The 116,252-nt window shown below is 37.5% G+C and overlaps 3 protein-coding genes across 4 annotated transcripts; 2 read left to right on the forward strand and 1 right to left on the reverse strand.

The window, feature by feature from the left end:
* Positions 1 to 9,845: 9,845 nt before the first annotated feature.
* Positions 9,846 to 26,538, forward strand: LOC115410164 (RNA-binding protein with serine-rich domain 1-like). Of its 2 annotated transcripts, none has more exons than XM_030121642.1 (7): positions 9,846 to 10,288; positions 16,536 to 16,685; positions 18,997 to 19,164; positions 19,281 to 19,383; positions 20,479 to 20,632; positions 23,190 to 23,331; positions 25,425 to 26,538. In XM_030121642.1, exons 1-7 carry the CDS (start codon positions 10,065 to 10,067, stop codon positions 25,522 to 25,524), a joined length of 1,041 nt encoding a protein of 346 aa, XP_029977502.1. In that variant the 5' UTR covers positions 9,846 to 10,064; the 3' UTR covers positions 25,525 to 26,538. The 2 variants fall into 2 exon arrangements, with proteins under 2 accessions (XP_029977502.1, XP_029977503.1); XM_030121643.1 differs by lacking the exon at positions 9,846 to 10,288 and adding an exon at positions 14,785 to 14,834.
* Positions 26,539 to 26,593: 55 nt separating this feature from the next.
* Positions 26,594 to 31,170, reverse strand: cox19 (cytochrome c oxidase assembly factor COX19). The gene is made up of 3 exons (XM_030121644.1): positions 30,983 to 31,170; positions 30,097 to 30,208; positions 26,594 to 26,934 (listed from the first exon to the last, which is right to left on the reverse strand). The coding sequence occupies exons 1-3, from the start codon at positions 31,062 to 31,064 to the stop codon at positions 26,841 to 26,843; spliced, it is 288 nt and encodes a 95-aa protein (XP_029977504.1). The 5' UTR covers positions 31,065 to 31,170; the 3' UTR covers positions 26,594 to 26,840.
* Positions 31,171 to 33,250: 2,080 nt separating this feature from the next.
* Positions 33,251 to 112,052, forward strand: LOC115410794 (arf-GAP with dual PH domain-containing protein 1). The gene is made up of 11 exons (XM_030122585.1): positions 33,251 to 33,341; positions 70,006 to 70,133; positions 78,709 to 78,800; positions 81,853 to 81,935; positions 94,075 to 94,187; positions 94,308 to 94,454; positions 100,791 to 100,874; positions 102,185 to 102,247; positions 107,132 to 107,203; positions 107,330 to 107,558; positions 111,104 to 112,052. The coding sequence occupies exons 1-11, from the start codon at positions 33,251 to 33,253 to the stop codon at positions 111,130 to 111,132; spliced, it is 1,131 nt and encodes a 376-aa protein (XP_029978445.1). The 3' UTR covers positions 111,133 to 112,052.
* Positions 112,053 to 116,252: the final 4,200 nt, after the last annotated feature.

The raw sequence follows: 116,252 nt of genomic DNA on the forward strand, positions 1-116,252 counted from the left end.
TCTGCAGTGATGCAGTCGCTGTACCGGTCTGTTGTGGTTCAGAAGGAGCTGAGCTGAGAGGAGAAGCTCTGGATTTATCGATCAATCTACGTTCCTACCCTCACCTATGGTCATGAGCTTTGGGTCAGGACCGAAAGGACAAGATCCCGGATACAAGCGGTCGAAATAAGTTTCCTCCGCAGGGTGGCTGGGCACACCCTTAGGGATAGGGGAGGAGCTCAGTCACCAGGGAGGAGCTCGGAGTAGAGCCGCTGCTCCTATACTATAAACTATAAAACTATATAGAACTATAAAAATGAATGAAACCAACTTCTCCAAGGAGTCTTTTCCATCTCGGGAGTCTTTTCCATCTCGGGAGTCTTTTCCACCTCTCCCAGGCTCTCCCAGAGCAGAGCAGAGTCCTGTCCATCTTCTGGGCCCTCACCTACGCAAAGAGTCTTTTCCACCTCTCCCAGGCTCTCACAGAGCAGAGCTATCTCCACCATCTTCTGGGCTCTCACCTAAGAGCAGAGAGCTTTCTCCAAGGAGTCTTGACCATCTCCTTGGCTCTCAGAGCTGTTCTATCCTCTAAGCTCTCCAAAGAGCTTTATCATCTTCGCTGTTCTCCACTTCTCCTGGTGAGCTTTCCAGAACCAGCCGCCAGAGCCAGCTGTGAACCTCCTCCAGCCAGCAGAACTTCAGAACTCCAGACCTTCAGGCCTCCAGCGCAAGCACGTCGCTTCACAGCCTGTTCCTGCTTCGAACTACGTCAGAAGACTTCATCCATCCGCCGTCAAGGCCGTGCCAGTTGCTGCATCCGCACCGCAACAACTTGTAAGAAAACTTGCTCCTGATTTATCTGAGTTGGTGTTATTCCAAGTTAAGTAGGTTTACCTCAACGTAACCTCACTAACATTATAATCTCTTGAATATAGCCGGTCCCCCCGATGGCACGGCCTGTGGCTCCTCCCAGTGTGGACGGCCCCAAAGGTGGCGTTTCCTTGATCCACAGTGCCATGCCATGTCTCCCTGTTGTGTGCGTGTGCATGTGTGTGCGTGTGTAAGTGTGTGGGCGTGTGTGTGTGTGCGTGTCTAGTATGGAGGGTGGGAGGGAGGGGTTTTCTTTGTAATTGTTATTCTGTTTTTATTGTGTAATTGTTTTTAATTCTGTAAAGCACTTTGTGTTGCATCTGTGCATGAAAAGCGCTTTATAAATAAAGGTTGATTGATTGATTGATTGATATAGCCGATGTAGCCGATATGTTAGCTTTTTTTTTGCTGTGCGGAGATCCTGTCGCTCGCTGCTCCTGTGTGTGTGTGTGTGTGTGTGTGTAATAAGTGAAGCAGTGATTGGTGTGAGCTCTGTCATGAACCTGATGATGTGTTGCAGATCAGCTCCAGCTGACTGACTCTGTGTGTTTGCATATGTGTCCGTCCTCTGTGCTCCAGCCGTTAAGAGGCCAGTGTTGATCAGTGTGTGTCCAGGCCTTTCACAGCCACTGACACACCAACAACACAATGATGATGTCCCTCATGTTCCTGCTGGCCACCCTGGGGCTCCTTGTTCAGGGTGAGACTCTCTTGTGCTTCAGGATGCCACCAGCTTCACCACAATGATGTTCTGCTGGGATGGACAAACACTGGAAACGTCCACCTTCTTCCATCTGTCCTCTGTCTTCAACAAATGACACTCTTCTGTTTCATGTTCAGCATCTTTACACAAATGGATGTGTGTCTGAAACTGGTTTGGTCTTTGTGTTTTTCAGGTTCATCAGGACATATTATCCTGACTCAGACTCCCAAAGCTCAGTCTGTTGTTCCAGGAAACACTGTTTCCATCAGATGTAAATCCAGTACAGGCATTAGTACATGTCTGCACCGGTACCTTCAAAAAGAAGCAGAACCTCCAAAGCTTCTTATTTATGACTCTACAAGTCTTCAGTCTGGTATTTCCAGTCGTTTCAGTGGAAGTGGATCTGGAACTGATTTCACTCTGACCATCACTGATGTTCAGGCTGAAGATGCAGGAGTTTATTACTGTCAGCAGTGTAGCAGCTTCCCATTCACACAGTGAAAAACCGTCGTACAAAAACCTCCTTCAGACTGAACACAAACTGAACTGACTGATACAGTTCAATGAACACAGTCTGTACAACGATAGATCAGACTATTTATATGGTTTTGTGCTCACATTCAACTCACACTAACACCAAGATTTCAAACATTTTTCTTCATATTGTTATGAAATCAGTTTGTTTGCAGACGACATCCTGTTATATATTATAATTCCATATTCTCCTGTGGTTTGAATAAAGTTATCAGTAATAGAACAGTTTTAGGATTCTACTATAAACCAGTAGGTCTTCTATCAATAGGGTTGCCACCCCCCCCCCCCCCCCAAAAAAAAAAGGGACACCTCGTTGGCAGGGCTGGCCAACCCAAGTGCCTTCACCCCTCCTGGAATTGTGGATTTATTTTGCCATTTTTGTGTGTGTGACATGATTTTTAAGCTTTTTGACTGAAACCTGAATTTAATGAGATGCATGTTTTTGAGTAATATGAATACATTTATTATTTAACAATTTATTTAAGACATTCAAGAACAAATATATTTATACAACCCCATCCTTCACTCACTATGAGAACCTACAGGTAAATTTGATTCTAAAAAAATGTTCAGAAATGCTGCTTCTTTTTAGTAATAAAGATTTTCTAACACTAAACTAAATCTTTTTATTATTACTGATAGGTGTCAGCTGAGTTCTTGGACCGTAAAATCTTCTTTATGCTTATGATACATGTAAGTAAGTAAGTAAGTAAGTAAGTAAGTAAGTAAGTAAATTTTATTTATAGAGCACTTTTCACAGACAGAGTCACAAAGTGCTTTATCAATTCAAATCAAATCAATTCAGCCACCATGTAGTGCTTCAGAAGGTATCAAACATTTTAGATCAGATGGTTTTGGTTACCAGTGGCTGTTTTGGTCTTTGTGGGTTAAAGCTAACCTCAACCTGAATAAAAAAAGGCATGTAATAATGGTGACAGAGAAAGACTCAGAGGAGTGTGACATGAGCTGAAGGTTAGACTGAAACAGGCCAAGAAGGACTACAAAAACACAACGGCATCAGAGAGTAGTGGAAGGTGATGAATACAAATACTTGCATACAACGACCCCACTGGAGTGGATGACCTTGTCCCATACATGCCAGACTAAGTCAAATCTCATCGCTTTGAATCTAGTGAGGGTTATGATATTTGGTTTTGAAGAGAATTAAACGCAGAGATCAGCTCCAAAGGATTGTTTTGGAATCATTCTTTGTCTCCCGGATCCCAGACTACTTGACAGGAAGACCACAATTTGTCAAGCTGGAAAACTGTGTCCCTGGAATAGTAACTTATAAAAAGAAGTTTATAGATGAGTGAAAATGGCTCTTTTCAATTCAAACAGAGGAGGCCTACTTTAAATACTGGATATTAAAGCTCTAAAGTACAGGCGTCAAACATACGGCCTGTGGACCAAAACCAACCCAACACAGGATCCAGTTCAACCAGCGGGAGGAATTTGTGAAGTGCAAAAATGACACTGAAGATATCAACAATCAAGGATGTTAAAATCATTTTAGCTCAGGTTCCACATACAGACCAATTTGGTCTAAAGAGGATCAGACCAGTAAAATACTATCATAATAACCTATAAATGACAATTCCAAGTTTTTCTCTTTGTTTTAGTATAAAAAAGTAAAATTACATGAAAATGTTTTCATTTGGAAACTATCCTTTCACAAAAAATATGAATAATCTAAACAAATATTAACAACCTGAAATATCGTCAGAGAAGCATGTGCAACTTTACCAATATTCTGTCTGTTATTAAATGTTTTGTATGTTTGTAGAGTCACTGTGATCTGTAAGTTGTAAAGCACATGTTTAAGTGATAAACTGAGGTATAATATTGTTTAATTTGCTCATATTTCTTTAGCTGTTTCAGGTTGTTCATGTTATTCACATTTTATTGAAGCTTTGTAGACATAAACATTATTATACTGTAATTTTACTTTTTTCCGCTGTCATTATTTTACTGGTCTGGCCCACTTCAGGTCATATTGGGCTGAATGTGGCACTTGAACTAAGTGAGTTTGACACCCCTGCTCTAAGGCGTCTTTGAGTAAACTTCAAATATCAGTTAACCCTCCGGTATCCAAGTGCGCCTTTTACGCACACTTTGCACTTCGTTTTAAAAAACGTCATATTATTTTTCACAATTTAAATAAGGTTAGAATTCAAAAGTTGTTCATTTTTGCATGATCTTTAAAATTCTGGACACCAACTACAATTAACATATTATAAACAAAAGAAAATTATAAGACTAGCATCTGTCTCCCAAGTGTGCCTAAAACGCACTATTTCTTCCATTTGATCTGTATGATTAGAGCTGACCTGGATTAACAAAAATAAAATCAAATTAGAACAGAAAAATTAATCAATATATAATATTTAATAGTTTTATTTATAGGTGTGCATTTTACGCACACTTGGTGACAGATGCTAGTATTTTTGAACATTTGACCTAGCGCCAAAAATAATAATGCAAATTAACCAGTGTTGGAGTTAATGATTGACATATGCCAGGATGAAGAAATCTAATAATATGTGATCCAATTTGTATGTAGTATTTTGAAAAAAAGAAACAAAAAAACCCAAAAATTTGTGTTTTTTGCATTAAAAAAAATGGTTTGTTTCCATTACAAACACAGCATTTAAAGGGTTAAAAAATGTGACAGTTATTGAGTATTTGGTATTTTTATTTACGGCTCAAGTTGATGAAATAGAAATAAGTGTAAAAGAATTAAAAACAAACTGTATGAAAATTTTTTGGACATTATTCCACAAGTGTGTGAAAAACGCACACTTGGTGCTTAGTAAGGGCCTTGGTGGATGGGATGCCGGAGGGTTAAGGTCAGAGCAGTGTCCTCTTTTCTTGGTAAATCAATATATATTCAACCTAGGGATGATATCTAGTATACATTATGTTCTCAAGTCTTTAATCATAGCCCTGACTTTGGCTTCGAGTGTGTGCAAGAGCGAATGTTCACTTCTTATAAGTTGTAACTAAGGCTAAGGGTTAACTAAGGCTATGTTCAGACAGCAGGTCTTAATGCACAATTCAGATATTTTGGTGAAATCTGATTTTTTGTGTGCTCGTTCATATTACACATTAAATGCAACTTCTATCAGTTTTGAGTATGAACTGAATGCGACTCTGGAGTGGCCCGCATGTGCAAAAGAGGTCCTGACATAATATGTGACCACACAGGCACGTGCTGTGTTTACACAAATAGCACTCCTGGGATGCAGAATTGTAATGTTTGTCGCATTTCAGTGACGTAATAGTTGGATAAATGTGACCTGACCATTCAGACTCAAGTTGCATTGCAAAATATCAGATATGTATTGGATTAAGGACCACATATGAAAGTGGATTTGTGCAGTTAAAGGTGCCTTTAACAGATTGGACACAGGTCAAATATGGGCAAAAAAATGGGATTTGGGCCACATTTGCCTAAAGTCTGAACATAAGGCTCATGAAAATATCTGCTTGTGTTATGACCTGGCTCGGAGGCCACAACAAAGAAGAGGAACACACCATAGATGAAGTTTAACACAAGAATGCTTTATTAAATCAAATTAAGCCAAATTAAACCAAATTAGGCCAAATTAGGAAAAGACAAACTAAAGTATATTACAGAAAGTAAATGAGTCATCAGTAATGTCAGTAGTGTAGGTGTGCATGGGTGAGCGTGTGTTGATAGGAGTGTTGAAAAGTGCAGAACAGAACAAAACATTAAAGCAACATTTAACCAAACCAAGGGCTGAAGAACCAAGGATCTGTGAGGGCAGCGAGCAGAGAGTGACATCTGCAGGCAGACTATTTAAGGACAGAAACTCCTGGGCGCCATAGATGTTCCTGATTTCCCCATCAGGTGCCTGTTACAAAACAAGAGCTGGAATAATACATAGCACCCCCAAGAGGACCCCAGGGGCCGTAACACCATGCTACTGTCTTGGCACAGTACATCCTTTGGGAATGTGGAATTTATGTGCTAGCTGTACTTGTAGAAACAGTTTTCCGCTAAAATGTAAATTTAAATATATATTTTTAGCAGAGTGATGCATGCTTTCCAAATAAAGGCCAATGGACTGTGGATGCTGAAGAGAATGCTGGGACCTCTGGAGGTTTTACAGCTGTTCTCCTTGGTTCACTGTCTCCTTTGTACAAATCCACATTTTCTGGCCTATAGCTGCAATTCAGCCAGTTTACACTTGTTTCCAGAAATAAAGTAACAAGCACTATGACTAAGAGATTTAGTACAAGTGGAAGGATGCAATTGGATTAGAATGCTGAGGAGTGAAACAGGCCAAAATAATGTAATTAAGTGTAATTAAGAAACCAGTGTAGCTTCACTTTAGACCAGGGGTGTCAAACTCATTTTAGTTCGGGGGCCAGATTCAGCTAAATTTGATCTGAAGTGGACCGAACTAGTAAATGAATAATATAATAATATATAAATAATGTCAACTCCAAACTTTTCTCTATGTTTTAGAGCGAAAAAAGTTAATTTACATTATGAACAGGTTTACATCTACAAACTATCCTTTCAAAAAATGTGAATAACATGAACAAACTGAAAAAAATAAGTGTAATTTTAACAATATTCTGCCTCAGTTTATCATTTACACATGTACATTATAATTTAGAGATCACAGTGGATCTACAAACACAATAAACATTGAGTAACAGACAGAATATTGTTAAAATTGTAGTTACTTCTCTTAAGACATTTCAGGCTACTTACATTTTTTTTTTTTTTACAAAATTGTACTTTGTTTTAGTGTAAATACATGAAAATATTTACATTTACAAAGAGAAACGTTTGGAGTTGTCATTATTTATATGTTATTATGATAGTATTTTACTGGTCTGACCCACTTGAGACTGAATTGGTCTGCATGTGGAACCTGAACTAAAGGGATTGTTAATATCTTAGTGTAATTTTTGCATTTCACAAATTCAACCAACGGGCTGAAATGGACCCTTTGGCGGGCCAGATTTGGCCCCCAGGACGCATGTTTGACACCTGTGCTTTAGACAAACAGAATAATGAAGACGATAATGGCATTGGTCATCAGATTTATTTTTTACTCTTGTTAATATGGTAGTACATATCAATGAACAAAAATTATTGAATATAATAAAAGTCTGACAAACAGAGACATTTTTTTTTATATTCATACCATCATCATCAACTATTGTTAAAATATGCTTTGGAAAAATAGTGCAAATGCATTAATTTTCATTTCACTTAATCAGTTCACAGCACTGGAACATGCTACAGACCAATTCCTTGCAGAAGCCAGTATAGAAAGAGTGCAGCAGGAGGGGCGGACTGACAAACAAATGTGGTAGATGGTCAATGGACAGGTTCCATGGGTTGTGAACTGACAGCATTTGGACGTAAAAGTGTCATCTTGGCAATAATATTCCTTCATTTTTGATAGTTGAACAAAGACAACATGACAAACAAAATAAAAAAGTCAATGGTGACACCTACTGACCGTTAGTGAGAGCTGCATTTGTGATGTTCAACAGGTTTAAGAGGTAGTCGGGTTGAGTCAGAATCACTGGTGACACTTAACCAGAAGAGATGCCTTAAAACTCTCAGGTGTTTGATGCATTAAATAAAAGATCACCAAAGATTACAAAGGTGTCAGATTTAAGTAAAAAAATCCAATCATGTCACTGAATTGTAAAGTGTACACATGCATGAACAGATCCGCCAAGTGCAAATACATTGAATTACAGTGATAAGAGTGTGATTAGTGCAACTGAATCGATCAGACACATCTCTACAGCAGTCGGATAAATACAACTTTTACATTTCAAATATATTTCATGGCATATAGCACTCAAGACAAAGCAGTTTTTTCATCAGTCTAAGTATTGCATTTCCATCTGAGCAGCACATTCTAGCTACATCTGTTTAATTGCTGGTAAAACACAAAGCCTTATAAATCTATAGATCAGCTCATTTTTGGGAACATAGATAGAGATCATATTCCATAAATAAATAGGACACTTGGGATTAGGATCTTTGGAGTAATAATTATCTAAATCTTAAACGTGGTTATTAAAGTTAACTAAAAGTAAGACTGGATCAAAATAAGCACTTAAAACAGCAGAAATGATAGAAAATTAATGAAAGTTTAAATGAACAATCCAACACAAACTACTAAAACAGAGAATAAAAGCCACCTATTTTCATTTTCATGAACTGTTTACAAAAATAAAATGCCTCCCCACAATATGGGATATTTAATAATGGCTTTAGAAGTCAAATTTGATGTCATAGCTACATCATTTTCATTTCACTTTAAATGTTTTAAGCTTTTTTGAAATATTTCCTCACAGTACTCAAAAACAAACTTAACATGGAAACTAGGGCTGGGAAATGTACTGCATGAATTTCGCTGATTGAGTTTGTACTAGGTGAAAATAAACAAAAGTTAAAGTGAGTTTCCAAATCCAATCTGACTGTTGTGATACAGTCATGGTAAGTATTTGTTTTTGGGGTTTCTTCCCACTATGTAATCTTAATTAAGAAAGCTGAGGATTCAAGTTTTCGGCCATTTCCCTCAGCCCCAACGAAAAAATAAATAACTGCAAAACTTAAACTAAAAGTAGCTGATGAATTATAACCAAACTGACAATTTAAAAATAATCCAAATAAATGTTTAAATATTTAAAAAAAAACCCAAAAAACTCTGCTTTGAAAGTGCACAAAGTGACCACAAAGACTGCATCAATCCTATTTTCTGAGGATCTTCACATTTTAGTTCCGGTTCTTATTGTCCAGATCAGGATCTTGGGTCAGTGAAGTGAAAGAACAGGCTTTACCCAGCTCATACTGCTCCTCACTGGGTTCATCTGTTTCCTTGTGTGGCCTCTCCACATGTTTGTTCTTCCTGTCAAACTCTTCAGTAATCTCAGCCAGTGTCTTTCCCCTTGTCTCTGGTAACGTGAACCCCAAAAATAAAGCTGCTACCAAACATACGACCAAGAAAGGCAAGAAGCAGAAGTTCCCCAAACCATTAACAATGAATGGAAACAACATTCCCACTGAGAACAGGCTCATCCACATGAACGAACCGGCGACCATGTATGCTGCTGGACGGGCTGTTGTGTCAAAGATCTCAGCAGGTAAGACCCCCGTTACCCCGCAGGGCCCAAGCCAAAGCTGAGGATGTAGGCAAACACACAGGCCATGCTGAGGTAGGGCATCCCCGCCACTCCACGGCCTTGGAGTATAAGAGCTACAGTGAAAACTACACTCCAGCAAGACATGAGGCTGTAGCCGCCGATCAGGAGGTACCTGCGCCCTGCACGCTCAATAAGGAAGTTACTGAGTATGGATGCAGTGAACTCAGATGCTCCAGTACCGATTGTGGCGTACTGGATTTTGTTTGGAGGGATTCCCGCTTCCAGAAAGATGTAAGAGGCGTAGAAGTAAATGGAGTCATTTCCACAGAGCATCATGGCACTACTGGCTGCCATGACTGTTTTAAGCTGGGATCGGAGGCCACGATCCTTAAACAGGTCCCAGGGTGTCTTGGCAGAAGATTTGGAATTCAAAGTCACCAAGTGTTGTTGTTGCTGCTCCCGAAGCATCTCCTCCATCTCCAGGACAGGAGCCTCCCCACCACGGAACCGCCCCAGGGCCCGAGCACATGCTTCTCGATCTCCACGGTCAATGAGTAGGTATCTGGGGCTCTCAGGAAACCAGGGTAGGGTAAGGAGCTGGATGATCCCCGGTACAGAGTTACTTGCTAGTAAGTAAGTCCATAGAGGCTCAGAGCCCAGCAGCTCAGTGAGCCCTACAACCTGACCCAAGAAGATCCCAAAGGCGGTGAAAACAGCAGAGGAGAAAGCAACAGCACCTCGAAGATGTGTTGGAGCACTTTCCCCAAAGTACATAGGTTGCACGTTCATACTCACACCTGAATTGATTCCTACAAGAAAGCGTGCGAGGATGATCATCTCAAATGATTTGGCCATCTTGCACGTGAGCACAAGGACAGCACCAACAAGCAGGAAAGAATTATTCAAAAGTAGTGACTTCTTCCTTCCAAAGCGGACTGCCATAGGCCCAGCCAGCAGGGCCCCAAGCAGACCACCAAGGGAGAAGGCTGACACGATGATAGTCCACGCCAGAGTCAACTGTGGAGTTTCTAGACCCACACCCCAGCGCTCCATGTATGTGTCATTGATGAAGCGCTGGACATAGCTGGTTGGAGCGTTGATGATTGAGATATTGTACCCATATTGAAAGGTGCCTCCTATAGCAGCAGAGCAGACTGTCAGTGCGAGGGTTCTGCCATTGCCCGAGGGAATATTGTTCTCTTCAGACTCAGCATCTTCTTTAGACATCACTTCCAGCTTGTCTGTAACAGGGACAAAACACAGTTATTTTTTTTTGTAATTATCTTTTTATTATTATTTTTCAGTCAGAATTATTTTAGCATTTTAGATTGTGCACATGACCTCCATGTATATCATCCCTTGAGAATCAGCTGGTTCTATGTCCACTTTTTGCAGAAATGGAGTTAAGCATATCAGGGCATTCTAAAATCATTTAAGTTTCTGTCCCAAAGTTCTTAGCTCCAAGTTAAACATCTACACACACTCACACCTAGAAACATTTAGTTCTATGTCCTGAGTGGAGCTGGTTTCAAATCAGGTAGTTCTATGTCCAAGAGGAGCCAATCAGGGGCCAGACCTGGATCATGTGACATTCCCTCAAAAAAGATGTATGCTCAGAAACTACATGGAGGGGGTCTCAAACTGACTCAGACATGTTTACTTTATGCCGTTGACGCCAAAGTTAGGCATTTTGATACTGGTTACCTCCGCCAAGGAGGTTATGTTTTTGCCAAGGTTTGTTACCTCCGCCAAGGAGGTTATGTTTTTGCCAGGGTTTGTTTGTTTGTTTGTTTGTTTGTCTGTTTGTTTGTCTGTCCGTTAGTGTGCAACATAACTCAAAAAGTTATGGACAGATTTGGATGAAATTTTCAGGGTTTGTTGTAAATGGGATAAGGAAGAAATGATTAAATTTTGGTGGTGATCGGGGGTGGGGGGGCCCACGAGGGGGGGCCACTGATCAGCCTTGGCGGGGGTCTGCGCTCTCCAAGTACTTCTAGTTTGTTTGTTTGTTTGTTTGTCTGTCCGTTAGTGTGCAACATAACTCAAAAAGTTATGGACAGATTTTGATGAAATTTTCAGGGTTTGTTGGAAATGGGATAAGGAAGAAAGGATTAAATTTTGGTGGTGATCGGGGGTGGGGGGCCCACGGGGGGGCCCCATTTCCAACAAACCCTGAAAATTTCATCACAATCTGTCCATAACTTTTTGAGTTATGTTGCACACTGACGGACAGACAAACAGACAAACAAACAAACAAACAAACAAACAAACCCTGGCAAAAACATAACCTCCTTGGCGTAGGGGGGCCCACGGGGGGGGCCACTGATCAGCCTTGGCGGAGGTCTGCGCTCTCCGAGTGCTTCTAGTTAAAGTTTGAAATGATTGTTCTGAACAGGGCTATCATGGAAATAGTTTAGTTTAATGTTTGTTCAAAGTAATTCAGTGTTCAAATTTGGCATTTTTAGACGGGCAAGGCTGTTCCGGAGTCAGGTCTGAGAAGGTGGCTCATTGATAAACTTGTGTATTTGATAGTCATTTTATATCTGAGTCTATGAGGCATTTTGACGCAAAATGTGGCATTTCTAGATAAGTTTTATTTTTCATCCTTTCATTCTTTCAGACTAGATTTTGGTCAAGTGTCCAATATTGTCCCGGCCTCAGATTCAAATGAGAATTTGGCTCATTTACAGACTTATCATTGATTTGATATAATCATTTTATCTGTGAATGTATATTTAATTTTGATGCAATTTTTGCATTTTATACACTTTTTTTCTAATTTTTATTTTTTATGTTATATATTCTGATCAAGTGGGCAATGTTGTCCGGTGTCAGGTTCAAATGAGAAGGTGGCTCATTCATCGACTTTTATCTATGAGTGTACGAAGAATTTTCAATCCTCATCAATCCTTAGTCTTAAAAAGGTGGTTCATGGTGTTCCACATCATTTGCCTCCATTCCACAACTAATTCTCCTGCCTTTGAGGATTGAAGTATGGCTGGAAAATGGTTGTTTGCCATGAAAACTGAGTTAACACAATTTCCTCAGGTCCTCCAGGTGTCCTAACACGTTTATTCACCATTCTACCTTTAATGAAAAAGGATAGATGTGCTCATTTTAGTTGTCCACCTTAAATAAATGTGGATTGGAAAACACTAGCAAAGGATGTTTTTTTCTGTTGCATTTTGTGACATCAGTATAAAATACATGTAATCACTGACTAAAACGTTCTTAGTTTGTTCATAACTTTTTTATAAACAACTCTGGTGGACATACAACTTCCTGATTTTGATCATCAGTGAAACCTGTAAAGGCACCAGGTCCTCTGTTGGACATAGAACATGTTGACCAGGGACAACTTCCAGACCTTGGAATCAGAAAGTTCTATGTCCATTTTTAACTTCTTCTATCTGTAAGCCTATGAAAATTTAGAACATGTTAACAATATGTTTAGGGTTCCTTCCACAGTCAACACTATTCCACACAAAAGATAACTGATAACTCTCCAAATATCACAGATCAGACAGGTGAAATTTTCAAACTGTTTTCTCAAAATGAGGAAAAGTGGACAAAGAACCAGCTGATTCTCAAGGGACGATATAAAGAAAAAACAAAACAAAACACAAAAACATACTCAAACAGGGGAGCATTGACAGAAATAGTAAAAATACACAAAGCAACTGAAAATATAGTCAAACGGAAACAACAAGTATATTTCACATTGTATTCTTTTCCGCTGTATAAGATGAACATTGAACATTTAAAGTGTAGCACGAACCAAGGGTTTACATGGATCTATATGCATATTACTCTTATCAAGTAAAATCTGCTCTTAATAATATTATAAAATCAACCCAGTTTTTCCAGTACTTGGTGAATTTGTCTGAATCAAATCTGACATAGAAAGTCAACTTCTTCATCCTATAGATTAGGGTGGTCCAACAATCCTGGTAAAAAATAAAGTTTCAGATAACCCCAATTAGAATCCTGCATTAGGTTTTGGCATTCAAAATATGATTTAGGAAAAAATTTGGAAGAAAAAGGAGATGTTTTAGAGGTTGCACAAGTTGCTGGAAGTTTCCTGGAAACTGACTAATTGTTCATTTTCAGCATAGCCGAGCTGAGCTGTAAGAGAAGAGCAGAACTATCAAAACCAAGGTTTGAGTGCTTTATCTAGTAATATATGTATGAAGTAAGACCGCCCACATCTGTGGTACTGGAGTGAAGAATTGGTTGTCCTGGCATTCTGTGACTCCAGTGTGACACCAGAGCAGAAGCAGCTGATGGTTGACAACATGATGTTAAATGCAGGTTCTTTGGTTCCTCTAAAGCGTTGGGATGTCCTTAATCCATCAGATTGTGAAGGGAAGCAGATCAGGGCTTTTGTCTCCACCAGCACCATGCGTTTGTTTGAACCTTTGGATCTGCCACAAACATTCTGAACAGTTCCTCCAGTAGACTGGGCTGATGATGCAGACTTTCAGAAGGAGGAGAAAACTGGGCATTCCACTAAAGTTATCAGTGATGTCACTGACAGAGGGGCGGAGCTTATTCCAGACTTCAGCTGTAGCCGAACAACAAATGCAGATCACAAACAGTACTGGCAACAAGTTGTCAAAGAACACAGGAACATTTTTGGTCATTTCAATAAACCAACAGTGGTTGCTGGACTTTCTAAGGAACATTTTTATGCGAGTTGCAGTTTGATTTTGAGAATAAAATTACAAATTATTCTAATATGCCTTATTCATTTGGATACTTCTATTATAGCATACAGAGCAATCTTCACATGTCTTGTGCAACCTCTAAATATTAATTAATTTGCATAAAATTTGGACTGAAGTAATTTGACCAGATATGGAACCAAATGCAGGGTTCTAATCCAGAGAATCTGAAAAAAAAAATTTTTTTTGGACCACCCTACTATAGATGTCATGCATAACCTCTATCCAGTCCTCCATTTTTGGTGCATCCTTTTTACCCACTTCCTAGTGATAGCTTTTTTTACCTGCTACCGACAATATTCTGAACAGATGTTTATCCTGTGAATATTTTACCCCTGGTTCTCTTACAAAACACACTTATGATTCCTGGGTCTACTGTCTTTGCCCTAGCAACTAGCTAACTCTGGCTAAAGAATTACCTTGTAATGTCGAAAAAACAGTCCAGCACACAGAGCGCAGTTTGGGTCTTTTGTGAGCCTACAGCTTTATCTGATAGATCTACCGGCAGGGGAAGTCATTTGAGGTAAAAGTTTAACCCGGCACCGGTTTTTTATCTCCGTTAGATTCTGTGTAAATGTACCCTTGGCTGTGCCTGTCAGGACACGTCCTGATGTGTCCTTCTGCCACGGAAGTCACCTCAAATATATCATCCAACCATATCTCCTCTTAAAACACACACTCTTTTGCAATGATACAAATATATATAAGTGTTTCAGTGTGTTTACGGTCAATTAGTACCAGATGTGTAGAACATACTAGCCTTACAAATCCTACTGAGGGTTTTTTAAACACGGTAATAGCCCTACGCATGGCCAGTGCGTCAAACTACATGTTACGTCATCTATATGCGACTACTGCGGGGATAGGTGAAAAATGTAAGTTGATGGTACTATTACTCATCGGTGTTTGTTATTAAGCGTACTTTGGCCAATAAATATAACTGAGTATTGTTGGGGTTTTAGTAAATACATTATTTTGGTTTGAAACATGTCAATTTCATTAGTAAACCTTTAATGTCAGCTCAAATGCAGATGCTAACATACGCAACTTTATCGTTAGCTTAATGATATTAAACCAACTTATGCGACATCTCAGCGGATTCTGCCCAGCCATATGTCTGCCGTGTAGAATTCTACTGCCTGCCGAAAACTGCATAGCGCAGCAGCTGCCGAAAACAGCTCCCGCTTCCTAAGTCAGCCATGAAGAGGACAATGTGCACCTAATTCACCCTGTCACACCAGAATAGCTCTAAATGTGAACTTCACAAGCTAATTCTGATGGGGGATGCAGTTTTCGGCCATATCTGATGCCGAATTCTGTTCCCTGCAGAAAACTGCATCCCCAGCCACGGGTGATGTATAGTGATGGGGCTTTTGGCTTTTTGAAGGGAGCCATTCAATCAGGAGCCGTTCGCTGAAAAGAGCCGTTCAAAAGACTGGCTCTTTTATGTTTTTTGCATTATTTTGAAACACCGGTGTTTTCATGACTAAATAGGCTACATATGATGATCGACATTACATTTTAAAGGTGTTTTAATTGGCGCGACAGTAAATATTATCTTACCGTAAAAAAGAATAGTTAGTTCAAATGTGTGGGCTAAATCCATGATATGAGAGGTGACATTAGACAAATGATGGAATTTGACAAAAAATATCACGGTACATTATGTGGACTAGTCTGTAGCCTAAAAATGAAGAAGAAAATAAAACATTTTCTTATGAAATAACATTTTATTCTCCTCAAAACAACAACAATAAATGTGTGTAAACATAGGGGAAAAAATTGCACAAAACACAACAGTGATTAATCACTGCAATTACTTAAATACCTGAACTATAGTGCAATTCTCAGAACAAGAACAGTATGTTGGTAAATTGACAGGCAATCGGACACTCCCTCCTTAAAAAAAAAAAAAAAATGAACGGCTCTTTACAAAGACTCGGTTCGCGTCGTTCATTTCAAAGATCCGTTCAAAAGATTCGATTCGTTCGTGAACGTCACATTACTAGTGATATAGTTTTCGGCAATATCTGTTTATATTGTTATATATTTTGTGTGTCGTGTATCTAAGATTTAACTTTATACCTTACAGTTTGCACATTCTTTAATATTAAACAGATGAAAAAACATCTGCAATATCTTAAAATATTATTGATTACTAAATTGCTACACAGGTATGATAGTGTTAAGAGGCTGAATAATTCACAATTAATTTCATACCCTACAGTCACAGAGGAGAAAAAGTTATGACAGGATGAATTCGGTGCACATTGTCCGGGCCTTCCTAATCCGAATGACAAATGGCATGGAATAACGAATGACCTAACCCTAACCCCTAACCTCTAACCCTAACCCTAACCTTAGTGGTCATTTGTTATCCCATGCCATTTGTCATTCGGATTAGTCAAGTCCATATTGTCCTCTTCATGGCTGACTTAGGAAGGGGGAGCAGTTTTTGGCAGGGAGTAGAATTCGGCACAACAACGTCAGCATGTAAACTGAGATTTTGACAGTTGATACGTTGAAGAAGAGTGCCTTAAGGTCAACTCTTGTTTTGTTATTTTCGTATCAACAAGGGCTCCTTCTCCAACTAAAAGAAAGGAGGATGACAAAAGTAAACAGCGAGGCAAAGAAAAGCCTGGAACTACAAGAGAAGGAGCTGATAAGAAGGACCGGGGCAGAGACAAGACCCGGACACGGCGCAGTGCTTCCAGTGGCAGCAGCAGGTGAGGAGGCTCTGGAGAAACACAACTCATGCCCACATTTTACATGTAGCCGTAGCATTGCATCTATTAAGATAAGATATACTTTATTGATCCCCCAAGTGGGAAATTCCAATGTACAGCAGCACATAAATTAAACAAAATTATGTAAGTGACTGAATGACATAAATAGTAATAATAATAATAAATAAAGTAACGAGTGGGCAGTAGGTGAGATATTTATAGATCAACACTGATTCTACTAAACTTACAAAGAGAGATTGGAGTTACTAAATATTTCTTCCAGTTAAATTTCTTGAAACTTTTTGTGGCTGAACTGCAACTGATAAGGTGAACATTATACCACACCACAATAATACTAGAAAATTAGACTATCAGTATTATTATTATATATTTTTGTGTTGTTGTTATTATCGTTATTGTTATTACAACAATTATTATTTTCCCCCTCACTCACCCCGCTCTCTTTCTCACTTTCATTCACACTCCCCTCTTCCCCTTTTCCCTATCGCCCCTAATCAAGCTATACTGTTTAGATGTTCTTTAAATTTGTTATCTTTTTAATTGTAATATGATGTTGTCATTGTTGTTGTTTGTCATTACTCTGTCGTTGTTGTTTTTGGTCTGTTTATTTGCTTGATTTTCCCTTTGTTTATGTGTTATTGTTGTTTTTCTGTCCACAATGTCTTGTTAACTATCGCTGATAAAAAAAAAAAAAAAAAAAAGAGATACGATAAGGTGAACCTTCCTCAACTTAGGTAAAAATGGTTTTCTCTTGAATAAACTTTTGTGTAGTATAACCAACATGAGACTGCTGCTGGGCCAGATCCTGCCAAAGTGAGCATCAGTGTCAAAAATTTTAGTTTCACCTATCATTTTTCAAATAGGCTATTTTGTGGAACAGTTTACAAAATTTGAGTATCACTTGTAGAAAAAAATATTTAACTGTTTATGCAATGTTATACTTCCGACATATCTGTAAATGCACTATTAACTTAAAGCTATACCGTATGATGTGGTATTTTTACACTTTTCTTTTGTCATCTTAAAATGCTTCTAATAAGTGTGTGTCAAACTAAAATGTAAAAGAAATCCACCAGGTATTGAAACTCAAAATGTTTAATCTCATATATTTCTGATAAAAGTCTGACCAATCATTTTAGTCGGTCCGAGTGAAATAATTGGCCGAACCTGACTGAGCCTCCTGTCAATCATCCATTACGGCCGTCCAGCATCCGATCCATTATCGCCGCCTCACATCCAATATGTGTCCCTCTGAATCTGACGCTTCACTGGCGCTGCTCCTCCTGTCACTGACCACAGTCTACTGTCTAGGATGTGTATGGACAGAACTGACATGCGCATGTGGAAGAGATTAAACAGATTTATGAATAGAAACGACAACTGAGGGGCACAAACAGGAGTCTGATGAATGAAGGATGGAGATAAAAGTCCGGAAGTCAGCTGTACTGGACTGAACAGGTCTGCATAAAGCTCAGCTTTTATGACGGTGGGACTCATACAGGTAGATGAGAGGAGGAGAGAGGAGGAGGAGCCTCAGTGCTCAGGCAGAGGGAAGGGGGCGGGGCTTTGGAGGGAGGCGGGTTGTTCATGTTCAAACTTTTACTAAGTGCTGTGAGAAATGCCACATCGGTAGGTATAGCTTTAAATAATGATGTTTTTTCTTGTGATATTTTAAGCCTGTGAATCTGTAGGAACTAATTATTCAACATTACAAGAATATAGAAAGGTTGTTTACAATCAAATTATTTGTCAAATATGCTCTGCTATTAGCTGTATATATCACTTCAGTTGTAATATGTATATTCAGTAAAAGTTTATTAGCGTATTTGTTATGTTTTAGATCTGACAAAGTCTCTTATTCTGACTAATGAATGAAGTGACACACTGCTGTCCCCATGCCACAACATATTTGGGTTCATAAAAACTTATCATTTAAACATTTTTATCCAGTATTGATCACAATAGTAGTTTAACATCAGAACTAAAGCCATATGTTTCATTTAGGGTCAACTTCTTATGAGAACAGCATGTTTTGTACATTTGCATTAAGTGAAAAAAATTTATGTTCATTTTGAGTCCCTGTGTCACGCAGCAGTAATTTAAGTATTTTTACCCCAAAATTTTATTTCTGTAAATTGCAACATGTCATGTGAAAGTGCTTACTGAGACCTGTTCATACATGTATAAAACATGGAGATCAGTTATTTAGTTTTCAACACAGAGCTTATAGAACATGAAATATGTCCCTGTATCACTGCTTGATCTGGCCTTGCTGCTTGTTCACGTCCAGCTCCAGCAGCAGCTCTGGCTCCAGCTCCGGCTCCTCCAGCGGCTCCAGTTCATCTGGCTCCAGCCACTCGGGATCATCCAGCTCCCGCTCTTCATCCTCCTCCTCGTCTTCCTCCTCCCCAAGCACAAGTCGCCAGCGGCACAACAACAGACGGCGATCTCGCTCAAAGTATGGAATATATTCACATTTAGTGCATTTTTGTACGAAGAAACCTGCGATCTTGTCATTTGAAGCTGAAACACATGAAAATCAAAATATTTTCTGAAAACCAAATTTCCTTGTAGGTCCAAATCTGCAAAGAGGGATGAGAGGGAACGTCGACGGAGGAGTCCCACACCCAAACCCACCAAGCTCTCTCTGGGCAGGCTGACCAGAAACGTCATTAAGGTGAAGGCTTCAACTTACTGCAGAGCTTATGTCCAGGGTTCCTACGCAATATGCAAAGTATGGAAAAGTATTTCATCTGATTTTATAAATTTCCAGGTCTGGAAAAGTATGAAAAATGGAAATGAATGGAAAAATATGCTTGTTTCCAAGACTGTTACCACTGTTCTATTTTCTAACACATAAAATTATGAATATCTAAAAAACAAAATGGTTCAATCTGCTATTTAAGGCACTTGCTAGTGCAGTTAAAATGTTTGTGTGAGCGCACATACAGTAGGCTACGCGTCCCAGAAAACATTTGAGCAGATTGACAAGTTGAATGCCCAGCCCTCTGCTCTTATCCTCCTCCAACCCATTTTAAGGCCCGCCCAGGTATTGTCATGTTTCACTGTTGCTTTGACGGACAGGGGATGTCCACACACTGTTGAGCTATTCAACATGCCTTGTATGATTGTCATTTGTTAAACAGTATTTACAAGTATTTTTTTTTTGTTGAAGGATTTGATACCAGAGAGGCAAAGCCCTTTGTAGTTCTTTATTTTAATTTAGAATTTGTTTATTATTTGTTGATGTATTTTTGTATTAATTGACTTCATTTATAGTTACTTATTAAACAGTATTTGAATGTTTATTTGATGATGTAGAATGCCACTGAGGCCAAGTCTTTTGTAACATCCCTTGTGTAACTCCAGGGGTTTGAGAGATGAAGACAGTTCAGTGGTTCAACTATTCATGTGCAATTTAAAATAATAAAGCCATGCACTGAATTTATCTAGGTTTGGTCTTTATTTATTTGTATGAGCTACATTCCCTAGCTATAATCTTCTGGAAATTATTTGGTGACATAATGGCATACATATTCACAATAATGAAAACAAACTATTAATTCCATAATTTATTTACACGATACACATACATTTACTCAAATGTCACAAGTTATTTGATTTTTTTTTTACCAAGACATCTGGAAATTAGGGTCTGGAAAATGTATGGAATTTTGAAATTTCAAATCTGTGGGAACCCTGTATTTCAGACCCAGTGTATGGGGATTTGAAGAAGAGATTCCAACATTCTCTATCTGTCATGTTTCTACAGGAACACATCCAGGAGATCTTCTCCACTTACGGCAAAATCAAGCTGATCGACATGCCCATGAATCGTCTACACCCTCACCTGTCGAAGGGCTACGCCTACGTTGAGTTTGAAACACCTGAGGAGGCCGAGAAGGCCCTGAAACACATGGATGGAGGTAAGAACGGGGTTCTCGTGGGGTCTTAAAAGTCTCATGAGTCTTGAATTTACAAATATGTATTTAATACCTTAAAAAGTCTTTAAAAGGTATAAAATTTAATATGGTAGGTCTTAAGTTATGTTGCCATAAAGCTGTTCACTGTATTGTATTTAAATGTGTCCATGTTGTAAACAAAGTAACGTTAGTCTGCTCTGTTCCATCCGTTCCAACCTGACAATTTATATTGAATTTAGAAACAAGTTATGGCTAACCTTGTAGCCCCCGGTGAGAAATGACTGGGAACAGTCGGAATCAAGGTATTGGAGTAAATAAATACATTTTCCTAAATTCTAGGAGTTATAAATTTTTGTCAGTATGGCCATGAAATACGCATTGAATTCTTTTCTAAGTAGTCTTAAAAAGGTCTTGAAAAATCCTAAAACTAACTTGTAGAAACCTGTGGGCAACCCTGTAAGAAGGTGTTGGAAACACAGCTAGTGCAAGGGAAATTTAATTGTTTTGGGGATATTAATCAGGTTTTTTTTTGTTTGTTTTAGGTGCTGGTAGAATCTTGGCAGTGCAAGAATGTCGACCTTGTTTTTAGAACATATGTCTTCCCTTTTCTAGGTCAGAATTTGCTGCTCATTTTGAGAGCAAATGATCTAGACATGAGCTCTAATAATTAGGAGTGTGTATTGGCAAGAATCTGGCAATACAATACAACTCACAAAACTATGATCACGATATGATATATCATGATATATTGTAATACTATTAAAAAAATATTGGTTTTGTTTCTTTTTTAAAAGATTATTTCCTGGAAGAACAGAATTACACCAGAAATATGCACAAATACTACACATGTTTTTATTGGATCACAACAGGATCTAATGTTATATCATAAAATGTTCCTGCATTAAAACTTAAATCATATTTTAAAGACATTACAGTTTAAGATCCTGTTCAAATGTTCATATTCTATTAGTTCAGAACTAACATCATAACATTATTTTTGTGCAATCCCAACAAAGGAACTAACATTATATAGTAAAAGAGTGTTAAATAATAATAAATAAAATATAAACAAAAAAGAAAAACAGAAAGAGAAAAAATGAACCTCCACAATATCTGCATTTGATAAAAATACCTAAAAATGTCGATACAGTATTGTGAAATAAAGTATTGCGATATATTGCAGAACCGATATTTTTTTACACCCCTACTAATAACATGCGACATGAGCAGCCAGTGCTTTGCCACATATGCAACCAATGTTTTCTCCTTATTTTAAGCAATAATCTTTCTTAATTCAAGAACAATGTGTTTTTTCTGCATTCAAAGACAGAATGACAAAGCAAACAAACAAACATCTTTATTGATTAGCATCACAAAGATTTGTGTTGTTCCAACACAATTAATGATATGTCATATAATGAAATATGATACTGTCGTTATTATGGCTGGAGTCAGAAGATGTAGGCTGTCTGGAATATTATTATTAGGTAGGTAGGTAGGTAGAATAGATAGATAGATAGATAGATAGATAGATAGATAGATAGATAGATAGATAGATAGATAGATAGATAGATAGATAGATAGATAGATAGATAGATAGATAGATAGATAGATAGATAGAACTTTATTGATCCCACTGTGGGGAAATTTCACACTTCAACAGCAGCAACAAACAAGTGCAAAGAAATACATGTAGAAAAAAAAAACAAGTGAGAAATTCAATATAAAAGAAAATGAGAAATTTGGTATTTATGTAAATATTTATTTAAATAGAGAATTAGAACTTTTTTTTTTTTTAAATTTAATTAGTATTTGCATATTTTCATTGTGGTTGCACATGCACATGGTGTGATATGAGAATAGAATACAATAGAATACCAGTGTCTCTTCCTGATGAAGTGAATATACATAATTCTAATATTATTAGACTCATACTACAGTGGATAACACACTGAAGTAATGTCATTAATCATAAATATGTAACATGACAAGTATCTTAGATTTCAGTGTCTGTACATTCCTAATAGCAGCAGAAAGACTGGATTCTTACATGATACAATTTAGTGAAAACTTCACCCCCCACCCCCCCAAATACACATAATATTACAAAACTGCTAAACTCTAGTTGCTAAGTTCCTTCAAATGTGTCACTGGATGTCTTATGCAGATGTTGAGAGGCAGTCAAAAAAAATAAATAAAAGAAAGCTGGACTGATTGGCAGAGGTGTTTAACCTGTGAGGGGTTTGGAACAGGTCAGTGTGGATCAAACACACAGTTTGCTTACGCACTTTCCCATGGATCCATCCCAAACATCTTTGTTCCAGTGACGTCAGATATGTGGCAGCAAATGACTAACTAAAGAATGAAGAACAGTTTGTTGTGTCACCTGGTGATGACTAAGAATTCGGGACTATATTTATTGAATGTGTTCATTGTAGGAGACAGATGTCGTGCAGTTTCAACCTGGTTGTATCTGATGGAGGTTAAAAAATCAAACTAAGAAAACTGCATGTCCTGTAGCACCGTCAGTGTGTGTGATGGTCTCCCCGGATGCTTTCAGGTCAGATTGACGGTCAGGAGATCACAGTGACGGCGGTGCTGACGCCTATAGTGCGACCCCCTCCCCGCAGGCTGTCCCCTCCCCGCAGGATCCCCCCACCACTTCCAATGTGGAGACGCACTCCGCCTCGCATGAGGAGAAGGTACGCACATGACCATTAATACTAGAGATACTGGAGACCAGCGTCATTCAGGAAACAAACAATGCACATACGATAAACTAAGGGAGTGGTTTCCAACCTTTTTTGACTTGTGACCCCATTTTAACATCACAAATTTCTGGAGTCCCCAAACATTCAAAACGGAGCTTCACAGTTTGTCATGTCTTTTATGTACGGTGATTGTCTCTCTCAACTCACCATATATTTATTATTAGCAAGTTTTTACTTTTATTTTTATTAATTACTACAAATTTCAGGCGACCCCATTTGAATTCTGGGCAACCCCATGTGGGGTCCCAACCCCAAGGTTGAAAAACACTGAACTAAGGCTATGTTCAGACTGCAGGCAAATGTGGCCCAAATCCCCAATTGTGACCTGTATCCAATCTGTTAAAGACAGTTTGAACAGCACAAATCTGATTTTTTCAAATGTGACCCAGGCCACTTTCATATGTGGTCCTAAATCCAATATGTATCCGATATTTACCTCCACCAAGGAACAGCGGAAGGTATGTTTTCATCTGGGTTTGTCTGTCTGTCTGTCTGTGTGCAAGATAACTCAAAAAGTTACGGACAGATTTTGATGAAATTTTCAGGAAATGTTGATACTGGCACAAGGAACAAATTATTAAATTTTGGTGGTTATTGGGAGGGGGGGACTGATCTGCCTGGGTGGAGGTCTGCGATCTACGAGTGCTTTTCTAGTTTGCAATGCAACTTCAGTCTGAATGACCACGTAACATTTATCCGACCTTTACATCATTGAAATGTGACAAACATCACAGTTCTGCGCTGAGATGGGATGCCTCCACATGTACTTCTGTAAACAGTGTCTGCCTGCACGGTCATGTATTACCTCAGGACCTCTTTTGTGCATGTGGGTCACTTCAGGGTCGCATTCAGTTCATACTCAAAACTGATAGAAATCACACACATATGCAATATGAATGAGCTCACAAAAAAATCAGATTTCACCAAAAAATCCAAATTGAACAGTAAGACCTGCTGTCTGAACGTAGCCTACGTCAAAGCTACCGGACCCTCCATCATTCACCACTTCTGTCATTGAGCCTGTATCTGAGTACAGATATGTGGTGTTTTAATAGATCACTCACTCACATTCAGCAACTTTTAAGGAGACTGAAGCTAAAGTTGAGGTTTTGTTTCACGATAAAATCTTGCCTTTCTTTTGAGGCTCAGAAAAGACATGTTGCTGCCTTTTTTATGTCTGTTGGATTATGGAGACATTATTTATATGAATGTGTCATCATCGTTTACATACTGTTGATACTGTTTATCACGGTGCACCAACATGAGAGCTCACAGTTGGATGGACAGACTAAAACACTGGTATTCTTTCATCTATAAATGTATTTTATTTCTGCTTCCATCATATTTACTGGTCTACATCAGTTGGAATGACTTTAATAATTCCAGTCTCTGGTCTCAGGATCTGTTTTCCCATGTAAGTTCCAAACGTTAGAACAGAACTGGGAAAGAAAGCTTTTAAATGTTTAGGTTCCACTGAATAGAACAGAACCTACAGACAGAGATGAAACTGAAGGAACTGGTCTATTTAAATACAGTCAAAGTCATTTTAAATCAGTGGGAAAAGGATAAATCCGGATGTAGATGTTTTTATAACTGACTGAATTGGATTCTAGTTTGAGATATTTTGAAGGAACTTTGTTGTTATACTTGTAGTACCTTTTAAATTAATAATGGTGTTTTATTTGTATGTTCTTAGTTTAGTGTTTTATGGTTTTAGAAAAGACTTTTATTCATTTTCTGTATATTTTTAGTGTGGATATATGGCTGTGATTTCTGTTGTGTGTAACTTCTGCTGCTGCTGCCTTGGCCAGGACTCTCTGCAAAAGAGATTTTTAATCTCAACAAGTTTTGTCTTGGTTACATAAAGGTTAAATTAAAAAATAATTGAAGTTAGACTTCCTGCAAAAGGTCAAAGATATTCTTCTACGGCTTCTTTTTCCAATCATGTTGCTTTTCCCTCACATCTTCTACCTTTGCCTTACATTCCATCCCTCCTCTCTCTCTGTCTCCTCTCACTGTTGTAGGTCTCGGTCACCACGGCGACGCTCTCCCATACGCCGCAGGTCGCGGTCGCCCGGACGACGCCGTCACAGATCTCGGTCCAGTTCCAACTCTTCCCGCTAAGTCACTGGGAACCTTCTAGGCCTTCCCTCCTCCTGTTTTGTACCAGTGTCCTGAGGAACAGCCTACAGACCATAATAACCCACTGTCCTCTGGTGTAATGTTAAAAATAATCGACACTTGTTCTGGGTCGAGTAACAGAGCTGTTTTGACTAGACTTGAAACTAGTCTTTAATAATGTACAGATGTCATTCATTTTCACATTCTAAATGGGACTAATTTAGGCATGGTAAAAGAAAAACTGAAAATATATGATCGAACAAACCCGTACATCTGTCTGCATTTACATGGACTAAAGGAACCGGGCTGCAGGAGGTTCTCCACAGACTTCATCTAAACAGACCAGGACATCTTAAAGAGTACGAGGTTATCATCTGCATTTCTGCTTGGGGATGTGTAAATGTGTGAACACATTCCCTTTGTCCGGCTGTTCTTCCAGGTCATAACTGTTTATATTTAATTAGTCAGAGCTGAAGTGAGCTGCTCAACACTAACTTTGAGACTGATGAGTCTTATCTCACCACACACTCGGTGCAGATCTCGTATTGAAGTCAGGAGTCATGATTAGACCAAAAAAGGCTCCTGAAATAGTCATCAGGCTTCTGTGATGTGGCGTTAAGATGCATTTTTCTCTCTTCCTTTGTGGGTCTCATGGAATCTCAACCTCAACACTTGACCTGTACCAGGCTGATGGGGTCACATGACCTGGTGTCGAAACCGTCTCTGACAATATTCTCCTCATATGACCTGAGTAATAGTGAGCAGTAAGAACAAAAGGTACATGCATAAGAGTCACTGAGTTACAGCCCTGTTTGTCATCTAATTTAATTATTAAGAGTTGCTGCAGAAAGAATCTCTGTGCTTTTCTGTCACACACATATTTGGATGTGAGGTTTACTCATTTACAGTCTGATGCAACTGGTTTGATGTTATGTTTTGGTGTGTGTTTGTTTTCCCTTAAACCTCATTTTGAAAAACTTTAGACTAAATAAAGCTCAGTCTGAGGTTTGACCTTTACTTGTATTTGTCTGTTTTTTCTCAATACATTTACTCAGTCATTTCACCCACGTAGTTAGATAAAACATTTATTGACACATCAAAACAACATCTTCATATTATATACATTTTTCTTTTATATACATGATGAACTGATGAACTGACTCAAGCTAAATGCTCTGTTTCCTCTTCATCAGATTAACAGTCTTTGATTTAAATGAAAACAAAGTTGTGTCTGCTTTTGTGTTGTAATCATCCTGAACACATTCAATTCAGAACTGTAGCGTCTTTGGATTTTCCAGAAGCATCCGTGGTGGAACTGGTTACAATTTCGTATTTTGATCGGTTTGACTGGGAGGTGGGTCAACAAGGTCTTTGAATCCCAGTTTCTCCAGAGGTTCTTTGGCCATGAGTTGACTGGAAAAAGAAAGTACTCATTAAAATGTTAGTGTATCCAAAAGAGATGTTAAAATTAGACAATTACAGGGGCAGTTATCAGTGGTTTATGTGCTCAAAGCATTAATTTAGTTTGTTAGTTTATTATATCGTGGACAATCCCAATTAATTAACTGTATCAATAACAGTAAAAAGGGCAGCTTTTGCCAACATGGCTAGTATCCTGTAGTCCCTGGCACTGATGATAATAGGCACCCTAAAAAAAACTATATATTACAGCACTTTAATTAAAAAGAGTTAAGACAGCTAAGTGAAAAGATAAATCAATAGAGAAAAAAACAGATAAAATAACAGTGAAGCATCAGTACAATCATACAGAGCAGTGGCGATTTCTCACAGACTGCAGTGGAAGCTCAGCTTCCCCTAAAATTATGAAAATTAAATGGTTAAATATGTACGGTTGTGTTGACATTTTATTGGCTACAAATGTGTTCGAACACATTCATCTCACAGACGAGTTCGTTCAGAATCAGCTTTATAACAAATCAGTGGACTGGATGTCGTTCACTTCTCCTCCATTCCCGTGTCTCTGTTTTCTCATTGGATCTCTGCTCAGTGCATTTGTCCGTAGACGCTCAGCGTCCATGCACTTCAATGGGACTGAGTGGAACTGGTTTTTTCTTTGCCTCAAAACTGGACGGTAATTGGATGAATGCCACCGTGTTGTCCCGCCCCCGGATGCTCAGCGTCTCTGGGGGTGAATGGAGCTGTGGGTGGAGCTCGGCTGGGCTGGACACCAGGCTTCCACATGCTGATTGGAGGATCGATCAAGAGGCTGAATCCCATTTGACTGACAGCTATTTTGAGATCTTCACTTGACAGAGTTCAGTTTAATACCATTGCGTATTCTGCTGTGAAATTGAGAGAGAAATCACTACGAAATTACTTGTTCATTTCTTGCACTGTAAATAAAACACACTCATTGTACTTGTTTCAATTAACATAATTTCAACGTTTTCTTGTTTACTTGGTGCGATAAGGTCACTGACCATTTTCTTAAAAAGGAACGGAGGGACGAATTTATGTTTAAATAACTTGAGAATTTTTTTTTTTTATGCAAGCTGACAATGAGCTTCCCGTCTGAAAGACGAGCAGCCGCCACTGATACAGAGACAGCACGTATAATCCAAACATACAAAAGCAGCACATACAATATAAACACACAATACATCAGCACATAATCACAGACAGAAATCACATATGGACAGACAGCATCCATGATCATGATGCAAAAAACACAGCCATATGCTAGTGTGTGCAGGTGTAGCTGAATTAAACCTAAACCTATATTTACATGCACCAAGTATTTTCACCTAAGAGAAGTAGTTGTTTCACAGCTTTTTCTTACTAACCCTTATGCTGCCTTCTGGCCTTTATTTATATTTTTCTCAGCTGAAAAATTTCCCCATGGTGGCATCAATAAAGTCTTATCTTTTCTTGATTTGGTGATCATTGAGCTTATGGCATAAATTTTTCCAACAACTTTTCTTTTGAGTTAAAATTTTGAAATCCAATGTCTTGCACGTCTTTGATAAACTATAGATGCACCCTCTGGTTCCCTTCATGGCAATAATGTAGATGCACAAAAAAAACTGCTATTAAATCATCATACATGTACATCATAAATCTTTTAAACAACTTCAGACTTTAATGAATCTGATGATGATTTGAAATTATTACACACATACTAATCACTCTTGGGGCCCCCCGGTGGTCATATGGCTCCATAATACAACTCAAAAATTAAAAATTCAAGAACTTCACGTACCAGCCTACAATGAGACAATAGTTTAATCTGGTGAGATACAGCAAAAATATCAAATATCACCACTTTTCTTCAAAATGAAATGTTGACAATAGAGGATACATAGTTATATACTGGTTTTAATGCAAGTCAAGCGGGGCAATTTTGGCCACAAAGGTGTCCACAGGGACTTCATAAAAAATACTAATGCAATCAAGTTTAGTTACTAGTCTTTGACATATCCAAGACTCTAATCACCACTAATGTTCTGTCTCACACCTATTAATTATATGGAAAATTATGTTTATTGTTTTTGTAATAGTGGATTCATAACTGATGTAATTACAATGGCACTTAAAGGGTTAAAATCAAGACAAGGATTGAATGTTTGGTAGTTTTAAGCAAGTTTGAAGTTGAGATTAATGGGAAAAAAAAAAGTGTGATGATTTAATAGCAGTTTTTTGTGCATGTACATTTTTGCCATGGGGGTGTCCAGAGGGGAGTAAATTTGCAGAGGAAACAAGGGTTTAAATGAACAACATGGACCTATGAAATGTTTATATTCTGGCGGTAAAAACTGGCCATCGACGTTCGATAATCTGCAAATATTTAAGTGTTGAAAAACAAAAAAAGGATTTAGATCAGTGGTTCCCAACCTTTTTTGTCTCATGACCCCATTTCAACATCACACATTTCTGGCAATCCCAGACATTCAAAATGGAGACTTTTTTTTTTTTTTTTTGGCTAAAATTAATTTGTTTTTGATCATGTAATAGTTTACTACACTATGTTGCTAATAAACATTAATTTTAGATGACATTTAGTCTATGTAATGTATATTATTATGGACGAAGGCAGAAAAGCCAGGTGTAGATTACTGTACATAGGTAGAATTTTATTTTCCTCGTGTGTACAGTCAGTCCAGTTTGTATTTACAAGACTGCAAATTAATACTGAAAAAACAATAACTCAAACTATGAATTATGAAAGAGCTGCAGCATCTGAAACCAGCCACAATGAACATTTGAAATATAAAGGTACCACAGTGCTTCAGTTTCAGCTTCAGAGTTTGTCTTTTATGTATTGGGATTGTCTCTCTCAACTCACCATACATTTTTAATTAGTAAGTGTTTTATTGTTGTTGTTTTTTTTTTTTTGATCAATTACTAGAAATTTCAGAGGACCCCATTCGAATTCCAGGTGACCCGATGTGAGCTCCCGACCCCAAGGTTGAAAAACACTGCTTAACATGATCCTCTCATTTTGATCCAGGCGGTGTTGTGTGTTTGAGCAGGTGTTCAGGTGGTATTTGTAGGTACACTGTGGTCTGTGTAAACACCGTCACGCTCAGTGGGCTGTGCTATAAGCCGGTTTCTTACTTGTCCATGCGACATTCCAGGTAGTCTTTGGACTGCAGACGGCACTTGGAGTTGTCAAAGCTGTTCTCACTCAGGCACTTCATAAACTTCTCCTTGAAGTCTTTACATTCTCCTGAAATAAGAATAAACCAGATCACTGTGTACATTTGACTGATAGTGTTTATGTTTTTGATCCATGAACAAATTCTGGGATGGTGTCTTCTGTTTTGGATATGTGAACTCCCCCTGTCTGTATCATTTAATAAGAACAAATCTGTTTGATTCTAGTGTCAATGTTGGTACAATCTTAACATTAAGAAAATGTTCCACAGTCACTGCGATCAACCACTGGTTAATTTATGTTAATGCATTAACTCACCTTGTATTTATTCAGATGAAGTTAACGTATACATCAAATATCTTTTGTTGGTACTTCTGTCAGTTACATGAAGATTAAAACTACTTGATGGATTTTAGGTTTTAATTATGCTGAATGTCCTGAAGATGGGTTTTGTACTTAGATCATGTACTAATAATAAATTATTATAGTTTTTATTTTTGACTGTACCTTCCAAGCTATGTGAATATTTTGAAAAGTGTATCTTTGTGTCTAACAGGAGTACACAACTGTTTATGTAGGATGCTAAAAGTTATTTAGAAATGGTATAATTCTTTGTCAACAGTTTCCAAGTAAATATTAATAATACATTGACAAAGCGCTAACTGCCCAGTTAAAGAGATTAATTGGATTAGAATTTTAAAATATCTTTAGTAAATTCACAATATTCAATTGGGAAAGTCCTAACAAAATGTGATACTTTAGTTCACACCAATTTATTGTTAACTTTGACCATCCTGAATTCTCACAAGCACAAATGTGTTCGTGTTAGCCGTGGTGTTAGCTTACCAAAATGATCCAACGGAAAAGACCCTTTATCTGGAGGCCGAGGTTTAAAACTCTTCGACCCGAAATTCATTGCAGTAGACATGTTTACCTCTGTTAAAAATGAGGTTAATCTACTGACGCCAAGTCAAATGTCCTGAATAGGCCCACAGTAACATAACACAGTACTGTCGCGTAAATATGACGTCATGCTTCGAGTTGCAGACACTAATAATAGATACAAGGAACCTGGATTGTTGTGTCCTCTTTGGTCGATACAGGCACAATCGATTACCTAGAACGTAAATATACAGATATACTGTAGAGAATTACATTAAATACAACATGATTTAGTAGAAAAAAAAAAAAAGAGAAAAATTTAAACTCATTCACGCTGTTTACTTGATCTGGTTCAATATTGTTAATACATTTAAAAGCTGGATCCAAATGTGTTGAAACAATGGTGTATTAGGGCCACAAAAGAAACTAAAAACGCTTGTCACTACGAGAATAAAGTCATAATATTTCAAGAACAAAGTCATTATATAATGACAATAAATACGTAGTTTAAAAAAAAAAAACCAAAAAAAAAAACAACTCATTATTTAACGAGAATAAAATCGTAATATTTTAAGATTAAAGTCGTAACATAATGAATAAAGTTGTACCCATTCATCGAATAATGGAGAACTTGGAACATTTTGTGAAGTTCTACTTTCATTTGGGGTTTACACACGGCTAAATACTGAGCCTAGCCTGCCTTACCCCACCCCCCTCCCGTTTTTTTTTTTTTTTTTTTTTTTTTTTTTTTAACTACGACTTTTTTCTAATTATACTATAAGTAAAGTAAGTAAGTAAAGTAAATTTTATTTATAGAGCACTTTTCACAGACAGAGTCACAAAGTGCTTTATCAATTCAAATCAGAATCAAATTAAGTTTACAGAGACCCAACAGAATCCTTCAGGAGCAAACACTTGTGATTGGTGACAGTGGCGAGGAAAAACTTCCCTTTAACGAGCAGAAACCTCGAGCAGACCCAGACTCCTGAAGGATGGCTGTCTGCCTTGACCAGTTGGGGTTAAAATGATATCCCTAAATATAACGACTTTATTTTTGTTAAATAATGATTTTTTTTTTAAACTACGACCTTATTCTCATCATATAATGACTTTATTCTGGAAATATAAGAACAGAGCAGCCAAAAACATTTTTATTTCTCCTGTAACAGTGACAAGAAGTACAATAAGTACAATATCAGTGGCAATGATCCATTCTATTGTGTTCTGTTCTATTCTACTCTATAAACAAGTCAAATAACATCTTCAAACAAGAAAAGCACTCGGAGAGCGCAGACCTCCACCAAGACAGATCTGCCCCCCCCCCAATCACCACCAAAATTTTATCATTTCTTCCTTGTGCCAGTATCAACATTTCCTGAAAATTTCATGAAAATCCGTCCACAACTTTTTGAGTTATCCTGCTAACAAACAAACAAACAAACAAACAAACAAACAAACAAACACGTAGACACACAAAGCAAAGCGATCACAATACCTCCTGGTGGAGGTAATAAATGTGGAAGTGTGGAAATCAAAACAAGATGAAAATGATGTAAATATGCAAAATGATGGTCTCACTCACTCACACACACACACACACACACTCACTTATTATTGTTGTTATTTCTATACACATATTCTTATAAATATAATTTTATCTGTATAACAGAATTCAATCGATTGTTTAATCGAACTGAGGAAAATAATCGATGGATTAATCGATTCCAAAAATAAGCGGCAGCTGTAGGAGAGTGTGTCCACCGCTGGAGGTCTCCCTTCCCTCAGCCTGTCAGGAGGAGAGTCAGGCTTTAATTCTAATGCAGTCAGTGAGTCTCAATAGTAGAGCACACACACACACACACACACACACACACACACACACACACACACACACACACACACACACACACACACACAGATCCCTCAGTCTCCGCGCCGTCTGCCTCTCCTCGTCTCCTCCTCTCTCTCTCTCTCTCTCTCTCTCTCTCTCTCTCTCTCTCTCTGTTGTTTCAGAGGTGACAGGTGACCGCTCTCTCTCTCTCTCTCGCTCTCTCTCTCTCTCTCTCTCTCTCTCTCTCTCTCTCTCTCTCTCTGTCTGTCCGTCCTTCGGGCTCCAGCAGCGGATGCTCGTGTGCGGGCTTCTTCCCACCGCGGTGAGGCTGGACGGATAAACCCCCCATCACCTCCTCCTCCTCCTCCTCCTCTTCCTCCATCTCCGTCACCTCCACCACCATGGCGCTGGAACCGGAGGGGAACAACCGGCTCCTGCAGGACGTACTGGCCAGACCCGACAACGAAACATGCGCGGACTGCGGCAATCCAGGTAAAGACAGACCGGGAAAAGGGGGGGGGGGGGTTATGAGCCGGTTCATGGTAGATCCAACACATCCATGCGGCTGCACTCCTGCACAGGAGGAGCTGGATGTGTGCATGTGAGTGTCAAACCCAGCAGGTCCAGGAGTGTCATGACTTCTGGACCTGCGGGGGGAATGTGGTCCACATCTGACCACAAAGGCCTGGCAAATAAGAACTGAAGCAAAAACTCCCTGACAACAGTATATGAAGCACAGACAAGAAACAGACAAACCACAGACATGCCTTTTATATGGTTACACTGTAAAAAAAAAACAAAAAAAAACTGTTGTTTTTACAGAATAAAACTGGCAGCTGTGGTTACCAGAACAATACTGTAAAAAACACATCCAACTGTAAACATATTTAGGGAGTAACATGTACATTCAACATTTTAAACATGTAGATTTAAATGGTAAATGTTCTGCACTTCTTTAGTTCATTTTCTCCTCCTTCATGGTGTCCACAGCTCTTTCCAAATCCACCAGGTCCAACTGGGACCAGTTTAGGGTTCAGTGTCTTCCATGGACACTTGGACATATGGACAGTCAGAGCCAGGATTCAAACCACCAACCCTTAGGTTATTGGATGAGCCGCTCTACCAAATCTACCAACCCATTCATTTACACATTTAAAATGGTACATTGTTAAATGTTTACTTCTTTATAACTTTTCTATTAAAAAAAAAAAAAAGCAAAGACGCTGTTATTTCAACATTATGGTCTTGCAATGCATTGTTTTTCAATTTACAGTTTTATTTTCTAAAAACAATAGAAATACATAATTTCTACATACAGATCTGGTTTTGTTCACATACTCTTCCTGTAAAACTACAGCTATATTTGATTTAATCGTTAACACAAAAATATTTTCAAATAAACAACTTTGCATCGTATTGTCACTTACAGTTTTTTTATGTTGCAATTTTACAACTTTCTGGTGTTAATTCTACAGTCATTTTTTACAGTGTAGAACTGTCTCTCTCTCTCTCTCTCTCTCTCTCTCTCTCTCTCTCTCTCTCTCTCTCTCTCTCTCTGTGTGTGTGTGTATGTGTGTGTGTTTTCTGCTGTTGTGGTCTGGTGTCATCATGTTGTACACTGTCAGCAGCAGTAATTATTAGGGTGTAAGTGTGTGTGCTTCTGCTTCACACTTTACAGAAGAGTTTTACCAGTAGGGCAGGATTATACAGACGGACATGTTTTCACAGTCATGATTTTCATATCATCTAAGCTCAATAAGTATCATGATTTAAATCAAGTCCTAACTGCATTTGAGTTTAACCCATAAAGACCCAGTGCGACTTTTTTGGCAGTTCACAAACAAATTTTTCTCCATATTTACCCTTTCTTAAGTGATTTATCTATTGTTTATTGTAATATTATCCAGTTTATTTTGCCTTTCTTCAGTGAACATCAGGTATTTTTCTCTATCTAATTTACTTATCATGTAGATATTCATAAAATGTCAGTGAATTCAAAGGTCATTATATCAGAAACAGAGAAAAATTAAGAAAAATTGACTTTTTTTTTTTTTTGCAAATTTATCATTAACTGAACATAAACCCAGTGTGTCCATCCACTCTCATTCATCCAACTCCATGGGTTTTACTGATGAATCAATGTTGTAGAAGATGATGGGGTTTCCATGGTAACTACAGAGCTTCTGAACATCCAAATGGGTCATATCTGATGACCATGAAAAGATGACTAACTGTATTTTACACCCATTATTTACACGTCTTGATAGGATTAGTGGATCATCAGGTATTAAATATTTTACATTTGTAAATTATTTTGGACAACAGTGGATGTTTGGGTCTTTAAGGGTTAAAGGCTGTGTGAAAGTTGAAGATGTCAAATTATTATTTTTATTATTATTATTATTATTATTATTATTATTATTATTATTATTATTATTATTATTATTATTATTATTTGTGCTCTCCAATTATTCCTCAAAGTTAAAGACATAACAAGATGAACATGACATAAAAGATGCAGCAAGACAGGAGTGTGAAAATTGAAATAAGATAAAAAATGATGTGAAATATACAAAAAGATGGAGATGAAGAAAAACAAATGACAAATTGTTATTGAAGATGCAACAAGATGTAAACACTGTAAAAGACTAAAAACAGAAATGTCTAATACTGAACAAAATGAAAACAATAAAAGGGAAAAAAAGGTGAAAATGTTGTAAAAGAAAAACAAGATGAAACTGAAATGAAAGACAAATCAAAATGAAAACAACAGAAGAAAGAACAAGATAAAAGCATTTGTGAGACTATACGAGCAAAACAATGGAAAAGATGTAACAACATTGAAAACATTACAAACAACAAAAGAAGATGAAAAGTTATTGAACATGAAACTGTTTAAGACAAAAACCAGACCAAAATTATTTAAAGGACGGAGACATCGTAAACGGTGAAAAATGATGAAAATGCCATAAAAGACAAAATGAAATGGAAACAAGAAAATATGGATCAAGACAAAAAGATGAAACAAACCCCATAAAATAGAAAATGACAAAAGCAACAAAAGGTGAAACAAAACCAATATGATAGCATGATAAAAAAAAATAAAAAAATAAAAATGGTTTGATAGATGAAAACAAATTAAAAGATAAAACAACAAAAATACAAAAGATGCAACAAGAGGAAATCATTGAGAACAATGAAACCGGACAAATATGTCTGACACTAAAACAAGACGAAACCATGTAGATGAAGAAACTGGACCAAAAGAACACAAAAGATAAAACACAAATGTTAGAATAAAAATGAAATTAGACTCACACGAACACAGTAAATCAACACTGAAATGATATAAAAGAGGAAAACATCAGACGTACCAACCTGAAAGTGTTGTAAAAGGCAAAACAAGCTGAAACAAAAATTAAAACAGACACGAAAGTGCAACACAAGACAAAAATTACAAGGATGGTGCAAAAAGACGAAGGTGTCACACACACACACACAAAAAAAAAAAAGAAACACGACGAAATGACATAAACACTGTGACAAAAACACACCTGTAAATCAGAATTTTGATGCATTAATTCTAGAAGAACCACAATCTGAGCTCTAATGCTGCCTTCAGGTGCTGTCGGCCAGATGATGCTTTGCACTTTGAATTTGAGATTACCAGTGTGTTGTGTTCAAGTGATTTTGTTGTTGTAGCAAAATGTAAAATGGCTGAAACATAATTTATAGTGACCTGTTACTTGGATAAAACAGTTTTGTACATGTTAAGTAGTGGATGTTAATGGATGTTAAAACAAGCGGAGAAGAGTTTTAAAAGAATCAAGGTGCGGTATGTGTGGACACACGAGGAAACCCAATCATTTTTTAATTTAGTGCGGGATAGAGGGGTAACGAACATTCTAGATTCAAAACAACAGATGTTTATGTTCGTCACAATGTTTATGGAATGACTTCTCGTCACATCTAAATAAATAAATAAGTGAATAAATAAAGTAACCTTGAAACTGGATCTCACCATAATAAATAAACTAATCATCGCATTTGTGATTTAATGTAAAAACCAGCATTACGCACTTCAGTTTTTTTGACAATTAGTAAATATTAGTAAAATTTTGTGCATATGTCCAATGGAACATCGACTACTATGTAAGTCAGGGCTGTCAAACTCATGTTCTTTCAGGTTCCACATTCAGCCCAATTTGATCTCCAGTGGGCCGGACCAGTAAAATAATAACAGTGAAAAAAGGAAAATTCTATTCTGATCAGGTTTACATCTACAAAGTTTCCTTAAAAATCTGAATAACATGAACAACTTGAATTGTCTTGAGAAAAACAAGTGCAGTTTTAACAATATTCTGCCTCAGTTTATCAGTTTATTGTTTACACATGTGCGTTACAATCACACAAAACATTTAGTAACAGGCAGAATATTGGTACAATTGCATTTACTTTTCTTAAGACATTTCAATTTGTTCAGATTATTTAAATTTTTTGTAGAAGTATAGTTTGGTAATGTAAACATTTTCATGTAATTTTAGTTTTTTACACCAAAAAAACAAAGAGAAAATGTGGGGTTGTCATTATTTATAGGTTATTATGATAACATTTTACTGGTTCTGACCCACTTGAAATCTAATTGGTCTGTATGTGTCTGTATGTGGAACCTGAATTAAAATGACAGTGACACCGTTGATTGTTAATATCTTGAGTGTAATTTTTGCATTTCACACATTCATCCTGTGGGCCGGATTTGGCCCCCGGGCCGCATGATTGACACCTGTGATCCAAGTGTAGCCGACGCCGTAAACACAATAAACCCCAAAGTCTAAAGGAAAATGTCCCAGTAACTATTTGATGGTCCAGTTCTGTATTGGATGTTTGAGTGGACTTATCCATCCTCCAGAGCAGGAAGCTGAATCTTATACACCGCCTTCCCTTCATTGCTCCATCCTCTCCCTCCCTTTTCATCCCTCTGTTCCCCTCTTTTTACCCCCCCCCTCCCCCTTTCTTCTTGCTGAAATGGCAGTAAACCAGTGAATGGCCCCAGAGGCTCCAGTTTGGGCCGTATGCCCGGTGATTGGAGCCGAGCCGGGTCCAGGACGCCTGTTCCTTGGCCCTGGTTCTGGCTCCTGTGAGGACTGGCTGTAGCCGAGCAGCTTTGAAGCCAACAGCGTTCTCGCAGAATGAGATCGCTCAGTGTGAATAGGGGACACTTGAAGAGGAGCGAGAGCGTGATATGTGGTGGAGAAATAACTGCAGAAATGCCTCTCATCGTGGCTGTCGGTGTAATCTGGACGTTTTAATGTAGCGTTTACATTAAATGACTCCAGCCTATAGCCAGTGTGGAAAAGCCCATACATAAACAAAACCACAGTTACATTTTCAAGGGGAAACTTGGCAGAAAACGTCAATACCCATGTAACATTTTTTGGCCCTGGGGATACATTACTGCACAGAGAGTACTTTTCAGAACTGTTCCACAAATATCCACAGTACCTGGAGGAAACACTGACTCTAAATATTCCCATGCTGTAGTTGTTCCTCCATCTTGTCTGAGAAATACACCAGTTTTACATTCATAATCGTCACACAGTCAAATGTAGCCTCGGTGATGTGAGCAGAACACAGGTGTTTTGTTCTTGCAAAGCATAGAAAGTGCATCTGGTTCGATAAAGAGGGTAGAGGAACTGGCAGAGAGGCTGGTAATTGTAGGTTGTGTGGTTCAGACCTCAGCAGGGGGAGTGATTCATACGTTTCTGTTTAAACTTACAAAGTGCTGAGAGTCTGTTGAACAAAACACATTAGTGACATTTAGGCTGCATTCAGACTGCCGGCGAATGTGACCCACATCGGATTTTTTTGCTCATGTGTAACCTTGTTGAGCCGCATTCTGTAATAAATTCCCATTCTGTAATAAAAGTTCAAAATGTAATAAGAATGTCATGTCATCTTATAATAAAGCCGCGTTATGTAATAAACTGATGCATTTTGTAATAAACTACCTCAATGCATTATGTAGTAAATTGTTTCGCATTATGTAGTAAGTTATTACAATTTGAGAAATTTATTACAAAATGCACTTGACACATTTTTATTTTCAGGAAAATGTCATGTGCTAAATTAATCTTTAAAGTGTGTGGTTAAAGTTCTGATTCCATTACCTGTAGCTCCTGTGACTAATTTCTTCTAAATTGCTCTGAAATTATATTAATTTGGATTGTTATTACGTAATGAACCATGTTATTACATTTTTTTTTAAAAATAAAAATGTGTCAAGAGCATTTCGTAATAAATTTCTCAAATTGTAGTAACGTACTACATAATGTGAAAAAATTTACTATATAACGCGTTGACGTTGTTTATTACAAAATGCGTCAGTTTATTACATAATGCGGTTTTATTACAAGATGACGTGGCATTTTTATTACATTTTGAACTTTTATTACATAATGGGAATTTATTACATAATGCGGCTCAACACACCTGTATCGGATCTGTTAAAGGTGCTGTACAGACTTTCTATGTGATCTTGAAAAAGTCTCATTCTTAGCTTACCGGCTGACAGGCTGTAAGCTATTGTCGTCATGCGGCGTCCGGTGGCGGCATCTGTCGTCTGTCGTTGTCTGTCGTCCGTTACAAAAATTTCAATCGTCTTCTTCTCCGAAACTACAATTCCGATTGACTTTAAACTTGGTATACAGCTTCTTTATGATGACGTCAACAAAATTTGTGAAATTATTTGGATCTGGATCTGATTCTGGATTTGGTGCCACTTTGAAAAATGTCCCCATTATCAGAGATAGGAAGTGGATGGATGCAATAACTCAGTAAATCTAAATGATCTCCAGTGTAAATGTCTCCAGTCCAGCCCTGATGGGGAGATGACCCAAACATAATGTCCACATGCTGATCAGGATCTTCTTCTGGATCCGGGAACTTATGGAAAATTTAACATGGGCTCTTATGGGGAAAACATTTCAATCGTCTTCTTCTCCGAAACTCCAGTTGTGATTGACTTCAGACTTGGTCTACAGCTTCTGTATGATGATGTCAACACAAGGTTTTGAAATTATTTCGATCCGGATCTGATTCTGGATTTGGTGCGACTTTGAAAAATTTTCCCATTATAAGAGATAGGAAGTGGATTGATCCAATAAATCGGTTTCAGTGATATCAAGTTGGAATTTGAATTTTTTACAGATCTGATTGGAATATGAGCAAAACATGGGCTATTTCTGTAATAGAATAAATACACAGAACTGGGTGAGAATAAATGGCATCTGGATACATTTCCCAAAGCTTTGAATTTGGCCGCTAAGCTACAGGGCCATTGGTCCGATTTTTAGATATATGCCTGATCATAGTACGCAATTTAAAATGAGATTATCAGCACCAAAATAGGTTATTTCCAAATGCTGTTTCTCAGCTTCCCTGGTCGGGTCGGACAACACTGGACTGATTTACGGCAGACTTATGTCACTATGACAACACCACACCGACCAGCAGAGGTTGGCAGTGAGAAGTAAGCTGAATGAGTGAGGAGTAAGATCTGTCCTTTTTCCTAAAGAAAGGGATTTCTTGGATTAATTTTGTTGTAATGGTGGACACTGGAACTGGAGCTGGACTGGCAGACAGAAAAAGAAAATGAGACAGTGATAGATCACAGGCGGAAACACCGGTAAACCTCTGCACTGGCTTGAACCGATGTTTTGATTAATAAATGATAAGTTGCATTTGAATAGGCTGCGTTTTGGAACTGAGATCCCTGTCTCTTACAACCTGCTGAATATCCACTTTTTCCAACAGTGGCTGCAAAAAACTTTGAGTTCCTTCATTACAGGCAATGTTTGTTTTGGTAGTTCTGTACATTTTAGTTAAATCCTCTGGAAATGTCAATAAAAAGTAACCTTTTAACTACATATTTTATGCTGTTATAGAGCGTATATAAGAGTAAACTTCATTAAGTAGTAGATGTTAGTTTCAATGTGTCTGAAACTTAATGAAAGATCAAAAATCTAGTTTGGTCATTTAAGTTGGTAACTGTGGATTCAGTTAAGCACAGATATATATAAATGTTGCACATAGCTGAATTATTAGGGTATTTTTAAACAAAAGTAGAAAAAACTGGTTTTGAGGTGAAGGTGTAGCAAATATTACTCTCTAATTAGACATCTGATCTGTGCATGATCTGTGCACATACATGGTCTTGACAAATCACCTTACAGCGACTGTTTTTGGACAAGATTTTGTGAATTATGAATGATGATTTTATTTATGTAGATGCCAGATGTGACACTCAGCTCTTAGCCTATATGATATATCGTTAGCCTATTAGCATAATTGCCTAAATCATATTTTTTTGAGTTTATAGCCAATGATGCAAAAAGAAGCATTAGTGTTAGCAGAGTAAAGTTATGCAGATGCAATTTGGCCAAAAATATGACTAAGGCAATTATACTATGAGGCTAACGGTATGCATTTTTATGGCTGTATTCACACCTGGAAAATCCTTTGGTCCGCTTATTTGATTCGGATCGAATGCGGACCTTTTTTTTGTTTGGGTCAGATGGTATTGTCATTGCACTTTTTGCTAGTGGACCAAAATTTGTAAACAGAAGCACGCATGTGACAAATTGCACTGGTGTCGGACTGAAAAGTTGGGGGTGGGGTGAATCAGAGATGGCAGGCGTTGATGAAAGCAAAAATGGAGGTCCTATGTGCAGTTATCGTTTTCGTAATATGTATCCTATTTTTACAGACACAAATTTATGAAAATAATGTTAACTGTCATGAACAGCTCATTCGGAGCCAGTTTCGTAATATTTGACCAAATGTCAATGAGACATTCAATCTCCTCATTGCTCCACGTCTGTCCACGGCTCATGTTTGCTGCTGTTAGCTTTGCTGTGTGGCTCAGCTACTTCCAGCAGCTACGGTGGCTCATCAAGCACAAAAAGGTGCATGGTTCCTTGGTTTGTTTCGGCTTGAGGCCGGTTATTTTCACACCAGAGGTGAACCGGCCCAGAAGTGGACCTAGACCTCTTCTAGCTGGTCTCGGTCAGCTTGTTTGATTCAAATCAGAGTTGGCATGTTTGTATTCACACCTAAAAAAAGTCCGGACTTTCCAGGGGAATGATCTCTGGTCCGTTTTAAATTGATCAAATGAAGTATGTCTGAATACACCCTACGTTTTCAAAATCTCCAGAGGCTTTAATATAGAAATGGATGACTAATCTGCAGAAGTTGGCAGCTTCTCAATGTGAAATGTTCCGTTTGTGGTAGCATAACGCTTAAAGATCAGAAAAATCCCTACCACCTTTATTTAGGGTCAGTTTGTTGGTGGTCTGTTTTCCAGATGGCCCTCTACCCCTGTAAAATAATCCTCATATTTGTGTGGAATTCATAATGGAAAAACATAGTGGATTTTCTAAGTCATTTCTGCAATCAGATCCTCCTAATTCCTCCTAAAAATGAAACAGTACCTGAAGTAGAGCAGCTCAGTGGTCAATGTGGGTTAAATCCAATAGTGGGTTCTCTGTGCTCATTTCATGAAATTCCAGGAGAACCACCAACACTGCCCAGAATACTTAGAATGACCATTTATCAACCAAACCGTTATCTTTTTCCCCCTCATCTGCCACCAGATTAGGATTTCCCAGGCTCATAATTCATATCTCATAATGGCTATGATATGAATTATTGATGCTGGTTCGCTGGCTGCATCTCAGATGGGGACAAGATCTTATCATAGTGGATTTTTGCAGAAAATCATCAGTTTCGTTACAGATCAAAACAACACTGGAACGTAAACAGACATATTTTTGAGCTGAAGTAGCTGGCTGTGAGGTAAAGTTGCTTGGTTGGACAGAACGTGTGAAGCAGTGGTTCTCAACCAGGGGGGCGCGTCCCACACTCCCTGGGGGGCGTGAGCAACATTGTCGGGGAGTGTTTGGAACAAGGAAGCTGAGAGGGGAGTGCTCAGGCACAAATGGGGTACTGTTGTACATTACAACATTATTACATCACTCGATCCCCCCTGCGTGCGCTTACGAATTGAGTTCTGTCATAATAGAGGCATGTTCCCCCCTCCACGCTTGCAAATGTATTTTAGGAGGGCGTCAGGTGGTCAATGATGATTCCCCCTGTCCCAAATTTTTTCAGGGAAAGAGGTGCAGCAGTAGGTTCATGATGCCGTTAGTGGGGCTTTGTTCAAAAAAGTTAAGAACCACTGGTGTAGAGCAATGATCATCAAAGCGAGGGTACCTGGGAAGTAGGAATACGATGATAAATGATGAATGTCTCAGCTTTTTTTGGTGATATATATACATATAGCATATCGTTATCCTCATGGCATAATTGCCTAAGTCATGCACTATCAACCAATCAATCAAATTTTATTTATATAGCGACAAATCATAACAAAATTTATCTCATGACACTTTACATATCGAGCTGGTTGAAACCAGATACTTCACTATTTGGACAAAAGTATGTGGACACGTTGAATTCAGGTGTTTCTTTTCTAACAGGAGTCTGGGATACAAAACAATAATGACAAACGTCATAATATAGTTTTATATTTGGGATAAATATCATTGCATTGGTTAGTTTGTTATCTTTGCTTCCAAAATGTCTCTGAGATGATTTTGACTTCATTTTTCTCACCATTGATTTTTTTTAATCCATGTTTATAAATATTCGACCTCTAAATTTCTAAAATATTTTTCATGCCTTCATCGTCATCACTCACTTATCCATGTAGCTATGATAGTGTTTATTCTATAGTTCCATAGATGTTCTAGTTCAGTTATCTGTGCATCAATTCCATCCATATGTCTCCCCCTACTTCCCCCCCTTCTCCCCCTCTCCCCCAGTCTCGCTATCTGTATCGCTCTCTTTTTTTGTCTTCCTTTACTCTCTCTCCTTAACCCCAACTGGTCCTGTCACTCGTCCATCCTCCTCAGTCTGGCTCTGCTCCAGGTTTCTGCTGTTAAAGGTAGTTTTTCCTTCCGCTGTCACCAGTGTTTACTCCTGAAGGATTCTGCTGGTTTCTGTAAATTGGCTTAGAGTCTGGTTTTGACCAACTCTGTATGTAAAGTGTCATGAGATAACTTTTGTTATGATTTGGTGCTATATAAATAAAATTTGATTTGATTTGATGCTCAGACTGTAAATAATCATTTTCTTCCATAACTAACCATCTACTTTCTTCACATTTCACTGAGGAAGAAAAATCTACCATTAAACTTTAAGGAAATATTGATGTTTATAAACTACTGTATGTGGTCATAAATATTGGCACATCATGTCTACAGCTGTAAGATGTCCTGTTCATGATGATTTGACATAGAAACATCAATATTAGTAATCAATATTTTATTTATCCCAATATAAAACTAGCCAATATTATGACATTTGTCATCATTGTTTTGTATCCCAGATGCCTGTTAGAAAAGAAACACCTGAATTCAATGTGTCCACATACTTTTGTCCTTATAGTGGATGATTTAGACGAGTGTTTTTCAACCTTGGGGTTGGGACTCCACGTGGGGTCACCTGGAATTCAAATTTGGTTGCCTGAAATTTCTAGTAATTGATAAAAAAAAAAAAAAAAAAAAAACTTACAAATAAAAAATATATGGTGAGTTGACAGAGACAATCCCAATCCATAAAAGACAAACTGTGAGTCTGAAACTGCAGCACTGTGGTTCTGTTTATCTGTCAAATGTTCATTGTGGTCGGTTTCAGATGCTGCAGCTCTTTCATAATTCATAGTTTGAGTTATTGTTTTTTCAGTATTAATTTGCAGTCTTATATATACAAGCTGGACTGACTGTACATATCCTGACCAAGGAAAATAAAATTCTGTCTTTGTGCAGTAATCTACACCTGGATTTACTGCCTCCGTCCATAATAATAAACATTATATACTCTGAATGTCCTCTAAAAATTAATATTTATTTGTAACATAGTATAGCAAACTATTACATGATCAAAAACAAATTCATTTAAGCCAAAAAAAAAGTCTCCATTTTGAATGTCTGGGGTCACCAGAAATTTGTGATGATAAAATAAGGTCACGAGACAAAAAAGGTTGGGAACAACTGACTTAGACATTTATGCTGTGAGGCTAATGATATACAAAGCTGAATTTAGAGTAAGTTATGATCAAAATACCAATTGCCTTTCAACCTTTCAAATTATGTAATGTACACTAAACCACCAATAAAGATGTGTGTGTAATGTTTCCAGGCAATTACAGGCAATGTACAACTTTATACCTTTGTAGTGATGTCATGTTTGAGCCCTTTACTTGACATGTGTCTTTAGCAAAATTGAAAATCAGTGCTTTCACTGTTATTCTAGTACTAACAGCTACATATAAATTCCAAAGCAAATCTTGGCAAGGACTTAAAATGAACATGTAGTCGTGGCTCATATGAGTTCAGGTTTCTTGGGCATTAAAATCAGAGTCTATAGATAAACGGCCAAGATCACTGGTTGTTTGGTAAAGCTGTAAGGATCCACAAAGCAGGTATTACTTTCCTCCTTGTTCACTTTTATCTGCCACATGCAGTCATGTTGTAGCTTTTTTGCCTCTCATCTGCAACTGCATACCCTCTATAGTTATTTTAAACCCTTTCTTGATTGAATTACTGCATCATGATGGACAGTATATTGGTATGGTGCTATGAAATTACATACTGTGATGGAAGATTTTGGTCATGTTCCTCACCTCTGTCACAGCCAGGTCAGTGGAGGATATGAGGAAGCGTATGAACAACAGTTTTCCATTGATACTGTTTACCCTGCAGTTCATCGACTGTATATTCTAGCTTTTTAGTGTCACAGAACCTTTTTTTTTGAGTACCAAATCTGCAGAGTATAATGTGTAAAAATGGTTTCACATTATAATCCATTTGCCTATTTCTAACGGTAAGATGTAACTCTTATGCTGCATAAATGTCATACTACTACTACGACTACTTGTATTGGATACTGATACTTGTAACTTTTTAAATAGAATTAAATAATAGAAGACCAAATTATGTATTATTAAATGCTATCCCGTGGCAATGATTTATACAGTTTTATACAAATTACCTGAAGTTGATTCAACATTGACAAACTCCACTGTTAAAATGAATATCGTTATCATCATAGCATAACTACCTAACTCATACACAAATGGACTAAAGTATGGGGACATGCTGAATTCAAGTGTTTCTTTTCTAACAGGGGTCTGGGATACAAAACAATGACAAATGTCATAATATAGTTTTATATTGGAATAAATATCATATTGATTATTAATATTGATGTTTCTATGTCAAATCATCATGAACAGGACATTTTACATCTGTAGACGTGATGTGTCCCAATATTTATGTCCATATACTCTAGAAACATCGATATTTGCTTAAAGCTTAATGGTAGATTTTTTGAGGCTAACGATTTGTTGCTTTTATTACTGTAATATATTTAGCTTGACATGTTTCACTGAAGAAGAGCTGGTCTCTTCATCTCAGATGTTGTTTGGGGAGTTTTGACAACAGAAGAGTCAGTCAGTAAAAAAAATGTAGACGTGACAGAAAGTCATATTGAGTTTTTGTCAGTTTCAGGAACACCTAGTACTGTGTATTAAACACAGATCGACAACGTGACACCTTTTTTTGTGGACACTTTTTATTTATAAGCATTTTAATTTTTACAAAACAGGAACAAGAAAGTGAGTTCTGGGGATGACAGTTATAACATAGACATGCATACAGCTTCAGCTGTTTTTTAATTAGTACTGTCACAGTTTGTAAAGATTGTCCATTTTCTCCAGTACCTTTTTTCCAGCTCCTCCTGGAACCGCAGGTTGAAAGTCGTGTTCCATAAGTCTAATGTTTTCTACAGTCAAAATGAAAAGTTCCATTGTGGGTGTTTCTTTCTGTAGCCAACATTTTGTTCTGGCTTTTTTAGCTGATGTCTACAAAATCTTTAAAAGAATCCAGTTCATCTGGGAAGTAACCAAGATACAATACACTGTAAAAAAAAAAAAAAAAAAAGGTATTCTGGCAGCAGGGGTGCCAAAAAAATACTGTTAAATAATGGAAAATAACCACCTCATAAAAATATGGTAATTTTCCATAATTATAATACAGTTTTTTGCCCTAACTTTACATGAGATTTTGCTTTTTTTCCCCACTTTTTAATGTTTAATAAAGAATATTTACATGCATTAAAACAATCAAATTACCTATAAATATACATATAAATCATTTTCAATGAGACTCAGTTGTCCAATCCACTGATAAAAACTGTATTTGGACAGTTTATCAGTGCTTATACATGTTATACATTCACAAAAATACATTTATTCAACATTTTTGTTGTGAAACCTCCTGTAATTACACAAGATATTTGTCAATTAACAAACAAGTCTGGTTCAACTGACAGAACAAATACTTATTTTACAGTTAATTGTCAGTAATTTTATCTTGTTTTATTTGTTTGTTTGTTTTTCACAGTATTAAACTTTAAATTAACAGTTTAATCTCATGAATAGAAAAGAAATACTTGTGAAATTACGATACATGTGCAAATGTATTTTAACTGTATTTTTCTGTGAAAAAAGAAAAAAATTCTTTTAAAAAATGGAAATTTTATGGTTATTCACAGTTACAGTTTTTTCATGTTATTTTCCATTTGACGTGTAAAGTCACAGTCTGTTTTTGTCACTTCATTGATATTTTTCTGTGTCTTAAAAATACAGGAAAAATCTGTAAAATAAACGGTAACAATTCTGTTAAATTACAGATTTTTTTTACAGTGTACTGTAAAAGAGCAGCTGATGGTAAAGCCCAGTGTTCTCGATATTATTTTGGATACCTCCGACCAGAAGGGCTGAATAAGTGGGCACAACCAAAAAACGTGCCCATGATCTGATGCAGCTTCTCCACACTCTCCGCTGTGCAGAAACAGCACTGAATTTGGACTTTTGTTTAGGCGTTATAAAAAAAAAACAGATAAGGTTTCTCCAACCAAAGTCCCACAATGTATTGCAGTTTGTTGATGAAAAATGAACTTCCCATGCTTTTGTCCACGTCCTCTGTGATTACAGCGTTCATTTCTTTTTCCTATTTTTTGTTTTATGTAAGTTGTTGAGTCCATCCTGAGTCCGGTCACACAGTGGTTGAGTTTACGTATATGACGTGACACCTTCTTGTCGTCTGTACGATAAAAATCTGGTAGAGGAAAAGAGCAATTTGGAAATCTGTTTAACTTTCACTGAATTCTTGTCATTAAGCTGCTGCAGATGTAACAGTAACTGAGATGTGAGGCACCAGCATTACAAGACATCCTGCTACTAGATGCGTATTCTTGCAGAGTTCAGGCAGATTATCTCCTCATCAGCGCTGACCTCACTGTCCTCCTTCATCTCCACCTTATCGTCCCATCACAGATACAACCAGACAGACCGCCTGCCCCAAATGGTCCAAAACCACACGAAGCGCCAATACCACTACTGCATTTTTCTTTTTTTAATGCTTAGTCATTCTTACTGTGCCCTTCCTTACCTTTGCCTCCCCCCCTCCCCCTCATCTTCTCCCTGCTGGTGTGTGTTCAGATGAGACCACTGAGAGGCTGAGCTGGGAGCTTATACTGCTGGGTTTCTCTGTAGCTCAGCAGCGTTGTGGTTCTGCCCTTTGCTAAGGACACACCAGCCAGTTATTCCCTCTGGAGAGAAGCCTCAGCGTTCCTCTGAGATGTGAAGAAAGCGTTTGTTGAATTGCAGAAACAGCAGGAACTATGATGAGATAGGACCAGGTTTAGGCTCCGGTTGCAGCACAGACTATTTCTGATGTATTTCTGACAGAAAGTTGGATGGAACAAAACTATTTTTACTGCATTTTGAAACTGTAACTGTTCCAAACAAAATGGGTGAATAATGCAGCCCTAACCACCTAAAGCAGTGATGTTGTTTGCTGCATTCAGATGTTGTGCCTTATTTTATTAAGTCAGTGATTTCTGTTTTTTTACCCTCTGGAAGTTGGAATCAAATTGCTGACATAGTGATAAATCCCACCAGAAAATTTTCTTCCTTGAAAAACTGGCAGCGCACCATCTGTTTCAGCAAAATCACACATTTCTTAAACACCTGCAAGCACAGTTTACACACCCACAGGCTACCCAGTTGGATTATTAGTCTTTAGCAGCATCTATGAGACACATCCACTGGAATAATTTAGAGCACATCCTTTAATCAGAAAAATACACAACAATAGAGAGATCTTGGCATTGTAATAGTGAAGGAAATAGGCAAAATATAGATAAAGCTTTAAAATGAGTCTGCTGAAACGATATTATCTGGAGTTAGCAAGCAGACCAGAGGGGATTTCTCACAGACTCCAAGGGAAGCTCGGCTTCCCCTAAAATTATGAAAATTAAATGGTCAAATATGTTCGGTTGTGTTGATATTTCGCTGACTCCAAATGTGTTAGAACACGTTCATCTCAAAGACGCGTTCGTTCAGAATCAGCTTTATCACAAATCCACGTACTCGATGTTGTTCACTTCTCCTCCATTCCCGTGTCTCTGTTTTCTCTTCCATCTCTGCTCAGTGCATTTGTCCGTAGACGCTCAGTGTCCATTCACTTCAATGGGACTGAGTGGAACTGTTTTTTTCATTGCCATCAAACTGGACGGTAATTGGATAAATGCCACCATGTTGTCCCGCCCCTGAACACTCGGTGTCTCTGGGGGTGAATGGAGCTGTGGGCGGAGCTCGGCTGGGCTGGACGCCGGGCTTCCACATGCTGATTGGAGGATCAGTCGAAACTCTGAATCCCATTTGATTGACAGCTGTTTTCAGATCTGCTCCTTCACTGACACAGTTCAGTTTAATACCGTTGCACATTCTGCTGTGAAATCGAAAGAGAAACCACTACGAAATTACTTGTTCGTTTCTTGCACTGTAAATAAAACACACTCATTGTACTTCCTTGTTTCAATTTAACATAATTTCAACGTTTTCTTGTTTACTTGGTACGATAAGGTCACTGAGCATTTTCTTAAAAAGGAATGGAGGGACGAATTTATGTTTAAATAACTTGACTTTTTTTTATTTTATGTAAGCCGACAATGAGCTTCCCCTGTCTGAAATACGAGCAGCAGCCACTGGAGCAGACATTATTATTTTAGAAACAGTAGTCACTTTTCCATTGGACATTGCGCAAAACTTTACTGATATTTACTAAAAGTCGAAAAAACAGAAGGGCGCAATGTTGGTTTTTCCATTAAATCACAAATGCAATGATTTGTTTATTTATTATCTCATGATGACACGAGAAGCCATTCTATAAACATGGCGACAAACGTAAATATGGTGTTGATTTACAGATATATTCATTATTATTATATATTACCCCTCTATCTCCTAATAAATTAAAAAAAGACTGGGTTTCCTGGTGTGTCCACACATCCCATGACATGTTTCTTCTTCTTCTTCTCTTGTTGTAATGTATGTCAATATCCTTTTTTTTTTTTTTTTATTCACCTGACTCTGGTTGCAAAAAATGGTCTTTCCATCGCAGTATTGTGTGATATACGATTTGTGCTACGCCTGAAAAACCACCTCTTGCCAGCTCAAAAATTTTTACCCGAAAAATGAGACTTTTAGTGAAATTGTCATTTTTCCAGTAGGTAAATTTTTATACACAAGTTATATTTGCGCAATTTGAGGGTCAATGGAAAAGTGACTTACAAAATGATGTGACATGTATCAGCATTTAAGAAAAACGCTATTATTCTTCATATAATAGGTAAGAGATCAGAGTTTATACACTGTAGTTGGAAGGGTATAACTAAGTAGGTGGGTAAGTGCAAAATAATCGTCATGTGTGCAGCTCTTATCAAAGCTGCAGTTCCAAATTGCTTCACAGTTACTATTAAAATACATACTTGAGCAACAATCTCCAAGGCTGAAAAGTGTCCACTTGAGGCTGATGCCAAAGACAAGTCAACCCCCATAGACACCCCTTTAAAATAAATATGAAAATGTTTAATAATACTGTAAAAATAAACACATATCCAATTTGTTCCTTTTTGGTAGTACTGGAGTACAGGTCATAGTAAACATATGCATACTTAAGGGTGTGGCTGCTTTGAGTGACAGGTGGCTGAATGTGAACCAAGGGCCAAGGACCCAGGTCCAGAGTGAAGCCTAAGTATCCTGAAGATGTAATACCACTAATGTTCATTAAAGGTGCAGTATGTAGGAATTATGTTCTAAGTAATTCTAAAATGGCCTTGACTGTCACTAGATCTTAAGGTATCCTGTTCATTTCAAATACTGATCTCACTGACAGTAGTAGTCCAGACAGAATATTTGCATTTGAAAAGATAAGTGTCAGCCCTGAAATGATGTTTATGTTTTCATTGTGTGTTTTGGTCTGAGGCTCCGCCCATCACCTGTCTGCCAATCACAGAGTCAGTAGCCTTTGTTCATCCAGGTTGCCAGTTCCCACTGAGCTGCAGCTGGAACATTTCTGATCATAAATGTCTGATGTTAATAAACCTAAAAGGCCTCTTATTATTCCCATACTACATCATGACAAAGTGAGAAACAAAACAAGGATATGTATAGGAGATGATTTAGAAACATGGAGACGGATGAAAGTGGAGAAGAATTTGAAGACTGATGTCGGCTCTCCCTTAGTCTCACCCGGTAAGAACCACTGAGAGCCGGGGCCGCAGTCTCTTCACCTGGTCCCAGGCCGGGGGGGTCCGGGCTCGGCCGGTTTCTTATAGTACTGTGGGGGAGGAGGAGGGGGTGGGGGACGGTAACGATCCACACCACTTGTACTTTGCGGAAGTAAAAGTGAAACTTAAGGCTCATTTACCTTTTCTCTATCTCCTGAATCTTTGCAAACTTTCATTTGAGTGGGCAGGACGCAGTTCAAAAATTAATGTGACACCTCAGATTCTCCATCTGCTACGTATACACAGTCTGAGGTTCTAACCATGTCTGCTATGAGGGCTTTGATTGACAGCTAGCTTAGCTCTTAAAAAGAACATTTGGCATTTAAGTTTGTCGGATAAAATCTGTTTTTCCCCTGACATGCAGCTCTACTCTGCTCTAACTAAAGAAGTTACACTAACTAGGCCGTTGGGTGATGAAGTTAGCATACCATACCATATTTTAGTTTTGGTAGTTCACAATACCAAGCCTGTTATAAACACAACTTAGCTTCATTAGCTCATGTTAGCATTAATTTAGTGTATCTAGCCTGCTAATTAGCCTGAGTAGCATTACACACTATTATGTGAAGTTGACATTACCCTCCGCAGACCCAGCTATGGGTTTTCTGTCCACATTTGTGGACAAGAGTTTCACAACTTTATACAAAAAAGAAAAGAAAACTGTCCACCACAAAGGACATTCCATAAAACATTTAAAAACTGCATCTGAAAAAACTGTTGCATCCTGATGTTTCCAATATACGCACTCATCTAATAAAAAAAAAAAAAAAAGCTTGTACTCTGCTGACATTTCCTGGGTCTCTGGAGGTTACTGTTATCTAACATGGCTGTATATGTTCACATGCATTAAAGCTCTACCTACCGATGTGGCATTTCTCACAGCACTTAGTAAAAGTTTGAACATGAACAACCCGCCTCCCTCCAAAGCCCCGCCCCCTTCCCCTCTGCCTGAGCTCTGAGGCTCCTCCTCCTCTCTCCTCCTCTCTCCTGATGCGCGATGGAAACGGAGGAGGAAGCAGAGGCGGAGGTCCGGTCCGTTTTGGCGTGTCCGCGGACCCCCCGTCAGTAATCAGATACATCATCCACCTGCCATGGGCCCGCGGCTCCTGTTCCATCAGTAGACCTGTTCCATCAGTAGACCTGTTCCATCAGTAGACCTGGTCTGTGCAGTACTGGGTCAGGGTCTTCACTGCAGTCCCAGGGGATGGGCGCGCGCACTGTGAACGCGCGGCCTCCGCGAATTTTCCGTGGTAATTTGAAGTTTCATAGTCCGTACAATTATCATCCTACATCATTTTACATGTGTGACACCATGTACATGTACATGTATGAGTCCCACCGTCAGAAAAGCTGAGCTTTATGCAGACCTGTTCAGTCCAGTACAGCTGACTTCCAGACTTTTATCTCCATCCTTCATTCATCAGACTCCTGTTTGTTCCCCTCAGTTGTCGTTTCTGTTCATAAATCCGTTTTTTCCCTTCCACATGTGCATGTCAGTTCTATCCAAACACATCCTAGACAGTAGACTGTGGTCAGTGGTCAGTAGACTGTGGTCAGTGACAGGAGGAGCAGCGCCAGTGAAGCGTCAGATTCAGACGGACACATATCAGATGTGAGGCGGCGATAATGGATCGGATGCTGGACGGCCGTAATGGATGATTGACAGGAGGCTCAGTCAGGTTCGGCCAATTATTTCATTCGGACCGACTAAAATGATTGGTCAGACTGTCATTAGAAATATATGAGAATTAAACATTTTTGAGTTTCAATACCTGGTGGATTTCTTTTACATTTTAGTTTGACACACACTTATTAGGAGCATTTTAAGATGACAAAAGAAAAGTGTAAAAATGCCACATCATACGGTATAGCTTTAAGCTGAGGAAATGACTTGATGGTGTTGCACATGACAGTGCTTGGTGATGTGGTCAGTGTTTCCCATTAGTTTGTGTTAGTCTGATGAGTTTCATCCCTCACTCTTCCCCAGATCCTCCAAATATGGGGTGATTATCTCTAAACTCCCAAAAGTCAGTCCACATCAATAGGCGACGTCACAGAGGTTTCATGCACTATTTATATACAGTCTATAATAAAAGTCTAAAAGATTACTCAAGCAAAATGTTTCTGGAAGAGGAAATTTTACCCTAGAAGTCATGTTGTAATTTCCTGGAGATATGACACACATACCTCTATGGAAAGATGAAGTATTTAAAGGAGTATTTTACACTTGGTGACCTGTTAGTTTAATTGTCTTGTGGAGCACCACATATCCTGCAGACACTACATAAAATCTTCTAAAACAGCCCTCACAACAGCTTTATTCCACACACAGCTGAGAGTCAACTTAAAGTTGTGACAGATGTCATTAAGCCCTAACTTAACGACTGTTTTACATGTGTGTAACCATCATGCATTATATGTATATGCAGCAGGCATAAAACAAGAATAGAAAACATAATGATCGTACCAACAGAAAAGCAAAAGTTTGACAACAACGCATATTGTTTGCAGAATAAATCCCAAAAGGGCATTAAATTGAGAGAAACCCATCCATGATCGGACACCTCTGTTGTACATATGTTCAAACAGTGAGTAGATGCTGAAGTTTTGCCTTGGCATACGAGCCATGTTTGTGTGAAGTACAGAGTTGTGCCCTCAGCTTCAGCATGTATCGGACCCAAACGCTGCACCCTCCCACCCCCAGGTGTGGATTGTGCACACATTTTATATAAATACAGTGGAAGACACGATACATGTACACTGGACAACCAAATTATTGGAAATTACTGGGTTATTAAAACGGTGTCCTCGGGCCCTTTGGTGCTACTCTGTAGGCATTCTATCCGCTTACCCACCCATGAAGAAGTTTTCATTTCTACTAGTGCAAGAACCCGTGGGGATCCACGGGTTCTACATGTGGTAGTTTTTATGCTATTATGTATTTGTGCATGCTGTACTGCATTTGTCCAGTAGTCAGAGTCAAAGCATTCTGGGCATAGCAACGTGATTGTGAGGCTATTGTATTCCAAAATTATTAATATCTCCCAAAATATTGGTCCTATCAACTTGCCGTTTTTTACTAGTCTCTTCCTTGACCAAAAATACGTAATTATGACGAACTGCAGCAGTCAGCTCTGTACGGATTTTGTGTGAATCCCTGGACACACACACACATGAACACAGAGGCCACTTGGCTTTTATTATACAAATGATCAGCGTAAACTCTTTATTTGTTGTACATATTAGTCATCTGTAGTATAGAGCTGGCTTTTTGTATATTTCAGTAGTTTTAGTAGTACTTTAATAGGATATTTAATATACATAGGCTAAGAATATATATACAAAATATGTACAAAAAATGCTTTTTGCACATGCCTACATTTTGATTTAGTATATTTTTTGCACTAATTGTTTTTGCTGCTAAATTGAGTTTCATTTTTCCTGTGACAGTGCCAATAAAGGTCTATTCTGTTCTATTCTATTCTATTCTATTCTATTCTATTCTATTCTATTCTATTCTATTCTATTCTATTCTATTCTGTTCTAATTTTCTGGAGCTAGCATCTAGAGGCAATATTGTATTACACTGTAAGATACTATGCATAAGGTGCAGTACTGGTCTAGAGTTATTCAATGAACCAAAAAGCAGATCCTGGTGTGTTTTATTTTCCATTAAAGTGGAGGGTGTAGCGGGGTATCAGATGGTACTGTGTTACACGCTGACTATTTAAAATTGCGATGTCACATTGTGCATCAGAGAGAAAAACAGGGTCTAACTACAAGATTAATCTTTGAAAATACAGGATGGAGGGTTTTTGGAGTGTGAGTGTGGGATGAGAAGGAAAGTAAAGCATGAATACTGAAAACACTGGCAAACGGGATCAACTGGAAAACACTGGGAGAACCTTCCCAGTTCAGATTGCCTTCATATCTGTCTCCATGGCAGCAAGTATTAGAGCACAAAATAATGATATAAAAAAAAAAACACTTGCAGTTTGACAGATAGCACAGAGAAGTGTTTTATTTACAGAATGCTTCTGTTCACTACAGCAAAATGAGGAAAACCTTGAGGATTTTATTCTCAGAAACACCCAGAGCATCTATTCTATTCTATTCTATTCTATTCTATTCTATTCTATTCTATTCTATTCTATTCTATTCTATTCTATTCTATTCTATTCTATTCTATTCTATTCTAAAATTATAAAAGGGAAGTGGACTCCTCACACAAAATCCATGCAGAGCTGACTGCTGCAGTTTGTCATACTTATGTAATTTTGGTCAAGGAAGAGACCAGAGAAAGTGGCAAGTTGATAGGACCAATATTTTGGGAGATATTAGTAATTTTGGAATAACATAGCTTTAGAATCACATTACTATGCCCATGGCGGTTGACAGGAAGAGCAGTACCACACTGCATGATGGGAAATCAAGTTAAAAACAGGAATGTCGCATTTACTAACTTCAGTCCCTAGATATTGGTATTAATATATTAAATCTTGTTTAAATTTTAGTTTAGTTTATTTCAAATATGCAACAAAACAAAGTAATCCTATTTAGTCCTTATAGATGAAACAGATGATAAGAAAACCAAACCAAACCAAAAGCTATATTTATACATATATATACATGAAAACAAAGTATGACCTCATTTGCATATTTGAAAAGGAGTGGGGGGAATTTTAAAGAATGATTTACCAAACAATTTTGATGTCAGTACCTTTAAAATATAGACTAACATCTTTTAGCTATGTACTATGCCCAAGATTAGAGGAATACTGGGATGCAATATTTTCATTCTTTTCAAATGTCTTTAAGGTTCAGCTCAGACCAGATCCCCTACTGGTTGTACTGGGTGCTTCAGAAAGCTCCAGAAATCTGCAGAAGGTACAGCGCCACCTCCTGTCCGATGGCCTTCTCTGTGCAAAGAAGCTCATTGTCCTGTTGTGGAAGTCTAAAGAGACACCAACTTTTAAAGCCTGGATAACAACAATGATGGACACCCTTCACTTAGAAAAGGATTAGATACACTCTGAACGACAAGCTGGGAGAATCTGAAAACATTTGGAAACCAGTGATGTCATGTATGGAAGGGCCCAATAGTTCAGATCCACTGCATAAGCAGTAGCCCACAGTGGAGCATTACACCAGCCTATTTTAATGGCTCTGGGGATGCGGAGGGGGGTTGGGGGGGTGGATGATATTTAAATTTTTTTTTTTTTTGTCCTGCTGTTTTCTGTTTTGTTTTTTCCTTTTTTCTTCTTCTCTTCTTTTCTCACTCTATCAATGCCATTTATTTCTGAATGTGTGTTTGTTGTGTTATGTTAATGTTGAAAAAAAATGAAGCATGATGTGTCAACTGGGGGCTTTCATATCTGTAACTGTGATGAAGCTTCAAAATAAAAATATTTGAAACACATCTTTTTCCAAAAGTCAGCTCCCCCCAGCATAAACCTACCACATCTAGAACCCGTGGTTCCCCTCGGGTCAACGCGCTAGTTTCTTTTATTTTGCAAAGCCTGAGTCAAAGCTGGAGTTAAACCCAAGTTGCTAACTGTGCTATCAGTCTGCACTTGATGATAAAGGTCTGCGCTGTTGCGTCCCAGGTTTGAAGGAGTCCAAACCTCCACTGGCTCCACTGTGTGATGTAGTCAGTAGGCCCGACCGCAACACAGCCGCTGACAGACTGACACATCCACACATACAAATGAACTGGTGCAGATGTAGGGAAAGTGGCTGCGAATGAGCACTAGCACAGGGACGGCCATTGTAGAAACCCGCCCCCCTCCATTTACCCTGCATCTGCCCTGCAGTGACGCCACAGGCACCTCTTTCTTCAACCTTGTGCGGTGAAATCAAGGGCTGTGTTGTATCTCCATCTAACAAGCCGCAACTCCTAAAACCCCTTTTTCCCCTTTAACAATTCTGCTGAGTTGGAGCTGCAGCAGCGTTTTACCAAACAACAGAGGTGAGAAGAAAAAAATGAAATTACTTTACTTCCGATGGTACAGATGTACTTTTGTTTTTTTCTACCTGGCTTTTGTACACTGCTTACATTTTTCAGCATTTTGTGCGATGTTTTCATAGTCTTTTTTTTTTTTTTTTTTGCACTAATTGTTTTTGCTGCTGAACAGAACAGAGCTTCTAAACGAAATTTCATTGTTCCTGTGACAGTGACAATAAAGATCCTTTCTATTCTATTCTATTCTATTCTATTCTATTCTATTCTATTCTATTCTATTCTATTCTATTCTATTCTATTCTATTCTATTTTCCTGTACAGTTGGTCACCATCATGTACATGAACACTCTGAGTAACATTTCAACATTCAGGAATACAGATTTCAAATTGTCGGAAATTATTTTTCTGTACAAATTCTAGCACAAAATTAAAAAAAAAAAAAAATCTGTGAAAAATTATTGAAAAATTTTACTACAAAAATCTGTAAAATTATTAAAACATTCAAGTTCAAAATAATAAAATCTACATAAACCGATTGAGAAATTCCAGTACAAAATAAAACAAATATATATGAAAATTATGGAAAAATTCGAGAGCAAAACAAATAATTATTTAAAATTATTTAGTGAAGTAGCTATACGCCTTTGATTGGTATGTATCGTATATGATTTAAGGGTCAATGAAGGGTTAACATACACAGATTAGCATGGGGCCCTATGGGGGGGGGGCACGGGGAAGTGCCCATCAGGCCCTTGTGTTAAGATGGTCCTCAATTCCACCCCATATTCTTTGTGATTGTTCACCCTGTTGAGAATCATATCCAAGTGTGTTCATGTTGAGGAGGAGGCCGTGTGTGTGTGTGTGTGTGTGTGTGTGTGTGCGTGTGTGTGTGTGTGTGTGTGTGTAGTTAGTCATGTGACCACAGTAATCTCCATGAGTGATGTCTGCTTCTACGTACGGCTTGACTCAGACAGCGATGACCTCACCGCTAAATGGCTGAGTGTGTTTCTGTGTCGGTGGTGTTGTGTTGGGTGTGTGTAAAGGCCAGGGCCACTTCTTTATTTTTTATATAACCAGGAAAAATCCCATTGCAATTAAGAACCTCTTTTACGAGGGAGTCCTGGCCAAGATGGGCAGCAGCAAATATAACACACAGTTATAAGATTCCATGGTTAAAACACATATAACACACACATTTGACAATAGTTAGTAATAATGTTTACAAGCAGATTAAGAAAAACAAGTGCAAGTTTTGGAGTCAGGAGAACCCAAGAACTCTCAGTTTGGATTTAAAAGCGCTCAAAGAAATGAACTCACTTAGTTTCAGTCTTTGTGCAGCTGATTCCAATATAAGGTTCAGAGTAAACAAAAGCCCTTTGACCCAGTTCTGTACGGACCTATGGAACAGAAAACAATACATGATCATTTGTACTGAGAGAATAAAAATCAGAATTTCTCTTCATAATTAATGTACAAATGTAGAACGGAAAGAGGCCAAGTATTGTCTAATACACAGGTGTCAAACATATGGCCCAGGGGCCAAAACCGGCCCGCCAAAGGGTCCAATCCGGCCCCGTAGGATGAATTGGTGAAATGCAAAAATTACACTCAAGATATTAACAGTCAATCCTTTTATTTTAGGGACCATATAAAGCCCTACTTCAGTCTCAAGTGGGTCAGATCAGTCAAATACTACCATAAATACCTACAAATAATGACAATTCAAAATTTTTTCTCTTTGTTTTAGTGTAAAAAAGTGAAATTACATGGAAATGTGTAAATTTACAAACTAGCCTTACACAAAAAATATGAAAAACTAGAAATGTGTTAAGAGAAGTAAGTGCAATTGTACTAATATTCTGCCAGTTACTAGATATTTTGTAAATTTGCAGATCCATTGTGATCTGTAAGTTGTAATGCACATTTACAAATGATCATCAGAGGCAAAATATAATTAAAACTGCACTTATTTTTCTGAATAAATTACAGTTTTTTCATGGTTGTTCATGTTATTCACATTTTCAAAAGGACAGTTTATAGATGTAAATCTTTCCATAATGTAATTTTACTTTTTTCACTATAAAACACATTGAAATTTTTGGAGTTGACATTATTTATATATTATTATGTTATTAATTCACTGGTCCGGCCCACTTCAGATCATACTGGGAGGATATGGCCCCTGAACTAAAATGAGTTTGACACCCCGGCTCTAATATATAAACATGTAGCAAAGACTGACCCTCTGGTGGATGGAGCAGGACATCCTACCCCCGAGTACAACTCACAACAGTGTCGACACTTTACAATGTACACTTTGCAAAAAACGTCTGGTTACTTCCAGATATAAAAAGTACAGCTCCCAAGGCTTGATCACAATTCAGAATGAATAAAGGATAAGTTGACATTACTGCTTTGTTTACAGAACATACTATGCATTACGGTCATATTTCACAACACAATATACACTTTAATCTTAACTAGCCCTAAGGCTTTTTCTACTTGGTAGTAGGCCTACTAGTAGTTCGTACAGGAAAATGCGTACATGCATGTAGAATACTTGCCATGCAGTTATATTAGTTTTAACTGTATTATAATAATACATTCCATACCTTCTGTGGCTGCTCGTTTGTTTTTCATGCAGACCCAAATGCTGCTGGAATAGACAGCTGTCTCTTCATGATCATTAGACTTTAGTTCAGATTTAACTCCCTCAATTATAAAAACACTAGTCATAAATGGTGCGTGCGCAGTAGACCCACCCCCTCCTCCAATACAGGGTATGCACATACATCACTTCCCCCCCAGGCCACGCCCCTCTCAGTCAGACTGAGTGTCTTAAACCAACCGGTTCAACATGACGGAGTATAGCAGTAAACACAGCCAGAGAAAAGGAGCATGGGAAATCTGAAATTAAATGAAGGACAGTTGGACTGGACATGGATCTGTACGAGCTACCAAAGAACAAGTGGTCCATGAACACTGACATGTGGACACACATGGAGGATCCAGACCGGATCCAGGGGGGAGGGGGTCAGCGCTATTTAGACCTGAAACTAATATACATGGTTTCATCAGGACTGACAACCAGGGTCCAAAACTAGGACCAGAACCAGCTGATCCAAAGGCTCCAGAACTAGGACCAGAACCAGCTGATCCAAAGGGTCCAAAACTAGGACCAGAACCAGCTGATCCAAAGGCTCCAAAACTAGGGCCCAGAACCAGCTGATCCAAAGGGTCTAAAACTAGGGCCCAGAACCAGCTGATCCAAAGGCTCCAAAACTAGGGCCCAGAACCAGCTGATCCAAAGGGTCCAAAACTAGGACCCAGAACCAGCTGATCCAAAGGCTCCAAAACTAGGGCCCAGAACCAGCTGATCCAAAGGGTCTAAAACTAGGGCCCAGAACCAGCTGATCCAAAGGCTCCAAAACTAGGACCAGAACCAGCTGATCCAAAGGTCATTTCCAGTAGGTCGTGGACTGACCCCAGTGAATCTATGCAGGATCTACTTGGACTGAGCAGATTTACTGAGTCTAGTTCAGATCCAGTCCTTTATCCAACACAGATACTACTGCTGTGGACCAGCAGGGCACCACTGCATTCTGGGAAATTAGCAGATTTACACCACCTGGTTTAAATTAACACATTATTCTGATAATATTATGGCTTTATTGTCTTTATTGTAAAATGACTTTAATCTCATAAACAAATTACATTTTTGTTCAATTTTGAGTTTTTTTATAACTACGACTTTATTCTCGTAACATTGTGATTCTTTTTGTATTTGACTTTATTATCATAAAATCACAGGTTTTATCATGATATTTTATGACTTTATACTGGTAGTGCCCAGTGTTTTTCTTTTCTTCTGTGGTCCTAATACTCCGTCGTAGCTTTATTCTCCAATTCTCCCGTATTTGTAAAACTAGGTTAGCCTCAGTTTCAGTTCGTTTACTAATCATGTAGGAGCACAAGGTTCACAGTCACAAAATGAGACAAAAACCAGGAAAGATCTGATCATGAAACCAAGAGCTGCACTAAGAAGGACCGTTAGCCAAAACAATAGGTCATTTCAGGTCTGATTGGACCCAAAAATACAGCAGAAATGAATGTTAGCTGACACCAAACAGGATCCACAGATCTAGGTTTGGTTTCCTGGATTTGTGGATCCATCTCCTTCTCTTTTCTTTGTCTTTCGGTGTCTGTAAAACGATAGCTCCCTCTGCTTTAAGAACCTGAAAATACAATCAATCTCACAACAGCTCTGCCCCATTTTTTATTGAATATTGTTCTTCAGTTCAGACAGTATTGAAGCCAACGCTGTCACTCATCTCCCTCTTTCTGCCACTCAGTGGGTGGAACCACCGTGACTTCCTCTAGCGGTGACATCATGCGCATACCCTCTATACAAGAGATAGGAGAACCTCAGGGCGCAAAAGGTAGTGCCCAACCACCAAGACAAACTGTTAGCAAATAGGTCAGCTTGATGCAGGACTATAAAGTAGCTCAGTGGGTAAAGCTTCGAACTGCTCTATGGAAGTCCTGGGTTTGACTCCCAGCCAAAACGGCAATTTTTTCCAGCAGATTTTCAAACGGGGGGGTCCTGTAGGTAAATCCGCCATTGCATTATAAAGAGTATTGCACACCTGGGCTAACACAGATGAGTTGAATGTGGATGATCGTCGTCCTTGGGGGGTGTTACCAGCTCAGTGTCTCTGCATGATGCGGCCTTAAGGATCCTACATATTTCCTTCCTTTTCTCTCCATCCTCTTCTGTGTTTCTCCAGTTATGCTTCTCCTGCAGCAAGAAATGCAAACACCCCCCCCCCCCCCCCCTTCTCCTAACCCTTTCATATGACTCCCCTGACGCTCTTTGTGCATGTCTATGAGTGTACATTTGTGTGTATTTCCATATGTCTTGTGGTGAACCACGCTCAGGGCCTCTTTGTGACCAGTAGCAGTTACACAGAGTGTACGACGGAGGGAGGATGAGGAGGTTTCTCCGAATAGCAGGGAAGGCGGTGCTTTCAGAGGCCTGTGGTCAAATGTTATGAATGTTAAAACAGTATGGCGTCAGATGTGTGTGTCAGGATCTGGTTAGCTCCACACTGTAAAAAAAAAAAAAAAAAAAAGTGGAAAAAAAGGTAATATTCTGGGCTGGGGTGCCACAATAATACTGTTAAATAACGGAAAATAACCATCTCATAAAAATTTGGTAATTTTCCATAATTAAAATATAGTTTTTTGCCCTAACTTTACATGAGATTTTGCATATTTTTTTGACTTTTTAATGTTTAATAAAGAATATTTTCATGTATTAAAACAGTCAAATTACTTATCAATATATATGTAAATAATTTTCAGTGAGACTCAGTTGTCCAATCCACTGATAAAAACTGTATTTGGACAGTTTATCAGTGCTTATACATGTTATACATTCACAAAAATACATTTATTCAACATTTTTGTTGTGAAACCTCCTGTAATTACACAAGATATTTGTCAATTAACAAACAAGTCTGGTTCAACTGACAGAACTAATACTTCTGTTATGGTTAATTGTCAGTAATTTTATCATTTTATTTTATTTTATTTTTTTACAGTATTAAACTTTAAATTAACAATTTAATCTTATAAATAGAAAAAAAATATTTGTGAAGTTATGATACATTTGCAAATGTATTTTCTGTGAAAAAAGAAAAAAATGTCTTTTAAAAAATTGAAATTTTATGGTTATTCACAGTTAAAGTTTTTTCATGTTATTTTACATTTGACATGTAAAATCACAGTCTATTTTTGTAATTTCATTGATATTTTCCTGTATTTTGAAAATACAGGAAAAATCTATAAGATAAACTGAAAATTCTGTTAAATTACAGATTTTTTTTTACAGTGTACATAGTAGTGGACAATGTTTGCATCTAGAGCTGCAGCTATGGATTATTTTTGCAATTAATCTACCAATCAATTTGATTAAATTAAAAGATTATCTTAATATCTTTATATTTTATTGCTTATTTTTCCATTGTTTGTTTCTTGTCATTTTCATTGCATGTCTTTTAGCCTTTTGTCTGTTTTTGCCTTGTTGCATCGCAGTCATTTATGTTTTACATGTTAATTATTTTAATTTTGTTACATCTGTTACGATGTTGTCACTTTCTGTTACATTTTTTACATTGTTTTAGTCTTATTGTGACTTTTATTATCATTTTCCTCTTTTTGCTGTTTTTTGTCCTGTCATTTCTATCTTGTTAGCCTGCATATTTTACTTTTTTTATGTTGTGTCTCACATTGTTTTCATCTTATGTCTTTTATATTGTTTTCATTTTGTTGCGTGTTTTACATTGTTTTTGTCTGATGACATCTTTTTCATGCCATATTTTTGGTCATTTTTCTCTTTTTTGTGGTGTTGATCATATGTATTTTAGTGGTTTTTGTCGTGTTCCATTTTTTTTGTGTTGTTTTCATTTTGTTGCCTTTTATACACTGTTTTTCTCTTGTTGCAGCTTATGCTCATTTTCATGTTATATCTTCATCTTTATCTTTATCTTACAAAAACTCTTCTGATCTCTATAGTTCATTGTTTTCAATTTGTTGCATCTTTTTACTTTTTTGAATAACTTGGATTGTACTTTATTTTGCCATTTTAGATTTAATGTCGCAATATCATTATTATTATTTTTAAAAGCAGTGAAGGCTACATTTTTGTACACAGATAAATAATTTTATTACTGATAAATGGTTGAAGATATTTTTTATCATTTTAACTAGGAATGGGTAATATACATTGTGACTATTTTGATAGATTGTGGTATGAGTCATAACTTTAGTGAGAAGGACAAATTTGACTTTGTCTTTTCAGTGCAAAGAAATCTAAAAATGATAATAATAATGATAGCTGGGTTCTGAAGCAAATGAGTGTATTTCCTTACATCTGGAGAATATGATTTGTAGGATCATCCATGTTTGTATGCGATAACTCCATCTCTACTGGTCTTTTGTGGCATATTTTTCCTTTATTGAAAATCTGCAGCTGCTATAATCTGGATATTGACCTTTGTCATTATGTGGTTGTAATAATATTCTGATTAATTATTCAGTATGTGTCAGTAAATTGATTATTTTGTGGGTGCTGATCTGCTTAAATAAGCCATTTGAAGATGTCACCTTTGGCTCTGAGAAATGATGACAGATTGTGCAAGTTGGACATTTTCTAGACAACAATTAATCAAGATTTGAATAAATGACAAATGGGCCATGTGATCAATGCAACCCTCATTAAGTAGATGTGATAGGTGCGACACATTGAGTACAGCTCTTTCATCAGTGTGGCCTCACACACCCAAACATCCCAATGCAGTGTTTCGTACAGAAGGATGAACTGGAAAAAGAGAATCAGTGCTGATATCTGCTGACACTCCTAGCAGAGGTATCGAAATCATCAGAACAAAGACAGGTTCCATTACTCATTCAAGCCAAAGTTTCACTTCAGTTTATGGCACTGTAAAGTTTCTAACTGTTGTTCTGACATAATAAATACTTCCACAAGTATTGAGCTATGACTTTCTGGCTCTCTGGTTTCTAAATCTATTGGATATCCTTTATAAAACTGGGGAAGTTTTAAATTATAAAGCCCTGCGTACCATTTATAGTTCAATTTTTCAACCTTATTGGTCTTACTGTGTGGAGCTATGGGGATCCACCTTCAAAACAATCACTAATCCAATAATTCTACTGCAGAAACAAGCCGTACCTATCATATATAAAGCTGATCGTTACGTGCACACAACTCCACTGTTTCTAAATTCTCACGTTATGAAATTCAATGACTTGTTTTATTACAAAACTGTGCAAATACTGTTCAGAGCCAAACAAAGATCACTCTCAGACTGTTCAAAAGTTATTTTCGATACAGGAAAGCAGGTATGATTTGAAAGGTGTTTGTATGTTTACTGTACAAAAAGATCTTAAATGTATAAAAAGAAGATGTATTTCTATTTCTGTTTTTGGTGTTAAATTATTGAATGACATAAATATACATTTAAAGATATGCAATTCACCAAAATATTGGTTTGTAAAGATATTTTTAGGGAAACAAGAAGGAATGATTTTTTATGTTTTGACTGGTAGAATAAAAGTGATTTTGATTTTAATGTACCTGAGGTATATACAAGCATTTAGCCTCTGCTTTTCACAGAATTTTTCTGACAGAATTCACAGTCAGTTGACCTAAAATTAGGGCTGAACGATATGGACAAAATTTCATATCTCAATATCCATGCCAGATATCTCAATATCGATACGATACAATATGATATGACTACGGGTTCGGTGAAAACCAAGCACTTTTCAGAAAAATACAAACATCATAATACAAAAGAATGTGGAAAGTGCAGTTTTATTCATAAGAACTCACTGCCAGTCATCAACATTAGCATAAACTACGAATAAATAAATTACAAATCAAACATTTTACTGCAGCTCTGCTTTACCAATAAATAACAAATATATGCAGCAGCTGGTGGAAGGGGAAACATTGAAAGTGCATCGAGGTGCAACATGTTCTATTCTTCTAAAGACAAAGACTGTTTGCAGAAAATGCATTTGCTTCTCACAGAACAGAGGTAGTTACAGCACAACTTCTACAGACTCTTTGCCAGGAACACTAGTTTGCTAACCATGTCTGGCTTCAGACAGGACCTCTCACAACTCACAATGTTGCCTGATGCACTACAGATTCTCTCTGAGGCAGAGCTGGTGGCCTGCATCCACAAGGAGTTTCTTGCCATGTTGCTAAGCCGGGGAAAGTTGACTTTGTGAGTTCTCCACCACAGAAGGGGGTCCTCTTCGTTGTCAGTTGTGGAGGACTGCATGTAGGCGCTCAGCTCAGCTTCTACAGCAGCAGTGGGATCGATATATTGTTGCTTTTTCGATATTAATATCTTGAATGTTCATATCTAGATATAGATGCGATAACGCTATATCTTTCAGCCCTACTTAAAATCAGCCTCAGTGTTTGTATTTTCTGTGTTATGGATAATGACTGAATAAACATAAATCTAAACCTAACCTAGTGTCTCTTGTAAAACAGGGTGAACAACAGGAAGCATGTGTTCAGTATTTTTGTAACTTCCCCATAAAAACCAAGTAGTAACTTCCAAGGCTGAAACATGAAACTGATGCATCAGTGTCAAAACGTTACTTAGCCACTGAAGACTCACTCCAAAAACAAGTCCGTCCTCATAGAACATTACAATGAAAATGATCACATACACTTCTTTCTCGTCACAGTCCCATAAGGCAGTGTGTTGCATTCATGACTGTTTCATCTATAGTAGTGAATAAGGAACTGATTGAGGATTTCTCTGACAGCGAATTTGCTGCTGAGTCACACCTTTGAAGCTTCAGTTTATTAAAATGTTTCTCTGACAGACAGCTCTATTGTAGTTGTGATTAAAGTGACTTTACTGAGATCATCAGAGGATTCTATGATGACATTTACCAGTACTTGATTACAATATCCTGTCAGTTAGCATAACTTCGCTACATTAGCTAGTATTGATTCAAATTGGATTGTAAGTCAGCTAGCTTGCTATTTAGCTTAGCTAGTAATACTTGAGTTTATACTCATGCAAAGTTGACATTAAATGTATGAATTGTACATGTATGTGTGAGAATTTAAGTAGTTTTGATTATTTGGTGGTGTTTAACATGACAGTGTTTGTAAGTTAGCGTTAGCCCTGTGAATTTCTGTGCCAGCTCTAGCCTCGAATCCAAATATAGGCACAAAATGATGAAATGGTGACATCTCAGAAGCTTTGTGCACTGTTCACTGTTTTTACAGTGCAACTTTTAATTTCTGTTTCAGAGTTTTTGTATGGTTTAAACAGTTCATTTTCATGGTGTTGACTGATGTTTATTTTAGGATTTGGATAGTACAGGACATGCTCAATGTGAGAAAAATCTGCAGTGTGTTCAATATTATTCAAAGCACATGAATAGATATCTGTCATATATTCATATTGTGATTCCAATAACTGAATAATAATGAACATACTGCATATGATGCATATGATATTTAACATCCATGGGTGGATGGAACATTGTTACCTCCTCCAGGAGGTATTGTGGTCACTTTGCTTTGTGTATTTGTTTGTTTGTTTGTTAGTAACTTTACGGGAAAACTATTTCAACCATCTTTCCCAAATCTTCCCCACAGATAGGCCTAGGCCCTGGGACCAACCCATTACATTTTGGGCCAAGTAGGACAAAGTTCAAGGTCATAACATCTACAATTTTCCTAGCTGTCATCATTGAGACATTTTCAAAAATTCATCAAAAATGCAAAGAGACTCTGATTAGCCTCCAATTTGATCCACCTGTAGCTTAGAACAATATCTTGTATCTGGCACAAAATTGTCCACATCCACTGTGGAATGTGGACTCTGTGGACATTTACATTTAACACTGAAAATCCCATTTACCACACATTTTTCATTATAACTCAACAAATACTGATTGGAATTGAATATAATTTGACAAACACATGACTGGTACCAAGCTTCAACTTTTTCTGCTGTATGGAACAACCTGGAAACTGTTGAATTTTAACAGAAATAGTCGATCCACACATGCACACCGTTTGGGGTGCATGGCGGAGGTTTGCGTTCTCTGAACACTTGGTTAATCTATTTATTACAACACTCTGTTAAATCTGAGGGGAGGGGATTTCATCTGATTGACCAGTGAGTTTTCCATTCATGATATCTTTTCTCTGTTATGTCTGTTATATATTCATATTGTGATTCCAACTGTAATGTGATTCTAAAAGAGCACTAGACAACACCTGGTCAGCTGTTGATCTGTACCTGGGGCTCATTTCTGGGTTAATTTGTGAACGCACCCTTCAACGCAAATGGCGAGCTAACGACAAGTCTGTGTCTCCAATTCCTTTTTCTTTAATCTTTTCTTTGTGGTGTTGTTGCTGAACTTTCTATCTTTCTCTCTCATTTCTTTTTCCTGGTCATTTTCTGTGTCTCAGCTTTGCTTCTCACTTTCTTCCCGTCGCCCAGTCCATCCCTTACTTTGACGTCTTCATTTGCACAGACAGAATCGAAGCCTGCGTGTGATACAGTGACTCAGCTGTACCTTCACTAAACACCCACGGATGCTGCTGCTGTGGCACATTGCATCATAGAGACTTAGACAAACCTGACTTCTTTTTTTTTTTTTGCATATTGTCTTTGAGCCGCTGATAAGACTGTCAGTTTTTTTTTATTTTTTTTTTTTACATCTGTCAGTGTGTATAGTCATGTGGTCATGTTGGCAGGAATCTACCATATGGTTTTTTAGAGTTAATGTTTCAGTCAGTGCACATGCCAAGAATTTGTTATCTCTCTCTGTTAAGCTTGTTGTAAGACAGGCTTTTTAAATAAATATGATTTGAAAATATGGTCAAAAATTGTCATTTCAGTCAATATCTACAATTATGTTAAATGTCTTCTGTATTTAAATGCTATTGTGTTGTCCTGAGTGAAAGTGAAAAAATCATGAGATGAAAAGAGTGTATTAAGACAAAATTAGGAAAATAATGCAAAAGGAATAACACAAAAAGATGCAACATGATGCTAATGGCATAAAAGATACAAGGAACGACTTATCAAGACAAAAACAACAACAACAAAAAAATCATAAGGCGATAACCTCAGAAAAGTACAAGATTGAAAGGACATAAAGTAAAAAATGCAACAATATACTGTACAAAAGATACAAAAACATCAACAGAAAGATGAAAAACACTCCAGTCTGTAATTATATTATGTATGTATTATTTATTTTGCAGTTTTTAAAAAAATCCTAATTCAAAGGACAGTGCAACAGTAAATCAAAATACACAAAATGAGTGTGTCAGTCAACATCAATAATTAAAATAACATGAAAGTCATGACATCAAAGAGAATGTTAAAAATATGATCACGACAAAATAGTTTTTAAATGTCAAAGAAATAATGATTAAATGAAATAAAACAACAGGAGCCTGTGTGTGATCATCCCGTCACAGGAGTCTGGTGATGTCACTAACCATGACTACCTCTGAATATGAATCAGATCTGTGCAGCCTGTTTCCTGTCACTAGGATAAATAGGATTTCCCCACAATCATATTTCCTTCTCTCCCTTCATGAGCAGGGACTTTCTCAGCCAGGGTCCTTTGTAATATCTGCTTCATTTACTTTCCTTCTATTTGCCCTTTAACAGCTCTTGTGTATTTATAGGCTGAACTGTAATTCTGAGCGTCCCTTTGTTTGCAGCGTCTTGTGATAAGGCTTTGTCATATTTTCATTTCGTCTCGCCTCTCCTCTGCGTTGTGTCCTTCTCTCCTCCAACTCTCGTCCTTCTGCCTCCCCTGTGTCATCTCTCTCTCCTTCTGTGTCCACAGAGCCGGACTGGGCGTCGCTGACTTTGGGCGTGTTTGTTTGTCAGGCCTGTTCGCTCCTTCACCGGAGCATCCCACATATCAGCCGTGTCAAGTCGGTGCAGGACACATGGGATGCCAGTGAAGTGGAGGTACGGCAACGAAGGCAACACATGCAGAAAATGCACTTGAAAATCTAAAATACATACACAGCACAAAAACATCCTTCTTCGTAGTGCACAGTGACGTCTTACATGAGTCCATACACAGTTATGTGCCTTACAAATACACATTTTCATTTAATTTTCCATATCCATAAAGGTTATGAATACCCATTCCTACAGACATACACCGTAAAAAAATCTGTAATTTAACAGAATTTTCACTGTTTATTTTACAGATTTTTCCTGTATTTTTAAGATACAAGAAAATATCAATGAAATGACAAAAACAGACTGTGATTTTACACGTCAAATGGAAAATAACATGAAAAAACTGTAACTGTGAATAACCCAAAAATTTCAATTTTTTAACAGAATTTTTTTCTTTTCTCACAGAAAAATACAGTTAAATACATTTGCAAATGTATCGTAATTTCACAAATATTTCTTTTCTATATATGAGATTAAACTGTTTATTGAAAGTTTAATACTGTAAAAAAAAAAAAAGAGATAAAATTAATGACAATTAACCGTAAAAGAAGTATTTGTTCTGTAAGTTGAACCAGACTTGTTTGTTAACTGACAAATATATTGTGTAATTACAGGAGGTTTCACAACAAAAATGTTGAATAAATGTATTTTTGTGAATGTATAACATATATAAGCACTGATAAACTGTCCAAATACAGTTTTTATCAGTGGATTGAACAACTGAGTCTCATTGAAAATTATTTATATATATATATATATATATATATATATATATATATATATATATATATATATATATATATATATATATATATTTTTTTTTTTTTTTTTATAGGGAATTTGATTGTTTTAATACATGTAAATATTCTTTATTAAACATTAAAAAGTAAAAAAAAAAAAAAGCAAAATCTCATGTAAAGTTAGGGCAAAAAACTGTATTTTAATTATGGAAAATTACCGTATTTTTATGAGATGATTATTTTCCGTTATTTTACAGTAATTTTTCAGCACCCCTGCTGCCGGAATAATACCGTTTTTTTACTGTTTTTTTTTTTTTTTTTTTTTTTTTTTACAGTGTATAATATGACATACTGAACACACAGTAAGCAAAGATTCTAAAATTATACCATTATCTTGTTGTTCTTCCAATGGAAATGACCGATTCAGAGACATTAACAATTTAACACAACATTAAGTATGAAGAGGAAATGTATCAAGGTAAATTGTTTATTTAGCTATTTTTAAAATCACATATAATGGTAGTGCTTGTTAATACATACTGTTATATATGTTATCTCAACATGGTAAACTCAGTTGTTTCCATTTGTTTCTTTTACATGAAGTTAGGATTGGTTTTATTATAAATAAAATATAATAAAACCAAACAAACAAACAACTCAAAGTCAATAGGGTTAAAGATCCAGTGTGTAAGATTTAGGCTTTTTAAGAGGATTTAAATGCAAAAATGGAATACAGTAGTCATATTTATCATTTCATTAGTGTATAATCGAATGAAAATGAGAGTTGTGTTTTAGTTTAGACCTTAGAATGAGCTGTTTATATCTATAGCCACCTCGGGTGAGGGTGGAAGGAATAATAATAATAGTAATAATAATAATCGGCTAAAATTTGCTTAGAGTTCTTATTTGTGTCTTTGTGCATAAGAAATCAATCTAAGTGAATCCCCACAGGAACTTTGTGTTGCAAGTTCTGCAAATGTACAGGATTTCAGTTCCGTTCAACATGTTGATGCTCATATGAACTATGTTTTCAGCTCAAAAATGTCCAGTTTCATCACAATTAATGCTATATTTTCATGTCACAAATGGCCAAGTTATATTTGAACTGAATTTACCTGAAAAACAAATATTCTATTCTTTTAGATTCCCCAGTTTTTCTTCCCAGATTCTCTCCTACATATCACATGTTTTATTTGTACAGGTTCAGTCTGGAGTATGGTGCTGATCCATCCTGCTGATGTTCCACCAATACATACATGAAGAATGGCACACAGCACTGTTTACATCAACAGTTTTACAATAAGAAGCATTTTTATAAAGAAATAACAATTCTAGATTGTTCTTTCCTCTGTAGTCTGATGCTAAACTATCCAATAAATAATAGTGCTCCTAGTTTTTGCACAGGGATCATTAGTGTAAACGCTGACATGGCTGCAGAGCATCAGTATGATGGGATCCACAACAACCATGTCACATCCGTCCACTGACACATTTAGTGTTTTTGTGTCAGCTGGGATTGTTTTAGATCCACAATACCAACATTTATGAAGAAGAGGAGAATTAGCAATAGGAAGTCTATAAGTTTATTCCTAATAAAGTACTGGTACTGACCAGAGCATCATGGGTAATGTCACGTCCGTCCACCAGCGACAGTTTTCACATACACGTGCTATTCCAAATCCAATATTTATGAAAATAGAGCTTCCACTGTCAGAGAATATCAGTAGTCTGTGCACAAATGGATTAGCATTATTTACACACAGTTCTATGCATTTCTTGCAACTTTTTTTTTTTGACAAAATGGCCACTCATTTGACCCCCTATGTAAATTTTAGCTGTAACACCTTTTGTCATTAGCTAAAAACTAACAACAGGTAACGATAAGTAGTTAACAGCACTTCACCAGTTATATCAGACTGAAGGCAATACATAAATAAAATGGCTATTTAACAAATCACTAGAGGCTACAGCCTGATTTTATAATTTAAAAAAAAGACAGCTAAAAGATCTTCCATCCAAGCATTTTAAAATGCGAACGCATTTTTCAGAAAATCAGCAAAATAAAATGCCAAATGAAGTGCGCTGGCATCAACTAGCATTTCAATTCAGCAAATGTTGCAGTCTCCTTATTGGTCCAGACACAGGTACACATAATAACATTTTCCATTGCTGATACTGCATTTACCTTTTCAGCATTTTTCAGCATTTGCCAGCATTTTCAAATGGAAAATGTCAATAAAAACATCTGGATGGAAACACATCTATTATGGCAGAAAAATCAGCTGCTTGTTGACCTGAATTCTCTCTTGTATCTTCATCTTTCTGCCAATAAACCCATCATTCTCCAGATAATCCTGAACTCTGACTTTTCTGTGAAGGGAGGGTATTTCCTCACAGGAATCAGTGAAATCTTATTCCATTAGTAGCAATGTTTACTCTTTTCCCTAATGCGTAAAAAAAGAAGCTGAGTTGGTCTGTGCCTTGTAAATATGCTTTCTTTTGGGAATATGTCAGCAAGAATCGGGCTCTGTGCAAGAACTGTAGAAATAGATAGATATAGTTTGTGACTGATGTGAACATTGCTGGTGGTGCTGTCTGTTGAACCGCTCATGTCAGTGCTGCAACACCACCACTGTGATGAAAAGGCCCTTGGGGTGGGGGGGTGGGGAGGGGAGGGGGGGTGATGCTGATGTGAGTCATGAGGAAAACAGGAGGTTGGAGATGTGGGAGGACACTAATTGGGATGTAATGGGGATTTGACTTAAGAGAGTGAGAGTGTTGAGGCAGTGGGCAGTGAAAATATGAACACAATAAAGAGCAGCGGTGGGAACTTGGAGGTAAAACTCAGCAGGAGCATTAAATGACTGGATGAATGGGTTTGATGGCATTGCAGAAATCAGCCTTTACTGTCTGCTTTAAATCTCATCTTCTGTAATTGTAAAATAGGGACAGTTTAGCAGATACTGAAGCTCTGGTGTTGAGATTAGCAGAGCTGTTGTAGTCCCTTTTCTAATAAAACATCTGTGAACAGAGAAGCCCTCCTGATGCCTTTACTCACTGACATTAGTCGCTTTTCCATTGACCCTCAAAATGCACGAATATAACTTGTGCATAAAAATTTGCCTAATGGGAAAACATCCATTTTGCTCAAACTCTCATTTTTTCGATGAAAAGTTTTTGGGCTGGCAAGAAGTTGTTTTTTTTTTGGGGGGGGTATAGCAAAATTGGTGTATCGCACAAAACTGCAATGGAAACACCTTTTTGCGCAACTAGAGTCACATGAACAAAAAAAGCAGATGTTGATGGATGTTAAAACAAATGAAGAAGAAGAGTTTTAAAACAAACATGGCAGGGTATGTGTGGACGCACAAGGAAACCGAATCATTTTTGAATTTAGTACGGGATAGAGGGATAAGGAACATTCTAGATTCAAAACAACAGATATTTTTGTTCATCACCATGTTTATGGAGTGACTTCTCATGACATTTTGCGATAATAAATAAACAAATCATCACATTTGTGATTTAATGAAAAAGCCGACACTACACACTTCTGTTTTTTAGACATTTAGTAAATATTGGTAAAGTTTTGCACGTATGTCCAAAGGAAAAGTGACTATTTAGGTTCAGAGATTCAAGATTCAAAGCATTTTATTATCTTGTGTACAGTAAAGAAACAGGTTTCCCAGAACTTCTTAAGAAATCTTACTTTGCCGTCCACACTGAAAGCCAGGAGAATTTAAGATGTATATAAAAAATAATAAAATAAAAAAATAGAATTTAACTAGGAAATTAAAAACAAAATGGCATTACCCCATAAAGACCCAGTGCTACTTTTGTTTCAGTTCCCAAATGACTTTTTCTCTAAATTTAACCTTTCTTGTGATTTATCACCATGTGTTATAATATGATCCTCTGTATTTTGCATTTTTTTCCAGTGAAAATCATATATTTTCCCTTTATTTAATTGACTGATCATGAAATGAGATGTTGATAAAATCTCAGATTTAAACTGAGGGTTATTATATCAAAAACAGAGAAAACTGAAGAAAAGTGACTTTTTCAGCAAATATATCATCAACTGAACATAAACCCAGTGTGTCCATCCACTGTCATTGATCCAACTCCATGGGTTTTACTGGTGAATCAATGTTGTAGAAGATGACGGTGTTTTCACGTTCACTACGGAGCCTCTGAACGTCCAAATGGGTCATATCTGATGACCATGAAAAAATGATAAACTGTATTTTACACCAAATCTTTACATGGATTAGATAGATTTACTGGTCCAGAAGTTATTAAACATTTTAGATCAGTAGATGTCTTTGATCGCCAGTGGCTGTGTGGGTCTTTATGAGTTAAGAATGAAAACTACTAGTACTAAGTAAATATATATTTACATAAATGTGCAATGTATGAGTAATTGTGCAAAACTGCCAGTGATAAATAATATGTTAAATGTGTAAAACTGCCAGAGATGAACAGTGTGATATTTGTGCAAATACTGCATGTAAGGTGCATAAAAGATTTGACAGTTGGGAATGTAAACAGTTAGTATGGCTGCTGTGGACTCCTGTCAGCTGTTCAGGAGTCTGATGGCAGAGGGAAAGACAGAGTTCCTGGATGGTCTCTGTCCTCCCACAGCTGTGGAGATTCTTCTAGGACTGAATTTAGCTTCCCATAGGGATCTTGGTTCATGTTGACTTTAAAGAGTCAGTTTCTGCAAACATTCCCTCTTAAACCCCAGAGGGTGAACAGTTAAAGTCCCCATCATGTCCTTGAACCATTCTGAGAATAACTGTCTCAAAGTAAATAAGCACTGCCTCGAACAAATGTGTGTTTTATCAAAGTGATTAACAGTAATGCATAATCATTTATTTCACACCTATCACCCAGAGCTGCATGTTAATTGGCACCACAATCATCCCTGATGTCTTCACTTTCATGATATTAATATCATGAAATTACACGTCTGAACTGTCAACTGTCAACTGTCATTTTATCAGATGTGTCAATGAGAATACTTTCTAGTCATTTCTCGTCTTGTTTAAAGCTATACCGTACGATGTGGCATTTTTACATTTTTCTTTTGTCATCTTAAAATGCTCCTAATAAGCATGTGTCAAACTAAAATGTAAAAGAAATCCACCAGGTTTTGAAACTCAAAAATGTTTAATTCTCATATATTTCTGATAAAATTCTGACCAATCATTTTATTCGGTCCGAATGAAATAATTGGCCGAACCTGACTGAGCCTCCTGTCAATCATCCATTATGTCCAGCATCCGATCCATTATCGCCGTCTACCTCTGAATCTGACGCTTCACTCGCGCTGCTTCTCCTGTCACTGACCACAGTCTACTGTGTAAGGATGTGTTTGGATAGAACTCAAATGCACATGTGGACAGAAAAAACAGATTTATGAACAGAAACAACAACTAAGGGGAACAAACAGGAGTCCGATGAATGAAGGATGGAGATAAAAGTCCAGTAGTCTGGTGTACTGGACTAAACAGACAGGTCAAAGGTCAGCTTTTATGACTGGGACTCATACAGGTACACTATATTGCCAAAAGTATTCACTCACCTGCCTTGACTCTCATATGAATGTCAGGTCCATCCCATTCCTAGTCTATGGGTTCAGTCTGACGTGGCTCCACCCTTTGCAGCTCTAACAGCTTCAGCTCTTCTGGGAAGGCTGTCCACAAGGTTTAGGAGTGTGTTCATGGGAATGTTGGACCATTCTTCCAGAAGCGCATTTGTGAGGTCCCACACTGATGTTGGACAGAAGGCCTGGCTCTCAGTCTGCGCTCTAATTCATCCAAAGGTGTTCTATGGGGTTGAGGTCAGGACTGTGTGCAGGCCAGTCCAGTTCATCCACACCAGACTCTGTCCTCCATGTCCAAATGGACCTTGCTTTGTGCACTGGTGCACAGTCATGTTGGAAGAGGAAGGGGCCGGCTCCAAACTGTTCCCACAAAGTCGGGAGCGTGGAATTGTCCCAAATGTCTTGTTCTGCTGAAGCATTCCCAGTTCCTTTCACTGGAACTAAGGGGCCCAGCCCAGCTCCTGAAAAACAACCCCACACCATAACCCCCCCTCCACTAAACTTTACACTTGGCACAATGCGCTCCCACAAGTATCGTTCTCCTGGAGACCGCCAAACCCAGACCCGTCCATCAGATTGCCAGATGGAGAAGTGTGATTGGTCCCTCCAGAGAAGGCTCCTCCCCTGCTCTACAGTCCAGTGGCGGCGTGCTTTACACCACTGCATCCACCGCTTTGCATTGCACTTGCTGATGTATGGCTTGGATGCAGCTGCTCGGCCACAGAAACCCATTCCATGAAGCTCTGTGCGCACTGTTCTGGAGCTAATCTGAAGGCCACAGGAAGTTTGGAGGTCTGTAGCCACTGACTCTGCAGAAAGTTGTCCACCTCTTCGCACTCTGCGCTTCAGCATCCGCTGACCCCGCTCCGTCAGTTTACGTGGTCTACCACTTCGTGGCTGAGTTGCTGTCGTTCCCAAACACTTCCACTTTCTTATAATCCATCTGACAGCTGACTGTGGAATATTTAGGAGCCAGGAAATTTCACCACTGGATTTGTGTCACAGGTGGCATCCTATCACAGTTCCACGCTGGAATTCACTGAGCTCCTGAGAGAGACCCATTCTGTCACAAATGTTTGTAAAAGCAGTCTGCATGCCTAGGGCTGGATTTAATCCACCTGTGGACATGGAAGGGACTGGAACAGCTGAGTCTGAGGATTGGGATGGAGGAGACAAGACTTTTGGCAATATAGTGTACTTGTACTTGGTGTCACACATGTAGGATGATAAATGTATGGACTGTGAAATTTCAAATGTCCACGGAAAATTCGCGGAGGCCGTGCATTCACAGTGCACATGCCGATCGCCTGGACACCTCATCAGCTGAAAACACTGACCCAGCGCTGCACAGACCAGACCCTTAAATTCAGGGTCTACTGACGGAACAGGAGCCGCGGCAGGTGGATGATGTATCTGATTACTGAGGGAGGGGTCCGCGGACACGCCAAAGCGGACCAGACCTCCACCTCCGCTTCCACCACATGCATCAGGTGAGAGAAGGGAGTGTCAGAGCTCAACGACGCTGAGGGATTTACATGCAGTTCTATCAGACCGCCCTCCACGTCGGATTTTGACACAGAAGGGATACCCCCTGCGTCAAACAGTGCCGCTACGGGACTGACCATGCGTCGATTTCTGACGACTTGGGATGAGACTGTGTTGCTCAGGCAGGGGGTAGCGGGCGGGGCTTTGGAGGGAGGCGGGTTGTTCATGTTCAGACTTTTACTAAGTGCTGTGAGAAATGCCACATCGGTAGGTATGGCTTTAATTTCGTGCTGGCTTTTGTTCTTCCAAATAAAATCCCATGGTGCATCCTTCCACATCCCCTCAGAGGGAAAAAAGAGGTGCACTGAGGCATTCCGCTTTCTGGATTCAGCTCAGGGATTATCCCTGGATGAAACACATGGTGGAGGGAACGAGGGCAAAAGGCAGACGCGTCGCGATGCTGCGAGGCCATTTCCGTGGATAATCCCATAGGAAAGCCCAGCCCTCATTGACAAATGGAACTTCAGTTGTATTTGAGCTTTTCTAAGTTTTAACTCTGTTTCCTGTCCCCTCATGTGCAGGTCTAAGGAGACTTCAAACCTGCTAAAACACTCTTTTTGTCTGACATACTTCTCTGTCCTGGTCATTTTAAAAGCATTAATGTCAAACTTTCAATAAAGTTAATGTTGGACCGACACCTGTGTTTAAATGACATTTTGTTGTTATCTTGTGTCTCTTTCAGTTGATGGCTGCTATGGGAAACAGTGCAGCCAAGGCCAAATATGAACAGAAAGTACCCGCTTTCTACTATAGACCAACACACACTGACTGCAAGTAAGTAAGGAAAAGTGAAGCCTTGTGTTATATGTAACAAAACTTTTATATAGTTTTCATCAAGCAAATTGTATTCTTGTCTTTTTTTGTGTCTGTATGTATAATACACTTTAGTTGTGTGTAAATTATCTTGGGGCGACACGGTGGTGCAGTGGTTAGCACTCGTGCCTCACAGACAGAAGGTCCTGGGTTCGATTCCAACACCAGTCGACCTTTCTGTGTGGAGTTTGCATGTTCTCCCCGTGTCTGCGTGGGTTCTCTCCGGGTACTCCGGCTTCCTCCCACCATCCAAACACATGCACTAATAGGTTAATTGGTTAATGTAAATTGCCCATAGGTGTGAATGTGAGAGTGACTGTTTGTCTCTATATGTTCAGCCCTGTGATGAACTGGCGAATTGTCCAGGGTGTACCCCGCCTTCGCCCCTATGTAGCTGGGATGGGCTCCAAGAGACCCCCGTGACCCTAGTGAGGATAAAGTGGGTTCAGAAAATGAATGAATGAATAAATTATCTTGGCTTACTTAGCTACAGTTTAACTTACATAGACTGTTGCCCCCGTGACCTGGCCCCAGGTAAGTGGTAGAAAATGGATGGATGGATGGATGGATGGATGGATGGATGGACGGAACTTACTTGGCCTCTGTATAGATTCCATGCGCAGATCTTTGTTTAAGGCAGTCAGTTTAGTGACAGTTCATTCATTCATTTTCCAAAACTCTTAGTCCTCAGGAGGAGGGTGGGTGTGCTGGAGCCTATCCTGGCCACCAGTGGGTGAAGGCAGGGTCATCACTGGGCTGACATATGCAGACCAACAGCCATTCACTGTCACATTCACACCTATGGGTGATTTAGATTGAACACACATACAAACACCCAGTTTAGTGACAGTGTCATTTGTACAACAGCCTGACTATATTTATGTATGAATGGACCAAGAAGCAAAGGAGACCTTGGCTCCAAAGGGAACCCAACACAGAACTATCTTCAATTTGTAGTACTGCTGATGACCACTAGGTGTCGACTTCAAAACTCCTGCCTTCCATTGACTTACACTGAACTTCTCTCTAAAAAAATACTATGACTATCTCTTTACCAAGAGTCATTTTGGTCTCATTCATTTAATTTAGAGCTAACAGCCAAAACCCAAAGTACTGATGTCAAAACTTCAGTTAAAAAAACAATGGTTGACATCATGGTACATTTGTCTACATCTTATATACAGTGCATATAGCTTTATGTATGTGTATCAGTATGTTGAAAACACATGATAACCAGATAAACTTATTTACTTAGGCTATGTTCAGACTACAGGCAAATGTGGCACAAATCAGATTTTTGTGCCCGTATGTGACCTGTATCTGATCTGTTAAAGACAGTTTGAACAGCACTAATCCGATTTATTCAAATCTGACTCAGGCCGCTTTGATATGTGGTCCTAAATCCGATACGTATCTGATATTTTGCAATGTGACTTCAGTCTGAACGGCCAGGTCACATTTATCCGACCTTTACATCACAGGAGGAGGAACAGCGGGAAAAATATATTTAGTTCCGTAAAGACAGTGCATGCCTGCGTGGTCACATATTTCATCAGGACCTCTTTTGCTCATGCGGGTCACTTCAGGGCCACATTCAGTTCATACTGAAAACTGACAGAAGTTGCATTTAATATGGAATATGAAAAAGCACACACACAAAATCAGATTTCACCAAAAAAATCCAAATTGTGCATAAAGACCTGCTGTCTGAACTTAGTCTTACTAACAGTTAATTTATGCTGATTCCCCTTGTTTGGTAATACACTGAAGCAGACCTTGGTTCTATTTGTGTCGCAGTCTTTTTTATGTGGAATATGCGCATATTTATTTCTCGTAATATTAGCCAAAAGTAGTTAGGTCAGCAACATCTTGAGACATTGAAATGTGCTATGTGGCAAAGACACAGAGTGTGGGGTATTTTCATTTCATTTAATTTTCCTTTCAAACTTCATCTGCATCTGTATCTGTATTTAGAAGAAATGTGAAATGTGAAAGGTTTATTATTAGGATACTTATTTCAGAATTTCCAGTCATAAAACCCCAAACAAGTTCCCTAGTGAAAAAAAGCTTCAGTTGTAAAGCTAAGGGAAACTGCTGAGCCAAATGCACATCATGCATAATGATTTACATTACTGCTAATATAAACACTTTACAGCTATTTTTGCTGTTATTTAGTGACATGGGACACAACTCTCTGCCTGCACTATCAGTAAATGAATGTAAGAGAAGACACCGAATGCAAAAGCACTAGCACTCTGCTAATAAGAGTTAAAATAATGCAACACCACTGTGTCCATTGGTTCAGTGTAAATTCAGCTATAACTTGTACTTCACAGTTTAACACATTTGACTTTATCAACTAAACACACCTTCCTCTTTGTGTTTGTAAAATGATCATTGTTTTATTTACTGTCCAAGTATTAACTTATACCCTTGAGCATTTTTAGTTGTTCTCTATCTTTGATTCATTGATTCAATACAGTCCATCTCTTGGACATTCTAGACTTGTCTTTCCATCTTCTGTGTCTTCCTTCCTGTAACACAAATTGAAAATATACAGAAACATTAAACCTGTGTGTCTGTACCACAGTGTGTGTTTGTGTTCACACATTTTTCTGTTAAACCCAAGAGTTGAGTGTTTAAGACCCAGCGTCTCTGCAGCTTTTTTTTTCTTAGATGCTGTTTGTTTTATTTCTGATGCAAATAAAAGGAGAAATGTGTTGAGTAAGAGAGGATGAAAGCTGTGTGGAGTCTGGAGGAGAGGCTGAAAGGTTGGGAGAGGTGCAGAAAGGAACCGGATGAGAGAGGCGGTTGGCATGGTGATGGGTTACCGAGGAAGACGATTTAAAACTGAGATCTTTTAGAACAGAAGATGGGAGATTGTCCCTGGCAGAGTGTACACATTGTCATGTTGTAGTATTCAGTGAGTGAAAAACTGCAGTTTTAGGTGCAGTTGCTGAGTGAGTAAAGGGTGATGAAGGCTCATTCTTTGTATTTTCTGTCATGCTTTCAGGCTGCTGAGAGAGCAGTGGATCCGAGCCAAGTACGAGAGAAACGAGTTTGAGTTCATCGAGAAACAGGAGCCTTACTCTGCAGGTGAGGACACGTTTGGACCATTAAACTAATTAATGATGCACCCCCCCAGTTCATTACACAGTTTGGATCAGCACAGGCTGCTTTTCTGTGCCATGTCAGTTACATACTTGCATTTAGCACATTTTTAGTGACACAGCAGTCTAATTACACTGCAAAAGAGGCCTATACAAAAACAAGAAAATTAGAGTCACTGTTGGGTTAAAATGTCTCATTTCTAGTAGATGCACTTATCAAGTTTTCTTAAAGTAAGGCAATATTATCTAAGGATTACAGACTGCTAAAATTCTTATTCAAAGTAAAATATAGCCTACTTGTTGCAAGTCCTCATAGTAAGATTTTTTTAAACTAAATTGGGTAGCTCAAGATGACAATTCTTGGAACAAGACAAATAATCGTAACAAGATTAAGTCTCAATAATGAAAGAAATCAAAAAAAATGATTTGTCAAGATAAATATTTGAAATTCAAGTCAGACATCTGAATCAGTCCGAGCAATTCTCCGTATAGTCAGTACATTTAAAGATCAGTTAATTATACCCACCGAGTGTAACCTACTGACTGAGGTCAAACTTACCATTGTTGGTCTGTAATTATTGCTGTTCTTTACCACTTGTGGTATTGCAGTTTTTTGTTTTTACCATTGTTGGTATGTAATTATTATCATGTAAGTTGACGGTTAACTGTTACGTGTGGTAACACCACCAGAAATGTACTTTGTTTTTTTTGTTTTTTTTACACACATTTTGGTTATGCAATGTAAATACTGTCAAATGAATTTATTGTAATTTGGTTTAGGCCTATTTTGTTCTATTTTGTTCATTATTCTGACTTGAAGTTAAAGGACAGGAGTGAGTATTTAAAAGTTATTGTGTTAAGTTACTTGAAGATGAGAATGGAAGTGGGATTAAATAAGTTTTTCTTCTTCCCACTCCTTTTCGAGTATAAATGAATGATTTTTTTTTTTTTTTTTTTTTTGAATTTGCATGTATTCCATGAATGCTCGAAATAAACAAACAAATCAAATCAGTCAAACTGATTCTCTCTGAACAATATCAGCCAGGCAGTTACAAAACAAAGGCTGAACAACATACAAAAAACAGTCATGTTGTGAATATTTAGACAGATATTGCAGTTGGGTGCTTCTGGGTACATTTTGGTATCTGGCACTTTTCCAGATTTTTAGACCCAATAATAAAAGAGAAATTTAGACATATTTCCCCACAGGATGTACCTAATGATGACCTCAGATAAATGCAAAAAAAATTATACTCTTGCTCTGAGCCATCCCAAAATTAATGAATTTTTAATAAAATATTGGGGCCAAAAATAGGACCAAAATTGAGACATGAAAAGCTACCTAGATGTCAGTGCATTTGATCTGGAAAACATGGCTTGAAATGGTCTTATATAGAATAAATAAAGACACTTTGTTCAATTTGATGGCCCTAGTGGTTTTCCTATTCCAGACATGTGGGTTTTTCATCAGTCTCAGTCTTGTTCCGGGTTTTGTATGTAACCCATCGTGTCCACTTGCATTACATGCAGAACCTGCCCATTTAAACACATATAAATAGTGAATGATTTTGTAACAGCGGCCATTTTTGTGAAACACTCTGCCTTGCATAATTAGTTCAATTCCCAAAATGCACTTATGAGACAATAAAGTGATCTTCATAAAATAGCATGTAATTTTTGTGTCCTTTTGACCGTGTTACATGTGGATTTTTGTATTAAATATAATGTAAAATAATATAAAAATGTTCGTAATCTGAAAAATAGTTTCTCTTTTATCTTAGTAAATATCTATTTTTAAAATAGACCCAAAGTGTTTCCAAAATGGCTTCATAACGTTAGTCTACATCTGGTTTGAATTTTGTACCAGTTTCATAGAAGCACCCAGTGTAAAATTTTGGTCGTGATTTCACTGGGACTATTTATTTTTGCATTGATGGATTATTGAAAAGTAAATCTGGCAAATCTCATCAATTTGCCAACCAGGCAATCTCACTTTCTATAAATTATTTTATGCACAATTACAAGTTAAAATTTTAAAAATGTTTATGGAAACAAAAATCTTTTGAGAAATGTCCTCAATTTCACAGAGGAGGTTTTAGGCTGTTTTTTTTTTTTTTCTTTTTTCTTTTTATTTTTTTTTAGAAAGCATCAATGTGCATAATAGGACATGCACCATCTTCTTTTAAAATACAGTACAGTTTAAAACTCCTCAGGCACATTTAGCTTGTTTGTGTTTGCATGGTTGCGAATTATATGGATATTTATTTACCAGCTCTTTAATTAAGTAATAAGTATAGTAACAAGTAACAACATCAATATATAGTCTGACCTGGGTTCATATGACAAATAATGTTCAACACAATAAAAAATGCTTCACTTGTGTTGAATGAAATCTGATATAATACACCTGAGGATTAGTACAGTGAGTCTGCACAAAACAGTTCAAGGTGTATTAGGTGTGAATTGTAACACAGTCTTAGTTCATGAAACACGAATGCATATGTATAGTCTCCCACTTTCATTTAAACAGGGTATTTTATGCTCAAAAAGACACCTACAGTCTACTGACACAGCACTGAAGGTTGACGTTCTTGAAATAAAGGGCTCAGTATTCAAAAGCCTCCTTTCTATACCAGTAAAATTATATTTCTATACTTTACAAGTGAACACTTCAGCCATAACTGCAGTCACAAAAGGCAGAAATTCATGTAACACTGAAAATGCCATCAGGGTTTTAACTATAGCTGGCTCCAAAAAGTTGAGGGTTTCTTCTCTGAACTTGACCCTGAAGAGTGAAGACCAGTAAAACGTGTGCAGTTTGAGTTTTCTCAGCTTTTCATTCAATTCACTTTGCACTTAGAGCTGAAACACTGTGCTTTACGTTTAAAACTAAACCTGCTTCTTAACCCATAAAGACCCAGTACTACTTTTGTGGCAGCTCCTGATTAAATTTTCTGTGACAACATTATCCTATATGTTTTGCATTTTTCACTGTGAATCATGTATTTCCCCATATTTAATCTAGATGTTCATGAAAACTTCAAGTTTATTGTATTAATAATAATGGATTTGAGTTCTATAGTGCTTTTCAAGGCACCCAAAGCACTTTACAGTATTGATCCATTATGCATTCCCTCTCACATTGATACTCTGGTGGTGGTAAACTACATTTGTGATTAATTGATTGATTGATTGATGTATTTATTTCGAATATGAATGTCAAACAGAAGAAAATGAATAAACAAAACACTTAAACATAAGACATATAATACATATTCGAAAAGGAGTGAGAAGAAGTACAACTTATAAACTCCCACCCCTTCTCCTTATATAATTAATAACAATAATAACCTTCCTAGTCTAATCGTATCTATACTATATGCCATAATATGACTAAATACTTACTATTAAATAATTAGGTTTCTGGCTTTATATTATTATGAACAAATATAATATGATTTACATAAACACATAACACAATAACACATACATGTAAATACATATTCATACACAGATCTATACTATCTACTATCTATAGGTATTGTGATCACTTGCTTTGTGTGTTTGTTTGTTTGTTTGTTTGTTTGTTTGTTTGTTTGTTTGTTTGTTTGTTAGCAACTTTAGGGAAAACTATTCCAACCATCTTTCCCAAATGTTACCCACAGATAGGCCTGGGCCCTGGGACCAACCCATTAACTTTTGGTCCCAGTAGGCCAAAGTTCAAGGTCACAGCAAGGTCACAACATCTACAATTTTCCTATCTGTCATCACTGAGCAATTTTCAAAAAAAATTCATCAAAAATTCACAACGACTCCGATTAGCCTCCAATTTGATCCACCCGTAGCTTATAACAATATCTTGTATCTGGCACAAAATTGTCCACATCCACTGTGGAATGTGGACTCTGTGGACATTTACATTTAACATTGAATATCCCTTTTACCACACATTTTTCATTATAACTCAACAAATATCGATTGGAATTTAATATTTGACATACACATGCCTGAAGAAATAGTCGATCCACACATGCACACCGTTTGGGGTGCTTGGCGGAGGTTTGCGTTCTCTGAACACTTGTTATTTATTATATCAAAACAGAGAAAACTGAAGAAAAATGGACTTTTTCAGTAAAATCTCTCATTAACTGAATTTAAACCCAGTGTTTCCATCCACTGTCATTGATCCAACTGCATGGGTTTTACTGGTGAATCAATGTTGTAGAAGTTGACGGCATTTCCATGTTCACTACTGAGCCTCTGAACACTCAAATGGGTCATGTCTGATGACCATGAAAAGACGACAAACTGTATTTTGTACCAATCATTTACACAGATTGATAGGATTATTGTTTTAACAGTTATTAAATATCTTACATCAGTAGATGCTTTTGGTCGGCAGTGGAGGCAGTGGAGTAGTTATCCCTTAAAGAGAGTGTAGTATAAAGTGTTGAGAATAGAAGGATGTCAAGATGGTTTCACCTTTTTGTCAAGTGCTATTATGCGTTTCTAATATTGCAAGCAGCCGTTTTCACCATGTGTCTTCATGTCATGGACAGACTGTAATAGTGGCTGTCAAATAGTGGAAATGCACACAGGTATATGCACATTTTCCATTTGCACAAAAACAAAAGCAGCTAAAGTGACTTGTGTGTTGTCGTGTCAGAGTCGTGTTGTTTACCCTTGACAAGCAGAACCTTGAAAACTCCTTGGATGAACATTTCCCGATGGATGCGGGAAAGTCAATTACCCTGAAAGAGCCAGTGACAACTCACAAGCATTCATTTACAGCCCCCTCCTCATAAGTGGACCTGTATGTTTTCAGAGACATTATATCTAAATAGTGACACTGTTAGATAATAAAGTCATTAAAGCTGTGTGAGTGCATTTGTGTGTGTGGAGGGTGGGTTTACCATATCGTTAGCCTCCTAGCATAACTGCCTAACTCATACACAAATGTCCAAAAGTATGTGGACACACACACACACACACACTCACACACACACCTTGTTAGCCTCATAGTATAATAGACAAAAGTATGTGGACACGTTAAATTCAGGTGTTTCTTTTCTAACAGGGGTCTGGGATACAAAACAATGATGACTAATGTCAGAATATAGTTTTATACTGGGATAAATATCATTGCATTGGTTAGTTTGGTTTAAATTGTTATCTTTGCTTCCAAAACGCCTCAGAGATGGTTTTGACGTCATTTCACTCAGTGTTGATTTTTTTAAATCCATGACTATGATTTTAAGGTTCTACCTCTAAATTTCTAAAATAATAATTTTCTACCACAACTAACCATCTACTTTCTTTACATCTCACTGAAGAATAAAAATCTCCCATTAAACCTTGAGGAAATATAGATATTTATAAACTATATGGACATAGATATTGGGATACATTATATCGACAGCTGTAAGATGTCCAGTTCATCATGATATGACATAGAAGCATCAATATTAATAATCAATATGATATTTATCCCAATATAAAACTATATTATGACATTTGTCATCATTGTTTTGTATCCCAGACCCCTGTTAGAAAAGAAACACCTGAATTCAACGTGTCCACATACTTTTGTCTATTATACTATGAGGCTAACAAGATATGTGTGTGTGTGTGTGTGTGTGTGTGTGTGTGTGTGTGTGTGTGTGTGTGTGTCTACTAGTATACATTTCATGTCTTGCTGAAAATGGAGCTTTCTCATTGGCTTGCAGTGACCTCATCCGTTTATTGTTACAGCTGAGAAACACACACACATACCCCCCCCCCCACACACACACACACACACTCATACACACACGAGCACACATACACACACACACACACACACACACACACACACACTGAGTCACTCTTGCATCTCTATTTGTGCATTCATTACTTCTTTATTACTTTATGTGACCGACATTGTGTATAAGTGTGTGTGTGTGTGTGTGCGCGCGCATGTGTGTGTGTGTGCGTGTGTGTGTGTGTGTGTGTGTGTGTGTGTTTGTACATGGGTGTGTTGGCCTCCACTGTGGTCAGTGTTCACATTGATTTGGTATGCAAAGGATAGGGGGGAAGAAGAAGAAGAAGACAGAGGAGAGGAAGAGTCATGGAAGAAGGTGGGGGTGGGGCCAAGGAGGGCTATTGATCGATGAGGTAATGGGAGGTGAAAGTCTCATGTCAGAAAGTCACAAGAGCCTGTGTTTGAGAAAAACAGAGACGTCACCGACAGCAAAGAGCTGCAAAATAAAGAAAATGAAGAAAAGAAATACCAAACAACTGTGGGTAAAAATGAAAATGAACCCCAAAATATGCAGCGATATGAGGCGTCAGTGAAAACACACATGCATGGGAACTATCCCTGCCTCAGTAAAAGACTCTGTACTTAAAGCTGCAGGCCTCAGTGTTTTTAAATGGACACTATATGTTAAAGTGTCTAGTGAACAGTGCCGGCAGCAGTAACAAACCTGCAGAAAATGGCCTAGTGTGGCACTTTTCTGTGTCCTTTAGTTCATGGTTTTGTTAATGGCCCACCATTTCACTGTTGTGTTTACAGCTGCTTTCAGCAGAAGAGCGCTGATAATCACACTACGGGCTACTTTTCCCACTATGTCACTGTTAGCCGCATATGGGTCTCAAGCAGTTTGTGGCGACTAAAGTAACAATAGGCTTTTTAATGTTTTATTGACTTCTGTCAGAATTGTCAATTCATTACCCCCCCCCAAAGGGGAAGCAAGGGGTACTGTTTTTGGTTCTGTTTGTTTGTTTGTTTGTTCAACACTTTAGCAAAAAAAATAAAAACTATTGGTTGAATTCATACCAGATTGGGTTTATAGATTGCCAGTGACCCACAATAGATGTGATCACATCTTGGGAAAAGTGGGTCAAAGTTCACTTTTTTTTTTTTAAATGAATCTTTTTTTCCCCCATTTACTCATAATGGCTGAAGTTTGTCTATGCTGTCCATGTCTATGCTGACATCAGCACATGCATAGATATGATGACATCAGCTGGACTGATGCCAAAATAAGATACAATACGTGTTGTTGTGCCTGGCACCACTTGTTTTATAGTTAAGTTAAAAATAATTAATGGAATTTCCAAAATTAACCAAAGGATCAGGTGACTTTGGCTGAACAGTGTTACTTCCAGGTTTGTATAAATGTGTTGATATGTTTTGTTTTGTTTTTAACTCATAATGAAGAAATTGAAAACATAATTTCTCTGATTCCCTCTTTTGTTCATTTTCTTCAGTCCCTGTTGAACTTGTTGCTTATGTGATAATAACATAACAAAGCACTGATGATGGTCACATGATGAACTGTTGGTTGGTAACTGATGACGTAAAGAAATTCACTGTTTATCTAAAGGAGGACACAGTTGTTTGTATGTCGAGAAAGATTCATTGAACTGCACTCACTCCAGGCCTCGGTGGACTGTTGTGAAAATCGGATCAGCTCTTTAACAGGAGTTTGTGATCCTTGTGATCAATCTTAACTTGTCATGTCTGTGTAAAATGTATTTTAAATAACATTAATTATTTCTAATTATGGTATTTTAGAGAGTGTTGGGTCTGTAGTATTACTGTGATTAGCACAGAGCACAGGTGTAATGAGTTAACTTCTGTCTGGAGCAGTTCTTTAGCTTGTGTCGTATTGAACGCTCTGGGTTTAATCTGCATAAACTTGGAGATTGTAGGTAACATGTAAGTCTGTTATCTACGAGTCCTGCTGAGTTATGCTAGTATGCAAATGTTTTTGATTCATTGTAAAACTTTGGACACATTAGTCTGCAAGAGTCTAGGTAATTAATAGGCCTGTAACGGTACACGTACCGAACCGTTTCGGTACACACCTGTTCGGTTCGGTACACAGCTGTACCCAAACGGCACAGTATGATGAGAAAAAGAAAAAGGAACGAAAGACGTTGTTTGATGCGGAACTTTAAATCCACGCAAGTTCCACATGGACATATTGAAGGACGCGCACATTGACCCGAAATATGAAATAACAGCTGATATAAGGTTAAAAAAACAACAAATATGATGTGAACCTGGAAGGAAGAGACTGCAGACCCTCCACCATCAGTCCAGTCCAGTTTGGATCAGTTCAGGTCCCAGTGAAAGACAACAACCAGGAAAGAGACATTAATAAGACAGACGTTGTTTGGCCCCTAGGAACTACGGTAGTTCTAAAACACTGACACTAGCTCTGTCTGTCTGTCTCTCTCTCACACACACGCTGTATAACAGGAATAGAACCCGTAGTTGGACGTTGAAAGTATATAAAGTTTCACTTTCATTTCACGCCAGCGTTTGTTACATTAGTTATGGACCCCCTCACCCCCCGGCTCCAACCAAAACAAAACAACAAATCCCCCCGACAAATCGCACCCTGCACGTGCGCGCGCACGTACACAAAGTGTCCTAAACAGTTTGTTCTCTGTCCTAAAATAAATAATTTGGTTAATTTTTTGTTGTCAGTGTTTCTCTTCAGTTTGTTTCAACAGAATACCAGTTTGTCGTCTTGTTAATGTTGCACTTCATGTGGAATTTTTCTGGTATTTTTATGCAGAATGTGAACTGACAGAACTGGGATTACATTTTTGTTGTTTGTTCAAAACTACCTTTCAGGGAAAAGTGCAATACTAATGTTTAAAATACATTTAGTAATATTAATAATTTATTTTATGTTCTATTTGATTTATAGCAGCAGAATTATATTCCTGTTTTTCTATATTCAAATTTTTCAAAAAATTGGGGGAAAATTTTTCAAAAATTCATAAATGTATTAAAGACATTTTGAGGGGTTTTCTTTCTTCCTGTACCGAACCGAAAAAAACGAACTGTGGCTTTCAAAACCGAAAACGTACCAAACCGAAAATTTTGTGTACCGTTACAGGCCTAGTAATTATTGGAAACACTTCAGCTGTATGTACAGGAAAATAATAATGAATAGTGTGTAATTCATCTGCATATTGTCATTTATTCATGGTCTGAACTGAACCATAATCCTTGTGAGGGTCCCAGAGGTGCAGGAGCCTCAGGTGAAGGTGGGGTACATCCTGGATACAAGGGAACAGCAACGATTTAAAACATTTATTTACTTCTATTGAGTCGCTTCTTTGTGACATTACTACATTAATAATCCATATGGTGCAGTGTTATACGATAAGAGTTGTCTTATATTAGATTAAAAAAATCATAATATTATCACAATATGTGAAATTGTAACCCCTGTAATGTGCATCAAATTCCCAGAGTTTTGCCAATACACAACTATAGTAGGTATCATCATATGCAGACGCTCTGCTTCTCTGCACACCCTTGGACTCGGAAATGCCCTTAATAGTTAACTTCCTTTTAGTCTTTTCCTGCTTGTTTACTTTCAGAAGCTTTATTTATTTATTTATTTATTTTTTTACTTTATTCATTCACTCTCACTTTCACATCTACTGGTGATTCAGATTGACCTATTAACCCATTAAAGTGCATGTCTTTGGCCAGTGGGAGGAGACAGAACCCATGAGAACAGGGGTAGAACATGCAGACTCCACACATAGAATTCTGACCCCATGGGAATCTGAGCCCCGGCTTGAGTTTCTAGTCTGGAAAACTGACCCACATCATAGAAGTTTGACCCCTTATATGAATTTGTACTGTATGTTGATAAAAAATGTGCACATTTCTATATCATAATAAGCTTAAATATATGTGTATAATTAAAATTTTTCATCAGAAAAAAAAAAAGATTAAAAAAATAAATAAATAAATAAAAATAAATAAATTTTTCATCAGAAACTACTAAATTAATTCATTCCTATAGCCATTGAAATAAATAATCTGTGTTCATTTTAGAGTTGCTGGACATCATGGACATGAAATCTACCCTAAATTATAAAAAAAAAAGAAAATGGTCAAAAAAAGATAGGTTTTCTGTATTTTCTTTTTTTTTCTTTTTTTTCTTTTTTTTTAAATTTAATTTGTGAATTTTCAACAGCAGAAAAAGGATGTATCATACAATCTTTACATTTCTACTGTGTTTTTGAACACAAGTCCCCACCCCTAACTTAAATATAAATATAAACATGTAAATATATTTACCAGAAAACACCAGGATTATGAAGAGGAGGCATATAGCATTCATACAAAGTCTAGATGTGAAAACATAGTAAAAGCAAAAACAAATACATAAAATAAAATAGATAACGATTACACATATATTAAAAAAAAAAGACAGAAATAAAATATGTACCATATCTACAGTTATCCAGGTGATGAGTGGTGATTTGGTGTTAAAGTCATGATATAAGTTTCTGTGAATTTTACAAAAGGCTGCCATGCTTTATAGGACTTTGCAGCTGATCCTGCTAACGTACATCTCATCTTCTCCAATTGTAAAAACCTCATAATCTCTGCGATCCACTGATCATGTGTGGGAGGGGTTTCCTGTTTCCACCTCAAAAGTATAAGACGCTGTGCAAGTAGAGAAGCAAATGCAACAGCATTTAAATAATATTTAGAAATATAAATGTTTGGGGGAATCATTCCAAAAAGTGCTGTCAGGGCTGAAGGTGGAAAATTAATGTCATAAATTGTTGAAAATGTAGTAAATATAGATGTCCAATAGCTTGTATTTTCTAATATATATATATATATATATATATATATATATATATATATATATATATATATATATATATATATAAATTTAGTAATATTTGTAACAAAAACTATGTAACACTGAATGGATGAAAACAGATTGCAGTAAAGGTGGGATTTGAATCAGTAACAGTTCTTTTCAGTAAATAACAGGTGTTAATCACAGATTCACAGATAGATTTGGAATATCGTGTGCTTGTACATTTGTGCAATGCATGATTGTTAATGAATTTTTGTGCTTTTCATAACATATTTTGGGTTTATATATACACCTTTTTTTTTTTTTTTTTGAAACAGATTTGGTGATTTATTGGGAGTGGTTCACTTTTCAATAAGGGGGGGTCAGAATTCTATTATAGAAAACTGACCCGCGGGTCACTTTTCCATGGGGGTCACTTTTCTATCTGACACCGGCACAAATATAACTAGTATTGATTTGTCATAAATGCTGCAATTTTTGCATGTAAATATTGACTGTTCCTAAATTAATTCAATTAATTGTGGTTAATTACAGCAACATGTGCAAGTTGTTTTTTTTTTTTTAAGTTAGTTTTAAAACAATGTTTTTGGATTTAACATAGTCATAAATCAGTTATTTGTAGTTTTTGGCCGTATGTGGATCTTAATATTGTACACTTGTTTTGTTTTCTTTGACCCTTGATAATAGTTTTCAAATGCCTTATTTCCTTCTCTCTGTCCTTCGCTGCGTAACCATTCTGGACACATTAGCTGCTCATCTACCTTATACTTGCTTCAGTCCATACTTACTGCCTGTTCCAAATCACTTTAGATGACACCATCAAGTTAGCGGCAAAAATTGCCTTCCCCGGTTGTGCTGACCCTAGCAAAATTCCCCGTTAAAAAAATAAATAAATAAAATTAAATGCAATGAGTCACTTCTTTTGAATGGCTCCTATTTCTGCTGTAGATGTCTTCCTTTCCACTCCAGTCACAGAAATAGATCCAGATTAGAGAGAAAATACTTGACAGTGTGATAGAAATAGAAGAGAAAAGAGGGAACAGGGTGCAGTGTAGGCAGAGCATTTTACCCAAAATAGCCAGAAGAAGAAGAATTTGACAGGCTATAAATAGAACGGTGTATGATTAACATGAAAGACGTTCTTTGGTGCAAAGACAATAAAATGTCCAAATGCTGCCTCATGCTGCATCTCCTTCTGAATTCTTTCCTCTCGTCTGTTTGATTCTTCTCTGTTCTGTTTTCACTCGCCCTCTCCTCCTCCTCTTCCTCCTCTTTCTCCAAATGAGATTTCAAACGATCTTTGATTTGTGTTTAACTGAAGTATCACCTTCCACCGACCGGTTAGTACAACATATCACCGTTACAGTTACACATTAAATACACATCACCTATCTCCTCTGATGGATTGTTGGGTTTTTATACTGTACCACCTCTCCCATCACACTCACACACACACATACTTTTTTTTTGCCTTTCTCCTCCTCCCAGGATACCGAGAGGGGTTTCTATGGAAACGAGGAAGAGACAACGGTCAGTTCCTCAGCCGAAAGTTCATCATATCCGAGAGGGAGGGAGCCCTAAAATACTTCAACAAGCAGGATGTAAGTAAACTGGTGTTGAAATGTCAGACATTAGCATTCAACATTATAGTCATGTAAAAATAAAAACACACAAAAAAAACGTACCCACATGTTCTTTGTTGTTTCTCTACCTCCACTAAGGCCAGAGATCCCAAGGCCATAATGAAGATTGAGACGCTCAACGCCACCTTCCAACCAGCCAAAATTGGCAATCCTTGCGGCTTACAAATAACCTACTTGAAAGACAACAGCACAAGGAACATCTTTGTCTACCACAGTGATGCTAAGGTGCAGTGTCACACCCTGACAGTACACACACACACACACACACACACACACATACCAGTGGAGGCCGGTGGTCTTAAGAATAGGGGAAGCAGGAGTAGCATTCTACCAAATCACAAACTTATGATTTGAATGAATGAATGAATGAATGAATTTATTTTGTTTTTACATCAGTCATTGTACTCAGTACATCAACTGTAATAAACATAAAAACCAAAAAAGGAATAGGCTAGAAGCAAAAGCTTATTTTTTTTGCCTATCCTTTTCAACTAGTACACTGCTTACATCAACTTAAATGTGTACAGCATCGAGCATTTACACCAGAATAATAACAAATAAAAACATTTTAAAAAGTCAACAACAAAAACACATCTACCATCTCAATTCAATATTTCTGAATAATTTAAACTTAACGTACTCTTTTTTTTTTTTAACTTCACCAAAGGAGTGGATAACTTAAATGCATCATAAGGTCTATTCCATAATTTCATACCACAATCCCAATTCAGTTCATTTGTATGTGAATTCCACCCTCCTTTCCTTCTCTACAAAATTATTAATTATCCAATCATACCAAAACGGACTCTTTTTCAGGTTGTTCAGCAATTTCCTTTCAATGAATATGTTCAGTGATTCTTAGCAGAGTTCTCCAAACAGACCATGCTGCTGAGTGATGAAGATCTAGCCGTGGTGAACGACACATAAGAGGACTATCAGGCACAAAAACTCCCATCCACGTTTCATCCAATCACAAGTGACAGCCGTGAGTCCTGTCATGTCATTGGTCCTCAGGGGTTTTTCAAGACCTGTCCCCCTCTACTCATCCTTAGTGCCACCTACTGGTGTATGAATGTGTGTGTGAATGGGTGAATGTGAGGAATTGTAAAGCACTTTGGGCACCATTAAGGTGTACAAAATGTGCTATATTAAATTCAGTCCATTTACCATTTATTATTGACGCAATGAGTCCAGGAAATGACTTATTTTACATATTTTGTCCAATGACTGACTAGATTTTTTTCAAACGCTCCCACCTTCCTGCTTCAATGGATTTGACACAAGAGCAGCCTCTGCTTCAGTGTGAGAAATCCTTTGCAACCATCAAGCTTTACATCACAGGTGTCAAACATGCGGCCCAGGGGCCAAATCTGGCCCGCCAAAGGGTCCAGTCCGGCCCTTAGGATGAATTTATGAAATGCAAAAATTACACTAAGATATGAACAATCCTTTTAGTTCAGGTTCCACATTCAGACCAATTCAATCTCAGGTGGGTCGGATCAGTCAAATACTATCATAATAACATAGAAATAAAGACAACTCCAAATGTTTCTCCTTGTAAATGTAAATATTTTCATGTATTTTCACTAAAACAAAGTATAATTTCGCAAAAAATGTGAATAACCTGAACAAATATGAACAACCAGAAATGTCTTAAGATAAATGAGTACAGTTTTAACAATATTCTGCTTGTTATTAAATGTTTTGTGTATTTGTAGAGCCACTGTGATCTGTAAGTTATAATGTACATGTGTAAATGATAAACTGAGGCATAATATTGTTAAAATTACACTTATTTTTTCAGTTTGTTCATCTTATTCACATCTTTTGAAAAGATAGTTTGCAGATGTAAACCTTTTCGTAATGTAAATTAACTTTTTTTTGCTCTAAAATACAGAGAAAAGTTTGGAGTTGACATTATTTATATATTATTATGTTATTATTTTACTGGTTCAGCCCACTTCAGATCTAGTTTAGTTGAATGTGGAACTGAACTAAAATGAATTTGACAGCCATTCTTTACATGAAATGACTTCAAAAAGGCTGATAAGTACAGATAAAAAATATGGTATTCATGAGGGAAACAGCTTTCATGAGAGTAAATCTCCTGACACTATCCATTTTTTTTTTTTTTTTGCTTAAATTTTGGGGTAAGTATTGCTCCCCTTGTAGTCTTAGAGCAGCCCCATCTGGCACACACACACACACACACACACACACACACATACACTTCACACCATCAGTCAGTACCTGAAAACACCAGGTACAGGGTACAGTGTACGCTCTGTGTAATAGTGGGTTAGTATTAGGGATGTAGGAAGATATCCATAAAATATCACAATATTACATTTAACAATATCATTAGGGGAAAAATGCTGTATGACTTTTTTAATGGATGTTTTCCATGTACAGATTGGCAGCAAACAGTTAATCTTGTGTTTTGTCTTCAGTTAATGGCATAATAAACTTAATCCGGTAATGTCAAAGACCTTTAAGAATGAAATGGTTCAGTAGAGAGTGATTTCCTGTTTCGGTGTCACATGACTTCTCCACTGCCCCACCCCTTTAGTCGATCACATTTATTCCAAAGTGAAAAGTCTGTGTGATTTACAGAATTCCAGCAATTATTTTCCTAAAAAGTCACCCAAATATACACTACTGTGCAAAGGTTTTCGGCTGCCTTTAGACTGGTTGTTTTTGCAGTGTTGAAATGAACATACATATTTATTATATAACCCTTAGTCTCTTTTCTTCAAATACAACAAGAATACACAGGAAATATGTGCACAGCTTTAAAAGACACACAACAAACAGAACTAAATGGGTTGTAAAGGTTAAAGTCAGTATTTACTGTGACCTCTGACCCCATGACAAGAAGCAGCAACAACCATTAGAAACATCTGGCATGTGTTGAATGAAACCTGGAATAAAAAATCAGAAAGTGAATGCCAAAAATGTTTTATTGTCTGAACAAATGGATTAAAGACATGTCAAGTGTGAAAGGAAGGTCACACTAAATATGACCACTTTAGTTTATAGAAGCTGTTTTTTTTCACTGAAACTTTGTTTTTTCCTGCTGTACATACTTTACTGTGGTATTATTCCAGGTTATACCAGTTACCTGCTACGTCCAGATGACAATGCTCGTGATATTTTTCTTTTGCGGTGCACTAAAAGTCTCGCATCCAGTCACGTATCGTTTCAAGAAATATCTGCGTCCAGGTGGAAATGGGAAAACTGGGTTAAAATTGTGTTTGTGTACAGCGCCACATATTGGTGTAGCATACGTATTACACCGACAGAGCTGCAGGATACACTAAAACCACAGAAGAATGCAGTGAGTGTGTGCATGAGGTTACATCCAAGGTTTTCTTCTTCTGGTCACGTGGTACTATGGCGTCATCGTTTCCAAAAAGTGGTGTTTTGCCGATCCATACAGCAACACGAGGGCGGAGTTGTGAGATTTTTCCACTTTGGGACCCGTTCTTCAAAAATAGTGTTTCAGGGCACCGACAACTCCGGTGTCATGTGGATGAAAGGCCGAAATGATAATAAACTTTTGTGGATTGACATAATTTCGTTGTAATGTGTACAGCGCGTATACCCCATATATCCCATATATCAGCGCAGTACTGTGGCAACAAGAGGTTAATGAGTTCATGGAACAGTATCCATGATTGGCTCTGTGGCAACAAAATGTCCATACTGCTTATTATCACGGATCACAAATGCCAACATTTTTTCGGCTCTGTGGCAATAGACAAACTGATATTTCGTGCTGCAGTACTGTGGCAGTAGCCACTGCCATAAATTAAGTCAAAGTAATGTCACTGATATCAGCTGGTTAAGTAGTTATTGCTCTTTTCCTGCTCCAAAGTGTTTTAAATCCATCATCTTCATTATTGTTATTCATATTTGTCCGATATTTTGTGCCACAGGACTGTGGCAGCAGCCAGTGCCATAAAAATATTATCTCACACACAATATTATCACAATGTATATATAAATATATCAACTTATATATAAATAAAAAAACCTGTGATGTGCATCATATTGCCAGACTTTTGCCAGTACACAGCTATAGTAAGTATAATATGCAGACTGTGCTTCTCTAAACACCCTTGGACTTGGAAATGCCCTTAATAATTAACTTCCTTTTAGCCTTTTCTTGCTCATTTCCTTCCAGCAGCTTTAGCAGCGCTGCACAGTGCTCTATCAGACAGTGTGTAGCACAGAGTTGCAGCTTGTGCTTTGGTTCTGAGCGATGCATTAAAAGGAACAGTATGAAGGTATGGCCTGAACTGTATATTAATGAGGTATTTTATTTCTTTTAGCTCGGGCGTGTCCAATCCTGGTCCTCGAGGGCCGGTATCCTCATGTTATAGATGTTTCCCTCTTCCAGTCCACCTGACAGTCGTTATCAGGCTTGTGCAGAGCTTTATGGTAAGATTATCATTTGAATCAGGTGTGTTGGAAGAGCGATGCATCTAAAACATGCAGGATACTGACCCTCGAGGACCAGGATTGGACACCCCTGTTCAGCCTTTGTGTTATTACCTTGGGCAAGAAATTGTTTTTAAGGTTTAAGGTTACTCTAACACTTTATTTTAGAACTCTAAAGTATCCTCAAAGTAATTATGTAGTTTAGCACTAATGATATGGAAAATATACACTCACGCAGATATTTTAGTTTTATGAAGGAGCCCCCGAGCATTTTCTGTGAAAAAAAAAAAAAAAGCTTAACCCATAAAGACCCAAACAGCCACCGGTGACGCAGACCATCTACAGATATACACTGTTTAATCCCTGTTGATCCACTAATCCGATCAATACATGAAAATAATTTGTGTAAAATACAGTTCTTCATCTTTTCATGGTCATCAGATATGACCCATTTGGACGTTCAGAGGCTCCGTAGTGAACGTGGAAACACTGTCATCTTCTACAACACTGATTCACCAGTAAAACCCATGGAGTTGGATCAATGACAGTGGATGGACAAACTTGTTTTACATTCAGTTAGCAATATCTTTGCTGATAAAGTAGCTTTTTCTTAATTCTTCTCTGTTTTGATATAATCAACTTTGAATTTTCTCTTAGTTTTCTTGAACATCTACATGATCTGTGGATTAAATACAGGGAAATAAATGATTTACACCAAAAAATGCAGGATAATATTCTAAAAAAAAGGGTGATAAATCAGTTAAGAAAGGTAGCAATAGAGAAAAATTCATTTGGGAACGGCCACAAAAGTAGCACTGGGTCTTTATGGGTTAAATCAGTGGGTTGGGACCCCACTTGGGGTCACCTGGAATTCAAATGGGGTTGGCTGAAATTTCTAGTAATTGATAAAAAACAAAACTTACTAATGAAATATATATGGTGAGTTGAGAGAGACGATCCCAATCCATAACATACATGACAAACTGTGAGTCTGAAACTGCAGCACTGTGGTTCTGTTTATCTGTCAAATGTTCATTGTGGTCAGTTTCAGATGCTGCAGCTCTTTCATAATTCATAGTTTGAGTTCTTGTTTGTTCAGTATTAATTGTCAGCCTTGTAAATCCAAACTGGACTGACTGGACATATCCTGACCAAGGAAAATGAAATTCTCACTTTGTGCAGTAATCTACACCTGGATTTACTGCCTCTGTCCACAATAATATACATTATATAGACTAAATGTCCTCTAAAATTAATGTTTATTTGCAACATAGTATAGCAAACTATTATATGATCAAAAACAAATTAATTTTAGCCAAAAAAACAAAAAAAAAAAAGTCTCCATTTTGAATGTCTGGTGTCGCCAGAAATTTGTGATGTTAAAAAGGGGTCATGAGAGAAAAAAGGTTTGGAGCCACTGGGTTAAATGGAAAAGCTGACATTTAGAGTCATCCAGGTAGATCGATGTGCATTTAATTTGCTTGTTTGTAGAGACATTGTAATGGTTTTGAATGTTCAGTTTTACGTCAGTGCATTCAGTAAGACATCCTGTAACTTAAAAACATACTTCACTCTTTATGAAGCATGGAAAATACAAAAGCTGTTTTATTTCCACTGGGTGTAACAGACCATCGGACCAGTAAAACCCGTTTCTTATTGGGTGTGTGAGCTGCCTGATCCTCTGAGGGATTTTCCAGTCCTGTCCTCAGAAATTGTTGCTTCTTTATTGTCTTATTTCTCTGAGATTTATAACAAAAATAATAGAGGAGCAGGTGGGAGAGAGGAATACACAGACTGTAGTTAATAAAAACCATCAAGACTGAGAAGGAGGAAGTTAGATATTAATAGCCATTTTGAAGAGTCCAACTCAGACATAGAGCCACAGAGCGCTGCTCCCTCTGCTGGTTCTGTGGTGGTACTGCAGGTTGTGACAGTAGCAGGTCACTGGGTTCATCCAATGCCACTGTCACTCTTGTTCTGTGGTGGATTTATCGACAGCTCTGCAGCATCCTTACAGCACAGGTGCCTTCAATGACACCTCCTTGTGCAGCTGCTAAACCTCCATGAAAATCAAGGCAAATCCAGGAAAAATTGTTTTCTTTTTTTTTTACCCTATAGGAGATGGTCGACTGGTTCAATGCTATCAGGGCAGCCAGGTTCCACTACCTACAGGTCGCTTTTCCTGGAGCCAGTGATGAGGAGGTGAGGATGTATTATATGTGTGCCATTACTGGGATCAATATTACTACCAGACTTCACCCTAATTTCTTTTTTTTTTTTTTTTTTTTTTTTAATTTGTATTTTATTTCACTTTAACCCTTTCATGCATGAATTATGAGAACCTTAATCAAGATTTTTTTCCTAAGTGTTTTTATTCCTCTTTAGGCATGAAAAAAAACCCAAAAAACAACACAATTGAATTTTTTTATGAACCTATTTTTCGTGGAGTTGCAAAAATATCCACTCAGCTGGACACCATGCATTTAATTTTTGAAGCAAAGAAACGCATTTACTGATATATTGTGTGAAAACTATGAAATACATTTTTTAATGCTGCTAATCTGATGTTTTGTCACATTTTAACATACTCTAATATTAGTTATTACTCACTTTATGGAGATAATATGCAAAAAATTAAAACTTTTTAAGAAAAACAGTTAATTACAGTCTAATAACAATAACAAGCAATTGATTTACACTCAAACATGTTGTCCTGCGGATCAGGTTTATCCAGAACAGCAAAGTTACAGTAATGTTCTGAATGTCAGTGTATGGGATGATACATAGGCGTCCACTGTGTTGGCTGATATGGAACTAAAACAATAACATTCATGAATATACAAGAGAACAGCTGGAGAAGAACTGTCCACTGTAGTGACCACTGTGCATGAAAGGGTTAAAAAAAGAAATTCCTTTGCATTTGGAAAATTATCTTTTTCAATACAGATGTTTCTATATCAAGGTTATACCTCCACATACACATGTAACCTGACCTAATCATTCCAACAAGCATGTAAAATAAAATAAATAAATCAATAAAATCAATAAAACGACAACAAAAAACACAAACTTTGTAGCATCGAACCAGGGTGTAAAAAGAAAATCAGTTTCCTTTAATTGGTCTCTCACCAAAGTGCATGTAAAATGTTGGTGAGTACTAATGCCTGCTGAAAAGTAGCCAACATAACCAACAGTAAAATCATTTCCCCTATACAAAATCTGATCTATGTTGTCTTACATATTGTAGCCATCTTTCCCATATATCTCTGAACTCATCGACTTCCAACCTAACATATGCAGTAACTTTCTCCATTATATAAATATTGAGCAGAACATCCTCCCATTCCTGTATGTTGGGTACCAGACTGGTTCCCCGTCTCCTGGTGATTGCCTTTTCACTGGTCAGCAGCATTATTCTAGTCCATTTGTAGTCATCCCTTCTTAACAGATGTACAGAATCAGTGTTTGACTTCACCCTAATTTCATTCGCTGGCTTGTGTTTGACTTTGCAGCTCGTGCCTAAACTGACCCGGAATTTCATGAAGGAGGGATTCATGGAGAAAACAGGTCCCAAGGTTTGTTCTGCATTTACATTCAGTGGATGTGAAAGTGAAATAAGGAGTAAAAATATCCCTTACTCCCTGGTTCTTAGTTTAGTGATTTATATATAGTTTTAGAACTGACTTTTATTATGTGTCTTATGTACATTTTTGGTGTGGGTGGATGACTGTGATTTCTATTTTGTGTAACTTCTGCTGTTACTGTCTTGGCCATGCCACTCTTGAAAAAGAGATTTTTAATGTCAGCGAGTTTTTTTCCTGGTTAAATAAAGATTGGGGCGACACGCTGGTGCAGTGGTTAGCACTGGTGCCTCACAGACAGAAGGTCCTGGGTTTGATTCCAACACCAGTTGACGGGGGGTGGGACCTTTCTGTGTGGAGTTTGCATGTTCTCCCCGTGTCTGCGTGGGTTCTCTCCGGGTACTCTGGCTCCTCCCACCATCCAAACACATGCACTGATAGGTTAATTGGTTAATCTAAATTGCCCATAGGTGTGAATGTGACAGTGACTGTTTGTCTCTATATGTTCAGCCCTGCGATGAACTGGTGAAATGTCCAGGGTGAACCCCGCCTTCGCCCCTATGTAGCTGGGATAGGCTCCAAGAGACCCCCATGACCCTAGTGAGGATAAAGCGGGTTCAGAAAATGAATGAATGAATGAATAAATAAAGATTGAATAAATAAATAAATAATTACACCACACTTTTTGAGCTACACAGACTGAAATCAAAATAGAATTGTACAATGATGTCCACTTTTTAAAGGCTTTTCAAACATTTATTTCACTGAAAACTACTGTCACCTTAGTCCAAAGCCTTGTCCATTGTTAAAACATGTAACTTTGCTCTGTTTGTATCTACTGTTCACACAACACTCATGACTTAATGCACATTTGCTCCCTATTTGGGACTATCAGTCACTATCAAGGCTCTAATTGTTTTGGATTTTTCATTATAGTTTAGTTTTATTTAGTTTTGACTTTTTTTTTTCTCTAATTCAGTTCATTTAATTAGTTTTTAGAGCAGGTTTGCTAGTTTTTATTAGTTTTCATTATTTTCTAAATGCTTAGTTTTAGTTTAGTTTTAGTTTTTTAATATCTTTTATCTTTTCTGCCGTCATTTTCAAATAAATCCCAGACAGGACTCTGCTGCTTTCTCCCAACTTTAGTCTCCATGTTTCCAGGTAGAGTGGGGACCAGAAGACGACTGGAAACCACAAGTGACGAGAAGTGATGGACCGTTAAATATCATATGGTGCCAGCAGCTAAAATTGCTTGAGGGAAATAAATCGCTTTCGTATCAATCCGACATTAACAAAGACAAAAACTAAAGGAATTTTATCCAGACTTTTTATACGTTTTAGTTAGTTTTGTAAACACACAATACAGTTTCAGTTAGTTCTCTCTTTTTTTTTTTAAATTATAGTTTTTATTTATTTCAGTTAACGAAAATATTTTTACAATTCTAGTTTTCATCATTTCATTAGTTTTCATTAACGATAATAACTTTGGTCACTATGTATCCTTTCCTTATTCATCAACCATCTTTCACATGACCTTTTCTGGACATAAACAGGGTGTTGCCCTTGATGACCAGCTGTTATTTCAACGTGGATACTGAATTACACAGTTCTCTTTTATGACAATAGCATCTGTTTTGTAATTAAATTCTGCTTTTTATCAATGATTACTGACTTCATTCATAAAAAGTAAGAAGAAATTATTGAATTTCCAACAATTCCCATGTCCAAGGGGCAAGGACTGCTACTCCAAAATGAAGCCAATTCAGTATCTTAGAGTTGTTATACAGCTGACAGCTGCTGGGGTTGGCTCCAAAAAGTGCTGGCTCCCGCACACATATATTGAACTTCTCTCTCTCTAAAAAAAAAGAAAAAAGTAGGTCAGTTTTTTCTGGACTCATTCTGGACTCGAATTTGTTTCATGTGGACCCTCTACTAATTGATCTACCACCAATGCGCCCTAAAGTGTGTCCTCCTTTAATCAGATCTCAGCTCAAATAGAAGGTTTTGATGTCCGCCGTGTCAGACTTTGATTGGCAGGTCTGTATGACAGCAGGTTTCAATTAATAAAACATTTCCTGACAGACAAATGCTCAGAAATTACTCCTAAAACTTTGGTAGAGCACTGATGAGATTGTTTTTTTTTTTTTGTTTTTTTTTTAAACTTAATTTTTATTAGATTTTCTCTTTTTTTCAGTACAGTATAATTATACATTCAAGTACAGTTCAATTAGTTTCTTTCCCCCTACACAGCTGAAAATGTATTCTCATACACCTCCACAGGCACATGTGATGAAATTTGAGAAAGCAATAACAATTATAGCAAACAATGTTCACTCTAAAAAATAAAAAAGACTGTAGATATCAGTTTTCATCAGAGGTAGAATGATAGCACTTTGATAACATGGAGTATTCTTGCATCACCAGTAAATATTATTGCAGCAGTAAAGGTAACATAGGTTCCCATTTTTTAGTAAATATGGTTTTCTGAAGCCTGAGCAAGTATGTGATCTGCTCCATCTGGTAAATATCCCAAACTTTTTGAATCCATGTATTAAATGAGGGAGGTTCTGGTTTCATCCAACTGACGGTTATAGACTTTAAGGCAGCAGTGAATAACACTGGGTTACAAAAAAAGGTTTTTTGCAAGTTGTCTAGGTTTTTTCAACTGAATTAGGACCATTTTGCACCGCTAAATCCAAAAATGACATCTGTTTTTCTCAATCAGGTCAGGTTTTTTTGCTAATTTGATTTTGAAAAATTTGATCTTCTCACAAAATTGATTACATTTTTGTGACTTTATCAGTTGATTTTTTATATAGTTCTCACCCAAAATAGGTTTATGAAACTTTATGAAACTTGTGACTTGATCCCTGTTAGGTACAATGGTGTATTCACCACAGATGTAGCAGAATACGTCAGGCTTATTTTTGCAAGATCTTCTAGTCGAAGCCATTTCATTCACCTGTAATATTAAAAAAAACATTAATCATAAATTGGCAAAAGTGAAATCTTCAGAACTCGTTTATTGCAAGAAATATGAAAGAATTTTGTATCATATGATGTGAAAATGCCCATAAATGTAAGCAAAAATGTTCAAAAGCCAATATGTAGCATAGTTCAGAAAGTTGACCTGATTGAGCAAAATGAATGTGATTTTTGGATTCAGCACCAAAATTATCCTGAATCAGCTCAAAAAACTGAAACAATACATTTGTTGTTGACCAGTGTAATATAATCAAAAGGTATTTATCTGCTTTTCTATCCAGACCTTCAGGTATTACTCCCAGAACTGCCACTGTGAAGCTTTGTGGGATGTTCCTTTTAAAAACCTCCTTCAGGGCGTTGAACACCTCCCTCCAAAACACACTTAATTTAGGACAAACCCAAAATATGTGAGTGTGATTAGCTCTATGGGCTCCGCAGTTCCTCCAGCATGAACTGGGATGTTGGGGACCCATCTTAGACACTATTTCTGGTGTTCTGAAATATCTAGTGATTATTTTCCATTTGAATTCCCTCCATGTATTAGAATTCGTAACCAAATATGCCTCCGTACATACATCACATCAATCCTCCTCAGATATGTCCACGTTCGCCTCCGCCTCCCATCTCCCTCTTATCTGCGAGGAGTTATTTTGATTCATAAATAAGAAAATATTATACAATTTAGAAATTATTTTCTTTTCTCCATCACCAGTTTGTAACTCCATCAGATACTTTTCTAGGGGGTTGATGAGACTGTTTTCAGTATCATCCTACATACTGAACATTAACATACAGTCTGTATTTCCTCAAATAGGGACTTGGGTCTTTATTAACCTTGACTGTATATGAACCTGGTTTGTCTGTATTTCCAGTTCACTCTGATTCGTTTGTGTATATGGTCCCTAAAACTTAACCCTTTACCCCCTGAGCCATGATTCCAGGTAAAGGTGCTGCTAAAAGCTGCTGTGAGTATGTGCTTGTGTTCCTTTTCTTCAGTGGTTTTGCTTTGCTGTGTGTTTTAGAGTCAAAACAGGTGAAATAACAGAAAAAGACAAAGAGAGGAATTGAAGTTTGACAAGTTTGAACTAAATAAGGCACTCAGAATGTACATCAATAAGAGATTTAGGATGTTGAACATCCACTGTGAACTGGAACACACTGAACAACAACAAAGATTTGAATTTGGGCTCAGTAGTTTTTGTTTTGGGCTCTTTTTTTTCCTTTTTTTGACACCTGGTTGAACTGCATAAAGCAGTTACCCAGTCTAAACTCAGTAAAAACACAGTAAAAAAATAAAATAAAATAAAGGAAAACCACCATAACACTGGAAACAACAGTAAAAACAAAAACCCAAGGAAAATGGTGTTAAAAAAAAAAAAAAAAGCCCAAACCTTCTGTTTTTAGTGAGTTGGTCTCACTCACTGCTCTGTGTTTTACCCCCCCATTACTTAAAGGGCAGGGGTGCACTGAGCATGCTCGGATGTCTACGGAAAGAACAAGGTCTATTCTATCAGCACGATTTGAAGTTTTTCCTTTTAATCAAACAGTTGAATTTTTATGAATACTTAAAATAAATCTCACATTCAGAACGCTCACCACAGACAGGTCAGGGGTTAAAGGGTTCAGTTCTCATATTGAAGGGCAGAAATCCTCCTTAACAAGGTTGTCTCGTGAAACATTTGCATTGGCACTTGTATTCACATTTGAATATATTTTTGGACTTTGTTCATATCAGCCAAGCCCCCCAACATTATCAGGGTCCTGGCTTTTGATTGACCAATGGTTTTTATTTGAGGAAATACAATATTTTCATTCAAACCTTCATGATTTTGAAACTACTGGAAATCTTAAAGTTGTTTCCATTGTTGTGATTTTTTTTTCCTTGTACTGCAGCACACAGAGGGCTTTAAGAAGAGGTGGTTCACTATGGATGACAGGAGGCTGATGTACTTTAAAGACCCACTGGTAAGAAGACCAGCCCCTCTAAACCCCCGTCCTCTGTATATGGGGCTGAGTGGTTTCCTTTGTTCACAGCTCCCTTCCTCTCTTTCTCTCTTTCTCTCTTTCTCTCTTTCTCTGTCTTTGTCTCAGGACGCTTATGCCCGAGGTGAGGTGTTCATTGGCAGTAAGGAGAACAGCTACACTGTCCTGTCGGGCTTACCTCCATCCACTCAGGGCTACCACTGGAACCACGGTATCACTATCGTCACACCTGACAGGAAGTTTTTGTTTGCCTGCGAGACTGAAGCTGAGCAACGAGATTGGATCGCAGCTTTCCAGAGGGTCATTAATCGACCAATGAGGCCTCAAGAATACGCAGGTATAGACCACATGGAGGAGCCTATAGATGGATTTCCATCTAAATGAGTTGCATTTTAATTGAATTTTCAACAAATGCAGTTCTATGTGCATCCACTGCACTTATACAAATATGAAGTGTTGGTTCTTCATTATTCTCATTAGGTTTGAGAGTACAGTGTCAAATTTCCTTCAAAACCAATAACTTGAGCTTTTGGTTAGTGGACTGATAAACCTATTTTATCAAAAGAGCTGAAATTAGCATCAGCTTTTCATTATCCTCATAGCACAATTGCCTATAACTCATACACAAATGGACAGAAGTATGTGGACAAGTTGAATTCAGGTGTTTCTTTTCTAACAGGGGTCTGGGATACAAAACAATAATGACAAATGTCATAATAGAGTTTTATATTGGGATAAATATCATTGATTATTAATAATGATGTTAATAATAATAATAATAATAATAATAATAATAATAATAATAATAATAATAATAATAATAATAATAATAAGTGCAGTGTACCCAGAGAAAACCCAAGCAGACGATCAGTTCACCTGTAAACTGCACACAGAAAGGCCCGAACCAAACCCATGACCTTCCTGCTGTGAGGCATCTGTGCTAACCACTGCACCACTGAGCTGTACTCCAACTCACCTTTTCTATATTAATACAGTGAGCGTTACAGTCTGCTTATTGGTCCACACATGTACACACACCACATCTGTTTCCCCTGCACTTAACTTACATTTATCTTTTATCAGTTCACCAACTTTTCCACCTGGTCCAAGCAGCAGCTGGTTGGAAACACACCCAATAAGTAGGAACTTTAAAAGCATACATGGAGCTTTTGATCACTGATATGCCCCTTTTCCACTGCAGACATCTGCTCCACTCGTAGACTTAGACAGTGATATTTTGCTTTTTTAAATTTAATTATGTATTTTCAAACCTATCCCTATGGTCTACATAAACTGTAAATGCTCTGCTTGGGTCTGAGTTCTTCATTAATTCAACTCCACAGGTCCATCTTCAACCCTATTTTTGACTAATGACACCAGAAAGGTCGTCCCTTTAAATGCACATGACCCCACCCCCTCCAGCTTGTTGACTGTGTGCTCTGTCCTGTTTAACCACTTGAGTTCCTTAATGCAACCGACAACTGAACATTTTAGGTAATCGGTTTGAAGTTTGGACATATTTTCAGTATGGACTACAACCGCTGCTGCTGACAAACAATTATGTCGTACTCTGAGAAATGTTTGTCGGAAGTCTTGACCTTATATGTGCAAATGTTGTAACTAGTTATAAAACATAACAAATTAAGAAGGAATTGAAAGGGGTTGTAGAAATCCACTCGATTTTTGCCGGAATGAATATAAAGATAACTTTGCAGCCCCTGGAGGGTTCAAATTCAAACTGTATGAACTATTAGGGTCCAAATACACAAAGAAATGAACCACAGACTAATAAAAGTGGGTTTAGCAAAATATGACCCTTTTAAATGCAGCAAAAACACTTTACCTTTTTTGCACTTCCAGTGCATTAAAGCCCAGTAGTCCCATCTTCAGTGAGGTTCCACACAGGCCGAACCATTACTATGTAAATGTGGACTGGTCAGTGAATTCAAGTGATCATATTCATGTCTGAAAAATTCTTGATTTGTCCTCCTCCATTTTTGCACTGAAGACGACCTCCCAATAGCTTATGCTGTGTCACTATGGCAACAAGCATCACCGAGCAAGTACTGCCTGCAGTGGAAATGCTGCACGCTAGCAGCTAAAACTGAGCCGAGCTGAGCCAAGACAAAGCAAGGAGAGCAGATAGTGGCAAAGGAAAGCAACAATAGTTTTCAGAATTTTCAGACCCGTCTGTAAAAGATGTGTTTTGATAGAATGCATTTGTGCTACTGCAAACATGCAACACTGAAAACCTGTGTAGCTTTATTTTTTCTGCACAGGAAATGTAGGAAAACTGAGAAATCAAGAAGGAAATTGATCAAGCGTTCGCCTGAGAGGCAGAGTCAGCGATGGCCATTGTATCAATAAACTTTTTACTGTAGACCCAACATTGTTTATATTTTGCCGGTATTGTAGTAGTGCAGGGGTGTCAAACTCATTTTAGTTCAGTTCCACATTCAGCTAAATTTGATCTGAAGTGGGCCGGACCAGTGAAATAATAATATATAAATAATGTCAACACCAAACTTTTCTCTATATTTAAGAGCGAAAAAAGTAAATTTACATTAGGAAAAGGTTTATATCTACAAAGTATCCTTTCAAACAATGTGAATAACATGAACAAACTGAAAAAATAAGTATAATTTTAACAATATCCTGCCTCAGTTTATCATTTCCACATGTACATTATAACTGACAGATCACAGTGGATCTACAAACACACAAAACATTTAATAACAGACAGAGTATTGTTAAAATTGTACTTACTTCTCTTAAGACCTTTCAGGTTGTTCATATTTTTGTTCAGGTTATTCACGTTTTTTGTGAAATTATACTTCATTTTAGTGTAAATACATGAAAATATTACATTTACAAAGAGAAAAATTTGGAGTTGTCGTTATTTAAATGTTATTATGATAGTATTTTACTGATTTGACCCACTTGAGATTGAATTGTTCTGAATGTGGAACCTGAACTAAAAGGATTGTTCATATCTTCAGTGTAATTTTTGCATTTCACAAAGTCATCCCAAGGGCCAGACTGGACCCTTTGGTGGGCCGGATTTGGCCCCGGGGCCGCATGTTTGACACATGTGTAGTAGTGAATAGTAGTGAATAAATCCTACTGATTGACAGTTGGTGGTAACAAGCAAAACACACATAGTGAGAGACATAAGTCCATTACCTTAATTCTCTTACGGAGCACATTGAATGCATCTGTCAGTAATGAATGCCAGATTATATTTACCCTTTCGTGCATTAATTATGAGAACCTTAGTCTAGATTTTTTTGTCTTGGGTGTTTTTATTCCTCCTTAGGCATGAAAAAAATAATGTGATCCGAGTTTTGTGTTTTTCATGGAGTTACAAAAATGTCCATGCATTTAATTTTTGAAGTAAAGAAACGTGTGTTTAAAACCCAATATCAGAAAGTGAGATGAAAACAATGAAAGAAAAACATTTTTAATGCAGCTAATCTGATGTTTTCTTACATTTTAACATATTCTAATGCTAGTTATTACTCACTTCATTGAGATAATATGCAAAAAAAAAAAAACTTTTTTCTTACAAATAACAATTGATTTACACTCAAACATGTTACTGCTGATCAGGTTTATCAAGAACAGCAAAGTTACAGTAATGGTGTGAATGTCAGTGTATGAGATGATGCATAAGCGTCCACTGTATTGGCTGATATGGAACTAAAACAACAAAATCCATGAATATACAAGGAAACAGCTCTGAATAACTGTCCACTGTAGTGACCAATATGCATGAAAGGGTTAAGAATACGTTGACTCATAAATACACAAATGCTGGCTCTTTGTATCTTTAAAAAAAGCCCATATTGTTTGTTAAACCTTGTGTAATTCCTGTTGTTTCAGTGGAGGCCCATTTTAAACACAAGCCTTGAAGTCTGCAGGACGCCTCTGCTGAGATGGACCGGCCCAGTCTCATTCGAACAGAGACAACCCCAGTTATGGACCACGGCAGGAGACGAGGACATGGACTTGTGGGTCAGGAAGTGGGTTTTGGGATGGGCCAAGGTGAGAAAAGATGAGGAAGAAAAAGGAAGGCAAAGCTCCGGTGGGACTGCCGGCCATGTGTATGTAATAAAGTCAGACTGTGAGGGACCTGGCGGCCCCTTGTTGGGTCACATGTTAATGATCAGAGGCCAAAGCGTAGATGATGTCAACACTGCTGCGCCTACCAACCTTGTGCTATACATTATTATGCCAAACCCCCTTCCTCTCCATGTGGACTCCCTCTCAGAAACACCCCTCCCTCCTCCCTGGATTTTGTCTTGTGAACGGTTCATTCTACCTGTAATCTATTGTAATTATGTAATCTAGAGTCATTTCACTGGTTGCTAAACGAAGACAATGCATTGTTAATTTATTGAATGTACAGTTTTGATGACAGTGGCTTAACGTGCGTGTGTGAAAAATGTGATGTTTTCATTGAGGACGCTGAGGTCAAACCTCTGGCTCTGGAAAACCCTGCTGAACCTGAATCCTACAAAGTGCTGTTAACAACAAATATGCATAAACACTCTCTCACACAATCTCTCAGTGATCACCGCCGCTGTTAATGTAGCCGGTGCTGGCTGATCTGCATCCAGACAGGGTTCAAACCTCAAGCTGACAGCTGTTCTCTTATTTATTTGTACTGTTGAACATAATGAGTCATTGTAGACAGTTATTGCTGCTTTAAAGAACTGTAATGTGACGGGATTGTAATTTATAACACTTAACGAATTCTTTTATTTACTTTTTGGGTTTGAAGACACATAGATGTGTTTACCTTTAAACACGGTGATAGTTTGTTTCATTACAAAAAAAAAATCTTAACATCAAATACAGATGAGTCTGAAACCAACTGGTGTTGCTTGAGTCATATTTACACCTTATTTTCCTCATATAGGGAGGTTCATTCTCTGCATTTAAATCAGGGGTGTCACACTCATTCATTCATTCATTCATTTATTTGTTTTGAGCAGAAGAAAAAACTGAACATGTTTTGTGTACAAGGAACTAATGGCAGAGCAAATTAATTAGCCCTATCAGTCCGCCCACGGGCCAAAAAAATTTTATTAATATTCATCTACTATAAAAATATAATAAATCAGGACAATGGATGTTTTTTTCAACTTTCGCTCAAAGTTTAGACCCTAATGTTAATAAAAGTACACCAAAAGTGTATTTTAGGGCAAACTTTAATGTTCAAACATGATTTTTAATCTTTGTGGGGTGAAATATACGCTATTAAAAATCTCCGACACGAACAATTAATTTATGCATATCATTGTCAATCCAGCCGAAAAAGAAACAGGCGAAGATAAAAAAAAATTCTAGTTTCTCTTTTAGTTTGTTGCAGTTTACTCAGACATAGTAACAGATACAATATTTTAGACAATGGGAATAGATTCTGTGAGGTCTGTAAATGTCCATAGACACCAAGAACATCCATATGAACCTTATTATTGTGAAGGAATTCTTCATTTACTTTGGGTTTGTCTGTTTAGGCGTTTTTCCCCTGAAAATATGGTCAGGGTTAAACAGGTTAATAAATTAAGGTGATAAGACAAAATAGCAATTGGCATGCACATTACTAATATCACAACCCAGCTCTTAGGTTGTGGCAAAATGGAGACGAATGAGGTGGTAAAAATATAACAGAGGTTTATGAAGTCCAACTAACAATAACCAAAAATACAACCAGCAACAAAAGCGTTGGTCGAGAGGAGGATGAGGACCAGGGCAGAGCAGGACCAAGACCAGACTAGACTAGACCAGAGCCAAGCAGATCGATGTTGACCTGCTTAAATAGGCCCGTCACAGGTGCAATCAGTCAGGCCATCTCCATCTGAAACAAAGAAAACTGACAGTGGCCCTAGTGCCCAGAAGGTGCGGGGCCATCACACTAATAACAAAATAAATTCAATATGTAGTAGTAGTAGTAGTAGTAGTAGTAGCAGTTTATTTCGAGCACATAGAATCATCAGATAGCAAAGAATCATACAACATGGTCAAAACAAATAAATAAATAAATACAATATTTTTTGCACTCGAAAAGGAGTGGGAAGAAGTATCACTTATTGACTCCCACCCCCTTTTTACAATCTAATAATCAAACTAGATCCGCCTCCTTTGCTTTGTTAACACACATTTTCCTCTGTCTATTTTTTACAATAACACAAAACATCCATAAAAACCATTCAAATACACTTTTTTTTTTTTTAGTCACCTCATACACAATCAGATTTGCAATAATCAGCCGTTTTCAATATAAACTATAATATACATATCCACCTCAGATATTTATTCCAAATACAATGATCAATAAATATGATAGTATCTTCCTATCATGATAACCAAGTAACTATAATATCTTATTTTATACGTACTTCTAATGTTCTATATTCTGTTATTATAGTGGATTTATACGTCCTTTTAAATGCACAGATTGAAGAAGACATTTTTAAGTTTTGCTCCAGATTATTCCACAGATGGACCCCTCTAACACAGATACACTGGCGTTTTATGTTTGTTCTACACTTAATTTTCTTGTAGATTTCAGTTCCCCATGTACTGCTTAAAAAGGAGTGGGAAGAAGAAAACTTATTAAATCCCACCCCTAGGCTATCTCACATTTCTACAACATAACATTACTTTTGCTTCCTGAACAATATAGTTACATCTGTTTAGAGTCATAATAAAGAAAATATCAGATACTAAGTAGGTTAGGAAAACTGATATATATTTCATTTAGTAACTATCTAAATGATAATCTGCATAATTTATAATACAATATATTTCAACAATAACCACAGACTAAAAGTGGTAAGGGAAGTGGAACATAGCAACATGGTAAACAACGACAAGCACAAACCAAAAAAGGTAAGCAAGAGCCAATGATGGAATGGCCCAGCAGTTAACAATAAGCCCCGCCCTCCCTCTACTGTGACCAGACCGTCCGTTTGTAAAGTGATTTAAAACTGTGGATCTTTTGGCATTGCTTGTGCTGCAGGTCCACACTGTTCCACATTTTCAGCCCACAGACAGACAGACAAAAGCTCCTCCTGGTAGTTCGAACTTTAGGAAGTGTAAAATGCTAGTGCAAAAAACCTTTGTATGTTATTTGGTAGTGATTCGTTAAATGCTTTAACCCTTTCATGCATGAATTATGAGAACCTTAGTCGAGATTTTTTTCATGAGTGTTTTTATTCCTCCTTAGGCATGAAAAAATAATGCAATTGATTTTTTAATAAACCTGTTTTTGTAATTAAGGGTGATTTGTTTCTTTATTGCTTTAACAAAAAAAAAAAAAAAAAAAAAAATTCAATAAAAAAATGTTTGGGAAAAAAAAAAAAAAATTACGATCCAAAAAATTGCATTTGAACGCTTTTTTTCCTTGATTGAAGTGATTTTTTTTTTAATGAAAATTTTTTTTTTTGGTTAAAGCAATACAGAAACAAATTTGCCTTCATAATTTTTTATGGAGTTCCAAAAATGTCCACTCCACTGGACACCATGTGTTTAATTTTTGAATATCAGAAAGTGATATACCAAATCAAAACATTTTTAATGCAGCTAATCTGATGGGGTTTTTTTTTCACATTTTATCATATTCCCAATTTTTATTAGCAAATGATTTACACTCAGACATATCACTGCAGTTTAGCAAGAACAGCCAAGTTACAGTAATGGTGTGAATGTCAGTGTATTATTATGGGATGGTGCATAAGCGTCCACTGTGTTGGCTGATATGGAACTAAAACAACAAAACCCATGAAAATACAAGAGAACAGATGTAGAATAACTGTCCACTGTAGTGACCACTGTGCATGAAAGGGTTAAATAGGATAAGCAGGGTATTTTAGTTCAGGGGCCACATTCAGCCCAATATGTTCTGAACTGGGCTGAACCTGTAAAACAATATCAGTAAAAATAGTAAAATTACATTATGAGTGTGGCGACACGGTGGTGCAGTGGTTAGCACTGGTGCCTCACAGACAGAAGGTCCTGGGTTCGATTCCAACACCAGTCGACAGGGGTTGGACCTTTCTGTGTGGAGTTTGCATGTTCTCCTCATGTCTGCGTGGGTTCTCTCCGGGTACTCCGGCTTCCTCCCACCATCCAAACACATGCACTAATAGGTTAATTGGTTAATCTAAATTGCCCATAGGTGTGAATGTGAGAGTGAGTCTCTATATGTTCAGCCCTGAGATGAACTGGCAACTTGTCCAGGGTGTACCCCTATGTAGCTGGGATAGGCTCCAAGTGACCCTAGTGAGGATAAAGCGGGTTCAGAAAATGAATGAATGAACATTATGAGTGTTTACATCTACAAAGTTTCCTTAAAAATGTGAATAACATGCACAACCTGAAATTTCTTCAGACAAATAAGTGCAATTTTGAAAACATTCCGCCTCAGTTTATCATTCACACATGTACATTACAACTTACAGATCACAGTGGATCTGCAAATACACAAAACATTTAATAACAGACAGAATATTATTAAAATTACAATGACTTCTCTTGAGACATTGCATGTTCATATTTGTTCAGGTTATTCACCTTATGTGTCAAAAAGGGATAGTTTGTAAATTTCAACATTTTTATGGAATTTTACTTTTTTGACTTAAACAAAGAGAAAAACTTGTCGTTGTCATTATTATTCTAACGGTATCTAACTGGTCTGATCCACTTTAGATCGTATTGGTCTGATACGGAACCTGATCTACAATGATTTTAACACTATTGATTGGTTCTAATAATTGTATTTGTTAATATTTTTGTATTTTACAACTGCATCCGATAGGCCGGATGGGACCCGTTGGTAGGCCGTGTCATGTGTTTGACGCCTGCGATTTAAATAAATCTAACCCACCTCGACCAGGTACTAAAACAGTACCTTTAATAAGGATCTGACAGGAGAATTAACCTAGCATATATGTTTTCAGTGATGAGGAATGCAGATGATCGACAAACACACTAACTCCACACAGTGAGGCATCAGTACTGTCCT

This window comes from Sphaeramia orbicularis, chromosome 19 (assembly GCF_902148855.1).
Source record: "Sphaeramia orbicularis chromosome 19, fSphaOr1.1, whole genome shotgun sequence".
In the NCBI taxonomy this organism is placed as follows: domain Eukaryota; kingdom Metazoa; phylum Chordata; class Actinopteri; order Kurtiformes; family Apogonidae; genus Sphaeramia; species Sphaeramia orbicularis.

What these genes read in the sequence shown, in the direction of transcription:
- cox19 (XM_030121644.1), bottom strand. Translation starts at nt 31,064, where the DNA reads ATGTCTACTGCAATGAATTTCGGGTCGAAGAGTTTTAAACCTCGGCCT. An exon ending in TTTTCCGTTGGATCATTTTG is followed by an intron (nt 30,209 to 30,982) that starts GTAAGCTAACAC and finishes TTCTTATTTCAG; the next exon opens with GAGAATGTAAAGACTTCAAG. An exon ending in CTGGAATGTCGCATGGACAA is followed by an intron (nt 26,935 to 30,096) that starts GTAAGAAACCGG and finishes TTCTTTTTCCAG; the next exon opens with TCAACTCATGGCCAAAGAAC.
- LOC115410794 (XM_030122585.1), top strand. Translation starts at nt 33,251, where the DNA reads ATGGCGCTGGAACCGGAGGGGAACAACCGGCTCCTGCAGGACGTACTG. An exon ending in CGCGGACTGCGGCAATCCAG is followed by an intron (nt 33,342 to 70,005) that starts GTAAAGACAGAC and finishes CTGTGTCCACAG; the next exon opens with AGCCGGACTGGGCGTCGCTG. An exon ending in TGGAGAAAACAGGTCCCAAG is followed by an intron (nt 102,248 to 107,131) that starts GTTTGTTCTGCA and finishes CTTGTACTGCAG; the next exon opens with CACACAGAGGGCTTTAAGAA.
- LOC115410164 (XM_030121642.1), top strand. Translation starts at nt 10,065, where the DNA reads ATGATCATCTCAAATGATTTGGCCATCTTGCACGTGAGCACAAGGACA. An exon ending in GCTTCCAGTGGCAGCAGCAG is followed by an intron (nt 16,686 to 18,996) that starts GTGAGGAGGCTC and finishes GTTCACGTCCAG; the next exon opens with CTCCAGCAGCAGCTCTGGCT. An exon ending in TGACCAGAAACGTCATTAAG is followed by an intron (nt 19,384 to 20,478) that starts GTGAAGGCTTCA and finishes ATGTTTCTACAG; the next exon opens with GAACACATCCAGGAGATCTT.